Raw genomic sequence first — 139034 nt, forward strand, 5'->3', positions numbered from 1 at the left:
ATACCTACATTGGTCTAAGCTGGAATAATGTAACTATGCAAAGTACTTCATACCTAAACTTCACATTTAAAGTAAACTGTACCTTTATTTGCAGCCCTTTGCCAACCTTTCCTTCTCCAGCAGCACACTTATAACTAAGGGAACTGTATAAGATCAAAAGTCTGTGTGATGATACTCACCGTAACTGGGAGTGAAAGACAGATACTTAATGTTTTGGATTGATTCAAATGGGTTCTGTGTTTACTTATGATAATGTGTATTGAACTTCAATGTCAGAGACAGGCTCTACCTATTGTCTGTGTATTGAGGTGAGACGTGTATTCTGTTAAGCCTGTCTGTTCCAATGTTACATGTTAATGAACTCACATTGTTTCTGTGCAGATGGCTAGATAATTAGCTCAGGTTAATTCTTTTTCTGTATACAATTTAATCTGCATATGATAATGTAATCAGGCAACCCCTGACCTGTGTGTGGTAATCTGATCAGGAGGGGGATGTGCTCATGTGTATATAAATTTAGTATGAAACTGTTCAATAAAGCAGAAGGTTCCAGTACAAGCTAAGTTGTCAGCTAGCTTTGTATGGGGGCGGCTGGAAAATATGATATCTATGTTCACGACTGGGAGGAAGTATTATACTGACGGAAGTCCACAAGTACAGTGTGGGGTGCTGTTCCGTTGCAGTCTTGATCTCCAGTGGTCCATAATGCCTCATTCGCTGTCACAATTTCTGTGCTCCAAGCAAGGTTTACATTCCCTGAGCGGCATTGTTGATTGCACCTCTGTGCTAGTGTCAGACTGCAGCAAATCCACAACACTGCTGTCACAGAAAGCACAACAGTCCCAGTGTTAAGTATGGAAATCAATCAAATCAAATGAAAGGTCTGATAAATATGACAAAAATAAATGAAATAAAATTAATAATAAAGTGAACAGTGACTTAACATTGTGATGTAACATTCCTGGTTATTATTAGTGTGCTGACCGATTTTACTCAACAAAATTTTTTCTTTTTTTCATTACATGGACGGCAGCAGGAGTATCGAGAGTCCACGTTCATAGGACAGCAAAAGGGTTCTGATCCTTAAATTGTAAAGGGCTATTGCTAAGGACTCTCCAACAGATATACTATACCACTGCTATACTTCAACAGATAAAAATTGAAATACACATATTATTAAAGTAGTAAATTAATAATAGGTTAAAATCATAGAGCAACTCTTTATCTTCAATCTACATTGAATATTAATTTAACAGAAAAAAGATATTTACTGTTTTTTCAAAGAGAAGAGTAAATAGGTTAGGTTAAAAGATAACTACAGGGACAAATACACTAAGGCTGGGTACAGACTTGGCTGGCCGAATTTTGAACTGTGTGTGGTCTTCCCTCGGACACTATGGAAAACTTTCATTGATCTGCAGATGAGAGTCCTGCTGTCAGAATACAATGTCCCAGCAGGAGGATTTCTCCATCCGCCTTTCTTCTGGGAGACTGAAAAAAACACTAACCATCTATTCTATACTCAGCCTAAAGGAAGTGAAAGGACTTCGAAAGTTTCTTGTTTTGTTTTTATATAATGTCTAGGTTCTTCTGTTATGTGGGTGGATGTCTGACTACTGCATCTTCTGTGCTTTAGTACTCCTAAATTGTGCTTGCATGCACATACATGGGATGAACTTTTTATTCATATCTGATGCCCTTTTCCTTTCATTGAAGTGGAAGTAAACTTTTTTCTTTTTACTTATACCTACAGGTAAGCCTATAATAAGGCTTACCTGTAGGTACAGTTAATATCTCCTAAACCTGCACAGTTATCCCGTAAACCCACTCTTAATGGACGGCATACCCATGTTGTCCCTTCAAAGCTCTGCGCTGTGGACCATGACTCCTGCGCGCATGCGCATGAATTACATCATCGAGGAGCTGCCAATCAGATGACCGGAGAAGGCGAACCCAGAAGAAAGACTGGTTGAAGATTGAAGCCCTATCAGCGGTGACAGCATGCATAAAAGAAAGCATACTATAACATTATGCAATTGTCTTGCAATGTAAAAAAAAAAAAAACCAGGACTGCAGCCAAAAATGATAAAGATAACAAACTAGCTTCTCTTGCATTATTCACTTTCAATCCAGGGATTTCTTCTGCCATTACTTCTTTCTTCCTTAGATAGATAGATATCAACTAAGATATCCTTAGGTAGATATCAACTTCTGAGCATCCTGGACCTGCCACTGTCTGTAATTGGACAGTAAAAAGAAAAACAGCACAATGATGAAATCATCTCTCAGTCACTCTGCTTTCTCTTCCTATCAGCATCTTCTTTTCAGCACTTATGGGCAATATGTGCTGCTTATTCCCCATACATTCCAGCCCTGCTACAAGATGTTATCACCAGGTAAAATTCAGATACTTACACTATCTGCATTTATAAATACATTACAAAAAGCTAGTGCTCTCAAAAAGGATACTTTCTGGATGGCCAATAATCATTCTTAACAGAAACAAAATTTAAAAAAAAGCAAAACCCTAATTTACATACAAAATGTAAAAAAAAAAAAATAACTTTATTACATAAAAAATCTCCTAGAAGAAAACAAAACATAAAAAAGCTGTACTACAAAGACCAGACAAAAAAAAATAATTAAAGTAACTTAAAACAAAATCTGATTACATAGACAGGAAGGTACTCTGTAACATATCTGGTGGACTTGTCCCAAAGTCCAGAGATTTTGGAGTGTTCACTCGGTAACCAGTATAAATTTACCAAAAAATGTTAAATGAGTGCTTTTGAATGAATCACCCGAAGACTTTACAAGGCATAACCAATCTCTCATATTCTTCTCTTCTCCTTGTTCACTTCTTCCCATTCTTCTATTTTCCTTCTCTTTTTTCATTACTGTGAGTTTTAATCTTTATACAGTTGAGGATTATAGGTCATCTTTTCAATTTTAAGATTTATTTGAAACTGCTAAATAATGGCCACTGGTCATTAGATCTACATGTTCAGAGCCTAGGATGTTGAAGGTCCAAATAGGTACGTATAACTTCCACCACTCCTTGAGTGATAGTGATAGGATGCCAGGTGACTCTGTATATTATAGCTTTTTCACTGTCTAATTGGTGCATGTATTGCACATGCTCTGAAATTCATCACTTATTGCCCAACTTGCTCTCTGACCTTTGATTCGAAAAAATGTATTAGAAGGGGAAACAATGTTTGAACATCCTTCAGGAGATGAAATTTCCATTTATTACTCCTTGTTACATACACCCTGCTGGGTAACCTTGCTCTACTGACATTCAAAGATGACTTCCAACAGGCCAAATGGCTTATTACCAGGCAATAAAAATCCATAATTGTCTCATATAAAAAAAAATAATAAATGTTACTCCTTCCAACATATGCCGCTTTGTGCCTAAATGGCACACATCACCCTTCTTCAGAGACAGTGAAGAGTCCAGGAATGTCTGGCCCTAACACATGTTTGAGCTTTCCAATAAAATGTTTGTACTTTTGTTTGTTGTAAAAACAATAAAAATATAGTAAAAAAAAAAATGATGATGTACTAATTGATGTTTTGAGTCACTGACACAGATGCAGCCAGAGAAATCAGAAATAAAAATGTAAACCCTGATCTGCATAATTGTACAGGATACAGAAGGTACTGTAGCCTTTTCATCAAGATAACAGTCAGGCAACAAATATTTTCAAGAGCAGAGCTCAGCAATGGCAACCAATGTTTCTTCTCAGCTAAGGTCTTCTTTAACCTCTTTACCACTAGCCACTGTGCTGCTACTGCGGCACAGTGGCTCGTTATCGTCTAGCGACGTAGACATACGTCGCTAGACTCCTCCCCCTGTAGGCGGCGCTCGCGCGCCGCTGGAGGCGCGCTCCCGCTGTTTTCATTCACAGCGGGAGTCGGGCCAGGGGAGGAGCGGCGGCGATCGCCGCTGCTCTGCCCCGATCGTCGGGGAATCCAGTTTGGAGATCCGCCGGCCTGTGTAAACAGAGCGGGCGGATCTCCTAAGTGACAGGGAGTGACAGATTGTAGGGTTCAGCATAGCTGAACATCCGATCTGTCCCTGGCTCACTCAGTCACCTCCCCCCCACACGTTAGTAAGCACCAGGAATACATGAACCCCTCCCTCTCCAATAAAATTAACCCCTTCCCTGCCAGTGTCATTTTTACAGTAACAGTGCATATTTATAGCACTGATTACTGCAGTAATGTCACTGGTACCCCCAAAAGTGTCAAAAATGTCAGTCAAGGGTCCAATCTGTCCGCCGCAACGTCACAGTCCCGCAAAAAAAAATCGCAGATCGCCGCCATTACTCGTTAAAAAAAAAAAACACCAAAAACGACAGAAATCTTTCCCTTAGTTAGTAAACGCAATAACTTTTGCGCAAACCAATCAAAATATGCTTATTGCGATTTTTTTTTACCAAACATAGGTAGCAGAAAACAAATTGGCCAAAAATTAAAAAAAAATTGGTTTTTACATCTTTTTTGGGGGGAATTTCATATAAAAAAATGTTAAAAATATTGATATTTTTTCAAAATAAACGCTCTTTTTTTGCTTATAGCACAAAAAGTAAAAATCGCACAGGTGATCAAACACCACTAAAAGAAAGCTCTGTTTTTGGGAAAAAAAGGACGTAAATTTCGTTTGGGTACGGCGTCGCATGACCGCGCAATTGTCAGTTAAAGTCGCACAGCGCCGAATCGCAAAAAGTGGCCCAGACGTAAGACAGCAAAATGCTCTAGTGGTAAAGTGGTTAAAATACGTACAGACATTAGATGCCTACTGTCTTAAGGGTATGTACTTTTGAATGACAATCAGAAAAGCTTAGACAGAGGACAACCACACTAAAAGTTAACAACAGATGCAATCTACTACTCAGCAGGGACCTTGCCAGAATGGAGTCTATGGTTATAAGAAATGGTTTCTTTTGAAAAAGTGCTGAAACATGCACAATAATACAAGGGTGCTTCAAAACGTTTCTGCACTATTTTAACTCTATTATGTATAAAAAAAGTGAGGAAACTTTTTGAAGACCCCCTCATACAATGTAAAACAAATCTCACTCCTGCCATGGCCATACTGAATAGTTATCACCAAAAATCACCAGATATCTCTATAAGAATGAAGAATGGGAGTTATTAAAGCAATAATCACAAACCAGGCGCTCCTGGGATGCTTGTAGGGTGGAGGGATAGAAGTAAGCCAGTGAGGCTCCCCAGCGGTTGTTCTGCTGTTAGCCAACTAATGGCTCAGTAAAGAGATCCGCACCCAGGGCAGCCATAGGAAAAAATCCAGTCCAGAAGTCAACGCAATAATCACAAATCTGGCGGTCCTGGGGTGACTTTAGGGTGGAGGGATAGAAATAAGCCTGTGAGGCTCCCTAGCCGTTTTTCTGCTGCTAGCCAACGAGCATAGGAAGGGTGCTGATATGGACAAAAGTACTTGAGGAAGGCAGCGCATGAACCACACCGGGATGCAATGGATAAAGAAGTCAGATGAACATCCAGTATAGAAAGGGTTAACAGTTTATTGGTATTGATAACAGAAAAACAAAGTACATAAAATGCTTACATCCCCCTGGGCTGGAGTGGACAAGGGCACCTGGCAGCAAGCAACAGGAGTGGACAAGGGCACCTGGCAGCAAGCAACAGGAGTGCGAGGAGGTCAGTCTGCCAGGACCGCTGAGCAGTGTGTGCACAAAGCCGGAAACCAGCTGGCGCGAGGATGAAAGGGCTCTGCTGTAGTTCCGTAACGGTGACATTAGCCGGACAGGCGCCACTTGCGGGGAAATACCAGGAACCAGGGTGGACCACAAGCTATATGGTTGCCATGACTACATGTTTCGCGCTTTATCAAGTCATCTGACATCTGAACCGGCTTTGTGCACACACTGCTCAGCAGTCCTGGGAGACTGACCTCCTCGCACTTGTGTTGCTTGCTGCCAGGTGCCCTTTCTCCACTCCAACCCAGGGGGATGTAAGCATTTTATGTACTTTGTTTTTCTGTTATCAATACCAATAAACCGTTAACCCTTTCTATACTGGATGTTCACCTGACTTCCTTATCCATTACATCCCGGTGTGGTTCATGCGCTGCCTTCCTCATGTACTTTTGTCCATATCAGTGGGAGTTATTAGCTCATCCTCAGGTGTCTTGACATGCTGGGATACAAATCCATCACTGGAATTTCTCCCTGTAAAAGAATGATCAATAAAGATCTGGTAATGTTTTTTCCTCTGATCAGTGGTGATGCCACCAGTAGTGGCAAACACCTTCTCTTCACTGCCCTGCTGCTCCACTCGGCCACCAGAAGCAAAGAGAGTTAGCTCTGCGTAATCCTCAAGTCTTAATTTGGAGGTTATGCTAGGCTGAGAACCCTCTCTCCTCACCCCATGTGACAGTGCTGGGTTACTGAACAACCCAGTCACCAAGTGTGTCAGGTGGGATGACAGAGGTTGAGTCCCATGTATAAAGTATGGGGTAATTTCTCTTTGCTACCAGGATGGAGTTGCAGGAGAGCAAAAAAAGTTTTGCATTTGCTGCTAGTGGGGTCATCAGTGAAGTAAACATGTTGATTTTTTGAGAGTGAAAATAGAGAGACAAAGGGAGGACAGAAAAAGAAGAAAAGAAAAGAGAGAAAAAACCCAAAACAGAATGAAAATAAAAAGGAGGCAGGAGGAAAAAGCTAATTTGGATAAGTGAAAAGAGAAAACAGAACAAAAAGAGGTGGAAGTTTTGCCTCTGCTTTTGTCATCATGCTTATGAATATTTAGTTGCTGCAAGTTCTGCTTTTGCACAATAAGAGAATTGAAGCACTTGATGAGACATCACAACCAAGATCCTCCTACAAATGTTAAATCTACAGTAATTCTTTTAGTAAATGATGACCAGACACAAGATTTTTGTTTAACTGTGTATAATGAATGTATTCCTTATTTAGTATTTATCATGGCTTTCAGGTTTTGCCTTAGATTTTATGGTGTAAATTTGTATCAGTTTTTATAGATGTCAACCTTTAAACCCTTTCACTGCCAGTCCCTCGTCTCTACTCTTAATCTAAAGTGGCCAGACTATGTTGTCAATTTTCCTTTATCATTTTTCATGTACAGATTTCAAAATCTGTAATCCCAAGGGTCAGGAGTAAGTAATGCAGTCATTGCCAGGTTTAGGAGTGTATAACACATGGAGAGCAGGGGCCAGCAGTACATAATGCACAGTATGCAGGGACCAGAACTGTGTAATACATAGTATGGGCCAAGAGTACAAATTATTAGTGCAGGAGTCAGAAGTCTAACGCACAGTGCAGGGGTCAGAAGGTCAAAAACCCGCACAAACAATCCCTTACCTTACTATTTCAGCAAAAAATTCCCACTTGCCAAAAAAAGGCCCTAATCTGCATGTTCATCCCCCCATCACAAATCTTTCCCCCTTTACTGCACAAATCCTCTGCTACTCCCAGCACACATCCTACACCCATCCCATCTCCCAACACTAATCATCTTCCCTTCCCAATACAACACCCCCATATACCTCTTCTAGTACAAATCTTCTTCCCCTCCAAATCCCCCCTAGCACAAGTCATCCCCCCTCCCCAGAATCCCCCTTCCTAGCACAAATCCCCTCCCCATACCACCTCCTACTACAAAATGTTTTTTCACCCCCCCCTCCCCAAATCACCCTTCCCATCACAAATCTGTCCCACCCCCCCCCTCCCAATTCCCCCTCACAACCCAAATTATTTTGCCCCCTCCCTCCGAAAATCCCCTTTTTAGTATAAATTTCTCATTCCAACACAAATTCTCCTTCATTCTGCCAATCAAGCCACCTCAAATCCCCCGTCTAGTTCAAATCCTCTTCTACTGTCTCTGCTGGTAGGTACTGGTGGTAGGTAGAACAGAGCGGATCAGAGGAGACACATAGGTACACAGAGACAGCAAGAGGAAATCAGACACACAGCGGGCAAACTTGGGGAGCGTGCAAGTCTTCTCAGCTGCTGGTCACAGCTATTCATTCAGAAGAAGGGTCTCTAGGGAATCCTTCTGCTATATGTTCATGGCCTCAAAATCAATATCACAAAAATGTTATCTTTCTTGTATAAATGACTAATCACATCAATTAACATGTAATGGAGTTGAACAAATGCAGACATGTCTGAAATTCAGTCTGTTTGACAACCATTGCTGCCTCCGTAGATAGAGTAGAGAGGTGAGTGTAGCCATGGAGGTACAGGAAGCATGTTATTCACATGGTTACCAGGTAAAAAAAGAGAAACACACCTGAACAAAGAAAATGAATGCAGCCACTACCGCTAAGAACTGGTTAGCTACAATATAATAAATTCTTGTTTAATCATATAACATGCTTGATCATTAATGAAAATATTACATAAAGTCTTTTAAATGGCTCGCACAAAAATAAACTTTACATGTATTCTTTTATTAAAAAAAGCCAGCTGTGAGTACATTATTTATAAACTGATAATAAATAGCTTACGAATACACACACAACATTGCTGGGCTACACCTATATTATAAGAATGCGTTTCTGAAGACAGATTATAACACCAAAAGACAGCCAGTAACTTTGATGAGCACTAGTAGCCTTTATGGTATTCCCAACTTCTCAGTTCAAACCCGATTGGTGGGGATTCCAAGCAGGACACTCCTTTCCAGTGAACAATAGCGTACTGTTGGCCTTAGATGAGTCATTCTGTACCTTCAGATCTCACATCAACACCTATTAGTGCAGCATCAGAAATGCGGTTGTTTTACAGTGCATTGCGAAAGTATTCGGCCCCCTTGAACTTTTCGACCTTTTGCCACATTTCAGGCTTCAAACATAAAGATATAAAACTGTAATTTTTTTTTGAAGAATCAACAACAAGTGGGACACAATCATGAAGTGGAACGAGATTTATTGGATATTTCAAACTTTTTTAACAAATATGCACTGTATATTCATAATTGCTGCAGCTGGTGGTTCCACTAGGAAGAGGTAGGTGGACATGCTTCTCGTATTGGTGTCCATTTATAATTGTTCTTGTTTAGCAGCCTCTAGTATGAGTTTGTTTTATGAGACCCACAATGTTATTCATTAATGTCTCAGAAACATTGACAAAAGCAAATAAATGAAAAAGGGTGTACTGCTTGCAGAACAACATGAAAATTCTATGAGACTTAGTAAGAATGGTTGACACCCTAACCCCTTTAGGCATATGTAAATCCAGTTAATTAAATGTAATATAAGCCTTAACATGGTAATGCCCTTTCAAAAGTAATTTTCATTATTTTTCAATCTGCAGCTTTCATTATAAAATGACCTGGTGATTCTGCCATGAAGGTCCGCATGCAGTTATAATTTTTATTTTTTTTCTACAAAAGCTCTATTTTTGACAGACTTTCTAATAGTGTTCTTTTAGTTGGGGACTATATATATATATATATATATATATATACCATGTTAGCTTCTTTGGAGCAGGACTTTAGACAGACAGACAGACAGACTGCAAACTACAATTTCAGAGTGAAAGTGGAAGGACAAAGTGGGGACAGGGTGAGTTTCCCTCATTAACATAAAATGCAGATGCAAAGCCCTGAGAGTCTTAAAGTGATTGTACACCCTTACATACGCCCAGTGAAAATGACTTGGTTCAGATGAAAAAAATCCTTCTACATAAACTATATTACCATAAGTATTGGGACGACTGCCTTCGAACATGAACTTTAATGGCATCCCAGTCTTAGTCTGTAGGGTTCAATATTGGGTTGGCCCACCCTTTGCAGCTATAACAGTTTCAAGACTTCTGGGAATGCTGTCCACAAGGTTTAAGATTGTGTCTATGAGAATGTTTGACCATTCATCCAGAAGAGCATTTGTGAGGTTCGGCACTGATGTTGGACGAGAAGGCCTGGCTCGCTGTCTCCCCTCTAAATCATCCCAAAGGTGTTCTATCAGGTTGAGGTCAGGACTCTGTGCAGGCCTGTCAAGTTTCTCCTCCCCAAACTTGCTCATCTATGTCTTTATGGACCTTGGTTTGTGCAATGGTGGGCAGTTATGATGGAACAAGAAGGGGTCATCCCCAAACTGTTTCCACAAAGTTGGGGGCATGAAATTGTCAAAAATGTCTTGGTATGCTGACACCTTACGCATTCCCTGGAACTAAGGGGCCAAGCCCAACCCCTGAAAAACAACCCCACGCCATAATCCCCCCTCCACCAAAGGATTTGGACCAGTGCACAAAGCAAGGTCCATAAAGACATGGATGAGCGGGTTTGAGGTGGAGGAACTTGACTGGCCTGCACAGAGTCTTGACCTCAATCCGATAGAACACCTTTGGGATTGATTAGAGCGGAGACTGCGAGCCAGGTCTTCCCGTCCAACATCAGTGCCTGACCTCACAAATGTGCTTCTAGAAGAGTGGTCAAACATTCCCACACTCCTAAACCTTGTGTTCCCAGAAAAGTTGAAGCTGTTATAGCTGCAAAGGGTTGGCCAACTCAATATTGAACCCTACGGACTAAGACTGGGATGCCATTAAAGTTCATGTGCGTATAAAGGCAGGCGTCCCAATACTTTTGGTAATATAGTGTATGTTGTACCTGTTGATCTGGGGGCCTCTCTTCACGACAGCTTTCTAAAATACACAGATCAAAGGATTTTTCTCAGCTCTTAGTACTTGTAGGCAAAACCCTTGATGGCAATCACAGAGGTCAGACATTTCTTGTAGTTAGCCACCATGTTTGCACACATCTCAGGAGCAATTTTGTCCCACTCCTCTTTACAGATCCTCTCCAAGTCATTAAGGTTTCGATGCTGACGTTTGGTATCTCAAACCTTCAGCTCCCTCCACAAATTTTCTATGGGATTAAGGTCTGGAGACTGGCTAGGCCACTCCAGGACCATAATGTGCTTGTTCTTGAGCCACTCCTTTGTTGCCTTGGCCGTGACTTTTGGGTCATTGTCATGCTGGATTACCCAACCACAACCCATTTTCAGTGCCCTTGCCGAGGGAAGGAGGTTCTCTCGCAAGATTTAATGGTACATGGGTCGTCCATCGTCCCTTTAATGCGGTGAAGTTGTTCTGTCCCCTTAGCAGAAAAACACCCCCAAAGCATAATGTTTATGCCTCCATGTTTGACGTGGGGATGGTGTTCTTGGGGTCATAGGCAGCATTCCTCCACCTCCAAACATGGCGAGTTGAGTTGATGCCAAGGAGCCTGATTTTGGTCTCATCTGACCACAACACTTTCACCCAGTTCTCCCCTGAATCATTCAGATGTTCATTAGCAAACTTCAGACAGAACTGTACATGTGCTTTCTTGAGCAGGGGGACCTGGCAGGCGCTGCAGGATTTCAGTCCTTCACAGTGATGTTACCGATTGTTTTTTTGGTGACTATGGTCCCAGCTGCATTGAGATCATTGACAAGATTCTCCCATGTAGTTCTGGGCTGATTCCTCATCGTTCTCATGATTATTGAAACTTCACGAGGTGAGAGCTTTCATGGAGCCCCAGACCGAGGGAGATTAACAGTTATTTTGTGTTTATTCCATTTGCGAATTATTGCACCAAATGTTGTCACCCTCTCACCAAGCTGCTTGGTGATGGTCTTGTAGCTTATTCCACCCTTGTGTAGGTCTACAAACTTGTCCCTGACATCTTTGGACAGCTCTTTGGTCTTGGCCATGGAATCTGTTTGATTGATTGCTTCTGTGGGCCAGTCAAGTTCCTCCACCCCAAACTCGCTCATTTATACAGGTATCAATCTGAGATTAGGAGCACTCCCTTTAAGAGAGTGCTCCTAATCTCAGCTCGTTACCTGTATAGAAGACAGCTGGGAGTCAGATATCTTGCTAATTAATAGGGGATCAAATACTTTTTTCACTCATTAAAATGCAAATCAATTTATAACTTTTTTTTTAAATGCGTTTTTTTAGGATTTTGTTGTTATTCTGTCTCTCACTGGTAAAATAAACCTACCATTAAAATTATAGACTGATCATTTCTTTGTCAGTTGGCAAAAGTACAAAATCAGCAGGGGATCAAATACTTTTTTCCCTCACTGTACTAGTGACGACTACAGGTAGCATCTGTATATAGTGTACACTGTACAATAATAAAAATATAGAGCACAAAGAAAAAAAAAAAAAAGATAAATAATAAAATAATGTAATTTGTCATTGATATAAGCATATTGGCTGGACTGATATCTAGTTGGCAATCTTGCAGCATTTCATCCTAATTTTATACGTTTATTTATTTGGCTCAAATCATTTTCTTTTATAAGTGGTGAAATATTGAAAATGAGGAAAATACATAATTTTAGGTCATTCAAAAAAGACTTCTCGCTGAGTAGAGATATTACACAATATGCTGTGGGCTGTTCTTTGCTAAAAGCAGTCTGATTTTGGAGTTTCCCCCTGCTCTCAATAAATACAAGACAGGACAGTATGGAGATCATTCATTCACAAGCCGGGCACATTTGGGCTCAGATACCAGCAGCCAACGTCAAACAGAGAAAAGGAAAACGCAAGGAGAATGGCTGGTACAAGTAAGTGAAACATGCTGGACAGACTGAGAAGTTTCTGGCACTGACATTCCATGGTGGTTTGAAAAGGCTGCTGTTGAGGAAGAATGCATTATGTAATAGGCTCTCTCTTATGAGGTTATAACCCTGTAGGCTACTGTATGTGTTATGTTAAAGTACATGGTACTATACACAAATAGCTGTATAAAAGGGAACATATAATGAGCGTGGATAACTTTAGCATTCTATCTTTACAGTTTTGTGGTTTTTTGCAAGTGATCTTTGCTCTTGTAAGCATTCTCATCTTCTGATCTGTAGTGCTTTACAGCACAAATCCTGAACCAATGGCTAGGGATCTGCATCCAAGAGGTCTATTGGGTCACTTCTGCTAGCCTAAATGTAGGTTTTTAGCATTGGAATACCTACATTGCTCGCCCGGCTGCCGCATTTATTCAAATTTTTTTTGGGGGGGAGGGGAAGGTTTTTGGTATCCTTAATAAGGCTGATTCCACTTTTTATAGCTATCTGGCAAAATGTGAGAAAGATTGCTGGGTAGTGTTCAGCTGTCAACAGATGCTCATGGTACATAGTAGTGCTACGAGTCCAACAAATCAGGTTTTATAAAATGTATTATTTTACATATTAGAAAATTAAATAAATACCTGTCTGCTGTGGAAGGCGTTCAGTTGTCCCTGCTATACAATCCTATACAAAAAAGTAGATCAAAGTCCAATATTAACATACCTTTCGTGGTACCTATTAACACAGCCTTTCAATATAAACACTATATTTAAGAAAATGTAAGTCATTCCTTTAGCAAGAAAATAAAAAGGCAGGAATAAATTTGCAGGAAGAGAAGACATACAAATACTGTCAAACTTGTTACAAATAATATGAACACAAGGTTTTGGAATACTTTTCTATCTTAGGACATCCACCTATATGCCCCAAGAAGGAACTTAGTGCGGTGAAAGCTTATATTTTTAATATTTTGTAGCCAATAAAAATAGTATCACAGACCTTAGCATGCATATTTTAGGGTAGAATATGAAAGAATGTTTGGGCCAGATTATATATATATATATATATATATATATATATATATATAATATATATAATACATATTTTATTACTGTGCGAGAGAAGGAAGCTCAATAGTCTCCCTATATACTATAGTACCAGTTTATGACAAAAATAATGACTCCTTACCCTATCAATTTGTACATCTAGATTTCATACAACCCATAGAGGTCCATTGAGATCATGCATGTGCCAAGGTGTGTTATTTTGTAGCATTGGGCAGGTGCTCTGTTGTGCTTTTTCTTTATGCCCTGATATCAATTTTGATGCACATTTTCAGTGCATTTTTGAATTCAGAATTTTGGTGAATAGTGTTAATAGCCATTACCTATAGTGTGTTAATGTCTATTATCAAGGGCATGTTATATTCATTTTGAAGATCTGATATCGACTTCTATGGGTCTCCCAACACTCTAAAACGCAGTGAAAAAAGTACAGTATTTATTAAAATGCACCATACTGCAGAACCGAAAAGGAAACATATACTATTTTTATTATTGCTAACCATGACATATGTTTTAAAATGTTAGAGCATGTGCAATAAACTTTTTCTGTTTTTGTGCCTCTGAGAAGTTTTTTTTTTTTTTTTTACTATTCATGTACCTATTGAGAAAGTGATGGGAAATCTCTCCAACAGAAACATACAAATATTTTTTTTACAGTGGGGAAGGGTGAAATTTTTTTATCCCTGACTGCCTTCCTGTCCCAGAGTAACATGAACAGGAAATGAAAGACAATTTCCCCAAAAGAGTCACAAAAAGAAAAAAAAAAAAATGATAAAAAGTCTTTAAGTCTTCCCCACTCTATGAAACTTTAAAAAATGGCTAATGTTAGGCTTTACATTTTTTTAATAATCACCAATGAAAATTTTCTATAAGAGCTATCATTTGCCAGAATGTTTAAGCAGAATGAGTATAACTTAGCAGTTAAGTAATATTTTTTTTAATTTTATATCTGACATCACAATCATTTATTGTTGCAGGTTTCTATTCAACATCCATCCAGGTCTTTGTATGTTTGGCAATAACTATTCTTGTAAAGTCTGTGAGCCCAGCACCTGTATCAGTTGCCTCCTCTGGTGCCACTGGTAATAAAAATTCCATTCATGTCGCCAATATGGCCAAAATTATAGCGGAGGAGGCTGGAGAATTGTACAATGAGGTGAGTGTCTTCCAACCAATTACTACCATGTTTCTCAAAGCAGCATTAGCTCTGTTAGGTCCTATGAAATGAATAGTTATCAGGAGTAACCCCCAAGTTAACCAAGTCACTCAGGTGTGCATTGTGTAGGGTAGCACGACACATTGTTACAATGCACTGTAATGTATACATTTTTTTAACTTTATTGAAGTGTCACAAATTGACACAGTGCAGTGGGACTGGTTGAAGTGACATGCAATGAGCTGCGCTTTAAAAAAATGCAGAGATGCTGCACACCGCACCTTACATCATCACAGCATTGTACTGTGAATGTAGCATAAAAAACAATTGTTTTCTATGTGTCCTAGAATTGATCTGTGCAGATCATCAAAGCACCACAGACGGTGTACAGAAAGCAGTAATGTTGAACCCAAAAAGCAAGACATGCGCAATATGCAATAACCCATATCAACCAATCAGGTTGGTTCATCATCCCTAAATATGTATACAAGGAAAAATAGAAAGGTAATGGGACTTTAAATGAGGCCAACCACCAAAAATAGGTGTATAAATTACATATGGTAATACATTTATTAGACGATGAAACAGTACAGCAAAACTCAATACAAAATAACAATTACTGAATATGATAAAAAAACATTTGGAGTGAAGAGCTGACAAAAGCAATTCATAATCAGTAAGTGCCGGTTCACATATGTGTGGCTGCGGCGATCGCATATAATATCGGAGCGCACTGCTCCTTCATTACATGCGATCGGCTGTGCGGTGCGAATTCAGCCATACACTTTGTATGGCTAAATTCGCACTGCACCCACAGTAAAGTCGCACATGACCCTTTTTTTGAGCTGCATCAGGATCGGATCGCACAGTGGTTCCCACTTGTGCGATCCGATCCTGTGCGAACTGTAAGATCGCACTGCGATATGCGATCAAACTGGGGGTGTCGTTAACATTACATTGACACCCCCAGCGTATCGCATATGGCAGTATGAACTGCCAAGGGTGCGTTTGCGATGCGGGAACAGGCTGCCAATTCGCAGCCTTCCCGCATCGCATAAGTGTGAACCGAGCCTAAAGTGGATACATAATACACTGATACATAATAATAATGTATAGGTAACAAAAAAAAAAACATGATTGGTATAAATATGATACACAAAACATCTTGGCATCCTAAAACTCAATGGGTATCATGAAACCCTGTCTGCTTTATCTGGAGTATGATGCAAGAAGAGATCTAAAAATCTGAATAAATATAGGCATGTATAAAAATAATGAATAGATCCAGCAAAAAAATAAAAAAAAGGGAATTGATTACTCACAAGTCAGCTCAACCAGTGAGACCAGCTTCTAAAAAGGGGTGGAGGGGCTACAGACAACCGCCCCACCCTTAATATGGATACTAGTAAAGCAAGAGGTAGAAACTGATACTAGGCCAATGGCTCTGTTGGCAAAGTTGTGAACCTAGCTTTCCTCTTTGCTGCATCAGTGCAAGCTTCATAAAAGTATTAGCATAAAGAGGACTTTATTGTAAAATGGTTTTTGACTGTGAGAGACAATTTTACATGTCATATGTTGTACTCATAAAAAGAAGTAATCATGGAGCCCCCATATTTTTTAATACCCATAGATATGAGTACACAACCTTTAAAGCTGAAACGAAACCCTCCTATCCTTTACAGCCAAAGAAGCTGCCATCTACAGCCATGATACTGTACATGTGATCAGTTGTGACACCGGCCATTTGATGGCGTGACAGTTCTGTTGAGATCCCAAGTAATTACAACGGTTATCATTCACAGCATACCTTGAATGTATCTGTTTTGGAAAACCATTAAATGGATGGGTTTAGTTCCTCTTAAGTATGATGATGCTCGTTGTCACCTAGATATAATGGAATTCAGTATTCATCCTGTAGACACATTGATATAGACCTTGTGTAAAACCCTTTCCACCAAATGACTTTCAGCTGGGTCTTTAACGCTGGCTGATCTGTGAAAACTTTCTATTGCTTTCAGAATTGCCGTTTGCAATACTTATTTCAGTCCTTAAATCATTTCTCTGGCTTTCCCTCAACATTGTTGCCAGTAAACTGTATTCAAATTTGTCTCAGCATCATCCCTTGCAGTCCCTTGGGGCATACAGCAGGCTAAGTGGAACTTTCTGTGTTACTGTGTTGTTCTGGTACTTCATATCTGTGAAATTTCTGATCAGTCAGCCTTTTCCCAGAACACAGATTCAAACAGTCGTCACATATTTATGCGTCGTGCAGTTAAACTTTTGCCAAGCAGAGAACAGAAATTGTATGAAAACAGGTGTGGGTATTAATGGCTGACTGTACATGCCAAACAGTTATATTTAGTTTTAATGCAGCCATTTCTTTAAAACATATTTATAGATTTGTTTTTATGAATGTTTTCCACTAGCCAAAATCCAGTGAATTCTATCATCTGTCTACAAAGAGGGGAAGTAGCGAATTTGGTTATTTTTCATGCCTTAGTGATCATGGTTTGCTTCCTAGGCCTTGTAAACATAGGCATTAGCTTGTATAGGAGGAACATATACAGCAAGATTTTACAAAGCTTTCAGCTGGCTTTAGGTAAAGTCTTTAAGTAACATTCAGGAAATGTTAAAGATTTTAATAGGGAAGGCTGATGTCACTATAAACAAGTAGTGCTAAAGCTTTCTAAAGCCTGCTAGTAGCTTGTTTAAAATAACAGCCAATGCTCTCATTTATATATGAAACTAAAGAATAAGTTAATCTTTGAAAAAATAAATAAATAATAAATGCGCATCTTTTTTTTTTTACCTGCAAAATGTGCATTTTATTTTGTACTTCTGAGGCTTCTCAGTGTATCTGTCTGCTTGTACCTCTTAGGGGCAGACAGATCCACACTGACAGTAAAGCCTAGTACACACGCAACGAATTTCCGCCGACCGGTCATCCGTCTTTTGTCCAGAGTTGTGTTTTGTTGGTTGGAATGTGCCTAGACTGCACACGAATTTTCCCGCACGACAAAATTCTACTTCAGAAGTGATGTCATGTGTTGGTTTGCTTTCTTTGTGTTCTTTCTTCTCTGAGCATGCCCAGTCTTGCTCATAAGATTTTTCCCTGTTGAAATCTGTACTGACTGCACGAAAATCGGACGTGTTTTGACGGTGGACAAAAATTTTATAGCCTGCACACCAGGATTTTTTCGGCCGAAAAGTCGGAGTCGGTTGTCGGAAGCATCATACTAACAAGCCGAAAATCGGCAGATCGGTCGGACAAAAATTTCTGGCCGAATTTCGACGCGTGTGTACGAGGCTTAAGAATGAATGAACCACCACAGCGCTCAACAGTGCCATGGTAGTTCATTTAAACTACAAGCCGACAGCCGCAAAGGCTGTCAGGACTTGTAATTTCCCATTCACAGAGTACTGTGAATGAATGATGTGGCTAGGCGGGCAAAGCACCGCCACATTATTCTCAAATAGTGATAGCCGGCACCCCGGAGAAGATGCCCGTTCACTGTCACTTGGGGAGGGTTGAGGCTGCTGGAACATGTTACATGTCCCCCCCTAAATACGAATGTAACATGTAACATATTCCAAAAGGTGAACTTATCCTTTAAAGCCAAATTTGTAAATGTAAATTTCTGGAGTTGGGCTTTAAAATGGTAGTCAGAAAATTAAGACCTAAAAGATGACTTCTGTCTGGTCCCTTTTGCCGGTATAGTTATGTAAAACATTAAAAATAAGTGCCTATACTGTTTAATCCAGTAATGCGCTGTCTCACCCTACTCTTCACATGCTCAGTTACTCTTTATTCTCGGCACTGTGCCTAAAATCAGAGCGTCTAGAGCAGTGATGGCGAACCTTGGCACCCCAGATGTTTTGGAACTACATTTCCCATGATACTCAACTACACTGCAGAGTGCATGAGCATCATGGCAAATGTAGTTTCAAAACATCTGGGATGGCAAGGTTCACCATTACAGCTGTAGAGGGAGATCAGCTGACAGCTATAAGATCTGCTGCTGCTGAAGGGGGAAGAAAGCAACAGGAATGACACAGACTGTGCCAGAAACAGATTAGGGAGGGAGAAAAGAAAAGCTTAAGTGATGAGACACAAGAGTTAAACTTAAAAGAACAGTATCTTATCTCCCTGATTTCCTTACTCCCTAATCAGCAGCCTGTGAACTTCAGCACCATAGACCTTGTCAATTTTTGTCTGTAACTGAGCCAAGGCAAATAGTCAAGTCTGGAAATGTACATATTTTAATTGCAGGAAGTGACATATAGTTTTTGAGAGCAAGGGGAGAGTTTTCAATAAGGAAATGACTGCTCTGGGCTTCAACAAAATGGCAGCCTCTAGCAAGAAGCTATGGGAGCAATGCTGGAGACAATTTACAGCACACTAATTTTGATAGCATAATTATCAATGTTAAATGTTCTTTTGTGAAAGAACATGAATTGTTATCGAACTGTTATGTACAAAATTTCACTTTAGGATGGGAAAGAATTAGATCGCCTATAGTCCAAAGAGAGCACCAAACAAAAGGCCAGAGAGTCAACAGCTTTTCATATAGATATCTGTTCACAAGAAGGCAACATAATATCCAACACATTTCAGGGGTTCAAAGATCTCCCCCCCTCTTTAGGACTTAGGATTTGAGGACTAAAAAGTGGCACAATCACCAGGGTTTGTTTGGAGTATGAAAGAATCAGATATGTCCACGATCAGTGGCTCACTGAATCAGCAATAACCTGTTTTTTACAGGTATCCAGATATCTGGTGGAGGAATTTCCCCTAATTTTCTGTCCTGCTGATAATGGTTTAAGCAGATGGGAAAGAAAGGAAATGAGAACATTTGCAACAAGGCCACAGACAGAAGAAAAGAAACTGATGGAGGTTTAAGTCTTCTCCCACTCTAAAAAAAAAGTTGCATTTGCTTATTTAGGGCAAAGTGATGATTTACTAAAAGCAATTAGACTGGAGCACTTTGCAAGTGCAGTTGCACTCATTTTCCCCTGGAGCTTAGCGAATGTGGTAGAGCTTCACATAGTAACGAATACTCCCAATCAGGTGCAATGGAAAGAAAAAAAATCTATTTTTGAATGCATATGATTGGATGATGGAAATCAGAAGAGCCTCACATTCACTAAGCCCTGGGGAAAATGAGTGCAATTGCAAAGTGCACAGTCTATTTGCCATTAGTAAATCAACCCCAATGCCATTTGAAATGTAGCTGTTAACAGGAACAGAAGTTAATAAATATCAAGAGTCACATGATGGTTTAGAATGGGAGAACTCAAATACAAGTCATACAAATCTTTACTGGCAGCCACGCTTTTGCCAGTACATAGATGTAGTAATCTTTATAAATGTTTACTTGGATTACTGGATATCTTTTATTTTAATTGATATAACATAACCTCTAGCTGTGTGAAAAATACATTTGTTCAGGTATTTATTTATGAACCCTTTTTCCTTACAGATTTGCAAGACTCCCAATCTGTGCAGCAACAGTATGGAACATAATTTGAAACAAGAGCTGAATCTCCCAGAAATCACAAATCGATGCCTAAGCACACAATTTAATAAGGTACAGATGCCATTTACTAATTTACAATCAACCATTGAGTTCAGGCCAAGCTTATTTATTATCTATGGGGTTATAATGAAAGTAAAGGGGATTTCTTCAATTAACAGATTTGGTTTATTTTTCTGTTAACACAAATCTGACCCATTACGAATAAACTGTTTGAAAGCGCATGCTTGCTCAACAAGCTTTTTCCACCCACAGTTGGGGGAAAAAAAATGGTGGGAATCAGATTGTGAGTTGAAGTTTTTTTTTGGTTTCCCTATAAAAATGCTACGACCTCTGAGAAGGCCGTGTAAGCTCACCTTTACAGGAAATCTGTAAAGTGACCATACTGGACCCCATCCCAACCGGTCCCACTGTACCAGATTGCCATGATCCCCCGCTGTCAGACACCGAAAAGCTGTTTCACTGGTCCGGGGATTTGAAATCCCCATGGCTTAATCTTGTGTCCATATTGCTTAGCCAGTATGGATTACAGGGATTCTATTTTGGACAGCACTGACCAACCAGAAGCCATCGAGCCAGTACTGTCAGCACTGTGAGGAGAAGAGAGAAAGCCGCCAGAATTTCAAATCCCCAGACCGGTAAACGAGCTTTTCAGGGATAGCGGCAATCTGATATAGTGGGACTGGGGGGGGGGGGGGTGAGGGGTCCAGTGTAAATTTCTGTAAAGGTGAACTTACACTGTAAACACACACTTCACCTGCCCATTCAGGACAAAGTGAAAGGACACATCCCACCACAAGGTATACTCAGTAATCCATGCTCGCTGAAGAAGTCCACCTAGAGTAAACTCTGGAATTTACCTGGTTGTGCAACATCACTGCACACCAAGTGACCATGTGCCACTCAGGCCCAAGCACTATTACATAGAGGTCACTTGCACCCTCATTCCAAGTTTTGTTCTGATAAAGCAAGCGTAAGTAAAGCATGTGTAAGTATACCTTGTTATGGGGTGGACTATCAAGAGGCACTCACTTTGACCTGAATGGACAGGTGACAGAGTTTAACACGGATACAGTGGTGGGATACCGACGCATAGCCATTATTGTAGAATACGGTTATCGATACTGCATACTAATAACACTTCTGTTTTCCAGGATGAATGTCTACATAAGATTCACAGAGATCTTCTCAGGTTCCAAAAATACTTTACCTTTTTGAAGAAATCTTTGAAAAGTGAAAAGGAAAAAGTAGAGTCCATACAGCACAAGACCAAGACATTGGCAGAAGCCGTAAAGAACGTAAGTTTCATTGTAATAACATGACTTTGTCTTCAAATGAAGAAAACAAGGGAAGTTCAATGGAAACACTTTTCAACTTTTAAAGTGGTTCTAAAGGAAGAATATTTTTTTACCTTAATGCATTTGGGTAAAAAAGGTCACAGTAGTTGTATGCCCCCCCCCCCCCCCTCATCCCCTGTATGCTTACCTAAGCCCTCTCTTGATCTATTGTGCCCGTCTGCAACAGTGCTGGTCTCTCTCCTCACAAGACACAGAGGCAGCAACGGGGGGGCCATTGGCCCCTGCTGCTGTCAATCAAGTCCTGTGAGGAGGGAGTAGGGGCGGGCAAAAATCGCTTTGTGCATATATATATATATATATAGACGCATACAGTCCAACTTGTGAGTCGGCATATTTTCCACTATTGCTTCAGTCAGGGCTTGCTAATGACCTGTTTTGCCTTCCGAGTCTTTAGGATCTGTGAGGACAATGCAAGCTAGACAATCAATTAGAAATGTTCTTGGTCTTTAGGCAGCATTTAGGTTAGGAGTTTTTAAAAGCTACTTCAGCTATTAGCTAGAGGAGCAGAGAGGGGTATCCTTTGGGGATCCCTGGTGAGAGCACAACTTTAAGGGGTTTTCCCCTTTCAACAAAAAAGTGATTATTCCCTAATTTTTTCCTAAAGTGAACTGGAGGGGGTCTCTCCAATCCTCTATTTACATATAAAACACCAGCACAGCTTCTAGAGCGCTCATAGCTGCTAAAATACTTTCAGTATGACACAACTCTACTGTGGAAAACCACTGGTTCCTTGTTGAAATGTGAAAAAAAAATGTTTTTTTTGGCAAGCTAATTCGCAATTTTTTTTGCCTATACTTGCGACTTACAATCTAAATCTTTATAATCTTTATTACGCTAGCAAAGCTGTGCAAAGATTTAAGCTGACCAATAGAAAAAGTTCTTTGAACACCCTCTTAAAATTATTTTATTCTGTTTTAGATGGAAACACACCTCCATGAAGAGAAAGAGGTCACTGGTACAGACAGTCCAATGGAGAATTTACCGTCCAAAGACTCTTGGAGCGAAAAACTCACAACCTACCTCATTCTACAGTCATTCAGGGACTACATGATCAAGACAGTCCGAGCTATACGATACAGAAGTAGTTAAACATACTTTTTCATATTCACTACCATGTAGTGATACACACTTGTTCTGTTTGCAGAACTTTAGATTTACAGGAAGGTTGAATTGTATATTAACACAATCTGACCTTCCAACTTTTTTTATTTTTTTATTTTAAGGGCACTCAGCAGATACCCCAGCACAAATCTTATCTTAGTTGTTTAAAGAAGTACAACCCAGCCGATACTGGAGCATATACTCAAGAAAGATTGTCCTGGGGTATGCACTAAAAAAAAAAAAAAAAAAAGTGCCTATTAGCAGGATGACCAAATTATTTTAAATATTTATTGTTATTTAAGGAGTTTCTAACTGTCACTAATTTATTTGTTAAACCTAAATTATTCACTTTAATGTATTTATTTAATATACTATTTACATATTTGCTTTGTGTTACATTTTTGGGTCATTTTATATTATTTGGATACTGTACAACAGAATACATCCAATGTCTAAACAAGAGAACAAACTGCATTTTAAATAGATCGGCATTCAACTAAATAGTAAAACAATACTGGGAATGTGCTGGCCTATTTAAAATCTCTCCTTACAAAACATACTAGTTGCCTGTCATGCTGATCCAATGGCTTTACTGCTTTCGGAGTCACACTACCCTAGACTAATGTGTGCAGGTTCAGAATTCTACTGCCATAACTGAATTCCCTGTTTTTTGTATTTTAATGATCAGGCAAAGCATTACCCAAGTGCGGTCTGGGATCGAGCTTAGGTAACCCTTAGAAAACGCCAGTTTTTTCTTCTTTGAAATATTAGTGTAGGACTTACCAGACATAAGAAGCCAAAATACAAACTAAGAGCCGGTTCACACTAGCGCGACTTGTCAGGCGACTTGTCAGCCTGACAAGTTGCGCTCCCTCGCAGTCCATTGACCGATACAGGACCCGTTCTAATAGGAGCGACACAAGTCGCTCCGACTTAGAAAAAGGGTCCTGTACTACTTCGGGGCTACCTCAGAGCGACTTGCATTGACTTCCATTATGTTTTGTCCCTGCAAGTCGATCCGAAGTCATGGTGCATGGTAATGCACAAGTTGCCCCCGAAGTCGTGCAGAGTCGTGTCGCCTCAGTGTGATCCGGCTCTAAAACCTCATTATTTTTAATGGGCTGCCTAAAACATGCAAAATAATGAGTGTTACCACACATGCCTAATAACGTACAACAGCTTCTAGTCATCAGCAGCTGAAATTTCAGGGGAGTCCATAGGCAGTCCTGGTCATTCAGAAAATTTGTATCAGTTCTGTTCTCATTGCGTTTTAAACTGTTGGTAAATGAATAGCTAAGAGGCTAAAATTCCACCCAAGATTTTGACTCATGATTTTAAGATTTTGAGTCTCTTCTGATTTAAGCACCTGTGTAATGGGCTTTTCTTCACATCACGTGGTATTCGCATTGCCATACAAGTCTATAGGAATTGAAAACCTGTTTGTAGAAAGTCAACTATAGGTCAATTGAACCTGTCACTAAAATTTTAAATATTCTCAGAAGCATCTCAAACTGATGCCATCAACACAGACCCCATTGCAGAAAGGGATGCCAATGCACAGCAATAGAACAAAAACCAGACCTGTACCTTTTTTGTTTAACACAGTGCAACACAACACATGGTGGTGTGCTACAGTGTGGGCCAATCAGCACTTACTGAACTGTGAGTTGGGTTGCCACAATAAAAGAATAGTGTCACAGCACACCACACAGAGTGCTGTACATTATCATTGTGTACAATAAAACATGTTTTACCACAACACAAAAGTGTGAAGGCCGCCTATATCTGAAGGATGTATTCAGCCGTGTAATAGAGTAAGGAGAAAAAGTATTTTCTGTGAAAAGCAAACCAGTACACTCTGAGGGGTCAACCATGTTGGATAAATTTACTGCTGCATAGTTATTTATTGCAATTTCCCAACTGTTATTTATTCTTGTTTTCAAATGTGTTATTACAGATCAAATAAATTATTTTTCTCATAAATCTTTATTGGATCCAATCTTTATTTTTCTTCAGTTATTCTTAAATACAGGATAGGTTATGTTCTTTATGTATTTTTTAAAGAAACAATAACACCAGATAAATAATGTACATTTACTTTTATAACCAAAAACAAAGGTCAGTGATTTTGTTGGGAGGGAATGTACATAGGCTGAACATCAGTATACAGCTATATAACATAAAAAGAAGCAATGTTTGTATTAAGAATTCACAATTCTGCCAGTCCTGCTGCATTGATAGATCAAATGGTATGGCAGTAGCAAGTCCAGGTGACATGAATCCATGCTGCTTTAGGTTTGTAAACTGTGGCACCAGTATTCCTCTTTTTGAAGCCAACATTGATGAGGATTTTCAGTGTCTGGACCTAAAAGGGTGTTTTTCTGAACTCTTCATCCCCAAAGAAGGCTAAAAGAAATACATGAACAAAAAAGTAGCATTAATTTTGTTTCTCAACAAAGTCACAACAGAAAAAAGCATGACCAATATTGGGTGGATAATGTGCAACCTTACCAAAGCCCATAGTATACTGTTAGAGACATTTACCAGTGGACAACAGTGTGTTACTAGAAGGACCTCTGCTGGTCACATTTGAAAGTGGCTAGAGTAATCTTGGATCCAGGTTTCTCTTTTTTTTTTTTTCTTTTTTTTTAACAAGCAAAATGGTATTTAAAGAGGTTGTAAACCCCCCTTCGTGCCGATTCATATTTCTGCGATGCGGGAACGCTGCGAATATACAGCGTGTTCCCGCATCGCATCCGTACGCACCCCTGGCAGTTCACACTGCCATATGCGATACACTGGGGGTGTCAATTAAAAGTTAACGACACCCCCAGATCAGATCACATATCGCAGTGCGATCTGAAAGTTTGCACAGAATCGGATCACACTAGTGTGAACCACCATGCGATCCGATTTTGCTGCCGACAAAAAAAGGGTCCTGTGCAAGGTGGGTGCGATTGTGGTGCAAATTCAGCTATACAAACTGTATGGCTAAATTTGCACCGCACAGAGATCGCATGTACTTTTAGGAGCAGTGCGCTTCGAATTACATGCGATCTCTGATCGCACAGATGTGAACCGGCACTAAATGACTTTTGCCTATAAGTAAGCCTATAAGGTGGCTTACCTATAGGTACTGTAAATATCTCCTAAACTTGCACCGTTTAGGAGATATTTACATTACATGCAGCCGATGACGTCATTGGCGCATGCGCTCTGAAGGAACGGCCACCCGTGCTGCAGTGATGTCATCGAGCCTCCAGCCAATCAAATGGCTGGAGGACGCGAACCAGGAAGGACTGCTGTGTTACGGTGAGCAGGGGGCACTGCGGGGGCTTCCTTCTAAGGTAAGTATTTCATAATGAGCTAGTATGTGATGCATACTAGCTCATTATGCCTTTGTCTTTCAGGCTTTTCTTTAATTTTTTTTTCTGAGGTTTACAACCTATTTAAGATTTAAAAAAGAAGCAACTACCTGATTTGTCCCCCAGCCCACAATAACCTCGTGAGAAAACTGTCTCTCATCTCATCATCAGTTTCTATTAGGGCCAAAACTACTAATTGGTTAATCAACTAATCGATTATGAAAATAGTTGTCAACTACGTTTATAATCGATTAGTTGGTCAGCCATTTAGTTGGCCTGCATACAGAATGCATTATTTGTTTACATATCAGGAAATACAGTGCAGTACACATACAGCTGAGTACACCATCCATACATGCCAGTAAGTGCCTGAGAACTTGTGAATGTGACTCACTGGACATGTAGTCCTGGGCAGGAAGTAAGTAGTTCTAAAAGGTAGAAGTTTTTTTTAACCTTGCTATAGGGGCTGTGCTAAACTTTGCAGCTTGCTATTGGGGCTCTCTGAAGGTGGGAGGGGCCAGTATAACATTTTGTAAGTATAATATTTTGTTGCGTTTTTTAATCTGCCCAACAACAAATTGGCCAAAAAAAAAAGCATAAAAAACTGCAAAACACAAATCGAAGCAAGATAGCGTGCGCAAAACGCACAGCAAAAAGCACTGCAGAAACTGATGAAAAGCAAACTGCATTGGTGTGAACCGAGCCTTATGCTGGCCATACACATTGACTTTCAGATGAGAATATTCGTACCAAAAATTTTTGTACATTCGCTGAATGAAAGAATGTCGTATGACAATTTCACTTGCTTTTAACATTTTGTTTTAAAATTAATGCAATTTCTGAACGAAAACCATATACCGGTACAATGTCTTAAAATTCCTTCGAAAACGAACATCGATTTGACTAAACAATTTAAAATTAGAACGAATGTTCTTAAAATAAATCAGATTGACCTTACTAATGATTTGAAAATCGAACGAATGTTCTTAAAATTAATTTTTTTTTTTGAACAGCACCTGCATATGACAAGGGAGCCTGTCATACATAATATATTACAGTTCTGTCTGAAAAGCTTTAATTTTATTTATTTTTTTTCATAAAAAATTTGATTGGAGTCTGATATTTACCAGATTCCACCTCTAATAGTGTGTGTGTGTGTATATATATATATATATATATATACATACATATACACATACACACATTATATATACATACATATACACACACACATACACATACACAGTATATCTCGTCTGTCTGTTATTCTCAGAGTGGATTAGAGATTTTGCTCCCTAACCATATAGTTGGTTGATTATATTTACCACTGCATATATATATATATATATATATATATATATATATATATATATATATATATATATATATATATATATTAGGAATAAATTGCCCTTTTACACTTTACATATTAACTCAATTATACACCACACTTTTTTTAAAGTTAATATCCGATCAAAATAATAAAATCAGCCAACTAATCAATTATGAAAATAATCATTAGTTGCAGCCCTAGTTTCTACTGATTTAATGGGCTACAAGCCTCCATTCAGATATAACTGTATTGATCAAGGCGAATGGGCAGCTCTTCATAACTGCATTTTCCAACAGTACACTGCAGTATTTCCAAGATGGGTTACTACATGAAGGGGACTGAACCTTATATTATTTATCTACTTAAAAATACTGAGCAATTTATAAAAACACCAGGTAAATGGGAAGGGCACTAAACTTTTGAAAGTTCAAAGACTAGGTTTAGAAACACTAGGAAGTTCTCTGCAGTCATATGCTTCCAATACATGTTCCCATTTCACAAATTTTCACCATCCAAGCTGATCGTATGCAATACATATTCTAAGTATATCTTAAGGTAACCAACCTAAACAGGCTTCCCCCTCCTAACACCTATGCAGACTAATCTGTGTAAGAAAGATATACAGTGCTCAGCATAAATGAGTACACCCCAACAGATTTGGCAGAAAACTTTTACTTCCTTTCAGAATCAACATTTTTTATGGGACACTATACAGTAAACCCCCGCTCCATCGCGGTTCAGTTTTTGCGGTCCCAGTATATTGCGTTTTTTTTTTAATGTTATTTTACTATATAAATCATTAAAAATGAAATATTTTTGTGTTTTCCATAGCTCTTGCTATGTCTCTCAGTATCTTTTGTGTTTAAATGAGTTTCTACTGTATTAAAAGTGTGTTTAAAGACCTTAAAATGCTTTTACACGTACAGTGACAGGGTTTTTCTATTTCGCGGATTTTCACTTTTCGCGGCTGGGTCCGGAACGTAACCCCCGCAATGTACTACAAAATACTCCCACAAATGCGGGCCATTGATTGCAACCAAGATTTGTTTACTTGTACACACAAAAAAAGTATTCATTCAATAAAACTCAAGACCAAAAAATGAATACATCCCAATAAAATTCTTAGGAGCAAAGCTAAATTTTAGGGTCCTTTTAAATGGCTTTCCGCCCGGCGGACTCCGTTTGGCTCAGCGGGGATCGATCCGCTGATCCCTGCTGAGCAGGCAGATCTGTCTCCGCTTTCTGGTAAACAGGACAAATAGAGAGGATGAATCTCTTTAACAGGGACACAGACAGCAGTAAAGCCTGACAGGGGGGTCTAATCCATCTCCACTCTATCCAAAACTAAAAAAAAAAAAAACATTTTTACAAGTCAATATCAGTATTTTTTGCTATAAAATTACTCAAAACCCCGAAACAAATATATTTTTTAGCAAAAACCCTAGAGAATAAATTGGAGAGCGTTGCAATACTTTAGTCACACTATTTGTGATGCGGTCTTTACAAACGCAATTTTTTGGGGGAAAAAATAAATTTTCTTTAACTGAAGAAAACCGTAAAGTTAGCCACATTTTTTTCTATAATATGAAAGATAATGTTACGTCGAGTAGATAGATACCCAACATATCATGCTTCAAAATTGTGCACGCTCGTGGAATGGAGACAAACATTGGTACTTAAATATCTCCATAGGCAGCACATTAAAAATTTCTACAGGTTACCACAGTTTAGAGTTACAGAGGAGGTCTAGGGCTAGAATTACTCTCGCTCCAACAATCGCGGTGATACCTCATGTGTGGTTTGAACGATGTTTACATATGTGGGCGTGACTTGTGTTTGCTTCTGCGCACAAGCTTGGAGGGGACAGGGCGCTTTATTTTATTAATTTTCTTTTTTTTTTTTTACACAGTCCCTTTAAAAAAAAGTTTTGATCACTTTTATTCCCATTACAAGGAATGTAAACATCTTGTAATAGAAATAATCAGGATAGGTCCTCTAATGTGAGATCTGGGGTCAAAAAGACCTCAGATCTCACATCTACCTATAAAAGCAAAAAAAAAAAAAAAAAGGGATTTTTGATCTACTGTGAAATCAATTTCTCTGATGTTCACTGGCGGACACAACTCCTGATCTTCTTAACCAATGGGTTATACTGCCCCCTACAGGAGTAGGACACTAGGCAGAAAACAAAAGTCTGGCTACGCCTATGGGCAGTCCCAGGGGACTTTGTTCCAAGCAGTGTCAGAAGAATTACAACAGGGGAGGGTGCTATGTTCATCAATGAACATCTGAGAAAAATGGATTTTTGTAAAATCTTACCGTAAAATCCTTTTCTCTTAAGCTCATTGACAGACGTAGTCCCTCCTTGATTAATATCAACTCGGGTTATACTGCCCTCTACAGGAGTAGGACTAGACAGGAAAGAAAACGTTCTGGCCACACCCTAGGGGCAGTCCCAGAGGGTATATCCTCTCACTTCCTGCTACAGCAAATCAGTTATGTCACAAAGCAGTGTTTAGAGAATTTAACCCAACCCAACTCAAAAACAGAGGGGCGGGTACTACGTCTGTCAATGAGCTTAAGAGAAAAGGATTTTACGGTAAGATTTTACAAAAATCCATTTTTCTCTGTTGCTCATTGACAGACGTAGTCCTCCTTGATTAATATCAACTCGGGACGTCCCAAAGCAGTGCCACAAATGAGGGGTGGGAAAATGGAAATCAAAATCCAATCTAGAAGGCCCAACCGGTGCCAACTAGAAGTTTTAAAGGCTCATCAATCACACGATGAGACTCAACTGAAATTCCAATGGAAAAAAAAACCCTCGAGGTAGACCACCGGTCTCCTCAAATTGCGGCCTGCAAAACCTTGCGGCCAAATGAGGCATCCGCCGATGCCATCACATCAACTTTATAAAATTTTGTAAAGGTATGAACCGACGACCAGGTAGCCGCCTTGCCCACCTGGACCACCTTAACAGGGAACGGAGGATTCCGACCCTTAATAGAATAAGCCTGTACCACCGTCTGTCTGATCCATCTGGAGATAGTCGCGGCAGATGCAGGTAACCCCTTTCTGGGGCCATCCGTGATCACAAAAAGTGAATCCGTCTTACGGAACGATTCCGTAGTCTTCAGGTATACCCTGATTGCCTGAACCACATCCAAGGAATGCAACGCATATTCCTGAGGATGATTGGGCTTAGGACACAAGGAAGGTAGCACAATATCTTCATTCAGATGAAAATCTGAAACCACCTTAGGAAGAAAGGATGGCTTCGGATGAAGAACTACCTTATCCCTATGAACCACTAGATATGGGGAATGGCATGATAATGCAGCCAGTTCTGACACCCTGCGTGCAGAAGTGATAGCCACCAAGAAGGCCACCTTCTGGGATAATGTAAGCAAGGGAATCTCCCTGATATTTTAAAAGGGAGGTTTCTGAAGAACCGACAAACACCAAATTAAGATCCCAGGGCGGTAAGGGCGCACGCACTGGCGGAGCCAAGTGCTGCACCCCCTGGACACCAAGGAATGAGTAGCCCAAGGCTTCTGAAAGAAGATTGCTAATGCTGAAACCTGACCCTTGATAATGCTCAAGGATAGTTTCTGCTCAACCCCCTTTTGCAGAAAAGCCAAGATTCGGGTCACCGAATAGGTACGTGGGGGAAATTCCAAAGATTCACACCACGCGATAGTCTTCCATGTGCGATAATAGACTTTGCTGGAAGTCGCTTTCCTTGCTGGAAGTCGCTTTCCTTGCTTTAATTACAGTAGGAATAACTGAAGCTGACAACCCTCTGTCCTTCAGTACCTGGGTCTCAATAGCCAGGCCATTAAAACCAGCGACTGTAAAGCACGATGAAAGATCGGTCCTTGAGACCGCAGATCCTCCCTGAGAGGAAGTCTCCAAGGAGCGTCCACGACTAGCCTGTCCAAGTCGGCGTACCCGGCTTGACGAAGCCAGCTCGTAATTTCCAGGATAACTGGAGTTCCCTCCACCTCTATCCTGCGGAGAAAGCTCAGCAGCAATTTGAGAGGGGGGAAGACATAGTAGCTGATACTGCCTTTACAGGCCGTTCAGCGCGTCTGCTGCGTCCGCTAGAGGATCGCGGGTGCGAGCCCTGTTGAGCCAACCTACCAACAGATCCATATCTGGGGTGCCCCAATGAGGGGACAGCTGGTGAAATACCTCTGGATGAAGAGACTATTCCTCTTGATCCAGAATCTGACAGCTGAAATAATCTGCCTGTCCACCTCCGTGATAAATATCGGAGAGAACTGGAACAACTGTTCCCCTAATAAGAATGTTGGCCACTTTTATGGCCGCCAGGGCACTCTTGGTGCCCCTTGGTGATTGACATAAGTCATGACCGTGGCATAGTACGATTGGATCCGAACCGGGCTGCCCTGGAGCTGCTCGGTCCAGTAAATCAGAGAAAGTCTGATCGCTCTCAGTTCCAACACATTTATCGGTAACCTGGAATTTATCAGAAGAAATTACTTCCCCTGGCTGAGCATCGGAGACCGAAGCCACCCTGGTCCGCTCACTCAATCGGATCCGATTGTCCAGGGAATCGGGATTCCGATTCCATATGGGAAGAATCTCCTCTTTGGAGAATTTGGGTATGAGACTGGGCAAACGGTACTGCCTCTAAGGAGGCGACCATCAATCCCAGCCAGTTGACGGACAGCAACATCCGAATCATTGACTGAATCTTCTGGAGTTTCTCCGCATGGAGAAACACTCTTGCCAAGGATGTATCCAAAATTAGGCCCAGATAGTTCAGTCTCCTGGTGGGAACCAGGGATGATCTTTGGAAAAAGCAACGAAAACGCTGATGTCCTGCGAAGATGGGGATATGAGGATAGGCATCCTAAATGTCTATGGACGCCAGGAAATCCCCCTGATGCAGGGAGGCCACCACTGTATGGATGGACTCCATCTCTTCCAAGACCAGAATTGGACGCACCTAGCCCTTTTTCCTGGGCATTGTGAACAAGTTCAACTAGAACTCCTCCAAGGAATGTGAACTACCACTGCTTGTTGTATCAAGCTGTCCCCCGCAAAGCTTTTTAAGCGACCTGGGGATGTCGAATATTGGAAGGGAAGAATCGCACCGGTGGTAGTGATCGAAACTCGATCTTGTATCCCGACCATATGACCTTGCGAACCCCTTTATCCGGGATTCTGGAAAGCCCTGGATCCGGAAACCGGTGAAGACGTCCCCCCACCCCAGAGATGGGTGGGGCCCATTCTGTCAATCCAATGGGATAACAGTGGTTTTATTTAGTCTGGAAATCGGTGAGTCCACTATTGGTGGTACCGTCCATCTTTGAAATGAGGGATTCCTCAAAATGATAGCGCCTAGCAATGCGTTTGGAAATAGCAGGGCTCATTTACGGACGACCCTATTTGGGCAAGGGAAACCCTTCACCATTTTTGGTAGGCTTGCTAGTACCAAAAAAGGAATACGAGTCTCAGCTACCTCTGCCGGTGTAACCTCAAGATTTAAGGTTTCCCGGACAGACACAACTAGTGCTTCCACCAACGCTTCTTGTGCTATGGCGGAGGCAGAAGCGTCCTCCTTACTGTCTGAGGAGACCGTACCTGAGACAACAACCCCAGAAAAGGGACTGCAATGACCAGCTCAGAATCCGTATCTGAGGTATCAGATGACATAGGGGTAGGCGGGGGTCGCTCTTCTTGACCCCCGTCCCTGACAGGCTACCTCCACCCGGAATACCAAAGACTCCAAAACGCTGATAATGCATCATCACAAGTGGGGTACTGGAGGGTCCTGCGGCCACCCTGAGGGGATCAGGTGGGGATACATGTGTGGCAGGGTTCATGTAACAAGACACTTGCCAGCAAAACACAAAAAAATTAATTGCAAAAAAAAAAAAAAACATTTTTTTTTTTTTTAACTTAGTCCCCCAGCGCAGTTGCGCCCCTCAGTCTACCTGCTTGGACCCCTTAGAAAGAGAGAGAGAGACCCCAAGGCTCACCTGATGCACAGAAGTTTCTTATCAACCTGCTTCCAGCACTGTCTGTTACAGACAGGAAGTCTTTGGCTTGCTTTCCCTGGGCCAAGGAGGCGGCTCCGCCCCTTTACACACCTTCCGGCGCCTCCCAATTACTCCACGAGGTGTTTGGTCACCTCAAACATGGCCGCCCCCATGCTGAAGACACGAGGCTACGCCAATATGGCGGCCTCGTGCGATCTGCAGGAAAATGGCAGCGGCCTGTGTAGGATAGCGGCGGCTTGCAAGCTAGCAGCGGCCTGCGGGATGTGTGCATTCGTCCTGTGCGGCCTGCGGAAGTGCCTCGGCCTGCGGGAGGTGTCCTCGGCCTGCGGGAGGCTGTGTGGCCTGTGGAAGTGACCGGCTTTCTGGAGGGATGGCGATCTGTGGCTGCAGTAACTCAGGCATAGGCATCGGCCTGTGTACACACTAGACAGGTAGGATACCTCTATACCTCAATAGTAATGCCTTTTAGTAGTCTGCCACTGACTTCAGTCACCCTTACAGTCATATAGTGACTTTAGATAGTCAGCTCCCAAACCAAGCCTCCTGGTTTTGATTCACAAAAATCACACTCAAATTGGGGGATCTGTGACCTGTTATAGGATAGAGGGGAAACCCAGAAAACTGAGTGTCCGACCATCCCAGAGAGGGGCCCGCGTCCACCAACAAACCCGACAGGGGGAGAGGGGGAACTTTCCACTCACCATACCGGAACCAGGCGGGCGCCAACTCCTGACAGAACCCCTCTCCACCGGGGTGGGGGGCTGTCGACCAATACGGACGCCGTGACTCTGTTGGTCATTGGCGTCCAGGCGAGACGTTTAACTCGCAGGGTCAGTCCCCGTCCAGTGGGACTATGTCGCGGCCGACCCAGCGCGGAGCTATGGCCTGCACGCGCTCGTAGGCTGAACTGGGGTGACCACTGGATCTCAACATCCAGCCCGTCGCCCAGTTTCAGCGTACTTGCTTGAAGATCTCACAGGAACACTGGAGAAAAAAAGCTGTCTAAAAAAGTATTTCTAAAAAAAAAAAATCTTGCCAGGACCGAAGATCCTAGCAAGGAATCCAGGTCCTTACTCCTAACTAGACAGAAAAAAACTGATTTGCTGTAGCAGGAAGTGAGAGGATATACCCTCTGGGACTGCCCCTAGGGTGTGGCCAGAACGTTTTCTTTCCTGTCTAGTCCTACTCCTGTAGAGGGCAGTATAACCAGAGTTGATATTAATCAAGGAGGACTACGTCTGTCAATGAGCGACAGAGAAATGGATTTTAGAGTAAGTCAAAAATCCCATTTTCTCTTTCATTAATTGACAGACACAGCTCCTGATCTTCTTAACAACTGGGACGTCCCAAAGCAGTGTTAAACATTAGGGGTGAGAAAAGCGAAAATGAAATTCCCAAGGCTAACTATTGCAACCAGGTAAACAGGAGCTCACCTGAAAAAAACAATACACCCTCAAAGAGGACCATGTCCTCTAAACAGCAGCCTGTAAAACCTTGCGACCAAATGAAGCATCCGCAGATGCCAACACATCCACTTTATAGAACTTTGTAAAAGTGTGCACCAACAAAAAGGTGGCCACCTTTCAAACCTCCGTCACTGACGCCTGATCACGGAAGGCCAAGGAGGCACTGAGCGCCAGAGTGGAGTGCGTCTTGACAGGGAAAGGAGGAACCTGATCTTGATGGAATAGGCCTGAATTACTGCCTGTCTAATCCATCTGAAAATGGTCGCAGAGGAAGCGGACAACCCTTTCCGAGGCCCATCCGTAAGCACAAATAGTGAGTCTTATTTCCTAAAAGACTCCGTAGCTGCCAGGTACACCCTTATAGCCCAGGCCAAATCCTAGGCATACAAAGTAATTTCCTTCGGATGTTTTGGCCTGGAACACAGGGAAGGCAAAACAAGGTCTTCATTCAAATGAAAATCAGAGACAAACTGAGGAAGGAACAACGGACAGGGGCAAAGAACTACCTTATCACTGTGCACCACCAATTCCGACACCCTGTGCAGAGGTGAAAGCCCCAAAAAGGCCACCTTCTGGGACAGTGTAAGCAAGGGAATATCCCGAAGATTCTCAAAAGGAGGCTTCTGGAGAACGGAGAGCTCCAAATTGAGGTCCCAAGGTGGCAACAGAGACCGCACTGAAGGTGTCAAGTGCCTAACTCCCTGAAGAAAAGTATGCACCAAGGAGTATGTGGCCAAAGGCCATTGAAAGAAGACTGCTAAGGCCAACACCTGATCCTTGATAGTACTCAAGGCCAGTTCCTGCTCAATCCCCCGTTGAAAGAAGGTAAATATCCGGGCCACCGAAAAAAGAGCAAGGATGAGACTCACACCACGCAATGTATGTCTTCCACCTATGATGGTAGATCTTCCTAGAAGGAAAATTTCCTAGCTTTTTACAGCGCTGGAACCACTGACTTAAACAAACCTCTATCCATCAGCACCTGGCATTCAACAACCAAGCCCTCAAAGCTAGCCACTAAAGCAGGATGGAAGATTGGTCCTTGGGACAGCAGATCCTCCCTGAGAGGAATCTTCCAAGGAACGTCGGCGACCAGCCACACCAGATCGGTGTACCAAGCCTGGGAAGGCCCGTCCGGGGCCACGAAGATGACCGGAATCCCTTCTGCCTCTATCCTATGTAAAAATCTTGGCAGAAGCTTGAGAGGAAGGAAAGCGTAAATCAGACAATACTTACCACACGTGGCCACCAGCGCATCCATGGAGTCCGCCAGAGGAACCCGTGACCGAGGCACAAACCTCTGCACCTTTCTGTTTAGCCGGGATGTCAACAGATCTACCTCGGGAAAGCCCCACCGGAGACACAACTGATGGAAAACCCCTGGATGAAGGGGCCACTCCCCTTGGTCCAACGCCTGCCAACTGAGGTAATCCGTCTGTCAGTTTTCCATCCCGGGAATGTGTACGGCGAAGAGGGCTGTAATGAACCGTTCCGCCCAACTTAGAATGTCGGCTACCTCCAGAGCTGCCAGGAAACTTCTTGTGCCTCCTGGTGATTTACATAAACCATGGCTGTGGCATTGTCTGACTGAAATGCGCATTGGACATCCCTGAAGACGATCCGTCCAATGTTCCAGGCACAGTCTGATCGCTCGGAGTACCAAGACAGTGATCGGTAGTCTGAACTCTTCCACTGTCTCCCTTTGAGCAGAAATTTTTGCAGAGGACGCCTCCCCAGTTGGACAAGCTGGCATCTGTGGTGACCACTGTCCAATACAAGGAGATGAAGGATTTGCATAGCCTAAGAATGAAGCCACCGTATCAGGGACCCTTTCATTCCCCGACTCAGCCGGATCCGATTATCCAGAGACTGCGGATCCTTGTCCCATTTGGTAGACACCATCAGGCCAAGCAACTGCATGCAATTCCAGAGGGATTACTATCTGCTGGACAGCAGGAGACAAATTACAGCCTGCAGTTTCTAGAGTTTGTCCAGAGGAAGGAGCACTCTGGCTAAGGAAGAGTCCAGAGTCAGACCCAGATAGTCCAGCTTTGTGGACGGAACCAGAGCAGACTTCTGAAAATTCAGAATCCAGTCAAAAACCCTCAAGCTCATATGGTGATTTCCAGGTTTTCCAGCAGAGCAGTAGGAGACTCCGCTCGCAGAAGTAGGTTGCCCAAGTAGCCCAGTACAGCGATCCCCCATTGGTGTAACAATGCTAGCAGCGGGGCCAACACCTTCGTGAAGACCCGAGGAGCAGAAGCGAGACCAAAAGGTAACGCCACAAACTGATAATGTTCCTTCCCCACGGCAAAGCGGAGGAAGCGCTGGAGACCGACACATATTGTAATGTGAAGGCAAGCGTCCTTGATGTCGATGGAGGCAAGAAGAATCTCCCTGATGCAGGAAAGCCACCACCGTGTGAACAAACTCCATTCTGAACTTCTGCACCCACACAAAGCAGTTTAGCGCCTTAAGGTCCAGAATTGGACGCACCTTGCCTTCCTCCCTGGGGACTGTTAACAGGGTTTGAGTAAAACCCCTGAAAACATTCCGAAGTCGGAATCGGGACCATCCCTTTAAAGTAAAAGGTTTTGCACTGCCCCAAAAAGAGCCTGTAAGCGGACCGGGACAGTTGCATGTTGGAAGGAAGAACCTTACCAGAGAGTAAGAACGAAACTCAATCTTGTAGCCAGACCGAATGACCTCGTGGACCCACCTGACTTGTACCAGGGGAGTCCACGGGTCCGGGAAGCAGCAAAGATGTCACCCCATGTCAGATACGGGTGAGGGCGCAGGAGATCAGCGAGTCTAGAGAAGCCCACTCTTGACTTGCCAGACCAAGTTCATTTGGATCCTCCAGAGGTGGGCCCAAAAGGCTCTGATCCCTTGTCAGTCGACCCTGAGGGACGGAAAAACGTATGAGCCAAGAAGGAGGGCCCACGTCTACAACGAGGGTCCTTGCCCTTAGTAGCCTGCGTAAGAAAGGTACTCTTCCCCTCTGTGAGACCTTTAATGATGTCATCCAGGGTAGCACCAAACAAGCGATCTCCTTGAAAGGGAAGATCAGTCAAGGCCTTTTTAGAAGTCTGGTCCACAGACCAGCATTTGAGCCAAAAGACATGCCGAAAGACCACTGCCGAAACAGAGAGTCAAGCCTCTAGGGAAGCCGCATCCAGAGACATCACAGATAAACTGCAGCCCCAGGACCACCTGGTTCACCAGCTCAGGAAAGTAGGGGGGGGGGGGGAACTACTCCCCCTCTAGGTCATGGCACAAAAGCCTAGCCAATTCGGTCAATCTGCGACACCAGGGCAATTATGAATACTAGCCTCAGTGCTGAACCAGCCAGGGTGTACATATTGTGGGCCACAGCCTCCGCCTTCCTGTTAGCCGGGTCCTTAAAGACCGGGAACTCTTCAACCGGATTCATGATTGCCTTGTTTAATCTGGAAACCGGAGGGTCCACTAGGTCTTAAGAAGGGACTCCTCATAGGTGTATCACCTAGCAAAATCGCTTAGGGACCCCAAGGGGACGCTATGGTCGTCCCCACTATTTAGTGACAATTCTGTCAAAAGACGAGGGGAAAGGGAACACTTTTCCACTCTGCATGGCTTGTGAATGCCAAAGGGAACCTGCACCTCCACCGCAGCTTCAGCTGTGTCCTCCATCTTTAACCACTTGCCACCCACCCTATAGCGGATTGACAGCGGCAAAGTGGTTGTATTATCATGACTGGTTCGGTGCTGCGGTGTGTCCCTCTGACGTAGGCTCTTTACCATGTGACCTGCTGGTCACATAGTAAATAGGAAGAGCCGTTGATCGGCTTTCCTCAGTTCGTGCCTGACAGGCACGAGTAGAGGAGAGCCGATCTGCGGCTCTCCTGACAGGGGGGGTCTGCACTGGTAATCAGAGCATTGATTAACAGTGCAGACCCTTGGGGGGGGTGCCACTAGAGCCACTAGGGGTTACCCATCAATGGCCACCAGGGATGCCTACCAGGGATGGCAATCAGGGCTCAGGGACCCTTTCAGACGCTGCCCACCAGTGCCGCCCACCAGTGCTACCCCATCAGTGCGGCCTCATTAGTGCAGCAAAAAAAACGTATACATTTACAAAATTTTATAACAAATAAAAAAACTTTTTTTTTTTTTTCAAACTTTTCGGTCTTTTATTTGTGTAGCAAAAAGAAAAAATATTGCGGTGATCAAATACCACGAAAAGAAAGCTCTATTTGTGGGGAAAAAAATTACATAAATTTGGTTTAGGTACAGTGTTGCATGACAGCGCAATTGTCATTCAAAATGCAACAGCGCTAAAAGCTGAAAATTGGCCTGGGCAGGAACGGGGTGTAACTGCCCTGTATTGAAGTTGTTAAGGTCTCACACAAAGCTACAATCAGTGCATCCACCAGCTCTTTTTCGTACGTGGTTGCAGAACTGGAGGAATCCTTCTCACTATCTCACTCATTAACTCACTATTCAGGGAGTGTGGTCACAAATCCAGTAGGGTGACCCATGTCCACGGCGGCCGAATCAGATTCAGGATCTGATGAGACAGATGAGGCAGGGGGGGCTTTTTGGCAGCTCGTCGCTCAAAAGCTACCTCAACCCAGGATACAAAGGACTGCAGGACCGCCGTCAGTGCCTCGAAGGATGGATGGGACCTGGAGGACCCTGAAGCCTCAGAGAGGGGATGAGGTGGGAATATGTGCTCCAAAGACTCCATGAGTCACCAGGGGGGACCCCACAAAAAAGTGTATAACACTGCTAAGAGACAACCCCCAGCGCTCTGGCAGCCCACCCGGTTGCCAGCCACAGAGCACCAATCGATCCTCAGTTCAGAGGGAGAGGACCCCATCAGACTCACCACCCCGCAACCGTAGCTACCAGGAGAATCTGCGCTGCACGAACGGAAATCAGGAAATGAAAAGATCTAGGAGTCAGCACCAGGGGATGGGGAGGGGCTCCCACAGCCGAAAACCACTGCCCAGAGGGCTCCACTGTCATGGCAGCTGCTATTTTCAATGTCAAACCACTGAAAAATGGTCACCGGACTACACAAACATGGCAGCTATGCTCCCAGGGGGATCCCTAGGCCTCAGAAAATGTCACAGGCAGGAGCCCCCTACCAGGTACAGCCCCCCCCGACAGTCGATCACCAGCCATGTACCCTTCCGCCCCCATCACCAGCACAGAACCCTGCCCCCACCCTAGGGGGTGAACCAGGCCACCCCACAACCCAGGCGTCAGTGGAGGGAGTTGAGGGGGTGGGCAAGATGGCCCACAGGGATCACCAGACCGATGATGGGGGAGCCTAACGGGAAGGAGGGGAACCCAGGAGTCAGACCGTCCCATGGAGGGGCCCACATCAACCCCAAAACCCTCCAGGGGTAGGTTACTTACCATACCAGGAACCAGACAGGCACCGCTCCAGACAGAACCTCCCCTCCATCGAAATGGGGGACTGTCGGCCGGGAGGAACACTGCGACTCGGGCCGAGACCCGGTAGTATGAGACTTTGCGAGGCGTTTAATGCCCAAGCCAGCCCTCGTCCGGTGGAATTTTGTCACGGCCGACCTAGCGCAAAGCAGAGTTTTGCGTGCGATTGCTGGCCAGACTGGGGTGACCACTGGATCTAAATTATCCAGCCCGCTGCCCAGTCCGGAAGTTGAGTGCAGATCTCTTAGGAAGAAAATCCAGGAGAAAAAGACAAATTGCCAGGACCAGAGATACCAGCAAGGAACTAGGTCCTTACTCCTGACTAGGCAGAAAAAAAACTATTAAAAAAAAAAAAGTACCTATAGCAGAGAGAGGGCGTATACCCCCTGGGACTGCCCACAGACTTAGCCAGACTATTTTTTCTGCCTAGTGTCCTACTCCTAGAGGGGGCAGTATAACCCAATGGTTAAGAAGATCAGGAGCCGTGCCTGTCAATGAACGAAAGAGAAAGAGAAATGCCCTTTAAGGCCGTTGGGAGGAAGCAAGGTATGACGTCGCTCTGGTCCTCCAAGGCCATAGAGTCGAGTGGGGGGCCATCTTGCCCTCACTCAACTTCCTGCCTGGGACATACAGACCGGATCGTTTTTCCTGCTACCGACGGGTCCGGTAAGTGGGGAAAACGACCGGGAAGTGGAGGAGGGGGGGGTGGGGGCACCTCTCCCGCCACCCATAAAGGTGAGCTGAGGAACACTTATGTGAAAGAGGACCGCCCGCCCTGTAAGAAAATACTGGGGTTATGGCAGCTATCTGCTGCCATAACACTGGTATTTAACGTCAAAGTACCGATGTAAAACTGTGGCGGGCGGTCCTGAAGTGGTTAAAGAGGTCGTTCCATGCCTAGAAGACTTGATGCTGTCCTTATAAATCATGGAGGTCATACAAAATACTTGATGTCGTTTTTGTTGTGGGGTGTATTCATTTTTTCCCTCAACTAATTTGAGTAAAACTGAATATTTTGTAATCCAAGTTATATTATTAACCTTACTTTCATGTAAGCTAAAAAAAAAAGGTTCTATTAAAAACTTAAGTTTTGTCAAAATTTTGTTAACTGTTCTCTTGTTCATTGAGATATTGATTAAAATCTTACTTTTCAAAAGGGGTGTACTCACTTATGCTGAGCACTGTATGTACTTACCTATTTTCAGCCTGCTCCAGTCCAGTCAAGTGATCAAGCCCCCCCCCCATGTCAGTCAGCAGCTGCTGCAGGGGGGAGAAGGGAGCGCCGACAATGGATGAGCCATAGATGCCTATAGGTGATGTCAGCATTCCAGACTTTACCAGCCATTGTCAAGCGATCGCTCTTCTCCCCTGCAGCCACCGATGGCTGACACAGGGGAGATCACGTACCCGGACCAGAGCGGGCAGAAAAAAAAGACATGTATGCGTTTTATTTTTACACAGGTTAGTCAGCATAGGTGTTAGAAAGGGGGAAGGAAAGTATTTTTTAAGACTAGACAGGTTTAATCTGGAATTCTATATTAAAGCGGAGTTTCAGGCTCCTTCAGAAAAAATTAAGTCAGCAGCTACAAATACTGCAGCTGCTGACTTTTAATAATAGGACACATGCCTGTCCACGAATCCAGCGGGGTCTTCATCCCAGTTGATATTTCAATCGGCTGCCAGGTGCTATCGCTGCCATCCCCACTAAGGGAAACTGTCAGTGCAACACACACAGCTGGCTCCCTACTGCACACGTGCGAAGCAAGCTGTGCTTTGTAAATGGCTAGCGGGGGGAGGGGGAGGAGGGGGGCCGAACTGCCAGTTGTCTTTGCCGCGCCAAGATCATCCAGAGGTGGGAGCGGATACCTGTCAAAACTAGGTACCCTCTCCCCCTGAAAGGTGCCAAATGTGGCAGTGGAGGGGGGAGAAGTCAAATAAGCAGAGCTTCCCCTTTTGGATGGAGCTCCGCTTTAAAGCAAATCATACAAAAGGAGAGGGGATTTTTTTGCTACCGGTCTCATTAGGGAGATATTGGATTCAATTACCGTCCTGAAGACTCAACCGTGAAAGGATATTTTTCCAATGTGAAGAAAATCCCATCAAGCAGTTGTCATGAGTACAGGTGTTACCATTGGACGATCTCTTTATTCTTGTCCTGGAGGTCTTACAATTTTGGATTTACCCTCATTTTTTTTTCCTGGTGACTTTTGTGCTCAGAAGAATTGGAAAAAGAGAGTACATTTCTGTCAGGGGGACAGACACAGCAAAACAAAACCTGACAGTGGCTCTATGGCTCACCACTTCAAAAGTGCATAATTTTTAAGTCCTGCAGGACCCCTTGGTTAGATATGTGATGCCAATGTATCCATGATGTGCTGGAGACATATGCTTGATAATATATTAATTACCTGCCAAACAGCCTATTATTCAGGCTTTATTCAGGAGGGAATAAGACGGTACTATATGACAAATTTTCACTCTAGGGTCACGCTTTTTAACCACTTCCATACCGCGTCATGTAAAATGACGTCGGCAAAGTGGTTGTGAGGATCCGGGCCACCGTCATAGGACGTCGCCCGGATCTCCCCTCTACTGCGTGCCCCCGGGGGCGCGCAGCGCGGCAATCGGGGGTGAGGCTCGTCCCTCGGACATAGCCCATCCCTGATCAAGGTAAACAGCCAATAGAAATTGGCTGTTTACCACGTGATCGGCTGTGTCAATCACAGCCGATCACATGAGCGGCTCCAGCACGAGCCGCTCGTTCTCTCTGCAATGCGCGCCCCCGGGGTCACGCAGAGCAGCGATCGGGGACGAGGCTCGTCCCTCGGACAGAGTCGATCCCCGATCTAGGTAAAGAGCCAATGAAATTGGCTCTTTACCATGTGACCGGCTGTGTCCAATCACAGCCGGTCACAAATGTCAACAGAGAACACGGTAACTAGCTGTCACCGTGTTCTCCTCCTCACACACTGATCCTGTGTGAGGAGGAGATTGTGGTAACAGCTAGTTACCAAGTACAGTGCTCCCCAACCACACTGATTGCCCCCCCCCCCAATAAAGAGCACCTGTCACTAGCCCATCAAAGTACCCGAGTACCTGTCACCAGCCCATCAGGTACTCAGATGACAGGTACTCGGGTACTCTGATGGGCTGGTGACAGGTACTCGGGTACTCTGATGACGGGTACTCGGGTACTCTGATGACGGGTACTCGGGTACTCTGATGACGGGTACTCGGGTACTTTGAGTACCTGTCAACGGAGTACCCATCATCAGAGTACCTGAGTACCTGTCACCTACCCATCAGAGTACCCGAGTACCTTCCACCTGCTCATCAGAGTACCTGACGCCTGAAGTACCCGAGTACTTGCCGCCTGCTCATCAGTACCCATCACTACTCATCAGTACTCATCAGTACCTATCACGTATCAGTACTGATCATCAGTACCCATCAGTACAGTATCACCTATCAGTATCAGTACTACTCAGTACTTATCACCTGCCTGTCACCTGCCCATCAGAGTATCCGAGTACCTGTCACCTGCCTATCGGAGTACTCGAGTACCTGCCACTTGCTCATCAGTACCAGAGTACCTGTCACCTGCCCAACAAAGTACCCGAGTAACTATCACCCTTCATACAGCCACCATGTCCAAGTCCAAAAAGGTTTATATACGTCCTCCGTTTAAACCTAAATACCGGTGTTATGGCAGCAGATAGCTGCCATAACCCTGGTATTTTTTTAAACGGTGGACGGTTGGCTTTCCGATAAGGGTGGTCCCAGCGGCGGATTCGCCGTGGGATCACCCTTCCGGGATGGCGGAAGAGGCGCCCCCCCCCCCCTCCCGCCACGTTCCGGTCCTTTTCCCCGCTTACCGAACCCGCCGGCAGCGGGGAAAACGATCCGGTCCCAGATCCTCACAGACAGGATGTCGAGTGAGGGCAAGCTTGCCCTCACTTGACTCTATGGTCTTGGAGGACCGGAGCTACGGAAAATGTTGTTGCCTAGCAACCGGTTTAAAGGTCCTTTTTTTTTTTTCATTTTATATAATAATTTTTTTTTTTTTTTTCTCTATCTTTTAGTGTACTTGTGAGATCTGAGGACTTTTTGACCCCAGATCTCACAAAAAAGAGGTCCTGTTGTGCCTATTTCTATTACGAGGAATGTTTACATTCCTTTTAATAGAAATAAAAATGATCAATTTTTTTTTTTTTTTTTAAACGGTGTAAAAATAAAAAATAATAAATAAAATAGTAGAAAAAAAAAAATGAAAGCGCCCTGTCCCCGTGAGCTCGTGCGCAGAAGCGAACGCATACAGAAACCCCGCCCACATATGTAAACGGTGTTCAAACCACACATGTGAGGTATCGCCGCGATCGTTAGAGCAAGGGGAATAATTTGAGCCCTAGACCTCTTCTGTAACTCAAAGATGGCAACCTGTAGAAAGTTTTAAATTGTCGCCTATGGGGATTTTTAAGTACCAAAGTTTGTCGCCATTCCGTGAGCGTGCGCAATTTTGAAACATGACAGGTTGGGTATCTATTTACTCGGCGTAACATTATCTTTCACATTATGGAAAAAAATTGGGCTAACTTTACTGGTTTCTTATTTTTTTAATTAAAAAAAGTGAATTTTTTCAAAAAAAATTGCGTTTGGAAGACCGCTGCGCAAATACGGTGTGATAAAAAATATTGCAATAATCTCCATTTTATTCTCTAGGGTCTCTGCTAAAAAAAAATATATAATGTTTGGGGGTTCTAAGCAGTTTTCTAGCAAAACAACTGATTTTAGCTTGTAAACACCAAATGTCAAAAATAGGCCTAGGCAAGTGGCTAGGATGCATGATGGTGCGCCTTGGATGTTGGGCCCCTCTATATGGCTAGGCTGTGAAAAAGTCTCACACATGTGGTATTGCCATACTCAGGAGGAGTGGCAGAATGTATTTTGGGGTGTCATTTTTGCTGTGTACATGCTATGTGTTATAAATAGCTTATAAATTGACAACTTTGTGGGAAAAAAAAAAAGAAAAAAAAATTTTTTTCTTCATTTTCCCAAGAATTGTGGGAAAAAATTACAACTTAAAAAAACCCACCATGCCTCTTACTAAATACCTTGGACTGTCTACTTTACAAAAAGGGGTCATTTGGGCGGTATTTGTACTGTCCTGACATTTCAGGGCCTCAAGAAAGGAGATAGGCCGTCAGTACATCTGGTGTGATCAATTTTCAGTAATTGGTACCATAGCTTCTAGACTCAATAACTTTCACACAGACTAAATAATATACACTAATTTGGTTTAATTTTACCAGAGACATGTAGCAGTATACATTTGGCCCAAATGTATGAAGAAAAATTAATTTTTTGCAAAATTTTATAATTGAAACTAAAAAAAACTGAATTTTTGTAAAATCTTACCTGTAAAATTCCTTTCTCTGGGTCCTCCGACAGTCGCCGCCCTCTTCATATTCGTCACAATGGGGTATTAGACTTTGCTCCAAAGGAGTAGCTAGGCAACAGAATATGTTAATATAAAAGTTTTAACACATCCCACCCCCAGGGGGTGGTCCCCTCAGTCAATACCCTCCTACTTCCTGTATCCATACTCCAGTTTCAGTGGAATAGCAGTAGAGAGTACATTCAACCCCAAGAGAGGGGCGGGGGCGGCAACTGTCGGGGGACTCAGAGAAAGGAATTTTACAGGTAAGATTTTACAAAAATTCCGTTTTCTCTTACGTCCTCCGACAGTCGCCGCCCTCTTCATATTCGTCACAATGGGGACGTCCCAAAGCAGTGCAAACATGAGGGGTGGGAAACGCAGCCGCGCCCAAGGCAACGCCGTCTCCACAGCAGAGAAAGGAACCTTACCAAAGGAAGGAAACAACATGTATCCCAACAGCCAAGAAGCCCATACAAGAGGCACTAATTAACTGCCGCACTAAGAACCTTGCGGCCAAAGGAAGCATCTGCCGATGCCTGAACATCCACTCTGTAGAATTTTGTGAAGGTGTGAACGGACGACCAAGTCGCCGCCTTACACACCTGGGCCACAGAAGCCCCATGACGACAGGCCCAAGATGTACTCAGAGATCTTGTAGAGTGCGCCTTCACAGGCACAGGGGGAACTCTCCCCTTCAAAGCATAGGCCTGTTCCACAGTCTGTCTGATCCATTTGGCAATGGTAGAGGCCGATGCAGCCAAGCCCTTCCGAGGTCCCTCAGGAAGGACAAACAAGGAATCCGACTTGCGGAAAGATTCAGTCGATTTCAGGTAAACCCTAATCGCCCGAACAACATCCAAGGAATGCAGCTCCACCTCCTTCGGATGTTTGGGCTTCGCGCAGAGCGAAGGCAGGACAATATCCTCATTGATGTGAAAATCCGAAACCCTCTTCGGAAGAAAAGAAGGGTTAGGTCGTAAGACCACCTTATCCAGATGAAGGACCAGATACGGAGACTTGCAGGACAAAGCTGCCAGCTCCGAAACCCTGCGAGCCGAAGTGATCGCCACCAAAAAAGCGACTTTCTTGGACAACATGGACAACGAGATCTTCCTGATCTGTTCAAAGGGAGCATGTTGTAGCACGGACAGAACAAGATTCAAGTCCCAAGGAGGTAAAGGTTCCCTCCTAGGAGGGACCAGATGTCGCACCCCTTGAACAAAGGTACTAACCAAAGAGTTAGACGCCACAGGACGTTGAAAAAGAACGGCCAGCGCAGACACCTGACCCTTGACCGTAGCCAGCGCCAAACGCTGGTCGACACCCGTCTGAAGGAAGGACAACACCCTAGACACCAAGTGCGAGGTGAAAACCCCCTGGACTCACACCAGGCAAAATAGGCCTTCCAAGTACGGTGATAGACCTTCCCCGAGGAAGACTTCCTCGCGTTAATCAAAGTGTGAATGACCTCCGGAGAGAGACCCCTATCCTTCAGGACCTCGGTTTCAACAGCCAGGCCGTCAAAGCCAGCGACTGTAAAGCAGGATGGAATATCGGTCCTTGAGACAAGAGATCTTCTCGAAGAGGCAGACGCCAAGGAGCGTCGACCGCCAGGTTCACGAGGTCCGCTTACCAGGACCGGCGAGGCCAGTCCGGTGCCACAAGAATCACCGCGTGTGGTTCCGAGTTCAACCTGCGAAGGAACCTGGGCAGCAATTGGATCAGCGGGAACGCATACAGTAGCCGATACTGGTGCCACGGGGCCACCAACGCGTCGGACGCGTCTGCCCGAGGATCGCGCGTCCTTGCCACGAACCTTTTTACCTTGTTGTTCAGACGAGACGCGAACAGGTCCACTTCCGGAAGACCCCACTTCGCGCACAACATCTGGAAGACAGCCGGGTGGAGAGACCATTCCCCCTGATCCAGGGTCTGGCGACTCAGATAATCCGCCTGCCAGTTCTCCACCCCCGGAATGTGTACCGCCGATATCGCCGGGACATGAGTCTCGGCCCAAGAAAGAATGCCGGCCACTTCCCGAGCCGCTCGGGCACTCCTGGTGCCCCCTTGGTGATTGACGTAAGCCACTGCCGTGGCATTGTCCGTCTGCACCCGAACCGGACAGCCACGCAGCCTGTCCGTCCAACGGTGAAGGCAAAGATTTATCGCACGCAACTCCAGAATGTTGATCGGAAGGGAGGATTCCTCCTCCGACCAAGTCCCCTGGGCGGACAGAACGCCCAGAACACCAACCCAGCCTGACAGGCTGGCATCCGTGGTTATCACCGTCCATGAAAGAGGACGAAAAGACTTCCCCCCCCCGACACCGCCGGGGACTGGAGCCACCACAGAAGATCCCTTCTGGTGCGACGGCTCAACGAAACCTCGACATCCAGAGACTGCGGACGCCCGTCCCACTTGGACAAAATCTCCGCTTGGAGACCCCTCGTGTGAAACTGGGCAAAGGGAATTGCCTCGAAAGCCGAGACCATCAGACCCAGACACCGCATGCACTTCCGCAGGGATGAGCACGGAACGTCCCTGAGGGACTGGACTTCTCCCTGAAGAACCCTGATTTTGTCGTCCGGTAGGAAGACCTTCGCTTGGACCGAGTCCAGGATCATTCCCAAATAGGGAAGACGAACCGTCGGGCACAGTGTCGATTTTGGATAATTTATCGTCCAACCAAACTCCTGCAGAGTCTGCACCGTGACGGACAGATCCTTCTCCAGACCCTGGCTGGTCGCAGACCGAACCAGAATGTCGTCCCGATACCCCAGGACAGAGATGCCCTGGGCCCTTAACAAGGCCAGCAGTGGCGCAAGCACCTTGGTGAAAACCCGCGGAGCCGAGGCCAAAAGGCAACGCCACAAATTGGTAGTGATCCTGCGCAATGGCGAATCGAAGGTACCTCTGGTGACCCTCGAAAATGGGAATGTGTAGGTACGCATCCTTCAGATCGATGGAGGCCATGAATTCCCCCGGAACCAGGGCAGCCACCACCGACCGCAGAGATTCCATGCGGAACTTGCGAACCCGCACAAAGCGGTTTAGAGCCTTCAGGTCCAGAATAGGACGAACCTTGCCCTCCTTCCTGGGTACAGTGAACAGATTTGAATTGAACCCCCGAAACCTGTCCCGATGAGGTACCGGGACCACCACTCCCTGAGCTCTCAGGTCCCGCACCGCCAGGTGCAGATCCCGCAAACGCTCCGGAGACAGTTGAAGATTTGAGGGAAAAAATCTGCTCTCCAGCCGAGAGAGAAACTCGATCTTGTAACCAGAACGAACGATTTCCTGAACCCACCTGTCCCGAACACGGGCCAGCCAAGGTTGTAGAAAACCGAGCAAGCGTCCCCCCACCCCAGAACCGGGTGAGGGCGCCCCTTCAGGCCGCACTGTTGTGGGCAGCGGATCCGGATTGGCCGGACTTCTGCTTACCTGTCCACTGCTTCTTTTGAGAGCCCTGACCTTTGAACGGTTTGCCCTTAAAGTGCGGCCGAAAGGCACGAAAGGACCCCTGAGAGGGCCGAAAGGAAGCATGCTTCTTACCAGGAGTCGACTTAGCCTTCTGGGATTGGGGCAAGAGCGTGCTCTTACCACCCGTGATCCCCTTTATCAGTGTATCCAAGGATTCACCAAAAAGGCGAGAACCGTCATAAGGAAGATTGGCTAAAGTCTTGCGAGAAGATTGGGCCACCGACCAACACTTCAACCAAACCAAACGGCGAGACAACACCGCCACACCGTGTACACGTGCGGCCAACGGGACCATATCCAAGTCCGCATCGCACAAATACATACCACCCTGATAGATTTGATCCACCATGTCCAATGTCGCCTGCGGGGCTGAGTCAGCCACCAAAACGCGTCTAAGCACCTGCGTCCAACTCGCGACCGCCTGGGCCGCCATAAGGGAAGCAAACAGAGCTTTCAACATAGAACCCATAATAGAATAGGTATGACGGGCAAGAGACTCCAGCCTCTTGTCCGTGGCATCCCAGAACACCGGGGTATCCTCAGCAGGAATCGCAGTGGACTTATTCAAAACCGCGATCGCGTGATCCACCGGAGGTGGAACACACCAACGCTCGTCAGTAGCGGGCGTGAAAGGATAACGCAATTTGAACCTACTGGGTACAGCAAAAGGCTTGCGGATATTACGCCATTGTTCTTTAACAGCGTTTTGAAAATCATCCGTGCAGGGAAAAACCTGCGATGTTTTTCGCCGTCTCTTTGTCCCATAAGCTGCCAAGGCAGCAGGCGGACACGGTTCATCCTGCAATCGCAGCGTATGCTTAATAGAAGCAACCATTTCATCCATGAGTGCAAGCTCTTCAGACGAGCCAGGGGGAGAATCATCCACCCCTTCAACCTCAGCCTCCACCTTGGACCCCACAAGATCCAGGGAGGAACGGGACCCTGATAAGGAGACCCCGGCCACACCAGCCCCTGCACCATCACCCTCTGAACCAGAGGAAATTGAATCTCTGGACCTTTTTGTGGATTGAGCAGCCACCAGCATTTGCACCTGTGCTGCCAGATTAGCCACAATCGCAGCCAAATCCCCCCCTGGGGGGGAAACAGCAGTCCCCTGACTACCCATCAATGTGGTAGGAAATTTGCCCTCCTGAGAATCCATTGCCCCAAATTTATGCTGGCCAAGAAGGGGTTAACTGCCCCTTTAACAAGCGCAGCGAGCGCAGCCCACCGCACACACACACAGCACAATTGAGACCCCCACAGGGAAGACACAGAACCCAGGCAATGGATAAAGGAAGATTAGAAAGGTAAAAACCTGAAGGAGACCTCGCTGTAGCTGCCGCCGCGATCGTGCACACCAGGAAAGAGGAAGTGATGCAATCAGGGCGCTCTGTTAAAGCCTATGGAAGGCTACAAGAAAATGGCCGCCCGCAGTTAAAACATGCAGGTGGGCGAGTGCAGGCAAAATGGCGCCGTTTGGCGCCGAAACCGCCACTCCCCCACTACAGTGATGCATTAACACCACCCATGCAAAAAAAACATGGCGGATCGCCGTGGCGATCGCTGTAAAGTGCCCCAACATGGTCAAAAGCATGTCCCACAGCACACAGCCTTCACACATACACAGGCTGACACAGACAGTGCAGCCCAGCCCCCCCTCCTTATGCCCACAGCATGCAGCCAGAGAGACAGGGAGAAACAAATCCACAGTGTGAACACAGGCAGGGTAACACAGTCCCAGACTGACAGCCCTCCCAAAACAGACAGGTCCCCACATAAATACACTTACCTCCACGGATGGCGTGGGGAACCCGCACAGGCGAACAAACCGCTGCACACAAGGCAAGGAGAGTCGCATCCAGGACGCAGCACAATGGTGGGTTAAGAAACCGCACAGCGTCCAGTGAGGTAGCCACCTCACCAAGCATCCCTGCACCGAACAGGGATGGGTCGTTCACTGCGCCAGGAGCGATACCTGACTGAACGCTCGATGGCAGGCTGGGAAGCCACCGACCCACAACCTGCGACCAGGGGGATCAGCCCGAGACCCAGCCCGCACGAATCCTCTTCATCAGAAGAACTAACTAACGCTGAAAAAATAACAGCTAAGTAAAGCAAGAGAGAAAACTCAAACAAAAAATCAAAAAAAGAAGAAAGAGTCTGGGGCACAAAACCCCAGCACAGAGAGAGCCAGCCACTCCTGACAAGCTAGACATTGAAACTGGAGTATGGATACAGGAAGTAGGAGGGTATTGACTGAGGGGACCACCCCCTGGGGGTGGGATGTGTTAAAACTTTTATATTAACATATTCTGTTGCCTAGCTACTCCTTCGGAGCAAAGTCTAATACCCCATTGTGACGAATATGAAGAGGGCGGCGACTGTCGGAGGACGTAAGAGAAAAGTGTTTTTTTTCAAAATTTTTGCTCTTTTTTTGCATATATCACGAAAAAAAAAACCCCAGTTGTGATCAAATACCACCAAAAGAAAGCTCTATTTGTGTGAAAAAAATGATAAAAATTTTGTTTGGTTACAGTGTAGCATGACTGAGCAATTGTCATTCAAAGTGTGAGAGTGCTGAAAGCTGAAAATTGGTCTGGGCAGGAAGGGTGTCTAACTGCTCTGTATGGAAGTGGTTAAGCAGCAGAAATTGGATTTATGAATAGAGCTGTCTTCTTGTAGTAAATCTGTCTTATTCCTTCTATTTTGCACTGCAGCAAGATTAACCTTTCCCAATGTTGAACAATGCTACCCATAGTCAGCTGGGATGGTCAACCGTAAAGTATCCTTTCCATAGCAGCTTCATGTACAGTTCTCTATTCCTCCTATCTAACACATCAACTATTTATGCAGTCCCTACTACCCCCATCAGCAGACGATACAGTTTCCCCTCTCCCTTGTGACTACTGCACTCTACTAGGAAGCAGGACCCAGATTCTCCTGTAGTCATGTGAGTCACATGGCTGGAGATTACCATGTGACCATAATTCACAGGAAAAGAGCACATAAGAAGCTGGGTCCCGGTATTTTACACTGCTGCAAGATTAAGTAATCTTCCCCCAATATATGAAGAGAAACCAATGACACATGTATGTAAAAAGTCTAGTCTCCACCCTGCGCCGTGAAACAATCAGGATAAAAATTATACAAAAATTACATAAAAATTACAAAATGAAGCTGCTGCAATAAAACAAGATAGTAATAAGTGTAACAGATGCTGTCATTCAATAGAATGTCATTTAGCGCTGCTAAATGTTTGACATTCTATTAAATGACAGCATCTGTAATCTTCCCCCAATGTTGAACAATGCTACCCAATCAGCTGTGATGGTCAACCACAAAGAATCCTTTCCAGAGCGGCCATATGTACAGTACTCTATCCCCCCCATCTATCACAATAGCTAACTATGCAGTGTACATCCAACTAATGTAAGGTAATTGTAGATTGAAAATACTCACCTATTCTCTACTTCCTCCCTCTGTGCCGCGGCTCCGACGTCACTTCCTGTCTTGCGATGATTCCTGGGAGCTGAACGTCATCGCTCCCAGGAATCAATGTGAAGGCACCGGCCCCGCTCGTCACTTCCGGGGGCGACGCCGCATTTCCTGCTAAACAGCTTCTGGGCATGCCCAGAAGCTGTGGAGGAATGCGGCGCCGCACCGGAAGTGACGAGAGGGCCGGTGCAGGCGCATTCTGGGAGAAGAAGACGCGGAAGAGGACGCAGAAGAGGATCGCGCTGGCTTCAGCTGCCCACAACAGAGATGGCAACGCTGGAGAAGAAATTTTAAAAGTGAGTATTTCTTCTTGCAGGTAAGTGTGAACCGGGACAGATCAGAGGCTATCCATTGTGGAATGTACTGGCCCTGACTGTCCCGGGGGTATGTTCACTGAAAAAAAGTTTGCCCGGAACTCCGCATTAAGGGAGCCAGATTTTAAAAAAAGGCCGCATTCAAAACAGCCAAACTTGGCATTTTGAATGCTTTTAAGTGCAGAGGAGGGATTTCAGGTCTTTTAGACACTAGATCCCTCTATAAAGAGTATTTGTCACTGCCTATTACTGTCACAAGGGATGTTTTTTTTTTAATGGTGTAATAAAAAATAAAATAATTATTAAGAAAAAAAAAAAACTAAACAGCCCTGTTCCTTCGTGCTCGCGCGCAGAAGTGAACGCATACGAAAGTCCCGTCTGCATATGAAAACGGTGTTCAAACCACACATCACCGAGTTTGTTAGGAGCAAAGGCAATTCTAGCACAAGACCTCCTCTGTAACTCTAAACAGGTAACCGTTAACATTTTTGAAAGCGTCGCCTATTGAGATTCTTTAGTACCAAAATTTGTTGCCATTCCACAAGCATGCGCAATTTAAACCATGACATGTTAGGTATCTATTTACTCGGCGTATCATCATCTGTCACATTATACCAAAAAATTGGGCTAACTTTACGGGTTTGTTTTTTTTTTTTTTTTAATTCATAAATGTGTATTTCTTCCCAAAAAATTTAATTTGAAAGACTGCTGTGCAAATACTGTGTGACATAAAATATTGCAACGATCGCCATTTTATTCTCTAGGGTTTCTGCTAAATAAAAAAAAAAAAAATTATTTATATATATATATGTTTGAGGGTTCTAATTTTTCAGCAAAAAATACCAATTTTAACTTGTAAGCAACATATGTCAGAAAAAGGCTTAGGCTCCGAGGGGCAAAGCTTGTAGGAGGAGTTTTCATTCTCCTCTGTCTGTCCTATGAGGCTGCAGGACCCCTGACCCTCTGGACAGTGCTGATTGGCCCTGTGCTGATCACATGCACCCTCACAAGAGAACATACAAAAAAAAAAACTCTCTAGCAATAAACACCAAACTGAGCATGTGCAGAGTGTGCCCCAAACCGCAGTACTATCAGGAGATGGATTGGGGACTGTGGAAGAAGGGGAGGATCAGAAAAGACAGGATCAAACAGCCTTTTTACACAGCGAGTAGAACAAGCATGCTTTACTGCATATACAGACTGATTTTACAGTTGTAGGTTAAGTAACACTTTAACAGGCAAACAATCTGGCTGGGCATTGCCAGCTTATGTTTACTTTTTTCCATTAAAATAAAATTGTTGCTCTGTGAGCCCAAGGTGCCTTATGATTCTGGATCTAACGCACTGGGGGATCCTTGACTTTTCTCCAACTTAAGAGATCTGAGTGGGAGGTTTAGTGACAGAGGCACGTAGCATTCTAAGTTATAGGAAAATAGGCAATTTAATCTGAATTAGGCCCCTTTCACACAGGCGGACCGTTCAGATCTGTCTGTCAGTTTTTTTGGCAGATCTGAACAAACGCCCCATGCATCTCTATGGGGCATCGGATGTTAGAGACATGTCCGCTGACATCCGATCTGTCAAATCTGCACAGATGGAAACCCTATTTTCCAGCAGATTGGATCGGATGAGAACGTACAGACAGTCCGTTCCCATCCGATTCCCCCATAGAGAACAGCAGGACCTGACAGCTGTGTCTCCGCACACAGCACGGAGACACAGCTGCCATTCGCCTGCTCGGCGGGGGGATCGGCGGATCGATCCCCCGCTGAGAAAAACGTAGTCCGCCGACGGACTCTACGGTGTAAAAGGGGCCTTACTGCACAGATCTAGAAGAAATACACCAAGATTCATGCAAGAATGCACATTGCTTTTGTATTTAGACAAGATATGCTTATTCTAGAGGTCAGCTTTTAAGCCCAATTCTATTTTTTGCTTTTAAAAAAAGTATTCCAGCAATTATAAGAATAAAAAAGCAGCTCTCAGGTGGAAAGGTGAAACTAGGCTTTACTAAAGTTAATTGCCTATTAGGAGCCAGTAACTGTTAGAGCCCATTCACACTAGCACGACTTGTGAGGCGACTTGTGTAGCCCCAGGTCGCTTGACATAACAAAAGCAATGTTAATCAATCAGTGCCGTCCTAATTGGCACTACTGAAGTCGCTCCGACTTCAGAAAAGGGTCCTGTACTACTTTGAGGCTGTGATCCGACTGTCCCATATACTTCAATGGGAGTCGCCTCCTTATCTTAATTGAAGCGACTTGTTATCAGACTTTCCAGGAAGAAGAAAGAGATTAGCCAGGCATTCCCCACAGACAAAGTCGCCTGTCTCTTCAAAGTAGTGTACAAGTCTCTTCCAAGTCTCTTCAAGTCACAGGGCGAGTTCTTAAGAGGAAAGTATTACGCACAGTCAAAATTAGCAACATTCTATTTTGCATACATTTTCAGATAGAGATGTTATGAAACAAAGGACACCCCTCATCATCCTCAACTTCCTGAAAAGTAAAGAATCTCTTTGTCGAACAAAAATAGATGTTCCTTTAGAGGAAGATTCTTATAAAATCACTTAATAAGCTAAAAACATTCAAAAAAATTTTTTAAATCTCCCTCAATGTGGCCTCCTTCATAATGTCATGGAAAATATAGAGCCAGAAATAGCAAAAGGAAGCTGCCACTATGAAGTGGTTAAATCTTGATGTTCCATCTACATGAACTACTAGAATTGAAAACGTGAAAAATCTGAGGTCTGAACATATTTCCAGGACAGCCTTTTTTAACCTGGGTACCTTAGCAAAACATCCAAAAACTGCCCAAAAGTTGTATTCAAGGCTGCCTCTAAGTCACAGGTTTTTATTGTGCACTATTACAACCTTCTAGCGGTCAGTGTCCTAACGACCAATGGCATTATTCGCTGATAAGGAGGATGTCAGTAGCCTGCATAGCATCCTTGTTTGACTCTTCCCTGCCCCTCTCCATCAACCTTGGGGTAACATTAATGGAATTGATGGAGAAAAACTTAGGGAGAAGAGAAACACTGGAATACTTGTCAGTACCAGTAAGCAAAAATTGCATTTTTTTTTTACTTCTTTGACGCACACAGCTCTCCATTATTCAGAACCACAGGGTTATATTGCCCCCTACAGGAGTATGATACTAGGCAGAAAAAAAAAAACTACTAATAGACTACACCTATGGACAGTCCTAGGTGGTGTATATCCCCCTCCCCTCGTCTGCTTAAGGCCTTCAGTTTAGTAACAAGCAGTGTCAAAAGTTTTAAAACTCCATAGAGGGGTGGGTGCTGTGTCCTTCAATGAACTCAGAGAAAATCGGATTTTTGTAAGATCTTACCGTAAAATCCTTTTCTCTTAGGCTCATTGACAGACGTAGTATTCTTGATTCACAAGAACTGGGTTATGTTGTCTCCGCAGGAGCAGGACTAGGCAGAAAGAAAACGTTCTGGCTCCACCCTAGGGGCAGTCCCTGAGGGTATATCCTCCCTCTCTCTGCTACAAGGCATCAGTTCTGTCACAAAGCAGCAACAGAGAATTTAACCCAACCCAACTCAATGATAGAGGGGCGGGTACTACGTCTGTCAATGAGCTTAAGAGAAAAGGATTTTACGGTAAGATCTTACAAAAATCCGATTTTCTCTGTCGCTCATTGACAGACGTAGTCTTCTTGATTCACAAGAACTGGGACATCCAGAAGCAGTGCCACAAATGAGGGGTGGGATTGACCGAAATCAAAATCCAATCTAGAAGGCCCAACCGGTGCCAAACTAGAAGTTTTAAAGGCTCATTATAAACAAAGAATGAGACTCAAATGAAAATTTCCAACGGAAAAAAACCCTCGAGGTAGACCACTGGTCTCCTCAAATGGCGGCCTGCAAAACCTTGCGGCCAAACGAGGCATCAGACGATGCCATTACATCAACTTTATAATGTTTTGTAAAGGTATGCACCGACGACCAGGTAGCCGCCTTGCACACCTGGACCACTGACGCCTGATGGCGAAAGGCCCATGACGCACTAAGTGCCCGAGTGGAGTGCGCCTTAACAGGGAACGGGGGCTCCCGACCCTTAATAGAATAAGCCTGTACCACCGTCTGTCTGATCCATCTGGAAATAGTCGCGGCAGATGCAGGCAACCCCTTTTTGGGTCCATCCGGGATCACAAAAAGTGAATCCGTTTTGCGAAACGAATCTGTCGTTTTCAAGTATACCCTGATCGCCCGGACCACATCCAAGGAGTGTAAAGCAAACTCCCGAGGATGACTGGGCTTAGGACACAGGGAAGGTAATACAATTTCTTCATTCAGATGAAATTCTGAAACCACTTTTGGTAGGAAGGATGGATTCGGACGAAGAACCACCTTATCTCTATGCACCACCAGATATGGGGAACGACAAGATAAAGCGGCCAGTTCTGACACCCTGCGTGCAGAAGTGATAGCCACCAAGAAGGCCACCTTCTGGGACAACGTAGGTAGAGGAATCTCCCTAATATCTTCAAAGGGAGGTTTCTGAAGAACCGACAATACTAAATTAAGATCCCAGGGTGGTAACGGCGCGCACACTGGCGGAGCCAGATGTCGCACCCCCTGGATGAAATTCCGCACCAAGGAATGAGTAGCCAACGGCTTCTGAAAGAAGATAGCTAATGCTGAGACCTGACCCTTGATAGTGCTCAAGGCCAGTTTCTGCTCAACCCCTTGTTGCAGAAAAGCTAATATTCGGCTAACCGAATAAGACCGTGGACGGAACCCCAGAGGTTCACACCATGCAATGTAGGACTTCCATGTACGATGATAAATCTTTCTGGAAGTCGCTTTCCTTGCTTTAACTAGAGTAGGAATAACTGAAGCTGACAAACCCTTGTCCTTCAGCACCTGGGTCTCAATAGCCAGGCCGTTAAAGCCAGCGATCGTAAAGCAGGATGGAAGATCGGTCCCTGAGACAGTAGGTCCTCCCTGAGAGGAAGTCTCCACGGGACGTCCGCCACCAGTCTGACCACGTCGGCGTACCAAGCTCGGCGAGGCCAGTCCGGAGCTACCAGGATTACTGGAATTCCTTCCTCCTCTATCCTGCGAAGAAGTCTTGGCAGTAACCCGAGAGGAGGGAAGGCATACATTAGCTGGTATTGCCCCCACGGGGCGATCAGTGCGTCTGCGGTCTCTGCTAGAGGATCGCGGGAGCGAGCCACGAATCTCTGTACTTTCCTGTTGAATCGTGATGCCAACAGATCCACATCCGGGGTGCCCCACCGTAGGCATAACTGGTGGAAAACTTCTGGATGGAGGGACCATTCCCCCTGATCCAGAGTCTGACGGCTGAGATAATCTGCCTGCCAATTCTCCACCCCCGGAATGAATACCGCAGAGATAGCTGGAACAAATCGTTCCGCCCAGCGAAGAATGCAAGCCATTTCTTTGGCCGCTCGGACACTCTTGGTGCCCCCCTGGTGATTGACATAAGCCACGGCCGTGGCGTTGTCCGACTGGATCCGAACCGGGCTGCCCTGGAGCTGCTCGGTCCAGTGAATCAGACAAAGTTTTTTTTTTTTTAAATCAGAAAACATCTTTATTGAGAGAAAATCACAGCATCACATGAAAACTGCAATACACTGTACAGGCATAGCAACATGAAATCACCATCACCTCAGAAAGAATAGTGTGCATAACAAGTACATTACAACCCCCCCTTGAAGCAGACAACCCCCAACAACAGCGCCTGAAACAGTATCATCATCACGGCCCTCCAATCCACTCCCAACGTAACCAGCAATCATCCACCGGCAACCCCAACCCATATTTACACGTTTAAGACAGTAAACGGTCCATGATGAGGTCCGTAGGGGCCATTCCCGGACAATTCAACCAAGCACCCCATATTTTAGAGAATTTTTGTGAAGATCCCCTATGTTGGTAAATAACCTTTTCCATTCTAAGGGTGCCCCCGATTTGCTCTAGCCACATCCGAAAGGTCGGAGGCTCAGGTGCAGTCCATAGTCGCAATATAAGTAAGCGAGCCTGAAACAGGGCACGAGAGGCCGCCTCCCTCAGATGTCTGTCCTCCACTTGTTGGTCCAGAATGCCCAGAATGCAGTGTTTAGGGTCCCCAGGCACATCTATCCCCAGGGTACTATTAATAGCAGAGCGCACCTCAGTCCAGTACCTGTGCAGCTTTGGACAACGCCACAACAGGTGAATTAAGTCACCCACCTCCCTTTGGCAACGTCCGCATATATCGTCGTCACGGACACCCATAGAGTACAGTTTCAGAGGAGTGTGGTGGACCCTAAGTAATATGTATAACTGAGACACCTGATGCGAAACATTCAAAGAACACAGACAAAGTTTGATCGCTCTCAGTTCCAATACATTTATCGGCAACCTGGATTCTTCCGGGGACTAAAGTCCCTGGACAGATAACTGACCGAGAATTCCTCCCCATCCGGATAGACTGGCATCCGTGGTCACTATCGTCCAATATATTGGCAGAAATGACTTTCCCTGGCTGAGCATCGGAGACCTAAGCCACCAGACCAGAGACTCTCTGGTCTGTTTGCTCAATCGGATCCGATTGTCCAGGGATTCCGATTCCATCTGAGAAGAATCTCTTGCTGAAGAATTCGGGTATGGGACTGGGCAAATGGGACTGCTTCGAAGGAAGCCACCATCAATCCCAGAACCCTCATGCAAGTTCGAAGAGAAGACCAGCTGTTGGATAGTAACAACTGGACTGCTGATTGAATCTTCCGGAGTTTCCCTACCGGAAGGAAAACTCTTGACCTGACTGTGTCTAGAATTAGACCCAGATATTCGAGCTTCTGAGTGGGAACCAGAAATGACTTTTGCTGGTTCATCAGCCACCCCGAATTCCTGTAAAGAAATTATAGTAATTTCTATGTTCTGTAGCAGGGTCTGAGGAGACTCTGCATGAAGCAGGAGATCATCTAGGTAACCTAGAATTGATATGCCTCTTTGGCGCAGTAGTGCCAACATTGGGGCCAACACCTTCGTGAAGACCCGAGGAGCCGTGGCGAGACTGAAAGGTAACGCCACAAACTGATAGTGGTTCTCTTCTACGGAAAAGCGTAGAAACCGCTGATGTCCTGCGAAAATGGGAATGTGAAGATAGGCGTCCTTGATGTCTATGGACGCTAGGACATCCCCTGGATGCAGGAAGGCTGCTACTGTGCGAATGGATTCCATCTTGAATTTCCTTATGTTGAGAAAGGAATTGAGTGCCCTTAAGTCCAGAATTGGACGCACTTTGCCCTCTTTCCTGGGTATTGTAAATAGGTTTGAATAAAACCCTTGAAAACGTTCTGTCCAAGGAACGTGGACTACCACTCCTTGTTGTAGTAAATCCGTGACTGCTCTCCGCAGATCTTCTAAACGATCCGGGGATAGTCGGATATTGGAAGGGAAGAATCGCACCGGTGGGAGAGATCGAAACTCGATCTTGTACCCTGACCTTATGACTTCGCAAACCCACTTGTCCGGGATTCTGGACAGCCATGGATCCGGGAACCGGCGAAGACGTCCCCCCACCCCAATTATGGGTGGGGGCGCACCTTCAGGCTTTGGATGATTTATCTTCAGGTCTGGAGGGGGCGGGCTTTTGTTTGCCCGACCAACGTCCCCTTAATTTTTTCACCCGCGGGACGAAAAAACTTTTTGTGAGCAGAGAAAGAAGGCCCTCGTCTTTGACGAGTTCCTTTACCCTTAACGTTTTGCGGTAAAAAGGTGCTCTTTCCACCCGTGAGATCCTTAATGATCTCATCTAAGTTGGCTCCAAATAAACGCTCTCCTGAAAAGGGGATATTAGCCAATGCTTTTTTGGAACCTTGGTCGGCTAACCAACCTTTTAGCCACAGTGTACGCCGGAGAACCACTGCTGAAACTGATGCTCGCGCCAATAATGGAGTGGCGTCTAACGCCGCATCACACACAAACTGTAACCCTTGTATCATTTGTTCCAACAAATCTGATACCGCCTGAGGGACCTCTTCTAAGTCCCGGCGTAACCACTTGGTCCATTCAGTTACAGTCTGCGAAACCAGACCAATAGCAATTATTGGTCTGAAAGCTGATCCAATCAAGGAAAACATGGTGCGAGACATAGCTTCTATCTTGCGATCCACTGGATCTTTAAAAGACGGAGCGTCTTCTAAAGGAATAACCGTGGCTTTATTCAATCTAGCAATTGGTGAATCCACCACAGGTAGTTCTGTCCATTTCTTAATGAGGGTTTCCTCAAACGGATAACGCCTGTTAATGCGTTTAGAAATAGTAGAGGTGCGTTTTGGCAGACTCCATTCTTCTTTGATTGGATTGCCAAAACATTTAGGCAATGGAAAAACCTTCGCCACTTTCATGCGTTTTTTAGTCCCAAAAGGGATTTCAGTTTCAGCTATTTCCGACGGAATACCCTGTAATCTTAAGGTTTCTTGAACAGATATAATGAGTGCGTTTACCAACGCTTCCTCTCGGGCTATGGCTGATGCCGAAACATCCTCCTCACTGTCTGAAGAGACAGTACCCGAGACACCAATTCCAGCTGAAGTACCTGCAACTGCAGAAATAGGTTCAGAGTCTGAATCTGAAGTTTCAGATAATAAAGGGTTAGGCGGGGGTCGCTTTCTTGCGCCCTGTCCCTGACAAGCCACTTCCACCCGGGACACAAAAGTTTCCATAATAGCTGACAATGATTCAATCGTAAGCGGGGTGCTGGAGGATCCTGCAGACACCTCGAGGGGATCCGGTGGAGATACATGAGTGGCAGGGTCCATGTTAATTCAGGACACTTGTGCCAGAAAAAACAAAAAAAAAACTCTTTTTTTTTTTTAAATCAAAAAAATACCTCTTTTTTTTTTATGTGTCTCCCCCTAGCGCAATAGCGCCCCTCAGAGTACCCGCTACTCGTTCCCCAGAGAGAGAGAGAGGGACCCCCAAGGCTCACCACCCGATGCAGAGAAGTTTCCAATCAACTGCAGTCAGCGTCTGTCCTTTACAGACTGGAAAGAGCTGTGTTCGTTTTCCCGGGTAGAAGGACGTGGCTCCGCCCCCTGTGTACGCCTTCCGGCGTTCCCAGCTCTCCACGAGGTAGCTGGGCTCATCAAACATGGCCGCCCCCATACAGGAGACAATAGACTCCAAAAACATGGCAGCCGGCGTGACCTGAGGACATACATGCACCTGGTCTACGGCAAAATGGCGGCGGACCGCCGAAATCGTTATTCCCAGCAAATCCACCTGCATCTCTGCTAAGTGGCGGTTTATCGATCTGCAGGAGGTACACTACAATTAAGGTAGGATTATACCTCCTATGTCTGCTGTAATACTACAGTCTGCTGGGTAGAGTGTTAGCTCTCAAACCAAGTCCACTTCCCACCAAACACATACTGTATTGACAAGGGGGACTTTTAGTGTCAGATATATACTGACCATGTATGGAGGGGCCCATAATTCATACTGCCTCATAACGAGGAAAAAAGGGAACGTTTACTCACCATACCGAACCGACAGGCACCCTCTCTTCACAATACCCTCTCCACCGGGGTGGGGGGTTGTGGACCACTCTGGACGCCTCGACTCTCTGGTTCCTGGCGTCCAAGCGAGACTTTTAACTCGCAAGGTCAGTCCCTCCAATGGGACTCCGTCCCGGCCGACCCAGCGCGGAGCTCTGGTCTGCACGCGCTCGTAGGCAGAAACCGGGGTGACCACTGGATCTCAACATCCAGCCCGTCGCCTGGCCCCGCATACTTACTTGAATGTGTCGCGGCCGACCAAGCGCAATGCAATGGTCTGCGCGCGCTCGTAGGCCGGCTGGGGTGACCACTAGTGTCGCCTAGTCCGGCGTATTTGCTTGAAGATCTCACAGGAAAAAAACACTGGAGAAAACTGCCTAAAAAATATTTTTTCTAAGAAAAAATCTTGCCAGGACCCAAAAGATCCCAGCAAGGAACTTAGGTCCTTACTCCTGACTAGACAGAAAAAAACTGATGCCTTGTAGCAGAGAGAGGGAGGATATACCCTCAGGGACTGCCCCTAAGGTGGAGCCAGAACGTTTTTTCTTTCTGCCTAGTCCTGCTCCTGCGGAGACAACATAACCCAGTTCTTGTGAATCAAGAAGACTACGTCTGTCAATGAGCGACAGAGAAATGGATTTTATGGTAAGTACAAAAATCCCATTGTCTCTTACGTTCATTGACAGACACACTTCTCCATTATTGAGAACCACAAGGACGTCTCCAAGCAGTGCCAAACATAAGGGGAGGGACAACAAAAATCCCAAGGCTAGATACAATAGCCAACCAGGTAAACTGGAGCCCAACCTGAACAATACAGCCCCAAAGAGGGAACAGACCCTCTAAACAGCATCCTGCAAAACCTTGTGGCCAAAGGAAGCATCCACAGATGCCAATACATCCACAGGGACCACAAAACAAAAGGGGGAGGGGGACAGCTACTCATACCAGAAACTAGGTGGACACCACTCCAGACAGTACCACCTCACCATCAAAATCAGGGGACTGTCCACCTGGAGGAACGCTGTGTCTCGGACCAAAACTCGGTCGTATGCGACCTCGCGAGGTGTTTTAACTTACAGGGCAGCCCCGATCCAGTGAGGCTATGTCGTGACAGACCTAGCGTGGAACTCTAGTTTGCACGCATGCACTGGCCAGACTGGGGGGACCCCTTGATCCAGATATCCAGCTCGTCGCCCAGTCTGTCTGATGATTGTAGATCTCTCATGAATATATAAAAAAAAAAAAAAAAAAAACACACACACACACACACACACACACACACACAGGAGAAAAAAAAATGTTATGTAAAAGGAAAAAAAATGCCAGGACCAGAGATCCTGGCAGGGAACTAGGTCCTTACTCCTGACTAGGCAGAAAAAAAAACTGAAGATCTATAGCAGAGAGGGGGATGAATACCACCTAGGACTGCCCATCAGCATAGCCAAGTCTTTTTTTGCCTAGTGGCCTACTTCTGTAGGGGGCAAAATAACCCTGTGGTTCTAAATAATGGAGAGTTGTGTCCGTCAATCTTGCTTTGGAAGAACAAATCACCTCTAACATTGGGTGTCCTACTTAGACTAGTGGATGTTGCTGTATTATGTAAAACGATTTACTATTTACTTTTACTATTTAGAATGGGCTGCCTCGGGACTATCCATCATTTTTAAAGGATGCCTGGACTAAAAAAAAGCTTAAGAAACACTGTTCAAAGGGAATCGCTCAGCAATTGGGTAGCATCTCCAATTCTACTGATAAATAAAAATAGGATTTTAAAGTACCACTGTTACCCTAACCACTTGTCAACTAGCGTGATACAATGGGATTTTAAATACATTGTAGCAACCAGGATTGTGTTTAACCACTTCACGCAAAATCACCTACCTGTACGTCAGTCATTTTGTTGAAGTGGTTGCACTGCAGCTAGAGGCATCACCCTGGTACCGACCCTGGCGGTCGGCTTTCATCTGATAACAACCAATGTGGCTAAGCCAAGCAGTGGTAGAGACCCGAGCGACCAGCCAGCACATCTGCGACTCGAACAAAGCCAGAATCGGCTTAGATCGGGTCTCCAATGTCACGTCACTTCTGGTTTACTTGCCGATTTAAAAAAATCCAAGGTATTCAAAAATGCAGATTATGGCGTTTTGAATACATTGAAGTGCAGAGGAGGAATTTGGGTTCTTTTGGACCCCATATTCCTCCATAAAGAGTACCTGCCACTGCCTATTACTGTCACAAAAGGATGTTTACATTTCTTGAGACAGTAATATAAGTGATCAGAAATTCTTTTTTTAAAGAATTAAAAATGTGTAAAAATAAAAATTTTTTTAAAGCATCCCCATCCCCGCATACCAAAGAAAACACATACACAAGTCAAACCCACAAATGTAAATGGTGTTCAAATCACACGTTAAAGCGGAGTTCCACCCAAAAGTGTAACTTTCGCTTTAAATACTGCTGACTTCCTAACATGCCACATTTGGCATATCATTTTTTTTGGGGGGAGGAGCAGTTACCTAGATTTGAAAGGTACCCGCTCCCACTTCCGTTTGGGCAGCCTAGGCGGCTCGAGCGGAAGTTCTCCTCTCCCCCTCCCTCCCTGCAATCTTCTGAGACACGTCACAGGTCCCAGAAGATTGAATGGCTATTCACAACGTGCAGCACGACTCGCTCATGCGCAGTGCGCACCCGGCTGTGAGGCCGCAAGCTGTCACAGCCGGGTGCGCACGCTAGTGATGCCAGCGCCGCCGAGAGGGAGAGGATCGAGGCTTCGGGCCGCCGCATTGCTGGATCGTGGAACAGGGGAGTGTGTGTTTATTAAAAGTCAGCAGCTACACTTTTTGTAGCTGCTGACTTTTAACAAACACAAAAATTAGTGGAACCCCGCTTTAAGGTGATGGGGAAAAGGGAACAGCCATTTTAGTTATAAACAGAAATAAAATATTTTCTACAAAATATTTGTAACAAAGCTGATTATCTAACATGCTGTATTTCTTGTTTTTGAGAGCACTAGATTCACACCAGTTGCCAAGCCCTTCATTTGCAAGATTGCTTTCTCAAGTCTTTGAAGATTTGTTCAAGTACCAAACTGGAAGTCACACATCTATGTGAATGGCCGTCCGCATACCAAAAGACTCCCAAAAGACTCCAAAATGTCACCACATGGGACTTCAAAAGAAATTAGTTAGCTAGGTTCCACCCACGTTAGACTGTATAAATTGTACTAGACAACCCTTAGTCAGTAGAGCAGCCATCTTTTTGAAACAATACTCTGTATTGCTTGTTGCTCTCCCTGCATGCTTGTAAAATAATTTTTTTTCTCTTTTAAATTCGGCTTCAGCAGTCAACGTTACTGAAACCCCTTGAGTTTTGGGGTTTCCCTATCAAAGGTATCGTCACGATCATTAGAGCAGGAGCAATAATTCTAGCAAAAGACCGCCTCTGTAACTCTAAACTGGTAATCATTAAAAATGTTTAAACCGTAATGTAAATTTTTAAGTAGCATAGTTTGTTGCCATTCCACGAGTGGATGCAATTTTAAAGTGTAACATGTTAGGTATCTATTTACTTGGCGAAACATCTTTCACAATATACAAAAAAATTGGGCTAACTTTACTGTTTGTTTTTTTTTAACCACTTGCCGTCGCTGCACTGCCTATTTATGTTGGCAGTGTGGCTCTCCCAGGCAAAATCACGTTAATAGGAGTCATCTGCCTGGGAGGCCACTAGTCTGCCTGGGGAAGCCAGTGCGTGTGTCAGGTAGAGCTGCACGATTAATTGTATGAAAATCGCGATCTCGATTCACCCCCCCTGACGATCTAAACCTGACATATGCTCGATTCTTTGCATAGCTGAGGGAGCAGAGAAAACAGCTGTGGAAAACTCCCAGTAACTATAAACAAAATGATTACATTGTATCTTTCCTCCCGCAAACGCCTATCAGCATTAAGTCTCCCAGTAACTATAAACAAAATGATTACATTGTATCTTTTCCTTCCCTCTGCCAGGGAGAAAGGAAATTTAACCTCTTAAAGACTAGACCTTTCTCTGACACTTGTTGCTTGCAAGTTAAAATCATTTTTTTTTGCTAGAAAAGTACTTAGAACCCCCAAACATTTTATATATTTTTTTAGCAGAGACCCTACAGAATAAAATGGCGATTGTTGTAATATTTTATGTCACACTGTATTTGCGCAGCAGTCTTTCAAACGCAATTAATAAACTTTAATGAATAAAAAAACGTAACAGTAAAGTTATCCCAATTTTTTTTTGTTACACAGAGAATCGTGAGAGAATCGTGATCTTTATTCCAAGCTAAAAAATCGTGATTCTCATTTTGGCCAGAATCGTGCAGCTCTAGTGTCAGGTGGCTCCAATTGCCGCCTGACACCGTCAATTTCTCCCCGCTGACAGAGAAGGACAGACGGCTGATGTAAACACAGCCGTCCGTCCTTCTCCCTGCAATGATCGCAGAGACCATGCGATCCTGCTATATAGGATTGCATGTCTCTATGATCATTTCAAAAGCCCACAGTTAGAATCACTCCCCTAGGATTACATTTAACCCCTTGATCACCAATAGTATTAATCCCTTCCCTGCCAATGGCATTATTACACTAACAGTGCATATTATTAGCACTGATTACTGTAGTAATGTCACTGGTACCCCCAAAAGTGTAAAAAAAAATTGTCAGTTAGGGATCCAATCTGTCTGCCGCAATGTCGCAGTCCTGCAAAAAAAAAAAAAAAAAAAAAAAAAAAAAAAAAATCGCAGATCGCCGCCATTACTAGTAAAAAAAAAAATAAAAATGACAAATCTTTCCCGTAGTTCGTAAACGCAATAACTTTTGCGCAAAACCAATCAAAATACACTTATTGCAATTTTTTTTTACCAAAAATATGTAGCAGAAAACAAATTGGCCTAAAATATTAAAAAATTTAGATTGTTTTTGGGAATGCTATGTAGCAGAATGTGAAAAATATTTTTTTTTTCAATATTGTCGCTCTTTTTTTGTTTATAGCGCAAAAAAAAAAAAAAAAAAAATCGCATAGGTGAGGAAAGCTCTGTTTGTGGGAAAAAAAGGACGTCAATTTCATTTGGGTACAGTGTCACACGACCGCGCAATTGTCCGTTAAAGTAACGCAGTGCCGAATCACAAAAAAGCTTTACCTATGGGGTAGTCCCAGGGGATATACTCCCAAACTCTGCTATAGGCATTCAGTTTTGTTGCAAGCAGTGTCAGAAGAAAAATACCCCAACTCAATAGAGGGGTAGGTGCTGTGTCCATCAATGATCAGAGAAAAGGATTTTACGGTAAGACAAAAATCCAATTTTCTCTTTTGTTCATTGTCGGACAAAACTCCAGAATCTTCCTAACCATTGGGACTTCCCAAAGCAGTGTCAAACATGAGGGGTGGGAAAAACACAGCAGAAAAAATCCCAAAAGGCTAAACCTAGACAACCAGGTAACATGGAGCTCACCTAAAAACAATACACCCTCAAAGAGGACCAGGTCCTCTCAAACAGCGGCCTGCAAAACCCATTGCGGCAAAAAGCAGCATCCACAGCTGTCAGTACATCCACTTTAAAGAATTTAGTGAAAGTGTGCACAGACGACTAAGGTGGCCGCCTTTCCAACCTATATCACTGGCGCCTGATGGCGGAAAGCCCAAGGAGGCACTAAGCGCCCATGTAGAACAGGGAACAGAGAAACCTGACCCCTGATGGAATAGGCCGGCTCCACCGTCTTGTCCATCTGGAAATGGTCACGGCAGACGCGACCAAACGTTTGCAAGGTCCATCCATAAGGAAAAACAGTAAGGCTGATTTCCTAAACGACTCGGTTGACGCAAGGTACACCCTGATTGCCCCACCCACATCTAGAGAGTGCAAGACAATCCCCCTAGGATGTTTAGGCTTAGGACACAGGGAAGGCAACACAATGTCTTCATTCAGATGGAAACCAGAAACAACCTTAGGAAGGAAAGACTGACAAGGGCGAAGCACCACTTTATCTCTGTGAGCCACCAGGTAAGGTGAACAACAAGACAATGCCGCCAGCTCCGACATCCTGCATACAGAAGTAATAGCCACCAAGAACGTTATCTTCTGGGACAATGTAAGCAGAGGAAGCTCGCAAATGTTTTTGAAAGGCAGTTACTGGAGAACCAACAGCACCAAATTTAGATCCGACGGAGGCAACAGAGACTGTCCTGGGGGAGCCAAGTGGCGAACCCCGTGAATAAAAGCCAAAGGATGGTAAAAGAAGACCGCCAAGGCCGAAAACCTGGTCCTTGACAGTACCCAAGGCCAGGCGCTGCTCAACACCTTGTTGGAGGAATGCCAAAATCTGAGCCACCGAAAGGGAACGGGGATGACCCCCAAAAGACTCACCCCACTCAATGTACGTCTTCCAGGCACGATAGTAAATCTTCGTAGAGGTACATTTTCTAGCCTTTAACTGCATTGGAGTCACCGATTCAGACAACCCCCTATCTTTCAACACCTGGCTTTCAACAGTCAAGCTGTTAAAGGCAGTTACTGTAAAGCAGGATGGAAGATTGGCCCTTGGGCCAATAGATCTGCTCTGAGAGGAAGTCTCCAAGGGGCATTGGCGACCAGCCTCACCAGATCGGCATACCAAGACCGGCAAGGTCAGTCTGGAGTCAGATTCCTTCTGCCTCGATCCTTCGCAGAAGACTCGCCAGAAGTTTTAGCGGGGGGGGGGGGGGGGGGAGGCGTATATCAGATGATCCTGGCCCCAAGGAGTCACCAGTGCGTCTGTGGCATCAGCCAGAGATTCCTGAGAACTTGCCACAATTCTCTGTACCTTCCTGTTGAGACGAGAGGCCAACAGGTCCACCTGGGGAGTTCCCCACCGGAGACACAGCTGAACCTTAGAATGCCGGCTACCTCCCGAGCTGCCAGACACTTCTTGTGCCCCCGTGGTGATTGACATACGCCATGACTGTGGCATTGTCCGATTGAATCCGTACCAAGCACCCCTCAAGGTGATTTGTCCAATGAGCCAGAAAAATCTTATCGCCCGAAGTTCTAGTATACTGATCGGTAGTCTTGACTCCCCCTTGAGCACATCCGTGCCCAAAATGCCACCCCTCCTGGACAGGCTGGCAGCCGTGGAGACCACCTCCCAGTACAGGGGAAGGAAGGATTTGCGCTGTCGAAGCGCCAGAGAAGAGCGAAGCCACCATATTGGGGACCCTATCTTATCCCGGCTCAACAGGTTTAGATTGTCTAGAGACTGTGGATTCTTGTCCCACTTGCCAAGAATCTCTCTTTGCAGAGGACTCGAGTGGAACTGTGCAAACAGAACCGCCTCGAAGATAGACACCATCAGGCACAGCATGCAAATCCTGAAAGATGACCAAATGCTGGACAACAGGAGCCAAATCCCATCCTGCAGCTTTTGAAGTTTTTACACCTGGAAGAAAGACCCTGGCTGAAGCGGAGTCCAGAGTCAGACCCAGATAGTCCAACTTGGTGGGCGGTACCAGAGCAGATTTTTGAAAGTTCAATTTCCAACCGAACTCTTGTAGAGTCTGTACAGTAATTTCAAGGTTGTCCTTTAGAGCAGTCAGAGACTCTGCTCGCAGAAGAAGAGCGTCCAGGTACCCAGTACCGCAATCCCCCTCTGCCGCTACAATGCTAACACCGGTGCCAAAACTTTTGTGAATACCAGAGGAGCTGAGGGGAGACCAAAGGATAATGCCTTGAAATAATGCTCCTCGCCCACGGCAAAGCGGAGGAAACGCTGATGACGACATATTGGAATATGAAGGTAAGCGTCCTTGTGGGAGGATGCCACTACCGCATGAATGGACTCCATTCGGAACTTCTGTACCCGCACAAAGTGGTTAAAAAGCCCTAAGGTCCAAGATTGGACGTACCTTGCCTTCCTTCCTGAGAACTGTAAACAGGTTTAGCTAGAAAACTTGAAAAAGTTCCGATTTTGGAACCGGAACAATCACCCCTTGTAGTAGAAAGTCTTGCACCGCTCCGAAGAGACCCCGCAGGCGGTCTAGGGAAAAATTCAGGTTGGAAGGAAAGAAACCCACTGGGGGATAAGACAGAAACTTGATCATGAAGCCGGACCGAATCAGCTTGTGGACCCCCCCCATCTTGAATCGGGGAAGTCTATGGGCCTGGAAAGAAGCGAAGGCGCCCCCACCTGAGACACGGGTGACGACGCCCCTTCAGGCAGAAGAGGGCTTGTCTGCAGGCCTGGAAGAACCTGCTCTGGACTTACCAGACCAGGTTCTTTTGGAACCTCCAGGGAAGGTCCTGACAAACTTTGATCCTTTGTCTTGAGATCCTGAGAGACGAAAAGGCCACATATGAGCCGAGAAGAAAAAAAGAAAAAAAAAAAAAAAAAAAAAAGGGCCCACGTCTGCGACGAGACTCCTTGCCCCTGGCAGTCTGTGGAAGAAGAGTAATCTTACCCTTAATGATATTATCCATATCATGCCCCGAAGGACCACTGCTGTCACGAACAGTCTAGAAACGAAGGGAGCCGCATCCAGAGAGGCATCAGAGACAAAACTGCAACCCCTGGACCAACTGGTCCGCCAGCTCTGCAAGGGCAGGGGGAAGCTGTTCCCCCCCTCCAGATCCTGGCGCAAAAGCTTTGCCCACTCTAAGTCTGGGAAAACAATGCTATGGTGAACACTGTCCTGAGTACCGAACCGGCCACAGTAAACATGTGGCGGACCAATGTCTCGGCTCTCCTGTCAAAGGGATCTTTAATAGCCGGAGACTCTTCCATCGGATTAGAGTGGATTTATTCAGCCTGGAACCTGAGAATCCACCAGAGGTGGGACTGTCTACTTTTTTTTTTTAACAGGGACTCTTCAAAGGGATACTGTCTAGCGAAACGCTTAGGCACCAACCTATTGCGTTTAGGTCACCAACTCGTGCCAATTTTGTCAAAATAGGCGGGAAAAGGGAATACCTTTGCCGCTTTTTGGGAGCTGTGGGTCCAGCGCCTCCCAACACAGCAGCAGCTGCATCCTCCGTTTTTAAAGTTGCCCGCACCTATACAATTAGTGCATCAACCAGTGCCGTCTCATGCACGGCTACAGTAGAAGAGGAATTACAGTGACCCACAGTGACAGTTTAGAGGGGCTGGGGGAAGGGAGGGGAACCCGGGGGTCCGACCGTCCCAGCGAGGTGCCCAGGTCCATACCAAAAGACCACCAGGGGAGAGGAAGGAAACTATTTACCACTCCACTGAACTGGGTGGGCACCGCTCCGGGCAGCCCACTGCACCATCGGAATGGGGATGCTGCGGGCCAATAGGCATGCTGCGACTCAGGCCGGGACCAGGTCGTATGGGCCCCCCACAAGACTTTTAACTCGCAGGCCAGCTCCCATCCAGTGGGGCTATGTTGCGGCCGGCCTAGCATGGAGCTGAGGCCTGCGCGCGCTTGCTGGCCGGACTGGGGAGACCTTAAGGATCTAGAATATACAGCAGTTAATTGTAGTTCTCACAGGAACAAAAAATAAAGGAAAAAAAATGCCCAGCAAGGAACTGGGCACTTACTCCTGACTAGGCAGAAAAAAAAAACTGGATGCCTATAGCAAATAGTGGGAGTATATCCCCTGGGACTGCCCCATAGGCTTGGTAAAGCTTTTTCCTGCCCAGTGTCCTACTCCTGTAGGGGGGCAGCATAACCCAATGGTAAGCAGATTCTTGAGCTGTGTCTGTCAATAAACGAAAGAATTTTGGATAGCGTAAGGGAGGGTTATAGCCCCTGTCAGATTTTTTGGGCCATCTGTGTCCCATTGGGGAGATTTCCCTTCACTTCCTGTCCTACAGCCATAGGAAGTGAGTGGAAATCTCTGCAAATTAAGGAAATTCCTTGGGGACTCCTTGGTCACCGGAACTAGTAACCCCATTGGATGAGTTCCCCTCTTACTTTTCTGGTGACAACCCACAATTTGGGGGTTATTTTATTTTCACTTTAAATTTTAATGGTAAACAGAACAAATAGCGATGGTAAATCTTCTTAATGGGGGCACAGACAGCAATAAAAACTGAGAGGGGTACTAATCCCTCTCCACTATGACTAAAACTAAAATAAAAGTTTTGCCCTTAGTTATATTTTAAGACATTCAATGTCTGTGTCAATGGATGCAGCAGTAGGACTCAGGAGCAAGTCTGCCTGGGTGTCTCTAGGGAAAGCGGCAAAAAGAGGGGCTTGAAACGCCGACAGGGAACCCCCGATGAGAAGAAGGATTAGGGCTGCTCTGTGCAAAACCATTGCACAGAGCAGGTAAGTATAGGCATGTTATTTTTTTTTTTTTTTTTAAGCAAGGGTTTACAAACACTAAGTGTGTTCAGCCAGCGATGGGCTTTCTGGTAGAAGTTTTTGGAAAGTGGACAGTCTGACACATTTAGTAAAGAGGCGTGAAGCTTTCTGAAGTTGCAATTTTTGTCACAATTTTATGGAAAATTAAGAAACTGTACTAATCTGGGGAGGTAATCATTCATTTATTTTTTTTTGTTAACTTGATATTTGTAACAGCAATGATTTTCGAATGCATGAACGGGTCACATTCATGACAGCTGTTAAGATACTAGTGATCTGTAATTGGCTACAGATAATTACATGGTACAGCTAATCACATGGTACAGAGTGCTGAGACTGGCCCATGTACCATGTGATAGCTGTGGGACAATCACAGCAACACTCTGCAGGATACACAGCTGTTATGAATTAAATTCTTTCATAACAGATTTGAGGACATTGTGATCATTTGATCGCATAGCGGAGGCTGGGTACCAGGATCTGCAAACTGATGTGTGCGGTGGAGACAGTGGTTGCAGGAGCAATGTGCTACATCCCCCTAACCTGGAAAAGGGCTGGATGAGGTGCATGTACGTGGCCCAGCCTGCCCGTGCTGGCCGCTCGCAATAAATATACTGTGGGCATTCCGCAAGTGGTTAAACAGTTTACTACCACTTTAACTCTTTCCTACAATTGTGCCTACCTTTCCTTCCGCTGGATGTAAGGTGTGCATCTCTCTTTATAATAAAATGCATTTAGACATTGTAGCGGCCGCCTCGATGGATAAAGGTTTTCCGCCGCCAGAGATGTTCTTCCTCCTAGTGGGAGGGATGCTGTAGAGTAGAGCAGGAACCGCTCTTATAAGAGCTAGTGATTTAGCCATCCAAGCAGAAGAGCGAGAGAGCTAGTATAGCCTTCTCCCACAAACATGAGATGAGACTATGTTGAGGGTAAGCAAGAACTGTTTATTGAACCCACTCAACACATTATATACACTATCAGGTCAGGTGAGTGATTACATTATCATTTGTAGATGAAATTGTATACAAAAATAGAATTAACCTGAACTAATTATCTAGCCATCTGGACAGAAACAATGTGTGAGTTCACCTCAATACACAGACAGTATAAGCATATTCAATGATGTGTGGAAGACAGGTGGTTGAGCTGATATTAGCAATCTGCTAGGGGTCTGACAGTTCAGTTGTTTGTTCCGTAGATGAATAAAGTGAACATAAAATGAAATAGAAGGCAATGTCCCCAAACTCATAGGAGAATGAAACAAAGGGGTTTACAAACCAGGGACAGGGTGATCCGTCACAGATTTATAATTTTAGGGTTCCAACTAGGTTGTGGGCAATGCGTGCATCTGTTTCACAAGGTGGATTTGGGAGAGCAGTTTTTCACAAAGATTTTGTATGCAAACAGGAGATTTTGCTGGCTCATATCACTTTTTTGCAGTTCATGAACCTTGGATTCTGTTTGATTGCACATTTCAGCACACGCGGGATGAGAAAGCTGATGATTTGGACACCTATTAATAGACACAATGATCTAATTTTTCCTTTTTAGGCCTCATGCACACTGGACGTTATCAAAACGCCAGTAGAAAGCTGTAGGAGTTTTTCAGCTTTTTTGCAGTAGCTTTTTTTTTAGCTTTTTTCAGCTGTAGCGTTTTTTAGCAAAACTATACTCCAGGCAAAAGCCTATGGCTCAAAAACTTTTGATAAACGCCAAATAGCTGCATTTTTCAGTGTTTTCTGGCTTTTTCAGCTTTTATCAGTTAGGGGATTTTTACAGCTGAAAAACCCCTCTTAAAACCCACCACAACCAGAAAACGCCCCTGCTAAAAACTGCTAACAACCGCTGTGTGTATGGACACATAGGAAAACATGCTGAGGAGTTTACTGGCTGCAGAAAAAAGCATCTTAATTAACGTTTTACCATCTTAACATCTAATTTCTTAATTTTCCTTCTCACTTTCAATAGGCTCTGGGAGGTTGGAAATTTCAGGACTGGGAATTAGGCCAACTTTAGTGCTTGTACAATAGGGGACTCTGGGGAGAATGTGCCTTATACACCATGCCAAAAACAGCAGCTGTAAAAACATCCAGTGTGCATAAACCTTAAGCTTGTTTAATATTTTGTGATTGATTTGTGTGGTTTTTTTTTTTTTTTTTTTTTTTTTTTTTTTTACACAAATGCTGGAGAATTATCATTATCATTTGTTTTTTTTCCTGAATAGTGCTGAATTAGTTTATATATCTATGCAAGTTTGTTGTAGGTGGGAAACATTTTGGTGCTAGCAGGCTGTTTACATTTATCACATACACATATTATTTGTATTCACAGGAGTCTTTAGTTGCACGCACAGTATTTTTTTTTTTCGCACTGCCCTTAACCCTGTCGCCGGTTTTCCTTTTTTGGACCACTTTTGGTAGGTCCTAACCACTGCCGACAAGGAATATCCCACAAAAGCTGCAGTTTTGGAGATGTAATTTAGCCATTATAATTTGGCCCATGTCAAAGTTGCTCAAATCTTTTACGCCAATTTTTTTCTGCTTTCAACACATAATTCACTTGCAACCTAAAATATCCCACCCACATTCGGGTACCATTGTCGTGGGATAATCAATGTTATTCACTTTACCTGTCAGAGGTCATAATGTTGTAGCTGATCGTCGCATGTGTATATAAAGGGATACATACACACATACATGGCAGTACATTGTAATACACAAAGTGCACATCTGTTCTACGTTTTTCAGTGCACACCAGTGCAGGCTCCTGTTTTCTTGTTCTGTGTGAAGTTTGTCTAGGCTTGGATTATAAAAATTTTCATTGTACCTAGAAATACTGCAAACTGGGACACCTTTTCCAACATCCATTAAACTTCCTGTTGCATCTCTGGTACAGGAAGCGATAGAACAAAGATAGCAAAAAAAAAAAGCCTGACACAGTCTATCCAAAACCACAAAGAAAATGTGTAGTCTTTTAATATACTTAAAGGATTTGCACACATTTCTAAAACAAAAAAAGCAAGGTTAGAGAGAGGGCATTCACACTGATAATTACCTGTCTCATGGCAGAAGCTTTGGTTGGCCAGTATTAAGATGCCACAAACACAAGCATGCAGTCAAATATTAAAAGGTATGATCTGACTGGCTTGTCTCCAGGAAAACAAAAGCTCAACAAGAATTTCTAACCTGTGTGATCATCCTTTCGCCTAAGAGGTGTCCACAAATGGTCATCTCATATCTATGGGAACCTTTAGAGTACAACACAACCTTCATCTAAGTACTGGAAGCACAGAATAAATCTAAATCACAATAGCAGGCAAGTAGCAGGGACAAAAGTACAAGGAAAGAGTCAAGTCCACCTTATCCCTCATACAGTTTACACCTATCTGGAAGCATTCTCCGTTCTCTCTCTTGTCTGTCCTCCCCAGCTCAGCACCATAGTTCTAACCCACCTATTAATAGAATGAAAGGAAACATGGTGCAGAGAGGATTTATTAGAGAACAGTGTAGAAAGTGTGAGCTAAAGCGGCAAGTCACTTACCCAAGATCACAGTCGGTGTCAGAAATGCTGACTACCTCCTAATATCCTCAGGGAAAGAGTAAGTCCTAAACAGTGTCGGGCATTGATAGAATAAAAAAATCCTATAATTCATAGTATATGAATAGTGCACCCCATTGTAAAAAATAAAAGCTTCTGATTATTTCTATTAAGTTACCTTAGTAAAGTGGGTTCAGGCATTCCAGGGTCAGCTCCCCTTTTAAACCCTTCAACAAAAGAAAAGAAAAAGTAAAAATGTAAATCATACAACAGTTCATACCAATGGACAATTTATTTTGCGCTTAGATTTATTCAGATATGTCCAAACAAGAGACAAGGGTTAGAAAGGCTGGATTCATCTCTTTTTCATGGATAGTGTAGGACCCACTGATAATGCCTTAGCAAAATCCAGATACACCACATCCACAGGTCTCCCCCTATCTAGCTCACAGCTCTTCTCCTTGGAGACTGTTAACAGATTGGTCTGACAAGAATGTCCTTTTGAAAACCCGTGCTGATTACTGCTGATGATACTGTTGACTTTAGCAAATTCTTGGATATAGTCCCTTATCATCCATCCAAAAAATACTATTGACGTCAGGCTGACCGGCCTATAATTGCCCGGGATATGTCTCTGCCCTTTCTTGAATATTGGTAGCACGTTGCTTTCCTCCAGTCACCTGGTACAATTCCTGCTAAAATACTATCTGCAAAGATCAGGAACAGTGGTCTAGATATAACCCTACTGAGTTCTTTGAGTACTCTCAGATGCACGCCATCCGGTGCTGGTGATTTATTTGTGTTAATGTTATCAAGCCTTTTCATGATTTCACACTCTTGTTAGCCATAGCGGCATGTGTTGTGAACTAGTACTGCTAACCATACAGTCATGGTTACATATCACTTTTCTCCCAATTCTGATGTTTTTAATGTTTACATAAGGAAAAAAAAAAAGGAATTTGGATCTAACCGAACAGCAAAACACGTCACGTTGCAAAAAAATATTGGATTTATGTAATCAAAAACAGCAACTGAATCTATGGGACAAGCAAAAAGAAAGATTAACTGTGTTGTTCTTTCATAGATTAGCCAATCATACAAGTGTACACAACCTCCTTCAACCACTTCCCCTGGGCGAACGTCATATGATGTCAGGGACCTGAAGTGGAGATATCTGGAGGATGCCTGCAGCTACAAGCATCATCCAGATATCCTTTTTTTCCAGCCGGCGATTCCCCGCAATGTAAAAGCTATCATAGTGGCTGTTTAGTGGCTTGATGGCTTTTACAGGCAGCCGGAGGGGATGGCCTCCCTTTTGCCGCTCCCCGGTGCTTCTCCGGGGCATGCCCATGCAAATGGAGAGCCAGAGCATGAATCTGCTGATGGCAGCTGCCTACCAGAGCTGGCTGTGGACCAAATGGCCACTGATCATCTCTATGACCCTAAGAGGCTGGAAGCGACATCATGACATCACTTCTGGCGCCGGCAGATGTAAACACGGACAGTTTTTTTTTAGCTGGAAAGCCTAAAATAGAGAGTTTTTTTGTTTGTTTTTTTTTAACTCAGGCTTTCCAGCATAGAGGAGAGATGTCGGGACTTAATGACCCCAGATCTCTACATAAAGAGCACCTGTCGTGCTCTATGTCTATTACAAGGGGATTACAGAGAACAAGGGATGTTTACATTCCTTGTAATAGGAATAAAAGTGATCACAAAATAAAAAATTAAAAGAGAAAGTGTAATGATATAAAAAAGAAAATATGTAAAGCGCCCCATCCCCTCACGCAGAAGCAAACTTATACATAGGTCGTGTGCATGTATATGCGAATGGCGTTCAAACCAAACATGTGTGGTATCGCATCAAAGTTAGAGTGAGCAATAAATCTAGCACAAGACCTCCTCTGTAAGCCTATGGAGATTTTTAAGTACCGAAGCTTGGCGCCATTCCATGAGCGTGCGCAATTTTAAAGCATGACATGTCATGTTAGGTATCTATTTACTCGGTGTAACATCTTTCCCATTATAAAAATAAATTGGTGTAAATATTGGGGTTTTTAATTAAAGTTTTTTTTAAATCGCGTCTGAAAAATGTTTGCGCAAATACAGTGCGACATAAAAATTGCAATGATCGCTATTTTGTTTCCTAGGGTCTCTGCAAAAGAAAAAAAAATATGTATGTATGCATGTATGTATGTATGTATGTATGTATACACACACACACAGTACAGACCAAAAGTTTGGACACACCTTCTCATTCAAAGAGTTTTCTTTTTTTCATGACTATGAAAATTGTAGAGTCACTCTTCAAGAGGTAGTCACCTGAAATGGTTTTCACTTCACAGGTGTGCCCTGTCAGGTTTAATAAGTGTGATTTCTTGCCTTATAAATGGGGTTGGGACCATCAGTTGTGTTGTGCAGAAGTCAGGTGGATACACAGCTGATAGTCCTACTGAATAGACTGTTAGAATTTGTATTATGGCAAGAAAAAAGCAGCTAAGTACAGGAAAACGAGTGGCCATAATTATTTTAAAAAATGAAGGTCAGTCAGTCCGAAAAATTGGGAAAACTTTGAAAGTGTCCCAAGTGCAATCACAAAAACCATCAAGCGCTACAAAGAAACTGGCTCACATGGGGACCGCCCCAGGAAAGGAAGACCAAGAGTCACCTCTGCTGCGGAGAATAAGTTCATCCAAGTCACCAGCCTCAGAAAATCGCAGATTAACAGCAGCTCAGATTAGAGACCAGGTCAATGGCACACGGAGTTCTAGCAGCAGGCACATCTCTAGAACAACTGTTAAGAGGAGACTGTGTGAATCAGGCCTTCATGGTAGAATATCTGCTAGGAAACCACTGCTAAAGAAAGGCAACAAGCAGAAGAGACTTGTTTGGGCTAAAGAACACAAGGAATGGACATTAGACCAGTGGAAATCTGTGCTTTGGTCTGATGAGTCCAAATTTGAGATCTTTGGTTCCAACCACCGTTGCTTTGTGCGAAGCAGAAAAGGTGAACGGATGGACTCTACATGCCTGGTTCCCACCGTGAAGCATGGAGGAGGAGGTGCTTTGCTGGTGACATTGTTGGGGATTTATTCAAAATTGAAGGCATACTGAACCAGCATGGCTACCACAGCATCTTGCAGCGGCATGCTATTCCATCTGGTTTGCGTTTAGTTGGACAATCATTTATTTTTCAAGAGGACAATGACCCCAAACACACCTCCAGGCTGTGTAAGGGCTATTTGACCAAGGAGGAGAGTGATGGGGTGCTGCGCCAGATGACCTGGCCTCCACAGTCACCGGACCTGAATCCAATCGAGATGGTTTTGGGTGAGCTGGAACGCAGAGTGAAGGCAAAAGGGTCAACAAGTGTTAAGCATCTCTGGGAACTCCTTCAAGACTGTTGGAAGACCATTTCAGGTGACTGCCTCTTGAAGTGTGACTCTACAATTTTCATAGTCATGAAAATAAAGAAAACTCTTTGAATGAGAAGGTGTGTCCAAACTTTTGGTCTGTACTGTATATATACATACATACACACACATATACAGTGCCTTGCAAAAGTATTCACCCCCTTGGCAATTTTCTGTTTTCTATTTCTAAAAACTAGTTTTATGTATATATTTTTTCTCATTTCACTTCACCAACTTAGACTATTGTGTTCTGATCCATCACATAAAATTCAGATTAACAAAACATTGAACTTAGGCTGTAATATGTTTGGGGTTCTGAGTAATTTTCTACCAAAAAAAAATATGATTTTTACATGTAGGAGAAATGCCAGAATTGGCTTGGGTGGCAAGTGGTTAAACTGGAAATGCATCCTTACAATCTGATTGTACAATCTCTGCACAATTCCATTTAGCTTTATAAAAACTGGGTACTGTTAGGGCCTACCCAAACAATCCTTTACATTTGTATAAAATTACCCAGGACCCTGTACTTTACAATGGTCTGTGAGGCTAACTATTGTCTGGGTAGTGTAAGAGATCACCTAAACAATCCATTTAGTTTATATCCAGTCAGGTAGGGTGTATAGATGTTGGTAAATGTGAAGATGATTGCAATTTGAATGGCCACACTTTAGATATAACATCTATGCAATAATCATGACTGACATGGTGATGTGCAGAAAAAAAAAGTAAGCTGTGATAATGCAAGCAATGCTTTCACTTCCTCTATATGGTTATTACAGAGCAAAGATAAAAGAGGACATCATAAGGCATTCCTTGTACAACAGATAATGACAAGCAAACAATGAAAACTTCCTCTAGAGCATGATGAAATTTCTTGAGTCAAACCACGTCATCTACTAGCAAACCCCGGACTTCTGAGAAAATACTACCACCATTGAAACAGGGCATACGTACCTTTACAGCTAATCCATAATAATACAGATCTACTATAACTAATGCACAACACGATTATAAAGAATAAGGCCTGGTTCTTACTATTGCGGGTTTGTGGCCTGCTTTTTAATTGGCACAGCAGCACATTCATTTGAGTGGGCTGCTGTGCCTGCGTTTCCAGCAGAAAAAAAAAATACATGTACTATTTTGGAAATGCAGCGGCTGGGAAATCACATGGTGCTTTTGCACCATGCAATTTTCCTGCGGTTGCCGCAACCACAAATGCGCTGCAGTTTGAAATGTGCGGGGGTGCCATTAAGAATGAAGTGCGCCTGACAACAGGACGAGCAAACCTTATCGAATCTCCCACATGAAATGGGCCTAAAAACTGATAGTGACTCACATCTGAATACCAAATAAAAAAAATTAAGTGCAGCACTCCTAAATATACAAATCCCTACAACCAACCAAAATTAGTACAATTCACTACATAAAGTTATAGAAATGAGAAGAAACAATATAATGTTATCAATAGTGACCACACATATACAAAAATATATGTGTCACACAGCGAAACACTTCCACAAGGGACCCTCTGATAAAGTGTAAGGCAGAGCTGTAAGTATGAGGTCTTCATGCTAGGAGCATTCCCAGAAGTGATCTGTATTGGCCACAGAGAGAGCAGTATATGGGGAGTTTGAATAAGAAATGCATCTGCCTATGTGAAAGCGAGTGTGTTCTTAATCTTTATTATATTAAACCAGATGATGACCTGGAGAAGATGGGCAACAGCTGTGGACTGAGCAATAATGGAGGGCAGAAACCTTCCATCACTGAAGTAAGGCACACAGGGTACCCGGTACATGTACCATAATGTTCTATGTATACCTACACATCAGGGGTCAAGTCCTGGGAAAAAAGTGTGGGAACATCCCCAACCTCAAAAAAAAAAAAAAAAAAAAAAAAAAAAGTGTGTTCGCGTGTGTATATATATATATATATATATATATATATACACACACATATACACACACACACACATATACATATACATACATACACACATGTATATATTTTTTTAAGTGGATCGAATTGGGTTCCTGCAGGTATCGCGAGCTGCTACAACTGGCAGGTACTGATGGTGGGTAATGCTGGCGGGTACTTCTGACTGGTACGGCTGGTGGGTACTGCTGGCCGGCGCTGCTGGCGGGTACTGGTGGTGGCTACTACTGGCAGGTACTGTTGGTGGGTACTGCTGGTGGGATACGTATACATTGGGTTGCAAATTTGCAGTACGGGCGTGATTTATATCCGTTGGACACAAGATCATTAAAACCCTGGATCTGTCACATATTTCTTTGCAAAATAGACTTGATTTAAATTTATATGGATTTTGCTCAGTAGCACTAAGAGTCCTTTCACTCCTTCCCTCCTCGCTCTAGCATCTCTCCTTCCCTCCTCGCTCTCGCGTCTCTCCTTCCCTCCCGCCGATGTTTCCTGTATGGCGCCTGTGTCCTGTCACAGGCGGAGAACATTTGGTATCACTCCGCCTGTAACAGGAGCCGGCGCTTCACAGAAAGCATCGGCTCTGCTTCCTGTAGTGTGGCTCCTTTCCTCACGCTGTGCTCTGGGATGGCGGGTTGGCAATCTGGGCTTACCCACCCACCATCCCAGACCAGGAGGTGTTGCTGGGATCGTGTTGGGGCTCTGGGGGGGGCGGCGTTACGGTTGTAGAATAAGTACAGGAATGCCGTTCCCATGCGTTCCCGCAGGGCTCAAGCCCTGCTACACCATTATGGCATGAGCTCTGGGAACCCACAGTAGATTTAGTTCTGCTTTAAGTCAAACCACTCCTGAACCTGAAGGTTTTCCCTCAATGACCAGGCCATTTTTTTGCGATTCGGCACTGCATTATTTTAACTGACAATTGCGCGGTCATGTGACGCTGTACCTAAATAAAATTGATGCCCTTTTTTTTTCCACAAATAGGAGGTTTCTTTTGGTGGCATTTGATCACCTGTGCGATTTTTATTTTTTTGCACTATAAACCAAAAATAAGCGACAATTCTGGGGAAAAAAAAAAACACAGTATTTTTCACTTTCTGCTATATAACATTCCCAAAAAAAATGTAATTTTTTCATCATTTTTAGGCCAATATGTATTCTGCTACATATTTTTTGAAAAAAAAATCTCAATAAGAGTATATTGATTGGTTTGCGCAAAAGTTATCTTGTCTACAAACTAGGGGAATTTTATATTTATTTTTTTACTAGTAATAGCGGCGATTAGCAATTTTTAGTAGGACTGCGACATTGCGGTGGACAGATCGAACACCTGACATTTTTGACACTTTTTGGGGGGGGGACCAGTGACATTACTACAATAATCAGTGCTAAAATAATGCACTGTTACTGTACTAATGACACTTGCAGGGAAGGGGTTAACACCAGGGGCAATCAAAGGGTAAATGTGTCCCTAGAAGTGCTTTCCAACTGTGTGAGGGATGTACGTATGGAATGAACACGGGAACCTGGGTTTCTAAATAGGAAGAACACAAGAGCCCTATGTTCATTGCTGATAGAACAGTGGGTCTGCCATGTTTACAACGACAGACCACCATTTTTTTCTCCACGGGGAGCGATCGCGGGTGCCTAGCAGCAATCAGGCTGCCAGGCCCGCAGATCACTTTCACCTGCGGTGAATGGGCACACGTGCCCCCACTTGCGGTTCCGCGAAGCGACGTACAGTTACGCCGTTTTGCGGGACAGAGCCGACCTGCCGCAGTTTATGTACTGTTGGCCGTCGGCAAGTGGTTAAGTGCCTGGCAGCAAAAAGTTTAAACTCTCTGTTCCAAAGTGCACATTAGGGAATTTCACTAAATTCCCCATATCATACATTTCCTGAAAGCAGAGAAATTAATTAAAAGGTTTTAACAAAACACATATACAGTAAAACCTTGGATTGCGAGCATAATTCGTTCCGGAAGCATGCTTGTAATCCAAAACACTCTTATATCAAAGCGAATTTTCCCATAAGAAATAATGGAAACTCAGATGATTCGTTCCACAACCATTTATTCATAAGTCCTTCAGTTTATAGTCCATATAAAAAGATTATAGCATTGCGATAGATTATATAACCATAAAATGTCCATCCACAAATAGCCGCTTCCACAAGGGGATTAGATGCAAAATCCAGCAGGAGCTCCAGAGTATCAAAGAAAAGAGAGGCGCCTCTAAGTGTAGCAATATGGTTCCATTTAACCACTTAAGCCCCGGAGGATTTGGCTGCTAAACGACCAGAGGGTATTTTGCGATTCGGCACTGCGTGACTTTAACGGACAATTGCGCGGTCGTGCGACGCTGTACCTAAACGAATTTGGCGTCCTTTTTTTCCCACAAACAGAGCTTTCTTTTGGCGGTATTTGATCACCTGTGCGATTTTTTGATCACGCGCTATAAACAAAAAAAGAGCGTAAATTTTGCAAAAATAGCAATATTTTTCCCTTTTTTTTATATGAAATTCCCCCCCAAAAAAATGTAAAAATCAAAATTTTTTAATATTTTCGGCCAATTTGTTTTATGCTACCTATGTTTGGTAAAAAAAAAAAAAAAAAAAAAAAAAAAAAAAAAAAAAATCGCAAAAAGCGTATTTTGATTGGTTTGCGCAAAAGTTATTGCGTTTACTAACAAAGGGAAAGATTTTTGTCATTTTTGTTTTTTTTTTTAACGCGTAATGGCGGCGATCTGCGATTTTTTTTGCGGTACTGCGACATTGCGGCGGACAGATCGGACCCTTGACTGACATTTTTGACACTTTTGGGGTTACCAGTGACATTTCTACAGTAATCAGTGCTATATATATGCACTGTTACTGTAAAAATACACTGGTAGTGAAGGGGTTAACTTTATTTGAGAGGGAGGGGCTGTGTGTGTCCCTAGGGGCGTGATTCTAACTGTGATTGGCTGTGGCTTCAACTGTATGCAGAGTGATCAATGGATCTACATAGTAGATCCATGTGATCATCTCTCATACAGAGAGGAGAATGACAGGCAGCTTGTTTACACAAGCTGCCTGACTTTCTCCCTCTCCCCCGCCGATCGCAGAGTGGCCGGCGGCGATCGGGTCCGCCGGTCACACGCGCGGGGGGGTCCGTGACCACGCGGGAGCGCGCCTCCGGTGGCGCGCGCTCGCTCCCTAAACCCTCACAGGCGAGCGACGTAGACCTACGTCACTTTGCCTGTGAGGGGCTGACCGCCGCCGTAGATAGTCGTGCGGCGGTCGGCAAGTGGTTAATGAAGGTACAACATTTAGCAACTCACATGGTTGATGAATAAAACAGGCTCATCTAAGTATGCAGGCATCCGTCCACATAGACTGTCTTCTGCACCGCCGGCTGCCAGTCTGTAATCCTGACCGGGAAGACCACCCTGCAGTAAAGCGATCTGAACGCGAGGGGCAGCATGGAAGGGATGACGTAGATGGCGGTGCGGAGGACGGTCTATGTGGACAGCTTTAGCCTGGATGCCTCCATACTTAGATGTGCCTGTTCCAATCATCAACCATGTGAGTTGCTAAATGTTGTACCTTCATTAAATTTAACCATATTGCTACACTTAGAGGCGCCTCTCTTCTCTTTTATACTCAGCTGTGACTTAAGGCTACTTGTATATCAAGACATCGCTTGTATATCAAGTCAAAATTTATTTGAAAATTTTGCTTGTCTTGCAAAGTGCTCTTAAACCAAGTTACTCTTAAACCAAGGTTTTACTGTACATAGATACACACACACACACACACACACATATACATATATACATATATATATATATATATATATATATATATATATATATATATATATATATATATATATATATATAAAAATGGACCCTTACTTAATACATATGTAGGCTGTGCTTTCATTGTATGAAAACTGGCTAATACCATTCTCTGGTATGATACATGCATCATGAGAACAATAATTACTGTTCTAGGTGAGAGCAAATAGCATTTTTCTTGTTCTCCGACCCCAATAGCAAATGAGTTTCAGGTTTACCCTACCAATTGGGAACCAGACAGCATGGTTGCCAATCACGTAATCACTATGTCAACCATTCATTGCTATTAAGTGTAAGCTAGAGTAGTGTTTTTCAACTGGGGTGCTGCAGGACCCTGGGGTGCCGTGAGGAGACCTCGGGGTGCTTTGGCAACAGCCTGATCTGAGCGATCCTTGATCCTCTGTTCGCTCCTGTGTTACATGAGGCACTATAAAGTCCTATGTACAGAAGAGGCAGAGCGCTCTACCCACACTTTCCAAGCTCTCTGCTCCTCGCTGTACTCTTACAGGCAACACAGAAAGCTGAGCTGGCTGCCTGACCAGGTCCTACCCACCGATGATGGAGAGCACAACTAACACCTCCTCCAGGCTCCATCCACCCTACGAGGGGGAGGGGAGATTTTAGGGGGGTTGTGATGGGAGGGTGTTTTGGGTGTGTGGTGATAGAAGGGGGAATTGACAGAGGGTTTGTTCTGGGGGGCTGATTATTGTTGGGTGGATGCTACCTATTAAGGCTTGTTCACACCAGGTGAAGACCAGTAACATTTGCGAAATATTGCGTGTTCCCTTATCGCACAAAAATGCTGCCTTTTGCAGATGGGCGTAGGTGCCCAATAATTCTTAATGACACCCCCACGCATCTAGCAAATGCGCATCAGTTTGCACCGTAGTGCCATGTGTTTTGGTGGTGTAAAATTTTAAAAATCATGCCGACACCCTTTTGCGCGTTTACCACGCAAAGAGCAGTTCATTAAGAAAATTTGATGTGTGGGAACGTGCAAAAAAGCGTGTGCACTTGGCTGTACCTCCCCATGTGAATGAGCACTTAGACTCATGTGCCCTGGGACTATGCACAATTTTAAAGGGTGCCTTGACTGAAAAAAGGTTGAAAAACAGCTAGAGGTTCATTCAGGATTAAAAAATGCCACTGTAGGTTGAAGATGGCTGTGTGCTTCTGTTTAATGCAGTAAATGTCAGATACAATTATAATATTAAACATTATTTAGACTTTTTTCCGTTTAACGTAAATCTTTCTATTTTTCAGCTTATAATAAAAAAAACTAAACAATGCTCACTGCGGTGCACTGGTTGTGACTGTACAAGGCACTAGAGTGCTATTCACAAAGAAAATTTGTGGGTTAAAACATACGTTACCATAGACAAATAAAAAGGTTGCAGCGCTAAAACAGTGTTATAAGGAGTGTCTGAAAAATCAAGTCCAACTGTGAAATATAAGTCCAGTCAACTCAAATCCAAGTGGATAGCAGTATTCTGTGTCAATATAAAATCAATGCCGACACCAGTTAGTGTTTCTCCAAAAAAGTAAAAAGTGAACACTCACCAGACTCTTATGCTGTCTTATCAGGACAGCTAAAAAGTGTGTAAGATGAAGCCAGAGAAATCAGGCAGGGGTCATCTTCTTATCCCTTTACCGGACTTGTTTTCCTCAGATGTTAACTCCAGAGTAGCAAATTAACAGGCAAGAGGGAAATCTCCTCATGGTGTAGTATTTATTAAAACTGTCATAATAGTTAAAAACAATGTACAAAACACAAGATTCATGAATGCTCCTGAAGAAGCGCCTGGCGCGAAACGGCGGTAGAGCAGAGTTATATGCCAGAGGTCCATAAGCCGTCAGTCTTCTTAGTCTGGTGGCTTCATATGTAAGTGCTATATATGCTGTTGCACTGTATGGATCTCTATGTTAGTGGAGGGTTCTCCCATGGTAGAAGCTTTTTTTTACTAAGAGCAGCTCACTTTATGCCGGGCAGTGTACAGACAGGCAACATTTTGTTGTAGTCTAACAATAATGTTTTACCCCACACATTCATTGCAAATAGCACTCCATTATCCTGTACAGTAGTGGCCAATGCTAGAAAAGCTCACTATAGACTGGGGCACTGTGCGGAAGGGCGTGATTTTGCTGTAATCCTCGATGTGTCTAATAAGCCAGTTTTCAACTCGATCAAAAAATTGTGGCTACTTGGCTGGGATAATAGATTTAACCACTTGCCTACCGTGCACTTAAACCCCCTTCCAATCCAGACGAATTTTTAGCTTTCAGCGCTCTCACACTTTGAATGACAATTGCGCAGTCATGCTACACTGTACCCATATGAAATTTTTATCTTTTTTTTTCACACAAATAGAGCTTTCTTTTGGTGGTATTTGATCATCTCTGGGTTTTTTATTTCTTACAAAAAAAAAGAAAAAAAAGACAAAAAAATTTTTGAAAAAAAATGAGGCGGCACTGATGGGCACTGATAGGCTGCACTGATGAGGTGGCACTTATGGGCACTGATGAGGTGGCACTTATGGGCACTGATGAGGAGGTACTAATATGCCGCACTAATGAGCACTGATAGGTGGCACTGATGAGCACTGATAGGTGGAACTGCTGGGCACTGAGAGGCGGCACTGATGGGCACTGAGAGGCGGCACTGATGGGCGGCACTGATGAGCACTGATGGGCAGCACCATCAGTGCCCACACTCAGTGCCCATAGTGCTGCCAGTCAGTGCTCATCAGTGCCTGCTCATCTAGGCACTGATGGGCAGGCACTGACTGGCAGCACAATGGGCACTGATTGTGGGCACTGTGGGCACATTTTATTTTATTTACCTCCTGTTGTAATCAGGGCACTGGTGATCAGTGCCCTGATTACATTCTTCTGTGTCCCCGAACGGCTGATCATCTCTGCTCCTTCCTCACACACAGCCTCTGTGTGAGGAAGGAGAGCTGGCGATGAGAGATGATCTCATATGTTTACATATGAGATCATCTCTCATTGCATGGGCCGATCACATGGTAAATGACCGCTGTGATTGGCCATTTACCACGATCTGTGATTGGCTGTGTCCAAGGGACACGGCCAACACAGATTTTCCCCGATGCGCGCACGCGGGAGTGCGCGGGGAGCCTGTCTCTGGGAGGCCGTTTAAAGACGGCCTCCCGGAAATTCTAATCCGCGCTGTAGCCGTCTTTCGGCTATAGCGCGGAACGGAATTTGTTAAATGGTATAAATTTTATCTAAATTTTGCTCTAAGTAAGCAGGTTACTGTACCACAGTAACTTCCAGCACACAACTAGCTGCCTAACAAGTATTATAAAAGAAATATTCATATGAAATACTAAAAAAAAAAAAACTTTTTTTTTTTCTAAGATAAAACTTTTTCTGCCCAGAACATAGCAAATAAGTATTATAAATTACCTTTATAAGACATACATTTACATTCTCTTTTATTGGGAAAGTTTAGATATAAATAAAGCTAGGAAGCAGCCTTTAATAAAAACACTTAAGGACTTAATCTTTAATAAGCAATGCAATCAACGCTGTAACTATCTGTGCAACAGTGAACTCAGCTGAGGTAGGCCAAAAAAAAAAAAAAAAAAAACAGCAAAGCACATGTTAAAAAATAAAAATACTTATTTGACTGGAAATGAGCACTGGCTGGTAATCTATCAAAATGAAACAAACAAAAAAAATAACACATACTATGGTAAAAATAACACATTGACGAGAAATTAGGTTTCACGCTTTTTTTTTTTACCAAGTAACTCCTTTTACATTAAAGTGGAATTAAAACCAAAACTAGCCTCTCCCTCATTCTAACACCTATGTTAAAGTTGAGCTGCAGGATCCTTCAGAAAAAATTTAAAGTCAGCAGCTACAAATAATAGGACACTTACCTGTCCACAAATCCAGGGGTGTCTTCACCCGAGCCGATTTTTCAATCAGCTCTCTGGTGCTGCCGTCATCTCGGCTAATGGAAAGCCACAGAAGCCTTTCAGCTTCACAGCTGGTTCCCTGCGTGAATGCCACGGAGGCGGGAAAAGGAGGAGGAGGAGTTCCCCCGTGGCAAAAGTAGCCGGAAGTGGGAGCGGGTACCAGCGAAAATTAGGTACCCCCCCCCCCAAAAAAGATGCCAAATGTGGCAGTGGAGGGGGAGGCAAAGAAAGATGTATAAACTTACATCTTAAGCCCCGTACACACGCGTCGAAAATCGGCAGGGAATTTTCGTCCAACGACCGATCTGCCGATTTTCGGCTTGTTAGTATGATGCGTCAGACAACCGACTCCGACTTTTCGGCCGAAAAAAACCTGGTGTGCAGGCTATAAAATTTTTGTCCGCCGTCAAAACACGGCCGATTTTCATGCAGTCAGTACAGATTTCGACAGGGAAAAATCTAATGAGCAAGACTGGGCATGCTCAGAGAAGAAAGAACACAAAGAAAGCAAACCAACACATGACATCACTTCTGAAGTAGAATTCTGTCGGGCGAGAAAATTCGTGTGCAGTCTAGGCACATTCCAACCAAACAAAACACCAATCTGGACAAAAGACGGACAATCGGTTCGGCCAATAATCGTTGCGTGTGTACGGGGCTTTAGGCTCCATTCACACCTGAGCGTATCGTTTTCAGGCGTTTTTTGCAGGTGTTTGGAAGCAAGCATTGACTTCTAACAAAAACACTTGTAATCTGCCAAAAAAGAAGCTCACACACTTTTTGATGCGGGAAGGCTGCGAATATACAGAATGTTCCCGCATCGCATCCGCACAACAGGCAGTTCACACTGCCATATGCGATATGCTGGGGGTGTCAATTCAAAGATAACACCCCCAGATCAGATTGCATATCGCAGTGCGATCTTAAAGTTCGCACAGAATCGGATCGCACTAGTGTGAACCACCATGCAATCCGATTCTGCTGCGGACCAAAGGGTCCTGTGCGTGTTTTAGTGCGATTGCGGTGCGAATTCAGCCATACAAACTGTATGGCTGAATTTGCACCGCACATACATCGCATGTAATTTTAGGAGCACTGCGCTCCGAATTACATGCGATCTCACAAATGTGAACCGGCACTTAGGCGTTTTGCTTCAGGCGACATAAGGCTCATATGTGAATAGGGGCCATTGAAATGAATAGGATGTTTGTTGGGCGTTTTGAAACTTCAGAGATGGGTGTTTAAGGTGAAAAACGGAGCGGGGACCTGACAGCTCTGTCTCCGCACACGCGCGAAGCCAGAGCTGCCATCCGCCTGCTCAGCGGGGATCAGCGGATCGATCCCCCGTTGAGAAAATCGGAGTCCGCTGATGGAGCAGCAAGTGTGAAAGGGGCCTTAGGCTTCATGTACACTAGCAGCTCCTAAAAACTTGTTTTTTTTGCCAAAGCTCCTAAACAACTCCATAAAAGCCTATATGTCAATGTACACATGGGGTTTTCGCAGAGTTTAGGAGCTGCTAAGGTTAGATGAGGTTCAACCTCCCTTCCCTGAACATGGAAGAATTGCGTTCAAGATCAGAACGTTTTGACCACTGGCCGTGGGGAAATACAAAACTGTGCATTTTGCCGCGCCCACGGAAAATGACAGCCAAGTGTACATAAAGCCTTAGGGTTTGTATACCCTTTACACTAATGGTTTGGAAGGGGGGGGGGGGGTGCTTTACCACTGCTCCCCCTTTAGCTAGAAAGGCAGAGACCGGGGTGCACAATGCATTGCAGCTCTGACAGAAATGATAGCCCCTGGCACTACCACCGGATACATGCAACCTATTCAAGTGAATTGACCACATAGCAACTGTGCATTAATGCATGTGGTTGCAACACAGTGTCATAGCATTTAGGGGGTTAAAACAGGCGCTGAGGTGATACAACACCTTCACTGGGTGTCAATTGCTCTTTGAAGTTTGAAACGACTGTGGATTACTCTTCAGCAAGCAAATCTAGTGTAAACAAGCCTTTAAAGAACATCACTTAACCACTTTACCACCGCCCACAGTAATATTACTGCGGCAGAGTGGCTCGTTATCGTCTGACGACGTAGTACTACGTCGTCAGACACTCCCCCTTCTGGGTGGCGCTTGCGCGCCGCCGGAGGCTCGCTCCCGCTGTTTTTAGTCACAGCGGGAGTCGGGCCAGGAGAGGAGCAGCGGCGGTCGCCGCCGCTCTTCCCCCGATCGTCAGGGATCTAGTGTGGAGATCTCCATAGTGACAGGGAGTGACAGATCGGACTGTTCAGCATAGCTGGACATCCGATCTGTCCATGACTCACTCAGTCCCCTCCCCCCCCACACGTCAGTAAGCACCAGGCATACATTAACCCCTCCCTCTCCAATAAAATTAACCCCTTCCCTGCCAGTGTCATTTTTACAGTAACAGTGCATATATATATATATATATATATATATAGCACTGATTACTGTAGTAATGTCACTGGTACCCCCAAAAGTGTCAAAAATGTCAGTCAAGGGTCCGATCTGTCCGCCGCAATGTCGCAGTCCCGCAAAAAAAAAAAAATCGCAGATCGCCGTCATTACGCGTTAAAAAAAAAAAAAACACCAAAAATGACAGAAATCTTTCCCTTAGTTAGTAAACGCAATAACTTTTGCGCAAACCAATCAAAATACGCTTATTGTGATTTTTTTTACCAAACATAGGTAGCAGAAAACAAATTGGCCAAAAATTTTTTAAAAAATTGGTTTTTACATTTTTTTGGGGGGGAATTTCATATAAAAAAAATGTTAAAAATATTGTTTTTTCAAAATAAACGCTATTTTTTTGTTTATAGCGCAAAAAGTAAAAGTCGCACAGGTGATCAAATACCACCAAAAGAAAGCTCTGTTTGTGGGGAAAAAAGGACGTAAATTTCGTTTGGGTACGGCGTCGCACGACCGCGCAATTGTCAGTTAAAGTCGCACAGCGCCGAATCGCAAAAAGTGGCCTGGACGGAAGACAGCAAAATCCTCCGGTGGTAAAGTGGTTAAAGCTGTAGTATACTCCGCTTTTTAATTTTTACCTACAGGTGAGCCTATAATAAAGCTTACCTGTAGGTAAAATTAATATCTCCTAAACCTGCACAGTTTAGAAGATATTCACCCTGCATGCAGCCGCTGACACCAGCGGCGCATGCGCTCTGAAGATCCTTCAGAGCTCCTTGCCGGACCTTCAGAGCTCCTTGCCGGAAAGTGAACTCCCACGCGCATGTAGAAGAGATGCTGAGGGAACATGTCTGCTCCCTCAGCAGTGTCGGGGTGACCGTGTGGGGGCTTTGGTCTAAGGTATTTCATAATGTGCTAGTATTTGATGCATACTAGCATATTATTGAATTGTCCTGCAGGGTTTTTTTTTTTTTTTTTTTACACAGGGGATACAACCGCTTTAACCACTTGAGCTCCGGAAGGTTTTACCCTCTTTAAATCCTGGCCATTTCTTGCTATTCAGCTCTGCACTACCTTACCTGGCAATTGCAACACTGTAACCAAATTAAATTTGTATCATTTTTTTTTTTAAAAACAAATCGAGCTTTATTTTGGTGGTTTTTGATCACCACCGGGTTTTTTTATTATATAAACAAATACACGCCACACTTTTCAGATGTTCATCTGTAAAACATTTGGAAAACCACTTATTTTCCTTCCACTTCACAATTAAGTGCCACTTTGTGTTGGTCTATCACATTAAATCCCAATAAAATACATTTGTAAAAACATGACAAAATGTGGAACATTTCAAGGGGGTATGAATACTTTTTCAAGGCACTGTATCTAATAAAATCAAATTTTTTAATACATTTAGGCCCAAGAGTATTTTGCTACATGTCCTTGGTAAAGAAAAAAAAACTCAATAAGTGCATATTGGTTTGTGTGAAAGTTATAGCTTCTACAAACTACGGGATATACACTTGAAAATTGATCAGTTCTGATATCCTATATTGTTTCTTGGACATAAAATGCCAGGACAGTACAAATATTTCCCAAATGACTCCTTTTTGGAAAGCAGACAGACAGTCTGGAGGTATTTAATAGGAGGCATGGCGAGTTTTTCAAAGTTGTAATTGTTTGGAAAATAAAGAAAATACATTTTTTCACCAATTTTTTTCTTTTTTACATACTATTTCCAATGCAGTATAGCATCATCATATGACTGGAGTGGCGGTGATCTGGGACGCTGATTGGTGACAGTATGATAAATATACATTTTTTTTTTTTTAACATACTTTTTAATTAAAGTAGTTCAGTGTCACCATATTGACACCATACTGATACAATGATGATCACAATGTTTTAAACTGTCATGAATGGTTACATTTACAACAGCTGTGATTACTAGTGATCTGTGATTGGCCCAGGTACCATGTGATAGCTGTGGGCCCATCACTGTATAGGAAACACATTTGTTCATAACAGCTTTGTTGTCATTGTGATCATGTGATCTCATAGCATGATCCACAGACTGCTTCAAGTGGCTGGATACCCGGAGCTAAAATCTGATGGACAAATGGTTGCGGGAGCTTCGCGCCCCAGGCTGGATGACGTACATGTACACGTCATTCAGCCTGCCCGTGCCATCTGCTCACAGTAAATGTACTGTGGACAGTTGGCAAGGGGTTAAAGGCTACCCCTTTTGATGACTGCTCTTGTATAATCGGGTGTCAGTTTAACAGTCAGATTCGGCTCTGTGTTTCAGAAGCGCTGGCAGCGGCTACTGTGTTAATGAAGCCTTTTACACAGTGACTGCAATGCTTCATTCATAAATACATTGAAATCACATTACTATATTTTGTGCAGTAGTTATGCACAGGCCAAGGGCTTATTCTTTGAACCACATACAATGTGATCCGCAGCAACTTTGTAAACCACAAATGTTAAAAAATGTACCTCTGCAATACATGAAATGATGCCATGTTTTGTCTTTATAAAAGCTCTACAGTACAGAATACTTGTGGATCTCCCAGAAATCCAGGGATCTAATAAATTACTACTACCGTCCGTCAGTGGAAAGGATGCCTATGCTACACTGAAATTCAAGGCGGTTTTGTTCTCCCCTGTCGCACTACAGAACACACGCCTTATGTGATAAAAAGGAGAAGTTTTATAGTCCGGCAGGGGAAAAATGTAGGCAGGACTGACAGCAGCTTCACTGGCAGAGTTAAGAGACAGTAGTCAGCAGACAACAGTTAACCCAATGCACCAAGAGACCTGACCCTTCATTGCACCACAATGCATAGATATGAATATACATGTGCGTTATGGTGCACGGCAAACATGGGTCAGGTACACTTTTTGCTGCGTTGAACCCCATTAAGGGTCTACAGAAAATAAAAAGGCAGGTGCTAAGTTTGTTGACAAGCACTGACTGGTCAGAATGGGCATTAAGGGCCCATTCCCATAACTGCACAGCAGTAAGGCTAGCCATACATGGATTCGAAAGTCATACAGTTCAGCAGAGACTGGACAAATATTGATCAATGTATGGTCAACCTGGTTGTACACAAGTCAATCCATCAATCAACTAGTGTACAACCAGTCTGTCAGGTTTTCCCCAAACAGTTAGTGCTGCTGGCTTTAGAGTCGGTTCACACTACCGCAACCAGAAACTCACCCCATGAAGGAGCGACTTTTTAGCGCGACTTTTGAAGAGACTTAAATGATAGGCGACTTTGTCTGTGGGGAATGCCTGGGTAATTTTTTTCTTCTTCCTGGAAAGTCTGATCACAGTCGCTTGAAAATAGATAAGGATCCGACTAATGGGCCATACACACTATAAGATTTTCTGAAGACTTTTTTAGATTTACCAAAACCATATAATATGAGGTCAAACCTAAACACTTTCAATTTGTATGCAATCTGGCAGGCCCTTGCTCTACATAGAAAAGGTAAATCTGAAGGAAAAAGTCTTCAGAAAATCTTATAGTGTGTATGGCCCTTTAGCGGCGACTCCCATTGAAGTCTATGTGCACAAGTCGGATAGAGGTCGCCTTGAAGTAGTACAAGAACCTTTTCTGAGGAGCGACTTCAGTAGTGCATATTAAGACGGCTCTCATTCATTTACATTGAATTTGTAATGACAAGCGACTTGAGGTCGCACAAGTCGCGTCCCAAGTCGGAGTAGTGTGAACTGGGTCTTAGGCCCCTTTCACACAGGCGGACCGTTCAGATCCACCTGTCCGTTTTTTTGGCGGATCTGAACGGTCCCCCCCATGCATTCCTATGCGGCATCGGATGTCAGCGGAGACATGTCCGCTGACATCCGATCCGTCAAATCTGGACGGATGGAAACCCTATTTCCCATCCGTCCAGCGGATCGGATGGTATCGGATGAGAACGGAACGACGGTCCGTTCCCATCCGATTTCCCCCATAGAGATGCATGGGGAACTGACAGCTGTGTCTCCGCACACAGCATGGAGACACAGCTGTCCTCCTGCTGCTCAGCGGGGGGGAGGGGGATCGATGGCTCGATCCCCCGCTGAGAAAAACGGACTCCGTTCAACGGACGGAGTGTGTGAAAGGAGCCTAAGGCCGGCAACATTTATTGTCTTCTGCTGACAGAATACAGCATTGCAGAACGGATTCCCCCATCAACACATTCAATTGAGCAATTTTCTTTCCTTCTACCCGTGTGGAGGGAAAGAAAATTGCAAGAGGTACGGCCTACTTAACACACATTACCATTACATGTGTTGGTGCGCTGTACTAAAGAAAATGCTGCAGGAGAGATATTTAGTCCGCTAAAAAATGAACCTACCACTAAAATGTACAGTGCACTATCTTTTTTGGCAGAAATGATCACATATATGATGAGTTCTGTCTAACCTCAGCATTCATCAACAAAAATCCTTTCAATGAATAAGGCTCCGTTCACATCTAGGAGTTTTGGGGCATTTTTGGGGAGTTTTTCTGCTCTAGGATCAGCTCTCAAAACGCCCAACAAGACAAATCCTATTCATTTCAATGGCCCCTGTTCCCATCTGAGCGTTTTGACGCCGTTTACAAAACGCCCAACGCTCAAAAAAGTACATGAGCTTCTTTTTGGGCAGATTACAGGCGTTTTCCATTGGTATCTATTCAATCAAAAAACGCCTGCACAAAAAACGCCTGTAAATCGCGGTAAAAAAATCGCTGTAAAATTGCGGTAAAAAACCGCGCGAAAACGCTACGCTCAGGTGTGAATGTAGCCTTATGCTTTTATATGACGCCGATTGTTCCTGGAACATGTATTATGTTATGCTTTACAATGTGTAATAAATACTAATACTGTGCTGTCATCGCATCATTGCTGAATGAATAAAAGCCTTCTCTATGAAGAATAATCACTCAACAAAAAAAAAAAAACAGATGGTCATGGTATGGAAAAAACACTGTAAAGTTTTGCTTTGTCCACTATTTTGATAGTTTGACCTCAACTTCCTTTCCCAAATCTAAGAGTTAATTTAAACTCTGGTGTTTTCTCAGTGTGAAAGGGGTTTTACAGTTTACAGACATAACTTACCATGGACTTTTAACCTTCCCTGAAGAAAACTTTTGGAGGCCCTGGCTGTGGATAACCATACAAAGACAAGGACTGCTAGGATGGGCAGAGGTAAAACCCGATACAGTATTTCATCCACAAAATTATCTATGGGTGCAAATATGAAAGAAAAGGGATCATGGATTATGAAGGTGAACTCCAATCAGAAAGGGGTTCTCCTTTCAGGGTCCCATGGCTGAAGTCCATATTCTTCAGCATCAAGAACTGCAAATTCACTTTGCAACTTTCACAATCTTATTGCAATCTACGAGGTCCCTCTCTGTGTGGGAAAACAAAAACCATAATTAAGAGGATTCTTTTAGGCTCGGTTTCCACTAGTGCGTTTTGCGGTGCGACTTGACACATGTCAAGTCGCACCGCAAGTCAAAACCCATTGTTTTCAATGGGGTCCGTTTCCACTGCCGCGGCTTCAGTTGCCGCGACCTCAAAAGTAAATCGTGTACTACTTTTGAGCGCGACTTCCCTCTATATACGAGGGACAAGTCTAACTGAAGCCGCGGTTTACTTTTGCTACGAAGTCGTGCTAGAAGTAGCACGACTTCGTAGCTGCACTAGTGGAAACCTAGCCTAAGAGCCAGTTCACACTGAAGCGGCACGACTTCGGGGGCGACCTGTGAAGTCCCGTGCACCGCAACTTCGGCGCAACTTGCAGGGAATTCACATAATGGAAGTCTATGCAAGTCGCCCCAAAGTAGTACAGGACCCTTTTTCTAAGTCGAGCGACTTGTGTCGCTCCTATTACTACTCAATGGACCGCGACTTGTCAGGCTGACAAGTCGCGGCAGTGTGAATGGGCTCTTAAAATGTGTAAGATTTCCAGGGCTGGCCTCTCTAGATGTATCTCTTCTAGAAATAGTCCTGTAAATCCCTTACAAATGGCAACTTTAAGCACTTAACCTTCAGAAGGATTTACCCCCTTCATGACCAAGCCATTTTCTGCTATTTAGCACTGCGTTACTTTAACTGGTAATTGCATTGTAATGCATCACTGTACCCAAATGGAATTTATAGAATTAGGTTCTCACAAAATAGAGCTTTTTTTGGTGGTATTTGATTACTACTGCGGTTTTCAATTTTTTGCTATATAAAAAAGGGAAAAAAGCCCAAAAATTTGGAAAAATAAAATTATATATATATATATATATATATATTCTACTTTCGGTTATAAAACATATCCAATAAAATCAAATTTCTTCAATTCTGAAGTACTGACGACTAATCTCATTTCTTTAGGCCCTTAAAATGCCAGCACAGTACAAATACCCCCTCAAATTTCCCCTTTTTGGAAAGTAGATAGTCTGAGACATTTAGTAAGAGGCATGAGAAGTTTTTTGAAGTTGCAATTATGCCACAATTTTTTGGAAAATGAAATTAAATATTCAATTACCATTGGGATTTTTTTTATGGTTTTTTTTTTTTTTTTTGGCGATATAAATTAAAAAAAACAGAGAAAATTTTGAAAGAAAAACAGTATTTTCTACTTTCTGTTATAAAATATACTCAAAATCAAACTTGTTCATAAATTTATTTCAACATTCATTCCAATACATCTTTGGTAAAAAAAAAAAAATTCCAATAAGTGTAAATTAATTGGTTTGTGTGAAAGTTATATCATCTACAAACTATGGTATTTATATTTTAAAATTGATCAATCCTGATCTATTGATGGCCAATCTCATTTCTTGAGGACCCAAAATTACAGGAGAGTACAAATACCCCACAAATGACCCCTTTTTGGAAAGTAGACAATCTGAAGCATTTAGTAAGAAAGAAGCATGGTGAGTTTTTGATGTTGTACTTTTTTACAAAATAAAGAAATTGGAAAAAAAATGTTTTTTCACAATATATATATATATATTTTTTTTTTTTTACATACGGTCACCAGTGCAGTACAGCGGCATCACATGACTGGTGTTGCGGTGATCAGGGATACTGACTGGTGGCAGTTTGTAAAAAATTAAATCTGTGGAATAAAAATAAATACATTTTGCTTAAGAACACAGCTATGAATAAAGAATGGTACAAAAGCATCCTCCGAGAGCAACTTCTAAACATCCAAGAACAGTTTGGTGAGGAACAATGCCTTTTCCATGGAAGTGGCCCAGAAGTTGATTGACTGCATACCATGTTTTTTTTTTTTAAATAACAAACATGTTATACTTACCTAATCTGTGCAGTTGGTTTGCACACAGCAGCCCTGATCCTCCTCTTCTCAGGTCCCTCGCTGGAGCTCCTAGCCCCTCGCTCCTGTTGAGTGCCCCTATAGCAAGCTGCAGCTCTGTGTGTCCATTCAGACACAGAGCTGCAGTTTGCCCCCGTTCCCTCTCTCTCCTGATTGGCTACCTGACTTTGACAGCCACAGGAGCCAATGCTTGTGTCTCAGCCAATCAGGAGAGAGATTGGTCTCGTGGACATCGCTGGAGAGAGATTGGACTCAGGTAAGTATTAGGGGTTGCTTGGGGAGGCTGCTGAACAGAAAGCTTTTTATCTTAATGCATAGAATGTATTATGTTAAAAAAAAAACTTCTGCCTTTAAGCCCCCGTTCACACTGGGGCGACCTGTCAGGCGACCTGGTCGCCTGACAGGTCGCCTTCCATAGAGAAGCTGCGGACCCGTTCTAATAGGAGCGACACAAGTCACTCCGACTTATAAAAAGGGTCCGGAGCTTCTTTGGGGCGACCTGGAGCGACTTGCAAAGACTTCAATGTTATGAAGTCCGTGCCGGCCGCTCCGAGGTCACGGTGCGAGGCACGACCTATGAGGTCGCCCGGCAAAGTAGCGTCGCCCCAGTGTGAACGGGGCCTTAAACTCTTTTAATGTAATTGTCAATAAAAGCATTTGTCACTTATGAAATGCTTGTAATTATACTTCCGTATACCATAGTAACATCTAACAAAAAGATCTGAAAACACTGTAGCAGACTTTGTGAAAATAAAATGCGTGTCATTCTCAAAACTTTTGGCCGCAACTGTAATTTGTTTGGACCAACTTGGTTCAAATAAACTAAAGGAAATGTTCACCCATACAAAAAATAAATTAAAATTTTTTTGCAAGTAAAAAAAAATGTGCATTGATTATTTTTTTTTGTTAGAACCTGTAAGGCATTGCACCCATGATGAGCAGATTATGGGTGTAATGCCATAGTCCTGCAGACTGTCTGTGTAACTTGTAGCTCTACCTCTGATACAGACAGGCAGTTTGTGAATAACAGGAAGCTCCATGAACTACCTAGAGCTCTCAACAGCGCCCTGCTAGTTGATTGAGAACTACAAGCAGACAGCGGCAAAGGTTGTTGGTACTTGTAGGTCATAGATTCACAGGGGATCTGTAAATCAATGACAAGCATGCAGGGGCAGAGCCCCACACATCCATGCTTTCTTTGAATTGCGACAGCAGGTGCAGGGAGAAAATCCCTGGCTCGCTGTGGCAAGGAGGGAGGGGATTGGGGGGGAGAAGGGGTCTGATGCTGAACATGTTAAACCCTAAATACAGATGTGCTCATAGGTTTACATACCCTGGCAGAATTTATGATTTCTTGGCCATTTTTCTGAGAATATGAATGATAACACAAAAACTTTTTTCACTCATGGTTAGTGTTTGGCTGAAACCATTTGTTATCAATCAACTGTTTACTCTTTTTTAGGGATGCACCGAAATGAAAATTTTGGACCGAAACCGAAAATGCAGGATGCCCTTGGCCGAAAACCGAAAATGACTTTTTCCCCCAAAATTTTTTTTAAAATGGATAGAACAGGGGCATACACGTACACCTGTCGCTGCCACCCTGTCACAGTATATGTACTGTGATGGGTTGGCAATAGGTTAATTTAATTACCAATGGTATTTGTATTATGCAGCATGAGGGGGTTAATGTATTGTCACTGCTGGTCACTCATCTATTAGTGACCGACCAGTGGCAGGTAATTAACCCCTTTGTGCTGCATTAGTGCAACCAGTGTTAATTAACACTGATACTGGTTGCACTAATGCAGCACAAAGGGGTTAATTACCTGCCTGGTAGGTCACTAATAGATGAGTGACCTGCAGTGACAATACATTAACCCCCTCATGCTGCATGATACTAATATCATTGGTAAGCTGCCTCAGCTTCCCCCCCCCCCCATCTCCCCCCCACCCCCACTGCCTCAGCGTCCTCCTCCTCGGGTGTCCTGCATTCAAAAGTCCCGCCTCTGGCCGGCGGCACCGCCTCTCAATGACGTCCCTACTACGATCTGTGCATTATGAATGGACATACCAGGTCGGGGGGCGGGGCGAGCGGCCGCTATAGAGAACTGATGTGATTCTTCCCTGTCAGCTCAGCACGTCTATGTGTGAATGAGAACAGAACTGAGCTGACACCGGGCGGGGGGGCGGGCGGAGCGGCCGCTATTAGCTGTAACTATGTGAGAGCTTCTCTTCCTTGTCAGCAGAGATACATGCCTGTCAGTGAAGAGAAGCTCTCACATAGTTACAGCTAATAGCGGCCGCTCCGCCCGCCCCCGGTGTCCGCTCAGTTCTGTTCTCATTCACACATAGACGTGCTGAGCTGACAGGAAGGATCACATTAGTTCTCTCTATAGCGGCCGCTCGCCCCGCCCCCCGACCTGGTATGTCCATTCATAATGCACAGATTGTAGTAGGGACGTCACTGAGAGGCGGACGGCCGGCCAGAGGCGGGACTTTTAAAACTTGCCCTGCGCTGCGCCCTCCTCCTTCCCCACGGCGGCCATATTTTATTTTCGGCACTGTTAACCCATTATCGGCCGAAATGAGAGAGGCTCATTTTCGGCCCATAATTTCGGTGGCCGAAATTTCGGTGCATCCCTACTCTTTTTAAATCCGAATGACAACAGAAACTACCCAAATGACCCCGATCAAAAGTTTACATACCCCAGTTCTTAATACCAGGTATTGCCGCCCCCCCCCCCCCTTTAACATCAATGACAGCTTGAAGTTTTTTGTGGTATTTGTGGATGAGGCCCTTTATCTTCTCAGATGGTAAAGCTGCCCATTCTTCCTGGCAAAAAGCCTCCAGTTCCTGTAAATTCTTGGGCTGTCTTGCATGAACTGCAGGTTTAAGATGTCCCCAGAGTGGCTCAATGATATTGAGGTCAGGAGACTGAGATGGCCGCTCCAGAACCTTCACTTTATTCTGCTATAGTCAATGACAGGTCGACTTGCCTTGTGTTTAGGATCATTGTCATGTTGGAATGTCCAAGTACGTCCCATGCGCAGCTCCAGGCTGATGAATGCAAAAATTTCCTCCAGTATTTTTGATAACATACTGCATTCATCTTGCTATCAATTCTGACCAAATTTCCTGTGCCTTTGTAGCTTACACATCCCCAAAACATCAGCGATCCACCTCCGTGTTTCACAGTAGGAATGTTGTACCTTTCATCATAGGCCTTGTTGACTCCTCACCAAATGTAACATTTATGGTTGTGGCCAAAAAGCTCAATTGTGTTCTCATCACTACAAATGACTGTGCCAGAAGGTTTGAGGCTTGTCTCCATGCTGTTTGGCATATTGTAAGCGGGATATTTTGTGGCATTTGCGTAATAATGGCTTTCTTCTGGTGACTCGACCATGCAGCCCATCTTTCTTCAAATGTTTCCTTATTGTGCATCTTGAAAACAGCCACACCACATGTTTTCAGAGAGTCCTGTATTTCACCTGAAGTTATTTGTGGGTTTTTCTTTGCATCTCGAACAATTTTCCTGGCAGTTGTGGCTGAAATTTTAGTTGGTCTACCTTACCGTGGTTTGATTTCAACAGAAACTCCCCATTTTCCACTTCTTGATTAGAGTTTAAACACTGCTGATTGGCATTCTCAATTCCTTGGAAATCTTTTTATATTCCTTTGCTGTTTTATACAGTTCAACTACCTTTTCACACAGATCCTTTGACAATTATTTTGCTTTCCCCATAACTCAGAATCCAGAAACGTCAGTGCAGCACTGGATGAAAGATGCAAGGGTCTGTCAGGAGTCCAGAAACCCATTGACCTTTTATACACACTCTAATTACAAGCAAACAGATCACAGGTGAGGATGACCTTTATTCGCCATTCAAACCCCTTTGTGTCAACTTGTGTGCATGCTATCAGGCCAAAATCACCAGGGTATGTAAACTTTTGATCAGGGTGATTTGGGTAGTTTCTGTTGTCATTATGATTTAAAAAGAGTAAACATAGCTGACTGATAATAAATGGCATCAGCCAAACACTAATCATGAGCGAAAGAAAAGTTTTTGTGTTATTCATATTTTCTGAAAAATGGCCAAGAAATCATAAATTCTGCCAGGGTATGTAAACTTATGAGCACAACTGTATGGGTGCACAATGTTCAGAAGGGTGAACTTATTCTTTAACATTCAGTAAAATATGTAGTTAGGCTTTAGGGCCAGTTCACACTAGTGCAATGCCAGACATCACATGTGATTCGCACTGCATTGCTGTGCAGATCACATGCGATGTCTGTGCGATGCAAATTCAGCCATACAAACTGTATAGCTGAATTTGCATTGCATTTGGACCAATCTCGTGCAGGACCCTTTTGTGTCCACACTGGAATCTAATTGGATAGCCATTCACACCCATGCGATCCAATTCTGCAAATCGTGTTGCGTTTTGGAAACTGATTGCGGGGTGTCGGTAACTTAACATACACCCCACAATTAGTTTGCATTAACAGGTTGCGGTTTTGATGGCTGTGAATTCGCACTGCATTTTGTATGAACCAGCCCTAAAAGTGATTGTAAAGCTTTATTTTTTTTATTTTAGTAAAATAAAACATGTCATATTAGTTTTGCACTGATAAGCCCGGATCCTTTTCTTATGGGGTCCCCCCGCTGGCGCTCCTAGCTCCTTTCTATGGGGCACTTGTGCTGGCTTGATTAAAAGCGGTGCTGCATATGTCTATAGACAGACAACGTGGCTTTCCCAGAATTTGATCGACAGCAGTGGGCATCAATGGCTCCCCCTGCTATCAATCTGCCCAGTGAAGAGGGAGCAAGCTGCTACTTTTCGGCACATCGCTGAATTGAGATTGGGTTCGGGAAAGTATAAGGAGGGGTTGGGAATCCTGTGGTGCAGAAGAAGGTTTTTTACTTTAGTGCAGAGACTGCATTAAGGTAAAAACCATTAAGGCTTTAAAAGAACTTTAACAGTAAACTTTCCCATAGCTTTTAGATCTGTTGTGGCTGCTACTTCCACTACTAAATCCTGGGGTGTCCTATGCAACTGTGATACGTGTTAAGTAAGTCCCTTTCACTTCCAAAGAATTAAACTACAGATGTGTCATAGCAGATTTTCCACCATGCTAGGGAAAGCCTGTCTGACTAATTGCTCAATGGCAGCTTTCCTACAGTTGATGTAAAAAAGTCACTAGTAAGATGGGACACCGCTTCCCCAAAAATACTTAACACATCAAAACGTGCTGAACATGTGAATCGGAGATGCAGTTGTGAAAAATAAAAAAACACAAATTCTTAGTAAAGACACCAGTACGACTGTCACAGATTATGTTTGGTTGCACTGCATTTATCACAGCCAGCTAAAAAAAAAAAAAGGTCCACATGCAATACCATTTTGATCTGGCAAAACAATTAAATGTACCTACTATTCAGACTTCAGGTCTGCTTAAATTAGAAGTATCAAGAACAAGGACAAGACAAAAACAAATTTAAAAAGTTGGGACTTTATATGAGGCACTGCCCATCCAAGGCTAGATGCCTCCATTCCTAATCATGTATATAGAAGGGGGGAGGGAATAAAACTGTTAATAACCGGTACAAAGGAATCGGCATAATAAGTAAGGTGATGTAATATATAGTCCGTAACATAACATTGGTATTATACAGCCGACTGCCAAATATTACCGACAAGGAAAAAAAAACGGGATGGGGAGAAAGACGGGACTTTGTATGAAGTGTGTGGGAATGGTTGGCATATAGAATAGTAGAGAAAAGAGAACAATTTATAATGAATATTGTCATAATATAGAACATTACAATGATATATGTGACAATTGAATCAATAATGCAATAAAGAACATAATAAATCATGCAAAGCTGATAGGATGTACATTGAAAAGGAATAGTCAATAATAATTAGCATGTATAAGATCCAAATATTTGATAAACTTAAAAGATGCATCAATAATAGGCTCGACGCGTATCGTGGATAAATTCCACTTCATCAGGAGCGGGTGCATACCAAATCCAACTCAACAGTAGGGTCAGTATAAAATAAAATAAGGATATTGAGGACAATAGTCCAACAGGCAAGAAGTCTGTGCCGGAAGCTGTAGGAGCCTGATCTGCAGACAACAGGGCACACCAAGTGGGCATTCCAAGAGAAAAACATGGGTGACCGAAGTTGGTAAGTAGTGGATGGTGTCACAGATAATCTCCAGGGATTTCTATATGAGTAAATGTGTAAAAAAGTACATTGTTAATTTAAGGGGGGGGGGGGGGGTTGTGGTGCCATCATCCTGGACGACTCCTCTTGCCCGGGATGTGGCAGCCTCTTTCCCCCACTGAGCACGGACGTAACGCTGGGAGCCTCACCGTGGCCGGTTCCGGGTACTCCCATAGGACATTCCTCACTCTCATTCATTTCTCTCCTTATCTTCTTCTCTCATTATAGTTACATAGTAGGTGAGGATGAATAAAGACAAATAGTCCATCCAGTTCAACCTGTGTGTGTGTGGCTGTAATCATCTCTCATACCTCTGAATGTTCTGATCCTTGAGATGTACATCTAAGAGAGTCTTTTGAAAGCCACCATACTACCCGCAGAAACCACCTCTTGTGGTAGAGAATTCCACAATCTTGTAGCCCTAACAGTAAAGAACCCCCCACATTGCCTGAGGTTAAAACACTTCTCCTCTAATCGCATTGTATGCCCCCGAGTCCTCATGCAATCCCTTCGACTGAAAAGCTGTTTTTCTATCCCGAGATCACCATTGAGATATTTATAAATAGCTATCATGTCCCCCCTCAGGCGTCTCTTCTCCAGGGAGAATAAATCAAGCGATTGTAGGCGCTCTTCATAATTAAAAGGTCCTCCAATCCCCTAATCAGTTTAGTTGCCCTTCTCTGGACTCTCTCCAGCTCCAACACATCCCTCCTGAGGACTGGCGACCAGAACTGGACAGAATACTCCAGATGTGGTCGGACCAGAGTTTTATAAAGTGGAAGGATTATAGTCTTATCTCTGGAATACATCCCTTTCTTTATGCATGCTAATATTCTGCTGGCTTTGGCAGCTGCCGCTTGACATTGCATGCTATTGCCTAGTCTATCATCTACCAAGACTCAAAGATCTTTCTCCATTTTTGATTCCCCCAAGGGTTCCCCCCCTAAAGAGTATTGTGTTTTTATGTTTTTAGTCCCCAAGTGCAAAACCTTACACTTCTCCACATTAAACCTCATTTGCCATGTCGTTGCCCACTCTTATTTTGTCCAGGTCATTCTGTAGGATATCTGCTTCATGCTGTGCAGTTATTGCCCTGCCCAATTTTGTGTCATCTGCAAAAACTGATATCGAGCGACTGATCCCGTCCTCAATGCTGTTTATGAATAAATTGAACAAGGTTGGTCCCAGGACTGAGCCTTGGGGGACCCCGCTTACCACCTCAGACCAGTCTGAGTATGCGCTGTTTATTACCACCCTTTGGACACGCCCTTTTAGCGAGTTCCGTATCCAAGAGCAAACCCTGCTGTCGATACCTGCAGCCCTTATTTTATAAATTAAGCGCTTGTGGGGAACTGTATCAAACGCCTTAGCGAAATCTAAGTACACCACATCCACTGGTCTCCCCCTATCTAGCTCACAGCTAGCCTCCTCGTAGAATGTTAAGAGATTGGTTTGACAAGAACGCCCATTTGTAAACCCGTGCTGATTACTGCTGATGATGTTGTTGTCTTTAGCAAACTCTACGATATAGTCCCTTATTATCCCCTCCAGAAGTTTACATACTATCGATGTCAAACTGACCGGCCTATAATTTCCCGGGATATGCCTCTGCCCCTTTGATTTATCCACCCCGTGAAACACAGCACATTTTCCTACGGTCATACAGCTTCTCACTTTTCATGGATCAATCTATTTCTAGTATTCTAGCCTTTTGGTAACCATTGGTTTATCTTTCCTTTGATTTTTTTCTCTTTGGCATGGGTTCATTTCTATATCTTTTTCATATTTGTTGTCACTGTAGCATTATGAATGCACCTATATTAACAATATACTTTTTACACATTTACTCATATAGAAATCCCTGGAGATTGTTATCTGTGACACCATCCATATAGAAATCCCTGGAGATTATCTGTGACACCATCCACTACTTACCAACTTCGGTCACCCATGTTTTTCTCTTGGAATGCCCACTTGGTGTGCCCTGTTGGCTGCAGATCGGGCTCCTACAACTTTCTGGCACAGACTTCTTGCCTGTTGGACTATTGTCCTCAATATCCTCATTTTATTTTATACTGACCCTACCGTTGAGTTGGATTTGGGATGCACCCGCTCCTGATGAAGTGGAATTTATCCATTAAACACGTCAAGCTTATTATTTATGCATCTTTTAAATTTATCAAATATTTGGATCTTATACATGCTAATTATTAATGACTATTCCTTTCCAATGTACATCCTATCAGCTTTGCAAGATTTGTTATTTATTATGTTCTTTACTGCATTATTGATTCAATTGTCACATTTATGCATCATGCATTCATTGTAATGTTATATATTATGAAGATATTCATTATTAAATTGTTCTCTTTTGTATTAAAGAGGTTGTAAACTCTTTTAAAGTTTTTTTTTTTTCTTTTGCAACCTGCAAGAGAAAGACATAATGAGCTAGTATGCATCGCATACTAGCTCATTATGAAATACTTACCTTAGAACGAGCCCCCGCCGTGCCGCTCTCTTACCTGTATGACGAGCGACATGTTCAGTCGCCCGTCTTCCGGGATCGCGGCATCCGGCCATCTGATTGGCCGGAGCCGCGGTGACGTCACTCCTGCGCACGCGCGCGGGAGCCGATGGTCACGGCACGGGGCTCTGAAGGAACGGCACGATCAGCCGTTCCTTCAGAGCGCATGCGCCAGTGACGTCACTGGCTGCATTAAAGGTAAATATCTCCTAAACCGTACATGTTTAGGAGATATTTACAGTACCTATAGGTAAGCCTTATCATAGGCTTACCTATAGGTACAACTTCCTGAGGAGGGTTTACTTCCTCTTTAAGGACTCTACTATTCTATATGCCAACCACTCCAACACACTTCATACAAAGTCCCGTCTTCCTCCCCTTCCCGTTTTTCCTTGTCAGCAATATTTGGCAAATCGGCTGTATAATACCAATGTTATGTTACGGACTATATATCACCTTACTTATTATGCCGATTCCTTTGTACCCGTTATTTACCATTTTATTCCCTTCCCCCTTATATCTATTTAAATTAGAAGTAAAGACAAAACTTTTGTTTTTGCCATCTGTGTCCCATTGGGAAGATTTCCTTCACTTCCTGTCCCATAGCCAAAACAGGAAGTGAAAGGAAATCTTTCTGAAGTGAGGAAATCCCACCGTATCATCAGAACTAGTTTACCCACTGGAAGATTTCCCCTCTATTCCTGTTCGAATGACAACCCAAAATGTGTAATTTCCTTTCACTTTTTGTGGGGACAGGACAAAGAGGGTGAAAATTCCTTACAGGAGTAGAGACAGCAAAAGAAACCTGACAGGTGTTCTAATCCATCTCCACTCTATTCAAAACTAAAAAAATATTTGGCTTCTGTTATACTTTGGTGAGGGGACGTATTGGCTTCCTTCTGTGCCATTGTGCTATTGCTGGGTGTCCAGTGCGTCCCTGTACCTTTAAGGAGGGGTGGGCTCCCTCCATGTATACCGGCTCTTAATCTATCCATTATTATATATGTGCTCCAACTCAAGAGACTCAAATTATAGTGTTAGGACTGCAGTACACTGGGGTGCTGTGATGTGGCCTCTGCAGCTTAAGCCTCGTACACACGCAACGATTATCGGCCGACCGATCGTCCGTCTTTTGTCCTGAGTTGTGTTTTGTTGGTTGGAATGTGCCTAGACTGCACACAATTTTTCTCGGCCAACAAAAATCTACTTCAGAAGTGATGTCATGTGCTGGTTTACTTTCCGTGTGTTTTTTCTTCTCTGAGCATGCCCAGTCTTGCTCATCAGATTTTTGTCTGCCGAAATCTGTACTGACTGACGGAAAATCTGCCGATCCGCCGTTGGCCGAAAATTCCCGGCCAATAATTGATGCGTGTGTACGAGGCATAACACATGTATTTGCAAATGTGTGCAAAGCCCTTGTTTTAACGTTAACTGTTAGGGCCAATTTGGTTTGTTGAAGGTTAGGGTGTTAGGAATTTTTGTTTGTTTTTTGACATGTGTTGCCCTTTCATGAGCTCCTTGCTGTAAAGGTCAATTATAGGTTGGAGTGGTTGCCATTTGTTTGCATAGCCGGCTCGTACCTGCAGCAGTCCCTAGTACACTGTTATGACCTAATGCCAGCCCATTTTGATGAGCAAACCTCTGACACGTTCTGGTAGAACCAAAGCTTGCCTGCCCTTTCCTGGCTCCTGCACAGTAAAGCTGCTCATCCTAGTGAAATGCCTGAAACCATCAGAGCTGTGACTAGTAAAATGACTACATCAAGTCATAGGCCTCATTTACTGTATGCAGGAAAGCACAGGGATGTGGAGGCGTTTTGTCAGTTCCATTGATGTAATTTGAGGTGCAGACACACATGCTGCTCCTAATCTGACAGCCGTGAAGGTGCTGAACTCACGTGTCTGTGGTCACGCATGGATGTCAAATTGGGAGCAGTGGTTGTGTCTATGTGGTTGCTGCATTGCAAACTGACATGAATTGTCCTGCCTGCACGGGGATGCACAGAACACCTGTACATACTAGTGCAGGCAAACACCGCCCTTGCATGGGTGTACGCTGTAGTGCAGTGGTCCTCAACCCTGGCCTACAGGGCCCACTTTTGGCGCTTTTCCACTGCATGGAACCGTACCGGTTCGGCGCGCTTTTGTGCTTTTCCACTGCTGGTACCGCATGGTATAGGGTCGGAACGGTTCGGTACGGTATAGGTTTGCTTTTCCACTGCATGGAACCGAACGGTACGGCTCTGAAAAAACAGTACCTACTCGATTGTGGTTCCAACAGGTACCAAACTGGTACCATATCCCACAATCCTTTGCATGCAGTCACTACTAGCCACTGATTGGTCAGAGAATCCCACCCACCCGTTGTTATCCCACCCACTTAACTTAGTACTACTTTAGTGGAAAAGCAAACCTATACCGTACCGAACCGTTCCGACACTATACCATGCAGTACCAGCAGTGGAAAAGCAAACCGGGCCAAGTAGAGCCGAGCCGGTACTTGCAGTGGAAAAGTGCCATAACAGGCCAGAGATTTTCAAGATAACTGAAATACATCCCAGGTGATATCATTTGCTGCTCAGTGATTTCAGTACTCTAGTCTGCATCTCCCCAAGGTAATACCTAAAATCTTGCGTGTTAGTGGGCCATGTAGGCCAGGGTTGAGGACCACTGCTGTAGTGCACCAATGTGAACGAATCCACAAGGCCCTGTTCATACTGGCATTAGAATTAGGTGTTTGAGGCATGTTTTGCCACCCCTTGAATGCCTAGTAAAGTGGCCTGCAATTAAAATGGACAGAGCTGTTCACATTTGAAAAACGCATCACGTTTGCTTTGCGGCAAAATTGAAGCTACAGTCAAATCTGGGAGGAGTTGAAGCTTGTCAACGCCTTCCATCCAAGTCTATTATAGCGCGCCTGTTGTATTTACAGCGAATTTGGCAAGCATTAAAGTGAGTCCTCACCTAAAGTTCCAGTTTCACATTTAACAGTTTTTTTTTTTTTGGGGGGGGGGGGAGGTTTGCCTGGTACCTGGTTTGGACAGGTACCCCCCTCTCCCACTTCTTGCCAGATTGCCGCAGCAACCTGAGCAGAAGTTCCCACAGCATTCTGAGACACATCACAGGTCCCAAGAAGCTGCGATACCATTTATAAGCAGTCATAGCTGGCTACCCACAGTTAATATGCCGCTGTCCTGTCGAATAGTGGGGGATCGTCAAATAATGTCTCCAACGATCTGCACATGCACAGTACAGACATCACTCTGGCAATCAGCTGGTGTGATGTCAACTCTGCGCATGCGCAGATCATCGGGGGACATTATCAAACGATCAGCAAATGCAGTAAATAACAGAACACTGACACGTTAACACTGGCTGGTGTGTGCTGTGCTCTCCTCACTGAGTCACCTGCCCAGCCTCCCTCACCCCTCCCAGGGGCTGCATATGACTGGCAGCTCCAGACTAATCCTCATCTAAGAGGCTGAGCCCAAAGCCGGGGGGGGTGTAACCAAGTAGGGTATAGGAGAGGAAGGCTGCGGGAGGAGCCGCTATGGAGGACATATCGGACTGCCTCCAAGGTTCTGTCAATTACTGCATTTGCTTATGGTCAGAAAATGCCTCAGACGATCTGCGCATGCGCAGAGTTGATGTCACACCAGATGATTGCCAGTTTGACGTCAGTACTGCGCATGCGCAGATCATGAGAGGCATTACACTGGCAATGTGGGGACCAGAAGACAAGTGAAGAAACTGGCCAGGTGAGGAAAGTGCTGGATCCTGGGACAGGTGTCTGTTTATGGGAAGTCAGCAGCTAGCTGGCTCTTCCTTTTTCCACAGGTCACTGAAAAACCGCCTAATCATATATCAGGGAGATAGAAAAAAAATTTACGTGCACGGGTGAGTTTTTAACATGCCTTAAAGTAGGGACGAACCGATCTGATATTAGGATCGGACATCGGTGCCGATACTGCCACAATAGCTGGATCGGTAAAATTTACCGATCCACGGCCGATCTGGTTTTGCTGAGTCCCGGCTCAGCCGTCCCTTACTTGGTGTAGTAGTATGGGAGCCGATACTTCCTGTATAGGTCCTGTAACGTTAGAAAAGCATACCCCGTGAAAATTGCCTACCCACGTCACTTCCTGTGAGGAACAGCTGAGCAGCGCACATGCTCACAGCCCGGGATACGTAATTGAACAGCTGTGGAGCTTACTGGTGCGCATGCACGGAGGGTATGAAATTATCACGGCAGTGTGTGTAACGTTACACCGCATCAGATGTTGCGGCGGTTACATTAAAACAGCTCGGTTGCAATAGGAGTCATCTCTGCTCCTATCCCTGTCACTTCCCTGATCTTGGCTAGTAAAATATAAAAGCGGCGGCGGGTGTATGAAATCTAAATGAACGGAGATCTCGGCTCAGTGATTTATCTTTTCATACACCCGCCGCCGCTCTTATATTTACTAGCCCAGATCAGGGAAGTGACAGGGATAGGAGCGGAGATGACTCATATTGCAACCAAGCTGTTTTAATGTAACCGCCGCAACATCTGATGCGGTGTAACGTTACACACACTGCCGTGATAATTTCATACCCTCCGAGCATGCGCACTAGTCAGCTCCTTAGCTGTTCAATGACGTAGGTGCTGACGTAGGTGCACTGGAAGGGACGAGGGTATGGATTTTTCACGGAACACCGGCTCACAGGCGGAGTGATATCAGATGCACTCCACCTGTGAATGGGGGAGCCATACACATGAAGTAGCGGCTTTGCTCTGTACTGCAGCCGCATGCATATTGTGTGTATGTGTGTAGTTCCAGATCGGTATCGGCAGATACACAATGGCAGATATCAGTATCGGGACATGAAAAGTTGGATCGGTGCACCCCTACATAAAAGCTTGCTCAATGTGTCAAAAGCACAGATTAACACTGTAGGCATATTGGGTACTGTCAGTGTTGACAAGCCAGATTCTGGAGGCTGCTGCAAGTATAATCAGACACCTCTAGGGTTCTGTACTCTACAACTCAAATGGTTTTTATTCCCCTACAAGGGCGCATTTACTTTAGCGGTTCAGACACACTTTTACTTCCCAGAGACAGGGATTCGGGTGTGCAAATGCCACGGATGTGATGCTTTGCTTAGCAACTAGCATGCTTTAAATGCTGGGCAAATGTAATACCCTTGTTTTTGTCGAGGGTACAGGAAAAGGCATTTTTTTATGACGTGGAGGTCACAGAGGACTGTTAGGAGCTCTCTCATTGGGTGGATGAGGTATGGACAAACCTCATGCTGCTTCCTATGTATGGAGAGGCTGAGGTCTATGTTCAGTACAGGGTCACTTTAACCAATCAGAAATAAATGCTGACAATCTGGTGCTGCTGTGCTGAGGAGGAGAGGCAGTGTGTGTGTCTGGCTTTTCTCCCCCCTCCTCCAGCACAGCTATCCAGTGCACACACAAGGACTGACCTAGGTAGAGGACGAGGGGGATGAAGCCCCAGCGGATTGTGAACTGGCCGCATTTGAACACCTTCTGCAGACGCTGCTTAGACTCCTTGCTTATCTCAGGCATGGTGAGTGTAGAGGACACCGGCGGAGGACAGGAAGGAAGAGAGCCTCACCGGAAACATCACACACCGAGAGCAAGACTGGCGGCTGAGGGGCCAACAGCGCCACCTAGTGCTCCGGCTGTAAACTACACACTGCAAGCCAAGCTTGGAGGTTTCCTGGAGTCTTCCTCATGCAGTCAGTCACACTAGATGTGACCCCCACCCAGTGCAAAAGAATGCTTGCCATGCCTTTCATTAAAGTTAAGCTTTACCCATAACCAATTTGTATATTTGTATTCTTTAACAAAAGAACATACATTCCACATTAATAAATATGCTACAAAAATTAGCGTGTGCAGTACATTGCCTCCAGCAATGCTCCGGTTTCTTGTTGCCGGAGGCCGCCATTTTGTTGAAGACCAGAGCAGTCACTTCCTTATAGGAAACTCTCTCTGGTCTCAAAAACTAGATGTTACTTTCTGCAAAGTAGAACTATAGGCAAAACGTTTGGGTAGAGTAAGGGAGGGTTATAACCCCTGTAATGTTTATTTTTGCCATATTTGTCCTATTTCCATTCACTTCCCATAGCAAAAAACAGGAGTGAGAGAAATTCTCTGCTAATTGAGGGAATTCCTTGGGGACCCCCAGGTTATCAGAACTAGTGTCCCCATTGGAAGATTTCCACATTTTTACTTTTCTAGGGACCCAAAACTTGACTTTTTTTTTTTTACTGTCACTTTCAATAATAACAGACATCCCAACCTGCAAAAACTAATTTCAGGGAGGTGGCACTCCACGCTTCCCCCTCCCCCCACCAATTTAACAAAACTTGAGGATGATCAAATGAAATGGAATCAGTATACAGAGGTTGACATCTGAGAGATATTAAAGGAACACTAACCACCATGATCACTTCTGTGATTTGAAGTGGTGATGGTGGTAGGAGTCAGAAACACTGCACATGCTGAGATATTTACAGTTACGTGCTGGGGGATAGTTGCACTCCTAGCACATGTGACTTAGGCAGCCAGAAAATGTAATGTCCTTGTTCATACATGTATGAACAAGGACATGACATTTTATTATGACAGACAACTAGTTATTAAACATATTACAACAATTGACACATGCTTATGCACAGAGCGATCGTTTGAAAGAGCACTAAGGCTGCTTTCACACAGATGCACTTCAAGCATGCTGAGACATACTGCAGTGGCATGCGATGAGGTGAGTTGCGTTGTGTAAAAAAGCATACTTGGTGAGTATTATGCAGCACACACCACTGCACCTGTAAGGTGTGCAGGGCATGCAGCACACACCACGGCACATGTATGGTGTGCAGGGCATGCAGCACACACCACGGCACATGTATGGTGTGCAGGGCATGCAGCACACACCACGGCACATGTATGGTGTGCAGGGCATGCAGCACACACCACGGCACATGTATGGTGTGCAGGGCATGCAGCACACACCACGGCACATGTATGGTGTGCAGGGCATGCAGCACACACCACGGCACCTGTAAGGTGTGCAGGGCATGCAGCACACACCACGGCACATGTAAGGTGTGCAGGGCATGCAGCACACACCACGGCACATGTAAGGTGTGCAGGGCATGCAGCACACACCACGGGGCCTGTAAGGTGTGCAGGGCATGCAGCACACACCACTGCACATGTATGGTGTGCAGGGCATGCAGCACATGTATGGTGTGCCGGGCATGCAGCACACACCACTGCACCTGTAAGGTGTGCAGGGCATGCAGCACACACCACGGCACCTGTAAGGTGTGCAGGGCATGCAGCACACACCACGGCACCTGTAAGGTGTGCAGGGCATGCAGCACACACCATGGGACCTTTAAGGTGTGCAGGGCATGCAGCACACACCACTGCACATGTATGGTGTGCAAGGCATGCAGCACATGTATGGTGTGCCGGGCATGCAGCACATGTATGGTGTGCCGGGCATGCAGCACACACCACTGCACATGTATGGTGTGCAGGGCATGCAGCACACACCACTGCACATGTATGGTGTGCAGGGCATGCAGCACACACCACTGCACATGTATGGTGTGCAGGGCATGCAGCACACACCACTGCACATGTATGGTGTGCCGGGCATGCAGCACACACCACTGCACATGTATGGTGTGCAGGGCACATAGAACACAATTGTTTTCCATGTGCCTTTGCTTTGGGCCCATGTTGATCTATGCAGAGGAATGGATGTGAAACGAGAACTAACAGGACGCAAACTGGAAAGAAAAACCTGACAGGGAGGACTAAAAAAAAAAAAAAAAAAATTCTTTATCCAGCTGACTGCAATGTACTACCTTAGCTTCTATTAGCTTCACAGTGACCTGGCTGAAGTGAAGCTAAAGTTGAGAGATAAAAAAAAAACAGCACAAAGGGTGGTACTTGCCACAAATGAAGTGTCCCATGTGCTGGTGGCTTCTGTGTTTAGTTGAAATCATCACTCTTCCAGATACCCCTGCAGTCAGTGCCAACGTCCTCTAGAGCCCAGGGGGAAACATGGCAAACTGCACCCGCCGAATGCATGGCCATTATGTGCCAGCAAACCCCCCCCCCAAAAAAAAAAAAAAAAAAAAAAAAAAAAAAAACTGAGCACTAACCTGCATGATTACCACCGAAGCATAAATCCCCCCCCCCCCCCAAATGTCCCCTCCTAGAACAATTCTTACTCCCTGCTGCCCCCCAAATTCCCTCTTCCAACACAAGTCCCCTCCCCCCTAATCTCCTTACGGCATCCTCCAATCTCATATACGATATTACAGTGCCCAGGGCAGCCACCCCTCCTGCCAATTCCTTTCCTGGCCCGGCCCAGCCCAGCCTGCAGTGGTGATCTTCTGGTGCTTTGGGGGGTTCATTTGAACAGCTACAGCTTTGACAGGCACTTGTCAAGTGCTGACTATGCTAGGGTAACCAAAGGTTTCTGGGGACAGTTCAGAATTTCAGGGGGTTGTTCCCAGGTAAAAAAGTCCCTGATTTTTTCCCTGTTAAAAGTATGTGTTCCTCATTTTATTTCTTTATAATGGCGTCCTTGCCCCAGGCAGCTGCAGGGTAATCCATATTTGTTTGATTGGCCTGTGCAGGACGGAGGAGGGAGGGGTGTGTCTGCTCCTGGTTGTGTCCAGGGCTATTGATGATGCCACGTGCTGATATCAGTGTTGCCAACCGCCCAATAATTTACGGGCAGCTTGTAAATTTTAGCCCATTTTTGGGCCGTCCGTAAATGCCCATCACGGGCAGCGGCGCCTGTAAAAAAGATGACTGTGGGCCGATGTGCAACTGCACATGCACGGTTCCAAAGCCTGTCAGGCTCAGAAAAGCTTGTACAAGGTTGCCCATTTTTGCCTGGGCGGGCGCATGCGCAGTGAGGTACTGGCGTCGGTTGGCACAATTTTTGAAAAGAAGACAGTGAGACTCGGTGTCGCAGCGGCTACAGAGGAAAGGAGGACACTTATGTGAGCAAGGGGCAGAGGAGGATGCCAGTGCTGTGGGGGGGATGAAGGGGGCAGAGAAGGAAAGTGCTGTGGGGGATGAAGACAGGGGGCAGAGAAGGACAGTGCTGTGGGGGATGAAGGCAGGGGGCAGAGAAGGACAGTGCTGTGGGGGATGAAGGCAGGGGGCAGAGAAGGATAGTGCTGTGGGTACTAAAGGCAGGGGGCAGAGAAGGATAGTGCTGTGGGTACTAAAGGCAGGGGGCAGAGAAGGACAGTGCTGTGGGGGATGAAGGCAGGGGGCAGAGAAGGACAGTGCTGTGGGGGATGAAGGCAGGGGGCAGAGAAGGACAGTGCTGTGGGGGATGAAGGCAGGGGGCAGAGAAGGACAGTGCTGTGGGGGATGAAGGCAGGGGGCAGAGAAGGACAGTGCTGTGGGGGATGAAGTGAGGGGGCAGAGAAGGACAGTGCTGTGGGGGATGAAGGCAGGGGGCAGAGAAGGACAGTGCTGTGGGGGATGAAGGCAGGGGGCAGAGAAGGACAGTGCTGTGGGGGTTGAAGGCAGGGGGCAGAGAAGGATAGTGCTGTGGGTACTAAAGGCAGGGGGCAGAGAAGGACAGTGTTGTGGGAGCTGAAGGCAGGGGGCAGAGAAGGACAGTGCTGTGGGGGCTGAAGGGGGCAGTGGAGGACTCTGCTGTGGGAGGATGATGTAAAGGGTGGCAGAGGGGGACACTGATGTGGAGAGTGAAGGGGGCAGATTAGGACACTACTGTTGGGGGGAGGGTGTCTGCAGTCTCTGACCATCTCCTGCACCATGTCCGCATCCTCTGACCACCTCCTGTACCATGTCCGCAGCCTCTTACCACCTCATGTACCATGTCCGCAGCCTCTTACCACCTCCTGTACCATGTCCGCAGCCTCTTACCACCTCCTGTACCATGTCCGCAGCCTCTTACCACCTCCTGTACCAGGTCCGCAGCCTCTTACCACCTCCTGTACCAGGTCCGCAGCCTCTTACCACCTCCTGTACCAGGTCCGCAGCCTCTTACCACCTCCTGTACCAGGTCCGCAGCCTCTTACCACCTCCTGTACCATGTCCACAGCCTCCTACCACCTCCTGTACCATGTTTACAGTCTCTTACCACCTCCTGTACCATGTCCACAGCCTCTTACCACCTCCTGTACCATGTCCACAGCCTCTGACCACCTCCAATACCATGTCCACAGCCTCTGACTACCTCCAATACCATGTCCACAGCCTCTGACCACCTCCAGTACCATGTCCACAGCCTCTGACCACCTCCTTTACCATGTCCACAGCATTCTGCTTTATGTCAGAGTTCCCTTGCACTCTAAGGGGGAATCCTGAAAACTCTGATATATGTGCTGGCTGGGTTATATCAATCTGACCTTCACATAAATGGAAAAATATGTGTTTTGACTTTTGTTTAACTTAAACACATTGCTAATAACACTAGCTACATGTTTATAGATTAAGTATTGACGTCCATAAAACTGCCATTTTAGGTACTTTTTTGCAGTGTCCGTAAAAAATGTTGCTCTGTTAGTAAATTTCATGATTTTTGCCAGGAAAAAAATTGGTGCCATTTGTAAATTTTGACATCCTGTCAGTAAATTTCACTTTGGGGGGGTTGGCAACACTGGCCGATATTTTGGGATCAATATACCCCGACCAGTACTCTTGGCCCAGAGCAATGTAAGCCTAGGTTATTAAACAAGACTGCTTTAGGACCCTCGCATTGTTGGCACAATTTGGCCCCACCCAACATTTGGTGTGGTGTGGTGTGCTCTGCATGCTGCTATTATCCCCACCCCATGCTCCACTCCTGCCCCATCCCCAATGACAGCGGGGATAGTCAGTAGGGTGTACCCAGTATTCATTTTGAAACTTTAGCCACGCAGCACTGTCCCCGTAGGGCTTGCTGCATGATGACTTCTTGGGTCTCCCTCTGATTACCTGCAGCCAGTCACTAGGGGACTTTTCTTTTTCTTTTCATTCTTTCCTTACTCTGAATGGCTCGTTACTCAATGAACAGTCCAGGGGATTTGGTTTTATATTTATTGTGGAACTTGGATGAGGGAAGGGACTAGTGGGATACTCCCAACTTTAACTGTTTACAGTAGATAAGGAAAACTCTTACTTGGCCTCACCAGGTTATTTGTGGAAGCAGACACACTGCTTTTACCATACTGCCAATTGTAGGGGATAATTAAGTCTTCTTGCTCTCTCTAGCAGCAGACTTGATGCAACTACATTATCTTCAGGACACTCTCTAGCATTCCCTTGACTGACACCCGTCTGCCGACTCTTCTAGCAGGAGGGGTGGCCCTCTCAGGATAGGCCCCATGACACAGATCTGTACTCCCTGTAGGCAGAATCAGATCCTTTCCAGTGTCTCTCTTCCAGTCAGCTCTGCAGGACATCTGGGTTTAGCTTCTCTCTGACTCTCAGACCCTCAGGTCGAACACGTGAGGTCTCATGGCAGCTTCTACAGAGGAGAGACAGCTGCCCCTCCCTCCAGTACACCGCTCTCCAGTTAAAAGACCCCAAACACATTTGCCCTTGGCATTTATACAGTCACCCAGCAAGCATCAAGGCACTTTCCTCTGCCACTCACCAGGGCTGTAACAAATGCCTGTGCACTTACTTGTCAGGTTTCCGCCCACCGTCCAATATGCCTCCCTATTGGACCATTGTGAAACATTTTAGACAAGCTGAGTTACACCTGAACACCATGAACAGACCTCATTAATGAATCCTGCTCTCTGGTAGGCAGAGAGCAATATAAATTTACCTGCAATCTCTCTGGTAAGCAGAAAGACCCAAAAACTATACTCTCTCTCTCGCTCTCTCTCTCTCTCTCTCTCTCTCTAGCACCTACCTAGGAGGGTGCTAAAGTCACCTTAGACTATGGTCCTTCTTTCTACTCCTCTCATTCATTCATGGAAGCTGTACAGGGCCGGATTAAGAGCATCATGGGCTTGGTGCTGAGGATTTTGAAGGGCCTTAAGGGCCGTGCCTTGCCATGCACCCAGAGGAGGAAGGGTGCAGCCATGCATGCCTAATTCAACATGGGATGCTGTCTCTGAAGCCCATAAACACATCCATGCATCGGCAACTGTCCCTCCTTGTCCGGCCTTCGCGCTGTGTGGGGAGGTTCTGAGGGTGCTGCCTGGGGAAGCGAGCATAGAAGCCAGACTTCTGTGTTTACAAGTGACAGAAGAGCGGTAACAGTGAATATGGCCAACCCGGGGCCTATATAAAAGGTAGGGGCCTGGAGCTGCAGCTCCAATAGCCCCTACGTTAATCTGGCCCTGAAGCTGTACCATCAGTTCCCACAAAGAAAGCATTCCATGATTGAAGGAGGCAGACTTTTCATTTATCTGCCCGACCTCCATTCATAGGGTAGATTTCATTGCAAGAATGAATAGTATAGCTTCTATAAATAGAGGAGAGCGCAGAAAGGGTGGGCAGGCAAAGTAACAAAGATTTGGCCACACCCAACATTTGGTGTGGTGTGCTCTGCATGCTGCTATTATCCCCACCCCATGCTCCACCCCTGCCCCATCCCCAATGACAGTGGGCATAGTCAGTAAGGTGTACTTGGCATTCATATTGAACCTAGACTATGGCCGCCTTTTCTGCTCCCCTCTTTCATTCCTAGAAGCCGTACCATTGGTTCCCACAATGAAAAGCATTCCGTGATTACAAGAGGCAGAACTTCTATTCTTCTGCCCGTCCTCCATTCATAGAGTGTGTTTCATTGCAGAAACGAATAGTATAGCTCCTATGAATGGAGGAGAGGGCAGAAAGGGTGGGCATGCAGATGAATTAAGATGTCAACAGAACACAGCAGCCACCAACACAAGAGGCACTCTTCCTTCTTGGTAAGTAAGGATGAGCTGGGGTGTGTTCGGATTGTAGTCTGAACCCACCTGAGCGAGCATCCCGGGAAGTTAATAATTCATCTGCACTGGGCCAATCATTTGCAGCCACAGCTGCATGTCAACAAGGGGTGAGTATATGTGCAACTGCAGGGCAGCGACTGCCAGTATATTTTAATGGGCTGCCCTACGCACAACAAAGTAGCTCATGCAGCTTTTTGTGCTTTAAGCATTGCTCCACCGACTGACACCATCCACTGTCCTACTAACACCAACCTCTGCTCTACTAATGTTGGGTACTGCTCTACTGACACCGTCCATTGCTCTACTGACTGACACCATTCACTGTCCTGACACCAACCTCTGCTCTACTAATTTCATCTACTGCTCTACTGACTCCGTCCATTGCTCTACTGACTGACAACATTCATTGTCCTACATCCACCAACCTCTGCTCTACTAATGTCGTCTACTGCTCTACTGACACCATCCACTGTCCTACTGACACCAACCTCTGCTCTACTAATGTCGTCTACTGCTCTACTGACACCATCCACTGTCCTACTGACACCAACCTCTGCTCTACTAATGTTGTCTACTGCTCTACTGACCCCGTCCATTGCTCTACTGATGACACCATTCACTGTCCTACTGACACCAACCTCTGCTCTACTAATGTTGTCTACTGCTCTACTGACTTACATATGTAACACGCAGAGCACACCTATGAATGCCATCCCAGCTGACAAGGGCTACTTTAAAGCGGAGTTCCACCCAAATTTTCAACTAAACAGATTTCAGCACTGATATGGTTTTTAAAAATGAATTGGGCTATAATTTTTTTTTTTTTTGGATCACTTACCTTATTTTAGAGGATTGTTTGTCCTACATCCTCCTTCTGCAGCCCCAGACGTCACTTCAGGTTTTGCATTGCGTCCTAGGAGATGTGTGTCATCAATCCCAGGAGGCAATGGGCATGGCCGGCTGTTCCTCTTATTGCCGATTGCAATCTACAGCGCATGCGCGAGATTGCGATCGGCATTCTGGGTAGCCAACTTGCAGGGAAATCAGGAAGCGGCATACACATCGGCTTCAGACGCCTACACCGGAGATGGCCGTGCTCTGCAATCATTTTTAAAAGTAAGAAATTATCTACAATCAAATACTGTACTGTAATCTGAGAATAGTGTTACTGTAATTGGAGATATATTAGTATTAAAGGGGTATTTTTATTTAAAAAAGTATTTTCGGGCGGAACTCTGCTTTAAAAAAAAATGTAACAATTACAAAAACTAAAAAGACCAAGAATAATCCTCTATAATTTGATAATACGATGTTATCCATGTACATGATAGAACAGATCTCCTCCAGCAGTCTCTGCTGCCTTAGCACAGGAACATCATCCATTTCGGTGCTAGAGCGACATCTGCTGGACGTGAGGGGAACAACACCGGGGTGCGTCATGTGACCTGAAAGTTTACAAACTTGGAAAGTTTCTTTGTAAAGTTTCTCCCGGGATGTGATCGAGCCACATATCTCTGACATTTCATTGGAAGATTATTATTATTATTTTTATTTATTTTTTAACCCTAAAACTGGCCGGGGAAATGGGCGGGGCAATCACCAGGAAGTTGGACACCACCCATATGCATGCAGCGTGCTGTGTGTTCGGAGGTAAGTCGTGGTGTACTCTTGTATGTAGAAATGTGACACGTTGTAGATGGAAGTGTAATGCAGAGATAAGGCAGGGCGGTGAGAAATGCCTCTGTCAGTGATCGGTGTTGGGGAGGGAGTGATCGATCAGGCTACCACGTGTGTGGCAGATTGTAGGCCCAGCATGACATGTGACCGCACTCTGCACATCGCTCATCATTAGCTCCATCTAAAGCCTCATTTTTACCCCCACATTTCAGATGTTGGTATGAGAATACAGTAATCTGTAGGCAGGATCATGCTGGTGGTAAGGCGCAGCATACAAACAGCTGTGTACGCATGTTAGGCTCTGTGCACACTGGCTTAAAAATCGCTGCTACTACAGGAGTTTTGTGTTTTGCCTGTGGAAGCAGATCAGTGTTATGTGTCTGTACTCATTAGGATGATTACAGGCATATTTTCAGCTCGACGTTTAGAGGCAGAAAAAAAAACTGGTTTGCGTTTGGAGCTTTTTGGCAGAAAAAACGCAAAACTCTGTACAAAAAATGTGCTCTATAAGGCCCCTTTCATACGGGCGATCCGATCCGCCTGTCAGATTTTCAGGCAGACCTGATCGGATGCTCAATGCATCCATATGGGGCAGCGGATGTCAGCAGACGCTCCATGCATCCCTATGGGGCAGCGGACGCTCCATGCATCCCTATGGGGCAGCGGACGCTCCATGCATCCCTATGGGGCAGCGGACGCTCCATGCATCCCTATGGGGCAGCGGACGCTCCATGCATCCCTATGGGGCAGCGGACGCTCCATGCATCCCTATGGGGCAGCGGATGTCAGCAGAGACATGGCCGCTGCTATCCAATCCGATCCTGTCCCTGAAATCTAGACGGATGTGTAGCACAATTCCCAGCATAGGTGCTGGCTGTGGGTCACCGGGTGCAACAAAGGTACCTTTGACCATGTTCCTCCAAGTGTGAGTACCGAGACAAGAACCAGTCCAGTATCTTTGGGTTTTTAGGTTTTATTTAGGAACTTGGATGGGGGAAGGGATGAGTGGGATACTCCAACAACTGAACTATGCACAATTAGGCAGGGACTCTAGAAAATGCCGCTTGACGCTAGCTGGATGCCTGTAAGGGCCGGTTCACACTATTGTGATGACAGACATCGCATGTGATTTGGAGCGCACTGCTCCTAAAAATCACATGCGATGTCTGTGCAGTGCGAATTCAGCCAGTTTGTATGGCTGAATTCGCACCGCAATTGTGGTGAACTCGCACAGGACCCTTTTTTTGGTCCACAGCAGAATCGGCTGGCACGGTGGTTCACACTAGTGCGATCCGATTCATGTGCGAACTGTCGGATCACATTGAGATATGCCATCTGATCTGTGGGTGTCGTAACTTTGAATTGACACCCTCAGCGTATCGCATATGGCAGTGTGATGCGGGAACACGCAGTAGATTCGCAGTGTTCCCGCATCGCAATAGTGTGAACCAGCCCTTAATGCTGGTTGAATGCCTGTTAACACTGACTTGACACTATGGCTTTGCCTTGGACTAACAAAGTCCTTTTTAGCTCCCTAAAGCTGGATACACACTATCCAACTTTTGTGGTTAGATTTCCTTCAGATTTACCTTTTCTATGTAGTGCAAGGGTCTGCCAGATTGCATACAAATGGAAAGTGTTTAGGTTTGACCTCATATTATATGGTTTTGGTAAGTCTAAAGGAAAAAGTCTTCAGAAAATCTTATAGTGTGTATGGCCCATTAGGTACTCCTTCCTGAGGTAGCTGACTGTATACTTTGACTGTATAGCTGAACACTTCAGGGCCCACACTGGCACCCCCTTTCACTTCCCTATTTTCAGGGCTTTAAGACTTGGCACCCCTTTCACTGCCACAACTATAGGTTAGCTGGCTCCTGGATCCCTCTGACCTTCTGGAGTGGTCCCCTTTCCTAGGCAGATCTTGAGTACTCACGATACTGTTTTTCTTGAAGACTTCTGCCCAGCAGCTCCACTCGGTCAGCAACTCTGGATCCCTCTCTGCAGCCCAGCTCAACCTCTGGTTCCCTTAGGCCGACAGCCTGGACCACCTTCTTGGTGGGACAGGATGAGAGATGGCCATCACCTCCTCCTGGGACTGATGCTCCCGCCAAAAGACCCTCTGTCATATGCTCCCTCAGGATTTATTCCCAATCCCAAGGTGCATTGTGGCAAACCCTGCCCACTGGGACAGTCATAAACACTGGTGTGCTATTGGCTAGGTTTCCTCCATCGTCCAACAAGCTCCCTCATTGGATACAGTGGGGAGACTCACCAGACACACCTGGAAACATGTGACAGCTAGCTAACAATTCAGGTCCCCATGATAAGCAGACATGGCCACATATGTATTTACCTAGCACTTACCTGGGAGGGTGCTACAGATGAAAACCCTATTTTCCATCCATCTGGAGGATGGGATCGGATGAGAACGGTCAGGCGGTCCATTCTCATCCAATCTCCCCATAGAGAACAGCGGGGATCTGACAGCTCCGCCTCTGTACACAATACAGATCCACGGGCCGATCCGGTTTCGTCGTAGCAGAGCCTACCGCGGTGTCTGCTGGATACCGGCTCAGCCGTCACTTGCACGGAGCAGCTACTTCCTGTATAGGTCCGGCTCACAGGCGGAGTGATATAAGATGCACTCCGCCCGTGAATGGAGGAGCCGTACACAGGAAGCAGCGGCTTTGCTTTGTACTGCAGCCACATGCTTCCTCCCGGGTTCATCAGCCACGGACAGACAGTGCCTACAAGCAAATCCCTGCAAGTACCCGTACATATGTAGCGATTGTCGGCCATAAATATTCGGCCGCCGAACGATCGGCCGATTGTTGGCTTGTTAGTATGATGCTTCCGACAACCGACTGCGACTTTTCGGCCGAACAGAATCAAGTGTGCAGGCTATAAAATTTTTGTTGGCCGTCACCAGAACGGCCGATTGTTCGCCAGTCAGTACAGAATTCGGCCGACTAACAGCAGATGAGCAAGACTGGGCATGCTCAGAGAAGAAAAAACACACGGAAAGTTAACCATCACATGACATCACTTCTGCAGTCGGCTGTTGTTGGCCGACAAAATTCGTGTGCAGTCTTTAGCACTTTTCAACCGACAGGACAGCACCGGACAAAAGACGGCCGATCGTTCGGCCGACAATCGGTACGTGTGTACGGGGCTTTACACTGTATACTGTGTGTATATGTACACACATATATATATATGGTGTGTGTTGGGTGTTTTCCCTGGTCGCCCAGGGCGACGACAATTGTGGAACATCTAGAGCCTCCGGCACTTAGGCATTTATGCTTTGTTTTACTACACCTCAGCCTCTATTGTTTTTAACTTTTGTTCAAATAAAAATCACATTAAGTTTTTATATTGTTTGTGACATATTCATTATACACTTGTATTAGCTCCTAGGCCGCTAAAGTCCCACTAGGGGGTTTTCTTTCCTTTGTGTGCAGGAGAGGATCGACAACGACTGTGAAATGAATAGTAAGTGACGTCACCCATAGACTTGCTATGGGGCTTCCGTTGTCGAGTTCCTCTCCACGCTGAAGCAAGATCCATAAAGACATGGGTGACAAAGTTTAGGATGGAGGAACTTGACTGGCCTCACCTCAACCCAATAGAACACCTTTGGGATGAACTAGAGCAGAGACTATGAGCCAGACCTTCTCATCAGCCTCAGTGCCTGACCTCACAAATGCTCCTCTGGAAGAATGGTCAAACATTCCCATAGACACACTCCTAAACCTTGTGGACATCCTTCCCAGAAGGGTTAAAGCTGGTATAGCTGCAAAGGGTGGGCCAATTCAAAATTGAACCCTACGGACTTATATTGGGATGCCATTAAAGTGTGTATGTATATAAAGACAGGTGTCCCAATACTTTTGGTAATATGGTGTATGTCCACATGCAGATTTTTTTGGATTCTGTGTTACCGATCTGAATTCATTGCTTGATACACTTACATACACACGTCTCCAATGAAAACAATAAAGATGTGTTCAGATCCATAAATAAAAAACACTTGTAATTGCAGCTTTTATGCCTGTGGAAATGAGGTCTAAGGTTTCTTGTACACACTGATGCCTAAAAACCCACTCTGCGTTTTTTTTTTTTTTTTCCTGATGTAAATGCTGCCAATAGTTTTTAATGTGTTTGTACACACAGGCACATAAACATGCCTTGTGCAAAAAATCAGTAAAAAAAAATGACAAATAAATGCATTGCTGGACAGTATTGTATGTACACACAACACATCCCAAGAAAAGCTAGGAGAATTTTTACGGGCATGTGCACAAGTTCATGCGTGCCAATCCTTGTGTTTCTGTGCATTTATTTGCTGGCAGAAATCTGAAGTTCATACATCAGTACCGTATGCAAGTACCCTAAGGCAAGGGGTCTACAAACTGTCTAAACAAAGGGCCAGTTTACTTACCTTCAGACTTTATGGGGGGGCTAGACTGTGACCATTGGGAGTAAAAATAGCTCTGACATCAGTGGGAGTAAACAGTGCATCTTTGGCATTGGGGGGAAAATATAGAGTCCCATCATTGGTGTTAGTGGGAGGAATAGTGCTCCGTTGATCCTGTCATTAACAGGAATTATGCTATATATATATATATATATATATATATATATATATTTCTCTATCGTTCATCGACCTACGCAGATTCTTATCTTCATGACTCATAGAGTTATGCTCCTCCTTCTAGGAATAGACACTAGGCAGGAAAAATACTTAACCACAGCTATGTGGGCTGTCCCTGCAGGTATAACCCCCTCAGACTCTGCTATCATCAGTTTGTTCTGCCTAGTGTTAGGAATAGGACCTAGCTTCCTGCTGGTACTTTGGTCTTAGCTGTAACCGGGAAAGTGTTATTTTTGTTTTTTAACTAGTTAGTTCCTGAGGACCAAGATCCAGAGGAACTACAAGCAACAGCCGGCTGCAGTTTCGCACTGGATAATCTAGATTCTTAAGGTCTCCCAGCCTGGCCAGCGAGCATGAGCCGGTTATAGTTCAGAACTAGGCCTCACCACGACAGTGCCCCGATGGATGGGGGCGAGCCTGCGAGTTGACAGTCATGCTGGAACGCCCTGAGTCTCAGCTTCCCCTTGACTGACAGCACCTCCATCCTGGGTGGGAGGTGATCTGTTTCGGAGTGGCGCCCACCTGGTACCGTGGTATGTTAAGTAAAATTGTCCTCCCAAACACCCTTGGCGGTCACGGGGCAGGCGTGGGCCCCTCCCTGGAATGGTCGGACTTTAGGGGCTCCCTCCGTTCCCTGGCACCCCAGAGGAATAATCTGGTGTACCCCTTGGCATTCTCCTACCCCTAGCAATTTTTACCTTGGGGGGGTGGTAATGTGGGCTGTTATGGAGCATTTTGGGGGGGGGGGGGGTGGATTGTCCTGGGTGGGTCCCTGGCTGGCTAGGGACCTTTAGATGCCTATTGCTCTGGGACCCCTTTGGGGGGTACTGGAGACCACATGGCGCGCCATGGGCGCTGCCATTTTGCTGTGGTTAATGATCTCTATGTTCCCATTAGTTTGCATGGGCAGCCATTTTCTATACTTCCCCATTGAGAATGTATGAGCAGCCATTTTCTCGAGGTACATGGGATGGACAGACATGCGGCATGACTTATAATGATAAAGGCAGAGCGTCTTCCTCTTCCTGTGCAGACAGTGTTAGTTTTGTTTTTACACTGATCAGGCTGGATGCTTTTCTGTGGTCTGGTAATGTTCCTGGGTTTTCCCTGAGGGTTTTTTCCTCTTCTGCTCTGCTATTATTACATGATAGTCAGGGATTGTGAATCTGCAGTAATAGCGGTCACGTTTTTCACGTTCTTAAAGGGACATTACAAAAGAAAAAAAATGTATTTGAGCTATAGATTCCCAGAAAAAATTCACCTGGAAGCGACTGCGGGACCCTCCGGTTAACAGGTGCAGCCAGAAACTGCAGTTTTTTTGCAGAGCCTGATGTCAAAAGTGGATTTTGTCATTTCTGGTGCTGCCAGCTGCAAACGCCCTTACCTCCATTTGCAGGATCTTCGGATTCGGAGATAGATATGGTCGCCGCGGACGCAGATCGCCTTTAGGAGTCGGTGTCTTTACATTCTGATGGTGAAGAGGACTTGTCCTCATTAGCCGCCGGGTGGGAACACGCATTGGTGGAATCCCTGATAGTTTTTTGTGCGGGAAACCCTAAAATTGGCTGATGAACCTACAGCGTTAGATATGCAGGTGTCTTTTGGCTCCCGCAAAAAACCCGTAAATCGGACAAGGTATTCCCTTGTCCAGAATTGTTTCATACTATTGTGGATGAACAATGGCGACGCATTAAGCACATTTTGGTGGTGCCTAAGCATTTTGCACACCGTGTCTTAATAGGTGGGCTGTACCACCAAAAGTGGATTCTCCAGTGGCCAGGTTGAATAAGGCGACTCTGGTACCGGTGGAAGAGTCTCCAACCTTTCCGAATCCCGTGGATAGACGGTTGGAATCCTTGTCCTGCCATTTACATGTGGTAGCAGGTCACCCGTTAAAGGCTACCTTTGTTAATGTTTTAGTAGCACAGACTGCTACTAAATGGGTGAAGTTACTGAAAAGTAACATTGAAACGGCACGGCTTCCCCTGTGGTACTGGAACTAATAGACCAGTTGGCCAAAGCTCTGGTGTTCATGTGTGATACCTCCCTGGACTCAGCTTTGTTGGTGGCCAGGACATCAGCAGTGAGGGTTGCTAATAGACGCATGGAATGGCTAAAATGCTGGTCAGCTGACCAGCCTTCTAAGAAGGCTGTGACTGATCTTCTTTTTACAGGGGAGAGGCTGTTTGGATCCTCCCTGGACGAGTTGATCAAAGGTATTGCAGGGGGTAAGAGCACTAATCTGCCTCAATGCTCTAAGGGCAAGGTGCCACGTACTATGCAGGGGCCTTCCTTTACTGCTCACAAACGTCTTTTTCATGCCTCCAGATTGCAAGGAAAAGGTAAACCGTTTAGGTCTTCTGGGGGTTCCAAGAAGCCATGGTCGGGAAAATCTAAGTCCGGCCATTCTGGACCTGCAGACAAATCCTTGGCTGCATGAAGGGGTGCCCTCACCCAAGTCTGGGGTAGGGGGACGTCTTTGAATTCTTTCAGGAACCCTCGACCTCCTTGATTCAGGACAAATGGGTTCACAAACTGATCCGATTAGAATACAAGATCGAATTCCGGTCTCGTCCGTCGGACAGGTTTTTCCCATCCAATCTTCATTTATCCCCAGTCCAGTTAAGAGACTTGCGAGGGGCGGTACGCAACTTGCTGTCGCAAAGAGTGATTATGCTGGTTCCTGCTCAGGAACGTTTTCAGAGATTTTATTCAAACCTATTCACCGTGCCCATAAAATAAGGGAAGGTGCGTCCCATCCTGCATCTCAAGGCCCTGAACCGCTTTGTGTAGGTACAGAGATTTCGGATGGAGTCCATCCGCACGGTAGTAGCGTCTTTGCATCAGGGAGATTTCTTAGCCTCCATAGATATCAAGGACGCATATCTACACATCCCTATCTACGCCGGACACCAGTGGTTTCTTCGTTTTGCGGTAGCAGAGGAGCATTCTCAATTTGTGGCCTTACCTTTGGTCTCGCCTCCGTTCCCAGAGGGTTTACCAAGGTACTAGCACCGGTATAAGCACTGCTGTGCCGGCAGGGGTATTGCGGTACTGGGGTACCTGGACGATCTCCTGTTGGGAGCAGACTCTCATTCAGCCTTGTTGGGGGATCTGACAATCGCCGTCAGAACTCTGCAGGAGTTCGGTTGGAACATCAATTTCAAGAAATCCACGCTAACTCCGGTTCTGAGACTGGATTATCTGGGCTTGACTCTGGATTCAGCCTTTTCAAGGATTTTTCTTCCCCCCCAAACAAGCTGCAAAAGTTGCAGGGGGCAATTCAGTTGTTGTTGGACAACTATCTGTCCTCTCTAAGAGTTTGCATGCGAGCCTTGTATCTGATAGTATCGACCTTCGAGGAGGTTCCGTTTGCTCAGTTCCATACAAGACCTTTGCAAAGGGAGATTCTTGTCAAATGGAACAAGGATCCAAAGTCCTTGGATTCTTTGATTCAGTTGAGCCACAACACAAAATCTGTTCTGTTGTAGTGGATTCAGTCTCCAGCTCTGTGCCAGGGCAAGTCCTTCCTTCCATTGTTTTGGACGGTGGTAACTACGGACGCCAGCCTGTCGGGCTGGGGCGGGGTGCTGGGGAATCTCTGTGCCCAGGGTACCTGGACGATGGGAAAAGTCAAAACTTCCGATAAATGTTTTGGAGCTCAGAGCGATAAAGCTTTGTCTGAGTCATTGGACGACTTGTCTGCAAGGTTGTCCGGTTCGGATTCAATCAGACAACGCCACGGCTGTGGCTTCCATCAATCACCAGGAGTGTCTTGGCGGCCAAGGAGGTGGCCGAGATTCTGGCCTGGGCAGAAAGCTTTGTTCCAGCCCTTTCTGCTGTACACATTCCAGGTGTGGAAAACTGGCAGGCGGATTACCTGATACATCAGGTGTTGGATCAAGGGGAGTGGTTCCTACACCCAGAGGTGTTCCACCTCCTGTGTGGTCGGTGGGGGACTCCCTAGGTCGATCTGTTTGCCTCTCACCTCAACAAGAAGGTGTAGAGATTCATAGCCATGTCTCGAGATCCTCTGACAGATGCGCACTGGTGGCTCCTTGGGGTCGGTATCGGCTGATTTATGCATTTCCCCCATTGAAACTCCTGCTGAGGCTTCTGCGCAGGATAAAGGTGGAAAACATTCCTGTAATTCTGGTGGCTCCAGGCTGGCCTCGCCGGTCTTGGTATGCATACCTGATAAGGCTGGTTGCTGATACCCCTTGTTGACTTCCTCTCAGGGAAGATCTGCTGTCTCAAGGTCCAATCTTCCATCCTGCTTTACAGTCGCTGGCTTTAACGGTATGGCTGTTGAAAGTCAGTTGTTTAGAGATAGGGGTCTTTCTGACTCTGATTACTACACTCTGGAAGGCTAGGAAGTCAACTTCCAGGAAGATCTACCATTGTACGTGGAAATCGTACATTTCATGGAGTGAATCGCTGAAGGTGCACCCTCGCTTGTTTTCGATCGCTAGGGTTTTCGCATTTTTGCAGAAAGGAGTTGAACAGCAGTTGGCTTTCGGTACTTTCAAAGGCCAAATTTTGGCTTTGGCTATATATTTTCAATGCCTGTTAGTCACGCCTGTCCTAATTCAGACATTTATTCAGGGAGTGCGCCATATGGCTCCTCCGAGGCAATCCCAGTTACCTCCATGGGATCTAAATCTGGTGTTCTCTGTTCTTCAAAAGCCTCCTGAAAAAATTCTTCTTGGTGGCGATCACTTCTGCCCGCAGGGTATCTGAATTGGCAGTGGGTTCCTAAGGTGGTTTCTGATTTTCATCTGAATGAAGACATTGTGTTGCCTTTGCTCTTTGCCCTAAACCTCAGCATCCTAAGAAGTATGCCTTGCATTCTTTGGATGTGGTTCGGGCGATCAGGGTTTATTTAGAGACCACTGAGTCCTTTATAAAATCAGACGCTCTTTTTCTTCTTACTGATGGACCTCGTAAGGGATTGGATGCGTCTGCTGCGACCATTTTCCAGATGGATCAGGTAGACGGTGGTACAGGCCTATTCACTGAGGGGTCAGGTTCCTCCTTTCCCAGTGAAGGCTCGTTCTACGAGAGCGCGGAGTGCCTCTTGGGCTTTTCGCCCACAGGCGTCGGTGCTACAAGTTTGCAAGGCGGCAACTTGGTCGTCTGTGCATACCTTCACAATTTTCTACAAGGTAGATGCGTTGGGGGGGGGGGGGGGGCGGCGGCGATGCCCTGGTGGCTCTCTTAATGAGGGATCGGGGGGTCCTTTTCCTGACAGGTTACATGTTACACCCAGTAACAGGTTACAAAAGGTGAACTTATCCTTTAAGGCCCCGTTCATACCTGGGCATAATAGAAATGCTAATGGAACCCCAAATGAGGTTAGCAGTCAAGTGGTGTACTGCGTGACAAAACACGCAATAACATGCAACGCAAGCCGTGCTTGGCTCAGGTCTAAAATTTGGTATATAAGCTTCTTCAGTGTTTTTATAGCTGAGGAAGGCTCATTTAAAGAAATGTTCCAAAAATGTGCTACGATGCTTTGGCGACGCTCATGTGTGAACAGCGTCTAATGGAATACATTTCTGCTGCACACATGTAAATGTTAGAACAAACCTTTACGCATGTGCAGACTTTTCATTTTCTTTTTTTTTTTTTTGCTAAACAAAGAGCAAGTTTATTGATCTCTCCACATGGGCCCTTAGTGTCCATTCACATTGATCCGACTTGTCAGGCGACTTGTCAGCCTGACAAGTCGCAGTCCTCCCGCTCCCACTGTGTAGTACAGGAGCCGTTCTATTAGGAGCGACACAAGTCTCTCAGACTTAGAAAAAGGGTCCTGTACTACTTCGGGGCGACCTGGAGGCGACTTGCATAGACATTCATGTTATGAAGTCTGTGCAAGTCGCGCCGAAGTCGCGCTGCACGTGACTTCACAGGTCGCCCCCGAAGTCGGAGCGACCTAATGTGAACGGGGGCTTAGACAGCAATATCATTTAGACCTAAAACAAAATAAAAAAAAAAAAAACAGATTACAGGTATTATTTAGCGCCATCAATTTATGCAGCGCTTACCTGTATATATTAAACATTTAACATCAATCCCTGCCCTCAAGGAGCTTACAAGCGAAGGTCCCTAACTCACATTCATACATACACATATTAGGGCCAGTTTAGACAGGAACCAATTACCTACCAGCATGTCTTTGGAGCGTGGGAGGAAACATACTCTTAATAAATTATATCAGAGAACAAGAGCAGGTGTATAGAAGGGCAACCAAACTGATAAGAGGCATGGAGGAGCTCGGCTATGAAGAAAGATTAGAGGAACTTATTTTATTCTCTCTTGAAAAGAGATTAAAGGTGGTATATGATCAATATGTATAAATGCATAGCTGGTCCATATAGATAACTTGGTGTAGAGTTATTCACTTTCAGGTCTTTTCAGAGGACAAGGTCACTCTGGAATAAAGATTTAACCACCACATAAGGAAAGGCTTCTTCACAGTAAGAGCTGTCAAAATGTGGAATACCCCAGCAACTAGCTTCTGACCAGATTAGGAGATGGTTTTAAAAAAAGAGCTGGATGCATTTCTAAATATGAAATAAATATTAGCAATGAAGAAGAATTTTACTCATCTATACGCTTACACACCTTTACTCGCCTATACTCAACATTACTCAGGTCATTTTGGCCCCTTTCACATGGGCGTCACAAGCTCCTGAGTAAACCTCCGTAAATTATAATGGCTGTGTGCAAGGGGCCTAACTATATATTATGTATGCCTTTTTTGTTTTTTTTTTACTGTATAGTAGAGCTGCACAATTAATCATTAAAAAATCGCAATCTCGATTCCCCCCCGAGAATCATAATCCAGCATTTCCATGACTTATGTAACAAGTGCAGATCAGTTCCCTGCTCACAGCAAAAAAACAAAAGTAAAAAAATAAATAAAAAGCAGCCAGCAATGTTTCTCAACAAAAAATAAAAACTGAGTAAACTTCCGCCTGTAAGTCCCCGTTCACACTGGGGCGACCTGTGAGGCGACCTGGTCGCCGTAGGTCGCCTTCCATAGGGAAGCTGCGGACCCGTTCTAATAGGAGCGACACAAGTCGCTCCGACTTAGAAAAAGGGTCCGGAGCTTCTTTGTGGCGACCCGGAGCAACCGTCATAGACTTCAATGTTATGAAGTCCGTGCCGGCCGCTCCGAGGTCGCGGCGCGCTGCTCGCACCGCGACCTCGGAGGTCGCCCCTGGACAAGTCATTTTCCACTATTTTCACATGAGCCCCATTCATATCTGTGCGTTTTGAAGTCGCACCGACTTCAAAGTAGTTCCTGCACTACTTTGGCACGATTTTAATGCTTTTTATTCAGAATTGTGCAGCTCTACTATACAGCTTTAAAATAAAATTTATAATCCACAACTTGCGCTTCAGCACAGTAAAGCTGGCCATAGAGGGTTAGCTAAATGAAAAAAAAAAAAAAACTACTGTAACTGAATCCTTCTCTCCCCTCTGGGACATTGTATTTTGTCAGTGGGGTCCACCTCTGTCAGAGTACACCGATTGGTAAAAAAATCTCCAACATGTCCCTTCTACAGAAGTCAATCAAACGATCAACTTCTTTTAAGCGGGGACGGCCACACACTGATTAAAATTCAGCCAGTCCCTGCTGTACCGGCTGAATTTTTAATCCATGTATGGCCAGCTTAAAATTGCTTCCTGTGTGTGTCCATGTACAGCAAGACCTAGTGACTCAGTGGTTCGGTCCAACAACGTGAGGTGACATGCTAAATGCTGGACCACCATGTCCACTAGTTCTCAGCAGGAATGCACTTAGAAGGGTGACAACCCTGCTACTCCGTACAGTTCATGCAATGGCAGTGCTGTCATCTCATAGAAGTCCAGAGGGCCAGAATTTGAACTAAAACTTTTACTGCCATTACAGCAGAACCAAGCTAGAGATGGAAAAAAAGCAGTCTAACAAGTTACAGAAAGAAACTACCTCCTTAAATGTCTGTCATTTTTGTCTTCCCAGGGACCAGATGGCTGCTAATAGAACACGGAGCAAAGGTAGGTGACCACTCATGTGACTCAAGCAGATTTACGTAGTCAATGATGAGAAATGTACTCCTGAACATACTCAGATTGATGTGTAAAAGGATTTACCTGAGACTATGTACTTTATTCTTTCACTATTTGGACAAAGTTTTGGTTGCCAATCCTCGGGAAAGATGTTGTGGAAATAGTCCAGCAAAGGCCAAAAAAATGAATACGGATGATGGAGGACCTCAACTATGAGGATCAAATTTATAGATTAGTTATTTATTCTGAAGAAAAGGCATGGGGGGCGGGGGGGGGGGGGTGATTACACTATGTGGATATATCAAAGGTGACTCTAGTAACTAATAATTTGTTTAATGTCCTGGAAAAGGACACATAGCTACAATTTGAGGTTAGAAGAAAGGAGGCTTAACTTTAGACTGAGGAAAGGAATCTTTACTGTTAGAGCAGTAAAAATGTGGAACTCCCTCACCAGGAAGTGGTACTAGTAAAGGGTATAGACAACTTCAAAAAACTTTTAGATGGCTTGCTAAGTAAGAAGAATACACAGGGCTATAGGAACGAAAGAAAACAATCGAACACATGAACATAGGTTGAACTAATAGGAATGGTCTTTTTTTTTTTTTTCAACCCTAAACACTGCAGACGTAGTGAAACTTTGCCAATATTGTGTTCATAATATTTAGTAACGATAATGGTACAATGCCTGTGTTTAAAAAAAAAAAAAAAAAAGTTTTGGGGGCTTTTTCTTTTCTGATCATCGAGGTTGCTTTTCTGGAAAATGGTCCCGGATGGTTAGGCCTCTGGAAGTGTTAATTATGTGTTGACAGCTCTGGTTTAGATGTCTTTCCAACTTTATTAGGCACAATTGGAAATGAGGGAAAATCTCAACAGGTACACAGTCAGCATTTATTTCAGAACTTTACCCATAACAGTTTATTAAAAAATAATGCTCCTTAACAAAAAAACATACATTCCACATTAATAATTTTACTGTGTGCTATAAATTGCCTCCAGCATTGCTCCTGTTTCTTCTTGTTGGAGCCTGCCATTTTGCTAAAGCCTAGAGCAGTCACTTCTTTAATGGAAACTCTCCCCCTGGTCTTAGTCTCAAAAACAATGTCACTTTCTGCAATTATTTCTACATTTCCAGCCTTGGCTCAGATAGAGAGGAAGGTTGCAGAAGCTTTAGGGCTCATGCACATTGCCGCTTAAGGAAGCTGCTCCTACAGGCTTTTGAGCTTTTTGGAGCTCATTTTTTTTCTGCCTGGAAATTCCCCTCCAAATTAGCCAATGTGTCCATGCACACTGGCTTTTTCGGGAGTTTACAGGTATATGCTTTTATAGGTAGAAAATAAAACCCACCAACTCGTGTTTTTTGAGAGGCACTTTTGAGCAGAAAAGATGCCCAAGTGCCAACAAATGTGCAAAAAAGCGTGAGAATGCTCAAAGAAACCTGAAAACACACAAAAAGGGAAAATGAGCTGAGCTGAGGGGAAGGTTCATGAAAAGAAAATGCTTATGCTCAAAGAAGCTTAATATAAAATTGCAAAAGAGCACAAAGAAGCACAAGCTTCTTCAAGCTGAAATAAAAGCTCAAATTTCTTTAAAAGCAGCTTTTTTTTAAGCTGAGGTGTGCATGAGCCTTTTAGAATGGAAAGAATATCGGGGAAAAAAGATAAGACATTATCCTTGTAAGTTTTTTTTAACTTTTTTGTTTCTCTTTGGCAGCAGAGTTTGTCCTGTCACCTCTCCTGCTTTTCTTTTCTCTCTTATCTGTGTTTCCTCCACACAGTCTGTTTCATTCCTGTTGCTTTCTTCCCCCTTCAGCAACAGTAAATCTTAAAGTTATCAGCTGATGGGCCTCTAATGGCAACTAAGCATGTACAGAGGACAGTGTATTACTGGATTTTAAAAAGTATAGGCACTTTTAATGTTTTACATAAATACCTGCAAAAGAGGCCAGTCTTAAGTGATCTAGCAGGACTTAATTTTCTGATTAAAGTTCCACTTTAAACAGAGGTTCTAAACATTCCTGATTCTGTCCAAAGCTAAAAATTAAAATTAGGCTTTAAAGAAGCATTTTCTTGATGTGTACATATTAATGTTGTGATGTCTTTCCAGTAAATGAAGTGTCCATCATCCCCATCGTTGTTATCATGCCGACCTGATTGTGACCGTATGACATACTTTACAGAATGGTAGGTGTAGTCTAATGTATGTTATGTATTACAGCATAGGACAGATGAGACCGCTGATTTCTGTACTGCTGACAGGAGATCAACGCCAATGGAATCAATAAAGGATTTACCTGAGATTACAGTTCTTATGGTTTCACTGTCCTAACTGGTGGGATCATGCTTGAGCTCCATCGTTGGCAACCTCTTGTGTTTTTTTTTTTTTTTTTTGTATATTTTAATCTAAATATAGTTACATAGTAGTTAAGGTTGAATAAAGATAACAGTCCATCCAGTTCAACCTGTGTAGGTGTGTGGGTGTCAGTGACAATATTAATTTCCCATATCCCTGAATATTGTGTTCTTTGAGATGCACGTCCAAGAGTCTTTTAAAAGTATTGATACTTCCCGCTGATACCACCAATTGTGGAAGAGAGTTTTACATTCTTACCGCCCTGACAGTGAAAAACCCCCTACGTTGCTTAAGGTTAAACCGCTTCTCTTTTGATCTCATTCTGTGGCCATGTGTCCTCTTACACGCTCTTAGAAAATAAACACGCTCTTAGAGAATAAACTATTTAGTCTATGCTGGGAGCGTCATTGAGGTATTTGTAAATCGCTATCATGTCCCCTCTCAGGCGTCCTTTTTTTTTTTCTCCACGGAGAATAAATTAAGCACTTGTAATCGCTCCTCGTAATTAATGTCTTCCAATCCCCTAATTAGTTTAGTTGCCCTTCTTTGGACTCTTTCCAGTTCCAGCACGTCCCTTCTGAGAATTGGTGACCAGAACTGGACAGAATACTCCAGATGTGGCCGGATCAGGGTTTTATAAAGTGGCAAGATTATAGTTTTATCTCTGGAATATATCCTCTTCTTCATGCATGCTAATGTTCTGCCAGCTTTGGCAGTTGCAGCTTGATATTGCATGCTATTGCTTAGTCTATCTTCCACTAGGACCCCCAGATCTTTCTCCATCCTTGATTCCCCCCCACCAGTGAGTAGTTTGCATTTGTTTTTAGCCCCCAAGTGCATTACCTTACATTTCTCCACATTAAACATAATTTGCCATGTTGTTGCCCACTCTTATTTTGTTCAGGTCATTCTGTAAGATTTCTATGTCCTGATGTGAAGTTATTGTCCTGCCTTTTTTTGTGTCATCTGCGAAAACTGAGATTGAATTATCTATCCCATCCTCTATATTATTTATGAATAGCTTGAACGGAATGGGTCCCAGAACAAAGCTTTGGGGTACCCCACTTACCACTCAGACCAATCTGAGTACACATTATTGATCACCACCCTTTGGACACGCCCCTGTAA

At 44.6% G+C, this 139034-nt stretch overlaps 2 protein-coding genes across 2 annotated transcripts; one reads left to right on the forward strand and one right to left on the reverse strand.

Annotated features, from left to right (window-relative positions):
- The first annotated feature begins 12384 nt into the window (after positions 1-12384).
- IL6 (interleukin 6) lies at positions 12385-23590 on the forward strand. Its single transcript, XM_082259103.1, has 5 exons — positions 12385-12574; positions 14613-14791; positions 20272-20379; positions 21480-21623; positions 22602-23590. The coding sequence occupies exons 1-5, from the start codon at positions 12562-12564 to the stop codon at positions 22770-22772; spliced, it is 615 nt and encodes a 204-aa protein (XP_082115229.1). The 5' UTR covers positions 12385-12561; the 3' UTR covers positions 22773-23590.
- A 1165-nt stretch (positions 23591-24755) lies between these two features.
- Positions 24756-113847, reverse strand: TOMM7 (translocase of outer mitochondrial membrane 7). Its single transcript, XM_082259643.1, has 3 exons — positions 113690-113847; positions 76733-76781; positions 24756-25190 (listed from the first exon to the last, which is right to left on the reverse strand). The coding sequence occupies exons 1-3, from the start codon at positions 113790-113792 to the stop codon at positions 25175-25177; spliced, it is 168 nt and encodes a 55-aa protein (XP_082115769.1). The 5' UTR covers positions 113793-113847; the 3' UTR covers positions 24756-25174.
- Between the last annotated feature and the right edge of the window lie 25187 nt (positions 113848-139034).

The sequence above is a fragment of the Pelophylax lessonae genome (assembly GCF_965119305.1).
Source record: "Pelophylax lessonae genome assembly, chromosome: 5".
NCBI lineage: Eukaryota > Metazoa > Chordata > Amphibia > Anura > Ranidae > Pelophylax > Pelophylax lessonae.

Coding starts and splice junctions, on each gene's coding strand:
- TOMM7 (XM_082259643.1), bottom strand. CDS start 113,792: ATGCCTGAGATAAGCAAGGAGTCTAAGCAGCGTCTGCAGAAGGTGTTC. Junction 76,782..113,689: donor CCCCCTCGTCCTCTACCTAG/GTCAGTCCTTGT, acceptor CTTTTGTTGAAG/GGTTTAAAAGGGGAGCTGAC.
- IL6 (XM_082259103.1), top strand. Junction 14,792..20,271: donor CTGGAGAATTGTACAATGAG/GTGAGTGTCTTC, acceptor TTTTCCTTACAG/ATTTGCAAGACTCCCAATCT. Junction 20,380..21,479: donor TAAGCACACAATTTAATAAG/GTACAGATGCCA, acceptor TCTGTTTTCCAG/GATGAATGTCTACATAAGAT.